We start from the raw sequence: 114,267 nt of genomic DNA on the forward strand, positions 1-114,267 counted from the left end.
TGCGCAAACCGTAAAATACAACATTTTAGTAAAACATTTAAATATAAACACATAACACTAAAATAATACAACTTCATAATTTTAATTAAACTTAAATTTTAAAACACACTTTTTAACATATAAATAATTATAAATTTTAAGTTTCATCAGTCTGGAGCCTGCTTTGGCTGAGCAATTGAAAACTTGTCTGGCCCAGAACGCGGATGTATTTGCCTGGTCTCCCAAAGAGCTAACGGGAGTCCCGGCTCATTTGGCTGAGCACAAGTTGAATATCCTCCCGGAATCCCGGCCTGTCAAGCAAAATAAGAGACACTTCTGAGCAGAGAAGGACAGGGTCATTGCCGAACAAGTCCGGGAGCTGCTGGAGGCGGGGCACGTCAAAGAGGTACAGTTTCCTAGTTGGTTGTCTAACGTGGTGCTGGTACCCAAGAGTACAGGGAAGTGGAGAATGTGTATGGATTTTCGAAACTTAAACAAAGCCTGCCTAAAGGACTGCTATCCCCTGCCCCGGATTGATCAATTGGTGGATTCTACCTCCGGTTATGAGCTGCTTTGCTTTATAGATGCCTACCAAGGATACCATCAGATTCCCCTGGCTAAGGAGGACCGGGATAAGGTCAGTTTTGTTACGTCGGGAGGAACGTTTTGTTATGTGGTTATGCCTTTCGGGTTAAAAAATGCAGGAGCCACATATCAAAGGATGATGGATAAAGTATTCCAAAATCAATTGGGCCGGAATGTGGAGGTGTATGTGGACGATATTCTGGTGAAATCCAGGACCCGGGACCATTTTATTCCTGACTTGGAAGAAACCTTTAGTACCTTGCGAAGGTATGGGGTGAAGCTCAACCCGGCTAAGTGCGTGTTTGGAGTAAAAAGCGGGAAATTCTTGGGATTCGTAGTGACCGAAAGAGGAATAGAGGTAAACCCGGAGAAGATAAAGATCCTGAAGGAGATGCCATCACCCTCCTCCATTAGGGAGGTGCAGCGGTTGACCGGAAGAATCACTGCCCTGTCTCGTTTCATTGCTCGGTCTGCCCATCGGAGTCATCCTTTCTTTCAAGTGTTGAGGAGGGCTCAGAGGTTTGGATGGAGTGAGGAGTGTGAACGAGCTTTCCGGGAGTTGAAGGAGCATCTGGAAAATCTGCCTATCTTGGTTAAGCCTGAGCCAGGGGAGAGGCTATAGGTTTATATTTCCACGACAGAGTTTGCTGTAAGCACGGTGCTAATAAAAGAAGAGGGAGGAGATCAAAAGCCAGTTTATTATGTAAGTCACGCTCTGAAGGGACCTGAGATGCGGTACAGTGAAATGGAAAAGATGGCCCTGGCCCTCATCTTGACTGCCCGAAAGCTCCGGCCTTACTTTCAATCTCATCTGGTCACTGTCTTAACCAATAGCCCTTTGGGTCGGGTGATGACTCATCTGGATGCCTCAGGTCGATTGGTCAAGTGGGCAGTTGAGCTAGGAGAGTATGATGTAGAATACAAGCCTCGGGCGGCTATTAAGACACAAGCTTTGTCTGAATTTCTGACCGAGGTCATCACTTTTGGTCAGGAAGAGGTATGTAGAGTCTTTGTAGATGGGGCTAGCAGTTTGGAAGGAAGCGGGGTGGGAGTAATCCTCATTTCTCCCACTCAGGAGAAAACTAAGGTTGCGATAAGGTTATCCTCTTTCAGATCTAATAATGAAGCGGAGTACGAGGCGATAGTCTCAGGTTTGAAGTTGGCCCGGGAGGCAGGAGCAGGGCACGTAATTGTGTATTCGAATTCTCAATTGGTAGTGCAGCAAGTCCAGGGGCCTTTAGCATCAGGGATAAGAGATTACAAGAGTATGTGGGGCTTATCAAGCAGCAGGGAGAGGAATTCTCTAGCTGGAGCATTGAACAAATTCCCAGGGAGCATAATACTGAGGCGGATGCCCTAGCCCGGATGGCATCATTTTTGACTAGTATTGATAGCCGGGAGGTGATACAGCAGTCCGGATCGGTGATGGCCATAAAAGGAAAAGCAGAAGAGACCGAGGAGGAATCCTGGATGACTCCCCTCACCAAGTACCTTCAAACGGGGATCCTTCCTGAGGATGAGGCACATGCCCGGAAACTCAAGAGGCAGGTAACTCGATTTACCCTGGTTAACGAAAAATTGTACCGGCGATCTTTTCAGGGTCCCTCGCTAAGGTGCCTAGCCCGGGAAGAAGTGGGTTATGTACTTCAGGAAATACATGAAGGCTGCTGCGGAGATCACGGAGGGGTTCTGAGCTTGGCCCGGCGTACCTTGTTAGCAGGATACTGGTGGCCCACCCTGCAGCAGGATGCCCGGTAGGTAGTCAATACGTGTGAAGGGTGCCAAAGGTTTGGGAACTTCTCTCGTAAACCAGCAACAGAGTTACAGACTGTGTGGGCCTCTTGCCCTTTTGATCAGTGGGGCATGGACATCGTGGGACCGTTCCCCACGGGCCCCGGACAGAAGAAGTTCTTACTAGTAGCGGTGGATTATTTCTCTAAGTGGGTAGAGGTTGAACCTTTGGCAAGAATCACTGAAGAAGCGGTGTTGGGATTTATTTGGAAGAACATTGTCTGCCGATTCGGCTTGCCCCGGAAACTTGTCTCGGACAATGGGAGGCAATTCCAGGGAAAGAAAATGAAGGATTGGTGCACAGAGATGAAGATAAAGCAGGCATTCACCTCCGTAGCATACCCGCAGAGCAATGGACAAACGGAAGTAACTAACAGGACCATCGTCCAATCTCTGCAGACCCGGCTCTTTGGTGCTGGTAAGAGTTGGGTGGAGGAGATCCCCGGTGTGCTATGGTCTTATCGCACAACCCCCCGGACGGCCAAGGGGAAGCACCTTTTAGCCTGGTGTATGGGTCCGAGTAGAAATTGGACAGATCTCCCCCCGGGTGAAAGCCTACCAGGAGGGAGAAGCCATGGACCGGATGCAAGAGTTAGACCTGATTGAGGAGAAAAGAGAGCGGGCCGTTATTCGAATGGAAGCTTACCGGAGCAGGATAATCAAGGCGTTCAATCAAAAGATCAAACCTCGAGACTTCCAGATAGGAGACTTGGTATTAAAGAAGGTTAACCCGGCAGGAGATTAAAAAAGCTAGAAGCAAAATGAGAAGGAACTTACAAAATAACTCGGAGGGTAGGGAGGAACGCCTGGTACCTAGAAGACAACCGGGGCAAGGCTCTACAAAGGCCCTGGAACACTATGCATCTTAAGTCGTATTATTCTTGAAAATGCAAGCTCTCCTGTAAATTATGTTTCTGCCGGTTATATAAATAAAAAGTATGTTTGTATCTATTGTAAGCATAGAATTTAATTCCAGGTGATTCGCCACCCTGGCACCCCAAAAAACCCAGGTGATCTACCACCCTGGTACTCAAACGCCCATGGTAATTCACGAGCAATATAAGTACAGGTGATCCGCCACTCTGGCACCCCAAAAAACCCAGGTGATCTACCACCCTGGTACTCAAACTCCCGTGGTAATTCACGAGCAATATAAGTCCAGGTGATCCGCCACCCTGGCACCCCAAAAAACCCAGGTGATCTACCACCCTGGTACTCAAACGCCCGTGGTAATTCACGAGCAATATAAGTCCAGGTGATCCGCCACCCTTGCACCCCAAAAAAACCCAGGTGATCTACCACCCTGGTACTCAAACGCCCGTGATAATTCACGAGCAATATAAGTCAAAATGATCCACTACCCAGGAACTCAAGAACTGGTGATAGTTTTAGGCTAAAAGACAAAAAGGTTTTCCAAAGCATTACAAGCCCATAAAAAAGGAGGAATGCAAAAGTAAAAAGATTCTAAAATAAAGAAAAGGCTGTCATTCCTTAAATAAAAGAGGGCTTACAAAAGGTAACTTACAAAAGCATCTACTGGAAAAGAAAAATAAAAGCCTAAAGCCTAAGATCTAGGGCAAGGCTGCTCTCTCCCGAGGTTCCTCTCCCTCGCCCATTGACCGGGAGGGCAGAGAAGCAATGGCCTGGTTAAGATCAGGAACCCCCTCCTGAACTAGCCCGGCCTCTTCATATTGCGCCGCACAAAGATCAAAGCCTTGTGTAAAAAATTCAAAAGACCTATCTATCACTATTTTCTCAAACTCTTTGGAAGACAGGAAAGACTCTTTCCAGTCAGCCTCAGAACTCGAGCGTTCCTCCAAAGCTTGAATAGTGTCCGAGGCCAGAGAATGATACAGATCCGCCTCTATGCGGGCCATGGTCAGCTTATCCTGCATTTTCTCTGCAGAGAGTTGGATTCTTTTCGCCCTTTTTTGAGCCACACATTTTTCTTCTTGGGCCTGGCGTAGATCTCCCGAAGTCTCCTCTAGTTGGGACCGGAGGGATTGAATTTCCTTCGAGTAGCGGTCCTGGGCATCAGTTAGCTTTTTCTTCAACTCCTCCTGCGCTTGAGTAGCCTCTGCCCGGGAGCTCTCTAAAGCAGAGCGCATCTCTGCTTCATGCATCTCCTGTATGCTGGCAGCTCGTAGGCGAAGTTGGGCCATGTGCTCCTCGAAGGCATAAGTCTTTTCTCTTTCCCGGTTAAGGGTGGAGTTCATCTCCTCTAGGGCGCTGGCCAGCATGCATAAACCCTGTAGAAAAGAATAAAAATAAAAACCAAAGGAAGAGAAGGGTGGTAATAAAGCACGAGACCTAGACTCACCGTATAGGCATGAGAGATGCCTTCCGAGAACTTGGAGGTAGCGCCCCTCACCGACAGGGACGTTCGTTCGTCGGAGGAAAGCAAACTTTGGACCGCAGCAGCCTTGGAGGAGGTGGTCCCTGTCAGGAATAGGTGAAACCGAGAGTTCCAGATAGAAGGCTCTATTCGGTTTCCCCAAGCACAGTCCAAGTGCTCCATACTGGTCGATTGGGTATCCCAATTCGTTACCAGGGGCCTGTCTTGCTTGGCTGGGAGAGTTAGAGAGAAAGAGCCGGGGGCGACAGCGTCTTCCGCATCACTTAGAATGATCATATCTGGCTCCCGGGTATCTTTCCTCTTGCGCTGGAATAGGGGTATCTCGTCCTCCAAGTCCTCTGCGGACAAAGACAGCTGCGAGTGGGATTCCAACTGGGGAGAAGCCAATCCCATAGCTCGGCCTTTTGAGATTCCCTTGGCCGTAAGAAGAGGCAGAGCAGCGGGAAGGGTGGTTTGGACCGGGAGAAGGGTTGGAGGGATCGGCGGACGCTGGGGGCCGGAGAGGATAGCGCGGCTATTCTCTTCTTCCCTGGCTTTTTTCCTCCTTTCAGCCAAGGCCTGATTTTTCTCTTTAGCGGCTTGCCTCTCCGCATCCCGGCGAGCAAACTCCTCCCTCATCATATCGGACGAATCTGCAGCAAAAGAAGCATATCAATATCAAAATATCTAGAAAGGGGTCAAAACAAATAGGAATAGGAGAATCACAAGTTACCAGGTTAAGCTCCCGGGGCACCGTATGCGTCGATCACCTGGTTAAGGGGATCTTCCACCCGGGTACTCAACCCGTAAGCTATCATATTCTCATTTGTTAAAAGGACAGGAGAAGAAAAGTTTTTATTGCCAACTAAGGCCAGGCTGCGAACATAAGGCTCCTCGACTTTATAATGGTCAGGGAGCTCAGGTTGCGAAGGGAGACTGGACAAGAACCCGGTCCTAAAAGTAAAAGGGGCCGGGGGACGGATGAAAAAATACCTTTCTTTTCATCCCTTCAAAGAAGAGGGGATATCAGAAAGAAAGCGGGTGTTCAGCCGGGCAGCTAGGGAAAAGGCCCCTTCGTTAAATCGACAGGTAAAAAAATAGTGAAGCACGAGAGGGGTGATAGCTAAATTGTGCATTTTAAAAAGAATGTAAGTGGAGACAATAATTCGGAAGGAGTTTGGGTGGAACTGGTTGACAAGAACTCTAAAGAAATCGGCAACTGCCAGGTAGAAGGGAGGAATAGGAAATCGAAGATCACTGCGGATTTGGTCTCGAAAGAAGGTATAACAACCTGCCGGAGGGGTGTCGGGGGTGCTCCCTGGTAAAGGGCGGAATAAAGAATACGACAAAGGGATTTTCCCTGAGCCGCGCAGTTCCTCCGCAGCACCTTGGGATAGGGTGCTGGGAAGATAGGTATACCAACCTAGGGCTGGAGGGGCAGATGCGAGGGGTGTAGGGTTCTTCACTTTCTTTTTTCCTTTTCCCTTCACGTGGGAAGACGAAGCCGCGGAAGTTTTAGGATGAGAGGTTTTTCTAGAAAAACGGGGCCGGGAAGGAAGAGCAGAGGCGGAGCGAGCATCGCTCGAGCTACCGCTTGGCACTTCGTCTCTGGGCGAGCCTTTGACATTCGCCCCAGAGGTGGAAGATGTACCGGTAGACATAAGGGAAGGAGGAACTTACAGTTTAAAGAGCAAATAAGAGAGTGCAAAGGAACGAGTGATGGAAGAAGGAGAAAGGCGCAGGAAACCAGAGGACAATCGTGCAAGGAGGAAGACGGTGAGTAAAAGGATGAAGGGTCACGTGGATTAAATACTCGAAAAGGCCAAAGCAATCTGAGCCGTGTATTTTGAATTGAACGGCACAGATACTCAAAGCGTGCTCCAGAAGCTGAAGCGACCTCTGACAGAATCTCTGACATACGCAGTACGAAGCGGTTAGGGCTGACGTAAGGCTAGTGTCACCACCCGGGGGGTTTCGGATACCGGGGTGATATCCTAGTAGGATACCCCGGGTGGCTATACCCCTGGGTGGTACCCTACAACCCTGGTGGTCGGGACAGCGGAGCAGGTCCTAGCCCGACTATCTTTAGGGAGTGTGGTGATATCCTAGTAGGATACCCCAGGTGGCTATACCCCCGAGTGATACCCTACAACCCGGGTGGTCGGGACAACGGAGCAGGTCCTAGCCCGACTATCTTTAGGGAGTGTGGTGATATCCTAGTAGGATACTCCGGGTGGCTATCCCCCGGGTGATACCCTACAACCCGGGTGGTCGGGACAGCGGAGCAGATCCTAGCTCGACTATCTTTAGGGAGTATGGTGATATCCTAATAGGATACACCGGGTGGCTATACCCCCGAGTGCCAGGAGTATCTCGGATGATGATATAACCCAAGGAGTCTAAGCACTCAGGAGACCCCGGGAGGTCTGGGAAGAACCCGGGTTAGAGCAAAAGAAAGCAAAGCTGGGGGGGGGGGGGGGGGTGCAAGTTTTCTTTATTCTCAAGACCAGAAAACAGCCAGCCACGTCTGCTTAGAGTGTGTAGGATCAAATCCCCGATCAAATCATTATGGACCACGCTCCAATGAAGTGGGCTCTTTTCTTAAACTACGGGATGTCTAAATCACACGTGATGGCCGTCCCATCACCCTAAAAGTCGTCAGTTAGCCCATACCCAGTAATCATTGAAGGCCCAAGCGGACCATTATAAAAGCTAAGGGAGGGTTGGATAATTGAGCAAGGACTCACTCTCTCAAATATATTCACCTATCTTTTCCGCCCGGGAGTTTACCCGCCCCCGGATAGTCATTTTATGATAATCGCATCAGTAATAAATTGAAGAAAATGTAAATTACGGATCCTCAAAATTCGAAGTATAGGATACTAGTTGTAGATATTTATACCGTATAATTTAAAATTGATGTGGACGACGGCTTATGCTAGTCTAGGTGAAGATAATTCATCTACAGACCAATTTATGACTTGGAAAATTAAATATAGTCCTTTAATTATTGTCAACCAATTTACAAACTAGTAATCGAAAGCTGTTTTCCAAATAATAATTAATTATATACATCAACAATAACTCTTCCACTTGTCCCAAAAAAAAAAACAATAACTCTTCCAAATCATGAAATCAACACGTTTTGATCATAAAATAAATTGGGATGAAAAATAAACACAATTAGGAAAAGAATTATTATGAAATATAACAACATATAACTACCAATAAAAGTGATCAGAATAAACATGAAGATAATCAATGGTCATCAGATTTATGCAGCACGCAGAACAACGGATCATATATAAGATCGAAGAAGGAGAACATTCATGACAGACTACAGTCCATAAGAACATAAGAAGGGATCACATAACACAGTATGTTTTGCTTCTGTGCCGACTTTACAATCTTGCATCATACTATAGCAGCAGTATGAGCAAGAAATTATAAACGAGAGAGCCACAATGAATGGATCTACCAGCGTAAATTATGTGGCGTTTCTACAGCCGAGGAATGAGTAAAACATCCAGAAGACAAACAGAAATCGATTGCAGGCAATTATACGGAGAGAAAAGAATATACATCTATCAGAAATTTTTGGAAAAAAACAATGCTTGATCATCAATGTGTGAGTTGTGACATTTTATAATGTATCTCTCATTCGGTATCATCACCAGGAGAAACCCACTCTCATCTATTACAACTTGAAATGCAAAATTTTGTAAATTTATGCCGATGGCTAAAACAGAAATAGGGGTATTTAACTATGTACACTACCAACTATAATTCCTCAACACTCTCCATCAAAATTTTCAAGATCTTAGTCTTGAGGTCTCATTCCATACTTCCGCTTTTTTAAATTTTTTGTAGTATTTGGAGACATCTATTTCTTTTGTATATTCATTTATCAACTGAACATCATGCCATAGTAACATGAGAACTTTGGCAATCAAAACCTTCCACTCTTACAGTTTCTTGTTTCGTCCCAAACTCTGCTCCGGTATGAGCTGATGATGGCACGGCTGAATTTGATGGGGAAGAACATTTGGGGGTTGAGTTTTCAAGACCAAAATGGGAATCTTGCACTAAAGGATTTGGGGCTCTGCAAGGTGGAGATCCAAAGAAAAATGGGGGTGATGATGCTAAAGTTGAACTTTGTTCTGCCTCATGATCCTCCTGTAAAAACATGAGATACATGAGATGGGATTGGCAGTAGATAAAATTTTAACTTAGATGCATGTTGACCCTCACCCCACCTCTTTTGGTGACACCCCCTATTTCTCAAAACTATGATTATGGTAAGTTAATAATCAAAAGGCGGATTATTTTCCTCTACACACAGAAACCAAATCAGATCCTACGGAGACCGCATTATGCAGTCCTAGAAAAAAAAAGTCCACCGGCAAGTTTCTCAAATTGCTGGCATCATTTTGGAAAAATATCACAGCCAAAAACTAAATGGCATATTTTACAAGAAAATGCAACTGGAGGGATTGATCGAAATAGCTAGATATGGTACGAACGACATCAGAATTGTAACAGAGAAACATTAAGACGTTAAATAGGAATTTATATCAAGGTATTCAGTATTCAAATGCATGAAAAATGTTTATGAGTTACAAACTAACAGCTCCAACCATCTTGAAGGTCAAGTTGCATTACTGAATAATAGAATATTGTAAAAAAAAAAAAAGGAAATGCTGATTCAATATAAGTGCAAATTAAAGCATGATTATCTGTGCATGAGAGATTGGCAGGCCTTTGAGGAAAATGTTGAGCTTAGCCACAATTAAAATTAAAACATCAATCACAGAAACTTATTTTAAAGTAAAGTCCAGATTAAATGACTTGTACACAAAAATAATTCTGAAGAAAACCACAAATTCATCCATGCTACACTCTAAACGCGGTACTCTTTTTTGCAAAAAAAAAGTTTCAGTGAGCTAAAAGGACACGAAAACGGACAGACTTCTACACAATAAAATCGAAATTTGAAATTTTTAGATATTTTTCCCAACTTTTTATATCGATCACTCGGAGATTTGGATCTTTCTTCTTTTTTTTTTTGTTTATTAGTTCCTTGTTTCATGAAACAGGGACGTGACATTCTCCAAGTAAAATTGTGAAATAGTACCCAAAAGAAAAACCAACATGGTCCGTTGAAATGAAGAGAAGTAATTCATGTAAACAAATTAAAAGAAGTCACAATGTAAAAACAAATTAATATGAGGATCAAGTTCTACATGATGATCAAAATTGCAAAACTACCAACGAATATCGTGATTCCACATATCACATAATCACACAATTTCAATCTACTTCAGATTTAAATAAGCTAATCATTAAGCCGAAAACACCATATCAAACAGATTTACAAATGAAACTGTACATCTATTCACGTAATAAATAGCATTTAGCAAAATAAAAGGCGAATCAATCGAACCAGCAAATTACCTTAGAAAAGATTGTGCCCATCGATTCAGCTCCTTGTTTCGCATCAAACACACCAATATCATTACTGTTCCATCAAAAGGAGATAGAAATTAACAACCTAAACACAAAAATCGAACCGAACAAATCTCTTACTCAGAACACCGTAGAACGTCACCGTCTGAGAAATCTGAACGGCATGATCAGGCGGTCGTCGGCATGGAAAGGCCCGAGTCGACGGGGCGTGGGGCAAACAACCCGACCCATTGCCATATGGCTTTCACAACAGTTCATGTATGAAGTTTTTCACAGCTGAAAATGCCCAACAAAATGGTATGTTTGGAGGAGAAAATTGCGGCCACTGGTCTGATCCCTGGGAAACCCAGTGATTTTGTAAATTGGAAATTTGTTTATATTTATATAGTATAAATGGAAATGTCTTACGAAACTATATTTTTGCTATTTTTAGATATATAACTAATAACCCTTAAATGTCGGGCATTGCATATGCATCATTAATTTTTTTAATTTCCTTATCGGTACATAACTACATATGCTATATCATTTATTTGTTAATCTCTCAGTTTCACAAATTTTGAATATCGATTTTTTTCGTGACTATGTAATTTATATTTCTATGTGCATTAGATAACTTACAGACTGATTCAATGACATAGAGATCGTCATATTTAGGGCTGAGTTATCGAGCCAAAATATCGACATTTCGTGATACCGTATCAAAATTTTTTCTATATATTGACATTTTTTTGGTATATCGAATTTTTTTTAGGTATCTATACCGTATCAGTATGGATTTTTTTCATACCAAAATTTCAATATCGATACCGTTATGAATTTTTTTCATGTCAATATTATTGATATGGTATATCGAAAACCCACCTGTAATCGTATTTGACAACCTATACTATAAAAACAAGTGAGAAGATATTAACATAGGAGAATTGAATTTCCGACCCGCCGGTTTCCATTGAGGAATAACCCTGTCGGTCCCAATCCTTATCCATCGCCAATGATTAATTTAATTTGAGTCTGATTTTATTGTAAGATCTCTGTTCAAACTTTAATTTATCTTTCACTCTTGATTTTTTTTAAATAAAAATTGTTTGTTTATAAATAACATAATAAAGTATAAAAGAATAAAATGGTGTAGATCTTGGACTAACATTAACAAACACAAAAACATTGTTGGTTCATCCGATTATACGTGCCGTGTCCGATTCAAAATGTGAGGTAATAAAATTAATTAACGATGTTTTCCACTCATTTCGGTGCAATGGTGAAGTTGATGTTAGGTATTTTGAAAAGGAATGATATCTAACAAAGATGCAGCTGCAATAATTTAAGAATGACACGTTACGTCACTAATATGGGTATTTGGATCCAACTGAATTTTTTTGGAAATACACTTATCAACTTTCATCATAAAATTATTTTTAAGGAATTTATATTTACTCGTAATTATCTTATCACAACTATTTTTTAAAGATTTAAAAATTGTCTATGGAAGTTATAAATAAATTTATGTTATGTTTATATGGAGAGACTTCATTTGGTAATGAATTTGAGGGATGAATTTTAAATGGTAATTATCGTTTTTTTATCCATGATTATTATTGAAATTGCATAATTTCATATAAAATGGATTTAAAATTCACTTGAATTTTCACCATATAAATAAGTCAAAGAATCAGAAATCTATATTCTGAAATCCATCAATACCAACACACTTAATATTATTACATATTTATTTGTTCAAATATTGAATATGTATTATTCCTCATGTGTCCGTACCTTGAAATATATCACTATATATGCTAAAGCTAAGGCATGTATTGATATGTGGTATGACCAATTATTAAATTCTCATTATGCTCTATCAAATTTTTTTTTATAGTTATCATATTATATTTATTTTTATTTAAATTACGAAACCATCTTCATTTTACAAACTAATTAAAAAACGATGAACAAAATAAAGTAAAAACAAAATCATGATAATTCAAACACGTAACGTATATTCCGACATATTAAAAGAATGTATAATATATATCCACATATAGTATCATTACATGTCAATTGAGAAAATTGAAATGATTAAATAAAACATAAAAAGAGTAAAATATTATAACATCTTACATTTGTCAACTGCACAAACAATACCTTAGATTATATAAATCTAACTGGATATATTTCTTTTTGACAGCAAAATCTAACTTGATATTCACATGAGTGTGACACATAGGGGTCCTCTTTGTGTGTTATAAATAACATAGAATCTATTGTGAACCAATGAAAAAATCCCACTTGCAACCGCCCACGCATGTGCGCCACATGTACATCAATTTCAAATAACCCAAAAAAGTAATCTCGTCCGATAAATTGTCTCACCTCCATTAGAACTAATGGGGGGCCTAATTATATTGCACTAACTTACATGCAAATTTTTTTTTATTATATATAAAATATTAATTAATATTCATGTGTCTTTTAACGTCAATATATACCTACCTTTCTCGACTCCACCTCCTCAACTTTCCTTGTCTTAAAAAGGTTAGGTTTTAACTTTCTCCTTGTGTCAACCGATCATTGGTTGCACTCATTAGTCATTCCTATAGAAAACGCTGGAGGGAACTGTTTACTTCTTGGACAAAGGAATTAATTGAACAGATTTTGATTGTTTTTACTCTGTAATTTATCGGGGTTTTGGAAATTTTGCCTCCTATATATATTCTCAACATGGCTTTGTCTCCATGCTTTTTCAGCTCCCAAATCTGTGTTTCATCCAAGGTACATGGTTGTTTATTTTCATCGAGTTGGTGCTTTTTTTTTTGTATGTATGTATATATCGATGAATTCAATGTCCTCTTGAAGATCCTTTTCTTTTTTCTTGCTTGGTTCTTAAAATATGGGAATTCTTGATTCTCTTCCATGTATTTTTATTTGTCAAACCTTGGATTGAAGAGGAGACAGTTTCACTAGCTAGCGTGTTTCTTGATTTGGCTCCAAAAAATTTTCTACATATTTATAACAGCAATTTACTAAAGTTTTCGTCTTTTCAAAATTTTTGAGTCCATAACGATATCAAAACCATGTTGTGCGTATTTCATGATCTCATGTTTACCACTTGAAAATTCCAAACATATATACATTTTGTAGGTTGATCGCCTAAAAATGCTCTCAAGCATCTCGAGTCCAAAGAGAATAGGCCGGAGTAGAACTTTTGCTCCTAAAGAAATCCTTAGTGAACTATTCGGCCAAGGAACTATCGGCAAGGAAGTGAAGCAATGCGTCGCCTGGACTTTTCTTGGAGGATCAAGAACAATCAGAAGACCAAATCATGGAAAGATCACTAATCCAGGGAGGAAGAGCTTAGCCGTAAACGCTGCGTGTAATTCTTTCGTATCTGCACCGTTTTGATTCAAATACTTAATTTTGAACTACACATATTCTATGATCGATAGTAGTCCCATTACCATGTTTATACAAACCATTTCATTTCCAAGCATGTCATTCAGACAATGTAGCAGAAGATTTGAAATAAAAAGGTTTCTCCATTTTTCCTATCCGCAGGGCTACCAAGTTCTGAGATGGTTGCTGATATGGCTTTTACGATTGGTACGGTCGCTGTGCTTCCATTTTATACTTGTATGGTGGTAGCACCTCGAGCAGAGATGGTAAGGACACTAACCTTTTAACCAACTTTCCAAACTTCCTCGAGCACGACATGCAATCACGATATTCATAACAAAATGATGCTCCAGAAAGAAAAAAATTTGAATCTTTGTTTTCTGTGAAGTGAAGCCTTAGATTTCCTTCTGTAATCTGTTGTGCAGACTAAGAAACTAGTGGCAAGCAGCATACCGTATATGGTTCTCGGAACGTTATATACTTATCTCCTATATCTGTCATGGACTCCTGATACGCTTCGGGTGTTATTTGCTAGTAAATACTGGTTACCAGAGGTGCGTTTTTACTAGTAAATGTCTATTGTTTGAGTTTTTACTCTAAATATTTTTTTACAAAAAGGAACGGTGGTCAACTTGTAACTGGATTCTTATGATTTGTGCAGTTGCCTGGTATAGTTAAGATGTTCTCCAGTGAGATGACACTGGTCAGTGCTTGGATCCATTTGTTGACTGTAGATCTTTTTGCAGCAAGGTTACTTCTATCTTCCACACAGAGTCATTATACATTACATCAATGAAATCGAAATTTGAAACTTTCTTTATCCAGTATTCTCTTTTAAGAGAAAAGTTAATAGCCTGTATGCTAGACCACGCGACTCCGCCACTGTTACTGTTACATGGCAAACATTAAAAAAGAAGGCATTGATGTAATTTACCAGTTTGTATATCTGTTTGTGGGAGGGTTTTGACTTGTATGCTTCATTCAACAGGCAGGTTTATCATGATGGACTGCTGAACGACGTGGAGACGAGACATTCCATTACTCTTTGCCTGCTCTGTTGTCCATTTGGAATGCTAGTACATTTGATCACCAAAAGACTAAGCAGGAGCAGGCGAAACAGAAACACGGTGACCAAGTAGCAGAATTTTCATTGATTATGTGAAGCAATTTTCATGTAGTCAAACAATGAAAGAGTTAAATGGTCAATTCCTTTACTACTCTACTAGGATTGGTACATTACAAAATAATTACTGCAAATTTTCTTTATATAAGTAAGGATCTGGGCAGGTACACGCAAGCAGCCTCACAAATAAGAAATATAATGAACATGCATGCCAAGAGAACATTGATAAAAAAACTGTACATGAGCCGAATGGAGCCATCACCTTCATGATATTAGAGGCCATCGTACATTTAACTGATGCCTTTTTCCAATCTCAGCAGCATAAACTATATCCTCAAGCATGGCCTTGTGAACATCATCACGGGTACTGCTACATGGCCTCTGAACCCCAGAACCTTCCATCAGTCTACCACAAGTAATCAGAACTTTTTCACACAAGTCCAACATCTTTTTTGTTATATGTCCAAATCGTCATCTGGATCCTCATCTGAATCTGGCATCTCATCATCTGAGTCACGAAAATAGATAATCTCGCCTTTCGAAGGATCTATTGCCTGCACTCTCTCAACAGAGGCATTTTTTGTCCCTTCTTCACCAGCATCGAGGGATTTCCGACCATCATAAATTTGAATATTTTTGCCATTTCCTTGATGTTCATGTAAAGGTTAATGATAAAACTCAGAATACAAAGAAAATTTGGGGAAAAAAATAAAGTGAAGAAAAAACCTACTGCACATACAAAATTAAACTGAAAAACAAAATAGCATTTACACTTCAAAATGCATACACACCCTGGTGCTCAAATGGAAGGACAACTTTCGCCCGATCATTTCGCTCCTTCTCAGACAATTGTAAATTGAATCGGACCTGCCAAGGACAAAGAATAGCTGTGAGCCAATTGTAATTTTTTTTTCGTGATTGCCAGAATTATATGGTGGTATCTCCCTTCATAAGGTGTACTGTTGTTTGGTTTATCGAACAATTATCATTAAAGGGTAACGTGTAAATAAATTCACAGTTGGACACAAATACTTTAACCAAGTTTCGACAGAGATTAAATGCTCCACTGACCTTAGGCACGATACTTTGAGAAATTAAATCATCTTCAGACGAAAGAGGTGAAAATTTGATGCTTGATTTCTCAACACGAAGTTCTTCATGCTAGTACAAAAGATCGATAATATAAGATGATCAGCAAGTTTGAGATCACAAATTTACTTAACCAAAGAGAAGAGACAGAGATATATATATATGCATATCAACTTCTTTGTGCCACATTGCGGGAGATTATACCATCACTCTGACACGTCCATTTCTGCGTTTGAAGCGCACACAGAACTTTCCTCTCCTTAAATTTTGTTCCATCCACGAACGATTCTCAGAATTTCCCTTCTGTTCATTAACAAAGTGAGCCATTGGTTCTATACTTGCCTGCATAGAGGAAACGTACTCCAGAGCAGCAGTAATCCCATTGTCGTGCAGGTCTGAATGTAATAACCAAAACAAGCAAGATACATTGTCTGCAATCAGAAATAAAATATCATATATGTCAGATTTTACAAGATTGACATAAAGGAGATCATTTCTATTAAGATTAAGAATCAACGCCATAAGTTCATTTGGAGTTGGTAGCATATTCTTGTTTGCTGCTTTTGCATATTCAAATTTATAGTTTATGCAAGTTAAAAATTCATGTGGAACTTTGTCATCATTTTTTTTTACTAATTTCTGATTTTTGCGTACCATGGCTCCGAAGGTTGCTCAAAATCACAGCAACAGATGTCAGAGAGGTAAGTCTTAGCATCTCGCTAACCTGCAAAGAAGATGGAAGCTCACCGAGTTTCATGCCAGTAAAGCAATAATGAGTGTGGAAACAAATTGTCAAATGTCACAAAAGGATAAAGTTCAAATTTTATTTATTCAAAATCCTTAAAATATATCAACAATGAAACCCGATACGCAATTTAAAATGAATTTGCACTCATAAAGGAGAGTAAACTTCAATAGAAAGAATGAAGAATTTAACCGTCAACCGCCATATTTAACACAGTGAATACAAAGTCACAACAAAAATTGTGCTAGAGAAATTTCTTGGTTCTGGCATTAGATCAATAACACACACATTTACTTTGCAACAATTTGAAATAATTTTCTGACAGAAAAGCCAAATTACCGAGTCTATGGCAACCATAAAACGCCCTTTTCCATCTCCAACCATTTCTGCAATCACAAATTCACCACATTGCATGGAATTTTTATTTTTAATAAGCCAGCCATTCAAATACTAGACATTGAAGGAGCAGACATTCAAGTACTAACCTTTCCCCAGTTCAACGATGGAGGAGGATAATTTCTCCAAGTCCTCAACATTTTGGCACAATTTAACCGTGATTGAAGATCCAGTAGCACGGTTTTCAACAATCCCTTTCTCTACAAGCTTTTGTTTCCAACCAAATGGATCTGAGTAGCAGTCCAAAACCTTAATCCTAATTAAATTTCAAAATAGAACCAATAATCTCAACCTAATTTATCAAACAATCTCTACAAAGTTTGAAAACAAAAAATGCAGATTTCAGACCATGTACTGGAAGAGGCAACATCATATCCTTGGCTCTTCAATAATTCTTCATAGTATCTTGGACTACGGGACAATGCAACCAAAACAATACCTCTGCAAAGATAGAAAATAAATGAATCAAAATTATAATCTAATTCAGAACGTAAAGATTACAACTTGAATGACCATCCTGACTTAGATTGAGATTTATGGGACAGAATGGAGGAGCAGACTTGGCAAAGGATGTGATCTAAGACAAAGGGACCTAGGGGACAGAGAATAGTGTCCTTTATAGTGAGTGCTGGCGCATGCTCTCCTTCCAAACCTCCGTCTCGAAGTGTTCTGCAAATTGATTCTGCCATTTCTATTTCTGATGCTGCACTTTAGCTGCAAACTTGAAACACAGCTCTCGGGGTTCAGATTCCTACTATTGTAAGCATTCACCGTTCTAGATTTGCTGCAAAAGTAGGATGACAGGCCAATCTTGTTACAAAAAAATGCAAAAGTAATAATTTCATGACAAAAGTTATCAAAGGTAAAAGGAAAAAAAAAAAGAAGCATTTTCCCATATGATGGCAATGCTCTTTTCAATCCCCAAAACTGTTTCCTAAACCAAAAACCATCCCAATCTCCAATCTTCTACTTCTAACCGTGAATTGTTTCGCAGCTCTTGGTGGTTCAAAATAAAAAATTTAAGCCAGCAACGAAAAGCAAACAAATTTAATCCAAAAAACAAAAACCCTGTTCATGTTTGGTACTGTTCATACTAATATGCCGGAGAAAATTTTCAATGGATACCGAGAGAGGGAGCAAGTTTACCTTTGTCGTGGACAAAACAGCCTTTGCTGTCGAAGTGCCGCCTGTTGCCGCGGAAGCGGAGACCGAAGCAGCGACCCAGTGATTACGAGTTAATTTAAGCCTGATAGGTCTTGTGGGCCAGAATCTGGGTCATGTCCAATGGGCTTTCCTTGAGGTAAATTAAGCCTGATAAGTCTTGTGGGCCATAATCTCGGTCATATCCAATGGGCTTTCCTTGTGGTCCGTAAAATTCATTCATGGGCCTTCAATTTCATCCAAACATTAGCTCAACTCCATTTCCAATACTCTCAAACAGTCACCCCTATCCTTCTTGCTGCTCTGCTTCGCTCCCATTCAAACGATAATTTGGATTGTAAAACAAGATAGAGGTCTCTCTTCCCCTTATCACCTGCTCTTTGTTTTTGTTTGGATGCTTTACCCTTTATGAATTTCTTCTTGGTTTGCTTGGTTTTATAGATTGTTTTTCATTTGGCATTGAATGGGAAGACTTTTTTATTTTGATTTTTTCCCAAAAAAAAAAAATCGAATTTGAAGCTCGTGTGGTGTTTTGTTTGGGTGAATTCTTGAGCATGGATTTTTTTTCCCTAATTTTATCTTTTATCCATTCGAACTATTGCAAAGTTTGTGTTTTTTTGGGCACCCGTTCGTTTTCATTGTTTTGTATCATTTTATGCGTTAATTAGTTGTATCTTATGCTCGTTCGGCATTTGAAGCTATGCCCGCTAATTTGACATAATAGCACATTTTTATTTTCAGGTTGATCAATGCTTTCTGCAGTATTTTCCCCAATTAACTCTTCAAGTTACATATCTCATTCTAGGATCGAAATTTCCCCGTTTTTCCGTAAACATTCAACTTCAGCTAGACTTCGAGTTTCCGCTTCATTGCCTGAGATCAAAGAAGTAAAGACTGAGTATACTCCATGGCTCATTGTTGGATTGGGGAACCCTGGAAACAAGTATCAGGGAACCCGACATAATGTATTTCTTCTGCTTATTGACTTGTTTTTTTTTTCTCATTTTCTTGGGTTTTGGATCATGTTGGTTTTCTTTATTTCTTTCTTTCATTTTTTGAGTTTCATTTTGGTTTAAATGGATTAATATTTGATGTTGATTATGGGACTTGCCGGAAATAGATTGGGTTCGAAATGATTGACCGCATCTCTCAAGCTGAAGGAATTTTGATGAACACCATACAGTCCAAAGCATTGATTGGAATAGGTGATTATTTAGCCATTTTTGCGTGACATAAAGCAAATAAATTAGAAGTGATATTATGTAGATTTTATTCCATCATTGGAATTTTAATTGATAAGTTTCATTTTTTAGCGGATTGGTGCAGGTTCCATAGGAGAGGTTCCTATTTTATTGGCCAAGCCACAGACATATATGAATTTCAGTGGCGAGTCGGTATGTTCTTACTGGTTTCTTTCTTTTGCTGATTTCTGTCTTTCTTAGCTGTTTAGCTAGATTTTGAATTGTAAGAAGGGAGATATCAGGAGGGAAATGTAATTCTGTAAAGGTGTGGTCAAAACCTCAGTTGCGTTCTGTGTCTTTTATTTTTGTAAAAATTTATAATATTAATATTAGCTCCTTTGACGTAACATGAGAAAGCCTCTTTGTTTCCTTGTAACTTTGAAGGAGAATATCAAGTCTGCTTGAGAATGCTATACTGATTATGATCCGAATGCATGGATTTAGTAGCTTTTAAATATTCATTGGGTTAATCAAGTTACAAGTTTGATTGCTGTACACCATATTGCTAGTAGTTTCAGATGTTAATTGTCTTTTTGAGGTGGCTAACAAATTAGCATGGCAGAGTCTTGGTTATCATCCGTTATTGCTTGCCGTTTGGATATCATGTATATAGCAGAATATATGACATACGTGCTCTCATTTTCTTGACGTGGATTAGCATGAAGTTTTGATTACGAAGCTACTACATAATGTAATGTTGTCTTTCTTGTGCTATCAGGTTGGACCACTCGCTGCTTATTATCAAGTACCTTTGCGACACATCCTACTGGTCAACATCTATTTTAAAATTTGTAATAGTAGAATTATTCTCTTATATCACATTTTTTCTTTAACTTGTGGCTAATTTTTAAACAATTCTTGTAGGTTTATGATGAAATGAGCCTGCCCAATGGAGTTTTGAGGCTGCAACCCAAAGGAGGACATGGTCATCATAACGGGTATTTTCCAGCTTTTTACATGTGAACATTGTTGCAGCAAATCCCCTGAACGCATTCCAAACCAAAAACCATACCTATGTAGAATATGGCATTGTTTTTGGCCTAGCAACTATTTTCCAGTGATCAATTTAGTAATTGATACTCCTGGAGTGTTCTTTCATAAATTCTGGCCTTGTTTTAGCCTAGGAGCTATTTGGATTCTTATCTTCTCTGCATTTAGTTAACTAAAATAAACTTACCGTGTCCTTATTTGCTACACAGTGTGAAGAGTGTTATGCAGCATTTAGATGGTCTCCGTGAATTTCCTCGGTTTTGCATAGGTTTGTCTCTTAACACCTGTTCATGGTTCTATTTCTAACATAATGAAATTCAAGTTCACTTACAAAGCTTGAGTGAAATGTGATTCTACACGTGGCAGGTGTTGGTAATCCGCCAGGTACCATGGACATGAAGGCTTATCTTCTTCAGAAATTCAGTCCCTCAGAGCGGAAGGAGGTAAGTGGAAATGGTCGAACTGACCTCAACATGGTACATTATCGTATTGCTATTGTAGGCCTCAGCAATGCACATATGTTTTCTCTATTTTGCTCAGTGTACCAAGTGAACACGGTGATTATCATTGAATTTTCTCATCGGTTCAATGTTGGTCCCGATATGTTATGCACATAAATAATCAATTAGAGAGTAGCTCGTCACAATGACCATAAGAGTTGAACTTGGGCATGAAATTTTCCATCTTGAGTTTGAGTGCTTGTTGAGCTACTCTAGTTCGAGCGCATATATTATGAGTTTTTTTCTCAATGTTTTTTTAATTGCAGGCCTTCGATTTATTTTCATTTTTCAAAGAAGTTGCAAAATTTTGGTTTTGAATCAAATGGAATTTGAAATTAGTACAACTCTCTTTTTTCTGTTAACATAGATGGATGCTGCTCTTGAACAAGGGACCGAGGCCGTGAGGACACTAATATTGGAAGGCTTCAGCAGTCGAATTACCAGATTTAATCTGGGACAGAAATACAAGTACAACAAAGTTTGATTATGATCATGTAAAATAGGACAAGATGTACATTTTTCTATCATCAATGTCCAATTTCTGCCATTTTTTTGTCTCTTCTACTTCACTTTATTTGTAGGATTAATCGAAGTTCCTAAGTTGAAATATATTACCAAATTCAACTAGGTTTCTGGGGCAAAATCAGAATCCAGATAAATTTTATAAGTGATCTTTTTTATAAATTTTGAGCAGATACAAATATATAATACTTAACAGTTTCTATGAAAAAGAAGAATATTTTGTTCTAATTTAACGGGATAAAATTGTGTGGGGTTTTTTTTAGATGTAAAATGATATAGAAACAGATCCGTAAGATCCACACAAAAAAATCAAAAAATTCCTTTAGTTAATAAACATGGACTTTATAATTAAATAAATAAATTTACTAACTATCAAATAATTTTTTTCCAAAAAAAGAAAAAAAAATTCCCGTAATAGAGGGATTGCAAACCCGGGTAGATTAAGAAAAAAAAATTCCCGTAATAGAGGGATTGCAAACCCGGGTAGATTTATTATGGGGTAAGTATTTTAAAATCCCTAAACCTAAACATAAATTTCTTCTAACTCCCTACATTTAAATTTTTTAGTTTGCACTTCCTAGTGGTCCCCAATTTTGATTAAACAAGTATTCAACTAATCTTTTGTACTTTGGCGTTGTTTTACCTATCGAACCAGTTCATGTCGTGAAGAACTATTGGTTGCGCAAGGTTTTCAGCCTATATACTTTATATTAGGGTCCAACATGCTTCCGTAAAGTGAATCAAATTTAAATACCTCTTTGACCATAATGTCGTCGGGTCATACCTGCCGAGTTTTACGAAGTGCTCCTCACACTCCAACCACGCAGTCGCAACAGATGGTTTCTGCACAAGCTCCTTCAACGACACCCAGCACAGCCTTAATTCGTTTTCTACCTTAAGGCGTATGATATATAAATTTAATTATAAAATATGAACATGAAAGAACAAGATATTTTAGAAAAATTATTCAGACATAATATTATTACATAAATCAACTTCTTTGAAGAGAAGAAGACAACTTGTTTAGCTACTCATAGTAGCCTCGTTCTTGAAATACATAAACGAAAACTTATTACAATAGAAAGAGAAATATTACAACAATTTTATTCGTAAGAAAACTGAAGGGAATGATCGATGTCTTCAGCTTTCTCAAATGCCTGTATTTATAGCTATAGTTCCACTCGTTTCACCGAGAAACTTCAGGGAATCTTATAGCTGTCTTGTATTTCTTTATGCCATTATTGATGGCATCTTTTACTAGTGGAGGAGGCAGCTGTCTTGAATTTTTTTTGTCATTATTGATGGCATCTTTTACTAGTGGAGGAATCACATGCCTGCCACTTTCTTTTGGCTTTATTCTCCTCACATGTCTGCTTTATTGTTGTCGGGGCATCTTTTGCTTTTGAAGTAGACCCCTGTGAAAACGCATCTTTGGTGGTCCTTGTCCACCTTTGCTTGTCTCGAAAAAATCCTTTCGATCCGTTCGGGGTCTAAAGGTTTTTCCAAATTCTGACTCCTTCTGATTTGGGCATTCTGGGCAGATATTCTCTGACCATCGTCCAATATGAGCCATGTTACAAAATTTTCGGCGAGTTTCTTTACTCCCCGGCAGCTTGTTGTTCCACAAAAGATTTCTTTTCTTTTCGAAGAGTTCTTCCGCAAATGCTGTAGTTTTTCCTGTCATTGTTTCAACAGGAACGATCCGTTCACAGAATTCTGATAAAATTTGAATGGAAACTTGATTTTGTCCATCTCAGTAAGACAGACCCAAATACCCCATGCCCTTCTGGTTGAGATCTCATTTTCCCCGAAAGTGGACACCAAGGGTATTTCTTCAGTTTTAGGATCCTTGATAAATTTATGATTGTTTATATCAGGTCTCCTCAGCTTGATAAAATGAAAGGGTTCGTGTGATCCTTTCACTATTGGTTCTGGAGCTGTACTGAAAAAATATAACTCAAGCACATCTCCTCTGGACAAATGATCATTATTTGCCCATGTTTCTTGGACTGCTTCCTGAATCCATTTTGGTAACTGTGATATCTCCAGAAAGCTTGGTGACGTTGTATAAACTGAGGCCAAAGCCCCAAATTCATACCAGAGTTTTACATCTTTAGGATTGACATTGTTTTTTAGCCAAACCCTTGGATATATTCCTGCAATATCAACCCTGCAAGTGTTCGGGTTGATTTCATTCCTTGTATTCAATTTCTCCCACTTCTGTTGATAAACCTGGAATGGAAAAATAATAGAAGGATTAGTATCAATCTTAGATTTGCCCTTGTCAGTGTTGGGCCTAAGATTGATCTCTTCCTCTTTTACCCCAGAGGCGGAGGGTTGACTTGATGAGTTATCCTCATCAATTGTTGCTTCATCCAGATCATCAAAGGCTGATGATAGATTAGCTCTTATTTCTTGAGTTTTAGATTCCTCAACATCTTGCTTCACAATCGGTGGTTGTATTTCTTGTTCTTGTAAAACCAATGGTTTTAGTATATCTTGTTTATGAGAAACCAATGGTTTCTCTATAATCTTCACAATTGGCCCTTGAATAGCAGCCCATAGTTGTGTTTGAGCTTGCATACATCCTGTAATTCGATTAGATACTTTGATCCGATCAGCTTGTTGTAACCTGCCGGCCATTTCAGCATTAATGGCTAACTGGTTGAACTCGTTTTGAAGCAACCCAAGGTGTTCCCTGAGATGCCTCTGCATTTTCAGGATGGAATCCACGTCACTGCCTTCCATCTCTTGTTAAAAAATCTGCAAGAATATTTTCATGAGATTTAATAATAACAATATCAAAAATATAATTTTGACATAATGCTTGCCATCTTAATAATCTAGCTTTCTCAGGTTTAGATTCAATCTTATTCTTTAGGAAAGCTTTTACCTGGGTGTTATCAACCTTCAGAGTGAATTTTTTAGCAAGTAAAAATAATGGTCATATTTCAAAAGTCCTTTTAACCGCATAAAATTCCTTCTCGTTGATATGCCATCTAATGGCCTCAGATTCTGAAAAAAGACCGCTACAGTATCTGCATGGTATTTCCCCATCTAGGGTGAATTTGGTAAGGACTGTCGCCCACCAATCGTCGCTGGCATCTGTAAATAATACCAGATCATCTTCATCTACGGGTATAGCCATTTTTGGGAGATTCTTACATATCTCTTTTAATTGGTTTACCCCTTTAGTATGGTCATCGGTCCATATAAACCTAGCATCCTTTTTTAACAAAGGACTGAACACCTTTCTGTACATTGCTAGATTGTTAATGAACATCCCTGCAAAATTAACTACTCCAAGAAAACTCTGGAGTTGTTTTACATCTTTGAATTTATCTGGAAAATTCTTTACATTTTCCACAATATGGGGTTGTAGAATTATTCCAGTTTCATCAATCTCAATACCGAGGAATTCAATTTTCCTTGTTGCTATGACTTCTTTCTTTTCAGATAACACCAGTCCTTCTTGTTTACAAATTTTAGAGAAAATCTCTAAGTGTTTAACGTGTTCGTCTATATTTTTTGATGCTATAAGAATATCATCAATATAAACAAATATAAAGTTGAAATAATCTTTAAAAAGGTTATCCATCTTTCTTTGAAATATCTGGGGTGCATTAGCCAATCTCATAGGCATAACTTCCCAAATATAGTGTCCTTGTGGAGTAGAGAAGGCTGTGAATTTTTTACTGCCTTCTTCCATTCTTATCTGGTAGAATCCAGACTTACAATCAAATTTTGAGAACACTCTAGCATTTCGTACACAGCTAATTAGATGTTCTCTACTAGGTATGAAGTACCCGTCAAACTCCAGGATTTTATTAATACCTTGGTAGTTAATAACTAACCTGAGTTTCTCTTTTTTTATTTCACCATGATTTCTGACCAGAAACCCTGGGCTACTATATGTTGAAACTCTTTCTTTGATTAGACCAAGGTCCAAATGTTTCTTGATAATCATTCTTATATCCCTTTGATCTGTTATGTTCATCGGAATAGGCTTATATCTGACGAATTCATACTCTTCGCCTTTCTTTAGAGTAAGACTGACTTTGAGTTGATTTCTATCCCACCATGCCAAAGGATGCTCATTATAACTTTCTTTGAGCCTCTTTTTGACATCTTCAAGGGATACCTTATTTTCTAACTCTATATCTCTATGATTTAGAGTTACCTTGAGAAGCTCCATATCATCTGTTTGGAGTTCTTGTTCTGTTGTTATTTTCAACATGGTTTCTCCAAACCTTCTTGGATCTTTCATTTTTGGATGAAAAAGTTGTCCCTTATCACCACGCTGGCTGCGAAATATTATCGGCAATTGTCGATAAAAAGCAACTTTGAGTCTTTGAACGATAATTTTATGATCATAAATTGTAGTGAACATAAGTCTTCTTGACTCATTGTCTTGTGTGTACTTCTTAAACATTTGTAAGAAGTTATTTCCTAACAGGATATCAGCTCATGTATCATGGAAATAGATTGGTGGTGTCTTTACCTTGTACCAAGGTGTCTGACCTGCTCCTCCTATAAGGATCTCTGCTTGTTTTATTCCTTTGCAAAGAATTAAAATTCTTCGAGAGAAATCTCGTCCAGCAATTTTTGGCAAATCTTCTTCACATTTTTCAGGGAAGACTCCTCTTTTTGCTGTACAAATTCCTGCTCCCGAATCAATATAAGCTGCAAAGTATTCAGCTTTATATTGTTCATACAACATCTCTATCGAAATGTATATGGAGAAAGGACTTGTTGTCATTTTTTAAAGGGATTACTAAATGGCCCTGCCATTTTTAACAGACTGTGTTGTAACTCAGTAATCCGATTAAGACTATTCACCTTTAGTCTTCCTAAGGCTTCAGAAGGTAAAGTATGGTTACTCCTTTCTACCTCTTCAATGCGATCTAGTAAATCATGTTCATGACTTACTAATTTCAACAGCTGCTTCTTCCTCTGTTTGTAAACAGAGTTCTCGAATCTGATTAAGGGATTGTCCCTTATCCAATTCTCTTGGTTTTCTATTTCGTAGAATTCTTATTGAATCCTCCAAGTCTTTTCTTTTGCCATGAACTCTATTCCTTTTTCAAGGCGTTTCCATGGTTTATGGTCCTCCAGAAACTCTAGGCCAAGAATGAGCTGATCCACTTCTTTTCCTGGAATTCCACATATTTGAACTTTCAATTCTCCAATATTTATCAATCCTTGGTATGTTTCTTTTTCATGTTGTTCCAAATAGTAAATCGAGTTACAAGGAAACTGGTTCCGATGACTTGTAATATCGAATACTATTTTCACTTCTTTCCATCCTTCTGGAGATCTAAGCTTTTCTATTATAGAAAACTCTTTTTCTTCTGGTGAAATTTATTGAATAGGAGATTTGTCCCATCTCCTACTTGTCATTCGGTTTCCTTGAAAAGATAACCTTCGAGGTTCTATTTTAAGGTCTCTGTATAGAACCGGTCTGTCTTGGATTTGAATGTCTGTTTCCTGAATTAAAGGAAACTCGATTCTTTCTGGGTATATTGCATGAGCAACTTTCCCAAAGATCTCTGGAATTTCAATGAACTCATTTCTAATAAATAATTCAGAATGATGAGTATTAGAAAGAGCATATGAAATTTGATATGTAATAGAATATGGTCTATTACCTTCCTTCATTAGTCTCTTTTCCTTGAAGTTTTGATGCAACGTCAAGGCTCGACTAAAGTCCCTGTCAGCTAAATTGTAGGCTATTCTTGGATAGATAACTCCTACAATTTTTCCTGCACAAAGATTTCCTGAGATAGTACCCAGGACAGCATCTTGAATATTCCCCATTCTTTTATCGCATACTACGATATCTATGGGTGAATCTATTCCTTCTTTAAAAGTTGCCTTGATCATTATTTGGATTGCTCCAATATGAATCCAAGACATCGTCCTTGCTACCTCACCTTTCAACTTTTGCAATTCCTCTCTTATTTCTTCAAAAGGAATTAACTGCATCTCTATTTGATTACTTGTTAACTCCATGGGGATTGCCATTTCCCTTCTGGATACTTTGTAAATCAAATTATGTCTTCTTTGTCTAAGCCCTAGGTTGCCTAAGACTTTTTCTACTTGTCCTGCCGAAAATCCCTGGTACTTTTGTAACGTTGAATTTTCTCTCATAATCCTTTGGACCATATTATGAGATATCGTGGTTTGGCTAAAGAATCCAGCCAAACTTTCATGTGTTTCATGCCGAAACACTTCTTCTTTATTCTGATTCTGATTCTAATCCATCCTCAGAATCTTCTTGACTAAACAATATCTCTTCTTCGTATATGCTTTCATCTGAGGGGATATCCTCAAATTGATATACTTGGACTAGATCTTGAAAGAAGACCGCATCATCCATATCTGGTGTTGCTTCAAAGAGTTTAACTCTTTTTTTCTCGTTTTCTGGACAATTTGTAGATATATGTCCTCTTGCTCCACATGTCCAGCAGTTGCAATCCTTGAAACTTTCACTTGCTCTTGTATGAGTTCTTCTGAAAATTCTTCTTGATGGTGTTCTTCCCCTGCTTTGTGATGAGCTTGTTACTGGGGATGTTCTTGTAGGTCCACTTCTTCTTCCTGACCTATAAGATCTGGCCTTTTGTTTGGACCAAAATGTTCTTGGTTTCCAAGAACTTCTCATTCTTTTATTGTAGGGATTACTTCTCAATTTCTTCCTTTTAAATCTCTGTGATTTGTTTCCAATGATCGTTGGAAGATCATTATCTTTACAACATAAAGGTGTACGTTTATTTATACCTCTTATTTTCTTGTAGTTCTTCTGTAATGCTGCCAAATGGCACCATTCTGCCAATTTTCCTTTCAAAAAGGACGCGCGTCTTGCCAAAGTGTCAAGATGACCTGGAACGTATTCTTTAATCAGCATTTCTCTCCAGGGACTTGGCATTTTTGCGAAAATAGCTGAATAGCTACATTTTCCTCGACTCCTGAATTTCATCTGTATTTAGTGAATAACATAATGTATTCATCAACTGAACAGATATCATGTAACTCGAGGCTATACAGAGCTTGAGTATATCTTCTCTTTTTCTCTGTATCTTGATTGTTGAAATAGTCTACCCCTATGAATTGTGCTTTAAATAGGGTGACCATTCTTTCTCCAATTTCGCTGAGGGATTCTCCTGCTAAGATTGATTCCTTCGTATCTGGCATAGTCATCTCCCAAGCAATCTTGACAGATCCCATTAGACTCATTTCTAGAAGTTTAATGAATCTTTCTTTATTGAGATCTAATGTCCCTGCTGCAATTCTCATAGCTGACGTCCAATCATCTATAAGATCTTCTCTATTTTTGAAGTCCAAAACATCAAGATTTAACATAACCCCGTAAGGATGTATTGGATCTAAAACAGTTTTTCCGTAAGGAGTTTGATGGAGTGAGATTTTACTTCTTCTTGATCTGGTTCCTGTTGGATGTGAATTTTCTCCAACCTGAAACTCACTATGTGGTTCTTCTGTTTTAACCGCATATCTTGGGGGATTCCCTATGGGTTGTTCACCCTCAGGGGAGTTCATTTTTAGATCTACTACTTTGAGATTCGCAAAAGAATCCGCGAGATCTTGTAGATCTTCGAGATTTAATCTCTCTAAAGTAGTCATCAGATAGTGTTTTTCTTTGATACTGATTTTATAAGATTAATCATCCTTTCATCATCAGTTAAAGGTTTTTGAACCATTTTGGTTTTACCTTTCTGATGTAACAACGGTTCGGTACCAAACGAGAGTGGTAACCTTCCTCCTGTATTTTCTTTTCTAGAACCTGAAGTTTGTTCTAGATTTGTGATTTTAGTTTGAAGATCCTTTAGGGTTACAAGAATTTATTCTTGTTTCTTAAGGATTCCTTCAATCTGCCGAAGTATTTCATACAGCTGATTGCTGTAATATTATACTGTCTTTTGAATTTTTCTAAGATCTCCGGAGAGTTTAGAGGAATCTGGGGTAATTTCTAAAAATTGAGAGTTAGAAATCATCTTTCTGTCGTAAGTACTCTGTTGTGAACAGATTAACTTGTTTATAGGATTTCATATAAATAGAATCCTCTTGATTCAAACCTTCGTTTGAAGTCATTTTTTGTAAAAAATCTTCTCCTCAACAAAGAAAAGTATGAGTTAACGAATAATATTAAGTCTGAATATTTAACCTAAAGCTCTGATATTATTTTTTGCACATAATTTTTTGTTCCAAAATAAGCATTAAAACATGAGATATAAGCACAGAGATCTTTAGATATAAGTATAAAACCTTCAGATCTAAGCACAAAACAACCTATATTGAGTACAAAAATTAAATATTAAAATAATCAAGTTTTGTGATCCTTAGGAGTGCAACGAAAGAATCTTTAAGGGAGGGAGTTGGGAGAAAGAAAGGTTTGGGTTTGGGGATTTATTCATAATTAACTCATATTTGTTTGTTTTTTTAAAAAATATTTGATAGATATTATTATTTTTAAGTTAAATTATAAATTATATATATATATATATGTATATTCGAATAAGAGCTCTGGTCATTCAGATCACTCTACACGGCTTCCACAAAAATATAAGCTTCATCTACAAAAAGAAAGTTTGGAGAAGAGAAGAGAAGAGAAATCTCTGGGGAGTTGCCACAAAAATATCAGCTTCATCTCCATGTCTCCCCCTCCTCTGCCTTTTGCTGGTTCTAACAGAGTCGCCTCTTATCCCCACAATTGCACACTTCCTTTACATTCGTTTTTCTTGTCTAATCCAGCTAAATCTCTGGGAGTTATCATTTCTGGCCCTCGTAATGATGCTAGTGGCAGTGCAAAATTGGAAAGCAGAAGCTTTGAATGTGAAAGCCAAAAGTTTTATCCAAAATCTTCCGGACCCATCTCGGATTCTGGTTCAGCTATGAAAACGCACACTGCGCCGTGGATGAATGGCCCTCTCCTTGTAAAACCCGAAGAGATTTTGCGATTTACAAGGCGGAAAAGGAATAAAGATCATACCTTGGACGTAGTTGTAGATCATCCTGACATAGCTTTGACCGGAAAAGTGGGTGGTGGGAGAGGTAGGGTGGCAATGAAGAGAATCTATAAAGGGATTGAGAAGCTCCAAGAATCGCAAGAGTTGGAGGAAGTTCAAAAGGAACCAGAAAATGTTAAGTTTATATTTCCACCAAATGAACTCTGGGGGGATGGGGGTTATGAAAATTATGCTGAGGTAGGGATAACTTTCGAGGTGGATCAGGAACCATTAAAAAATGTTGAATTTGGCATTCCACTGGAAAATGTTGGCAAGGGCGAAAAATCGAATAATTTACCTTGGGAGAGAGAGGAAAGAATGGTAACTACTAGGAGAAAGAAGGAGAAAGTGGCGACAGCTGCTGAATCGAGCCTTGATGGAGAGTTGCTAAGAAGATTGAGAAGTGAGGCAGCGACGATGAAAACATGGGTGAAGGTGAAAAAAGCTGGGGTGACCGAGGATGTTGTTAATCAAGTTGTTCTTACTTGGAGAAGTGATGAACTTGCATTGCTTAAATTTGATCTTCCTTTGTGTCGAAACTTGGATAGAGCTCGAGAAATAGTCGAGGTCAGCCACGTATAAGTTCAAACTTCCTTTATTTTATCACCAAGAACTGTATATGCTATTGCTTGTAGAATTTCTTCCTGGTTTTTCTAGTAGTTGTTTGGTTTGCCTTTATTATATGCAAGTTTTGATAAAATATATGAGTTGGCTGCATTTTTTCCCCTGGGGTTTGGGAGTCATCCTGCATGTAACATTTAATCATACCAATTTAGTATTCAAACATTACCAGTTTTGTGATGGGTTTGCAATTCGAGCATTACTTTTGTATTGTCTTCTCATCTCTGTAATATTACCAGTATCACTGGAAGAGGATCCTTTCCGAGAGTGCCTTATTTTTCTATATCATTCTACTTTTCGAGTGCTCTTTGGGTTGCTTCTTTAATGTATATTTTTTGTAATGCTGAGCAGCTGAAGACTGGGGGTGTTGTAGTATGGAGTAAAAAAGATTTTCTTGCGGTTTATAGAGGTTGCAACTATGTCTCAAGATCAAGGCATTATCCGAAGATTTGCAAAAACTCCAGTTTTGATCAGGAACATTCTTCCTCCTCTACGAATTATGAAAAGAGCACAACCATTGATCAGTTAAATTTTGCAGATAGTAGTCTGACCGAAATGAGCCATGGAAAAGATGGTAAGTGGGAAATTCAATGTATCACACCACTTTATGAAAGAGAATCCGACAGGTTATTGGATGAGTTAGGACCTCGGTTTGTCGATTGGTGGATGCCAAAGCCTTTACCAGTGGATGCAGATTTGCTTCCGGAACATAGTCCTGGATTTAAGACGCCCTTTAGGCTTTGTCCTCCTCATACTAGATCACAGCTGACTGATTCTGAACTTACGTATTTGAGGAAGATTGCTCGCCCTTTACCGACTCATTTTGTTCTTGGTATGCATTTTTCCTCTGTACTGTCGCAGACTCTGAATTGCATAACTTTTCGATCAGATTACATCATTAATCTGCACCTCAACTCAGTTTTTTCAGTTGGAAGTTCCATTTCAGTCTTTAAACTTATGGTTTTCACGGTAGGACGGACATCAGGAAAAATTTGTGTTTGGAAATGATTATGCAAATAGTTATTGGAGTCTAGTAATAATTGTCCTGTTGTTCAGTGTAGCCGTCTATATGGTACAACGATGAAAACATGATGTTTGAACGTGTGTTTAAATGTAGCTGCCTATGTCTATATGGCACATCAATGAAAACATGATGTTTGAACGTGTGTTTAAATGTAGCTGCCTATGTCTATATGTCCTGTTTGAAGGTTTGAGTTTTATCATCATTATCACTTAAGCTTTTAGGATGACAATATACCCGGGGTCCTATAGTTTTGACTGAATTTATTTTTGACTGAATTTATGTTTTGAGTTTTTAGGAAGAAACAGGAATAATCATTATCACTTATAGCTTTTAGGATGACAGTATACCCGTGGTCCTATAGTTTTGACTGAGCTTATGTTTGAGTTTTTAGGAAGAAACAGAAAACTGCAAGGACTAGCTACAGCCATTCTTAAATTGTGGGAAAAATGTCATATAGCAAAGATTGCTCTAAAGTGGGGGATTCCGAACACCAACAACGAGCAAATGGCACATGAGCTCAAGGCAAGTGTTTCATGTTCATGATTTTTAACTTGTAATCTTTCAGAATCCATAATAACATTTGCATTTATGATCGTATCGATGCTGACACAGATCCTCACTGGAGGAGTTCTTTTATTGCGAAACAAGTTCTTCATAATTCTTTACAGAGGGAAGGATTTCCTTCCCTCAAAAGTTGCAAACCTTGTTGCTGAGCGAGAAACGGAACTCACAAGGTTCCACGTTCGTGAAGAAACTGCGAGGCTAAAAGCTAGTGAAACCTTCTCTATCACCCACGAACATGCACTCGATTCTGGCATCACTGGCACTTTATCAGAGTTCCATAATATTCAATCAGAAGGCTGGAGCTTTCCGAAAGGGAAGAGTGAAATTGAAGTTCAACTGGAAGCAGAACACGAGACACTGGAAAGGGAAATCAAATATCAGAAGTGGAGGCATTTTATTGTAAAGTTATATTGCTTCCTACAGTATTTGTCTAATAAAAGGCCTGCATTTATATATTAACTGCTATATGTCAGCTTAAGAAGAAGATAGAGAGATCGGCTTACACATTGGAGAAACTAAACCTTGCATGGAGACGCTCTGAGCAAGATCCAGACCAAGAAGTTATATCCCAAGAGGAGCGAGAATGCCTACGTGTAATGGGATTGAAATTGGATAGCAGTTTAGTGCTAGGTAAATAAATGAAAAATTAAATTTTAAAAAAATTCTTCCTTTGATGTGCTTTTTCTTTTTTCTTTTTTTCTGTGGTCAATTACATATTTATTTATTAATCAGTATGATATTTGTCAGACCAAGAGTTTGTTGCACCAAAAGATAAAGCTGATAAAACTACCAAAAATTATAGCCAATGGTAACAAAACAATCGAAATATTTAGAACCTTACAGTAGTACAGTATAATATGCACATTGTTATAACATGTAGGTAACCTCATAGGACATCAGGGGTAGAAGCTAATAATGTTCCTTCCAATAAATTTTACCAACTTGTGATTAATTTGAATCAACCGAGAGAGCTTGACTTTGATATAATTGTAAGATTGAGCTTTATTTGTTACACTAAAATGAAATCTATAAGTCATTTTACACTCATATGCTTTCCAGAACTGATGTATTAATTTTTTGGTTTCAGGAAGACGCGGGGTTTTTAATGGCATCATAGAAGGCATGCATCAACACTGGAAGCATAGAGAAATGGTGAAAGTGATTACGATGCAGAAAAAGTTTTCACAGGTCATTGCTACCGCAAAATTCCTCGAAACAGAGAGCGGAGGAGTCCTGATCTCCATAGTCAAACTTAAAATAGGGCATGCGATAATAATTTATCGTGGTAAAAACCATAAGCGTCCAAGGTCCGTACCTCAAAATTTGCTGAATAATCGTGACGCAATGTCAAGATCACTTGAAATGCAGAGGACCGGAGTAAGTGTGCTTGAGTTTCCTATTCAAGTCGAAATTACTTACTTCAAATGCCATGCCTTTGTCCAGACTCCAGATCTCTTATCTTCGGTTTTTTTCGCTGCAACAGTCGATGAAGTTCTTTGCCAAGCAAAAAGAGCAGAAGATTTGTGATCTAGAACTCAAACTGGTAAATACTATTTTATATTGAATAATACTTGTACTTTGCAGCTGTATAATAAATACTTGAAGTCCTTCTGATGAAGCTCGTTTCCATTATCATTGTTGAACCGGGGATTAAATTGAACCTTCGAATTTCGCAGGATGAAGTGCGGAAGAGAATGATTGATTGCACGAGGAACTAGACGGTTCACTGTGCATATCATGCAGAACATTACAAGGTTTTACTGTATATATGTATAAACATAATCGATGAACACACTTTAGGTTCAAACCAGCACTTCGCTATAAAACTTTATGTTTATTTTTAGAGACATACTTAGATCATTTAAAACTCCCACCAAACGCTATTTATTTCATCCATCAAAATATGGTCTCATGCGCAACAGCTTCTTCCTTTGTATCATGAATCCAAGATATTGAAATGGATGAACCCAATCTATGATCACTTCTCTGGTACTACCAAGCAGCTTCGCTTAAAGGTAAGACGACATGTGACGTTCAGATTCTTTTTCAAATTGCTCGTTAAAAGCCATCTGGGCTCTGGCCTTTTTGAACTGATCATACAAGATGCCCTTCAGGTATATACATCCATAAATTCTCTTTTTCATCAACAGTTATTTTTATCCCTGGTTACAAAATGCTCAAAACTCTTCCCTTCCGAGATGACTCTGGAACTTATTTAGGATAGTGGGACGTCTCGGCGTTGATGTATGAGCTTGAAGCCTTGGGCTATTCACTTCCAGTGAGGGATAGAGTATGCCGCTGATATTGGCGCCTTGATATCGTTCACAGCTGATGAATGACAATCCGGACAATGTAAATCAACCCAGCCAGATATATTGAGATATTTTCTGTAATTTACTAATTTCCATTTACATTTGGAGCTGATATAAACAGTTTTTATAGCTGAAGTGAGTCATAAGTTCTACTTGCTATGTCCGTATTTAATGCATTACTCGTTTATATAATAATTAATATTTTTTTGTATATTCATAATAGTTAATAATATTCCTTCATGCACATATATAGCACAAGATGTGAACTTTTTACAAGACAATTCACGCTATGATTTTATTTTATTTTATTGAAAAAATTTTACGCTGAGAATTCGATATTAAACTCTTTGTTTGCCATTTTGTTATAAAAAAATTTATTGATTCTGTTTTATACACTCTAACTTGGAAAAGAGTATTGCAATTTATCTCGTCGTATGATTTTTTTTTTTAAAAAAATATAATGTTTAGTGCATCAAGGGGTCCATTTCCTCCGAACTAGTGCTCCCAATTCTCTTGGGGTCCACGGAGGATAAACTCCCGTGGCTGGGGATGCCACCAAATCGCCACCAGTACTTCTTTCTTTCTTTTAGACCACTTATTCCCAGAAATATATTTATTTTAGCAGTGCGTTTTTATATTTGGCAATTGCATAACACTTGAAATATCATTTGAGATTTTGATTTAATTTATAGAAATTGTAAAATTTCATTCAAGAAAAGATCAATGATGGGATCAATGATGGGAAGGGAAAATGGCAGGTATCACTTCTTATGGAGGAAGCATTCTTGAAAGCAAACCTACCATGAAAATTTTTCAAACGTGTTTTCTCGAGGTATCGATAATTTTGATCCAAATTTGTATTTCCATCTTTCGTTTTACAAGTGCAGCTTGATTCTCGTTTTACCAAATTATTAACTGTAAACTCATTGAGTGTGATTGTGCCTTAGAAGCTTCACACACAAACAAGAGAGCATCAGCTGGGAACAGACACCGGAGCCAATTAGCTTAAAGCAAAATCTAAGCAGAAGAAGAATCCTAGCTTGAAGCAAAAGACAAACAGAAGCAGAATCGGAGCTTTTTGCTGAGAGGAAAATGGCGAAAAATTCGAGTCCAAGAATGCAAGAACCGAATTCAAGAGCCAAAACACGAAAACGAGAGGGCAAGAAACCGAAGATGGCAAAAACAAGTGCAACAAGACAGGTAACCGGAGATTCTCAGCATACCAAAGTGGTGGCAGAATTCGAGTCTTTGAAACAAGAACTGAACAATCTTAAGCTGGATGCGGCTTCTGTTTTGCAAGAAAAAAGACTGGCCGAGAGGGAAACAGACTCCTCTCTTTTGAACATGGCGTTCCTTGCGAATTCCTTAGAAACTATTAGAAGAGAGATCGAGGAAACTAATGAAGAGCATGTGTTAGTTGAGCTGGCTAAAATGGAGGCCATCAAGGAATATGGAGAGATTGAAGCTCAAAGAAAGGAGAAAAATGAGAGATTCTTGAAAAGGAGGGAGGTGACTCGGAATAAAATAAAGAAAATGGCTCGAGAAGTTGAAAATGCCAAAAAATTAGAGAACAAGCTGGCTGTGACATTATCAGATATCAAGCTGTTAGAGAATGGATTGAAAAAAATCAAGGAAATGGTGAAAAGAACAGAAAGAAATGAAAGCTCCAAATCCCCGTCTTTGTTAGATTCTGTCACGAAAGAATTGGAGGCGGCAAAGAAGGAATTGGATTCAATTAGAGAGGGTGGTCTTCAGTTAAAGGCTTCCATGGACGACGCGCGGAATGAGCTTAAGCAAGCTATGGAAGAGACTTCACGACTAAAGAAGGAAGAACGAATAACAGAAATGTCCATTCAAAATCTCTACTTAAAGCTTCTTAGAGCTAAAGCTAAACTGGAAGCAAAATCTACTTCAGCAAACAAGGCCAAAACCATGGTGTCGAATCTATCACTTACCCTTGAACGATTGAAATCTGAATCTGAAGCAGCCGAGAACGATTTTTCCCATGTCAGCGAAGAAACGGCAACGATCAGGCAAGAAGTTTTGCAAACTGATACCGAGATAGACTTAGCAGAGGGAAAATTAGAAGAGGCGTCGCAAGAACTTGAAGCCGCTAAATCATCAGAGCTGATAGCTCTCGAGAATTTAGGAGCGCAAATTGAGATCACAAAGGGAAATAGAGCTTCGACTACTCAGAATAACTCAAAAATCACCATTTCCAAATTTGAATACGAGTACCTGATCAGGCATGCAGACACAGCCAAGGAGATTGCGGACAAGAAAGTCGCGGCAGCTCATGCTTGGATTGAAGCTCTGAAAGCAAGTGAGAAAGAAAATATAATAACAGCTGAGCTTGCACGAAAAGAAACAAGGGAGCTAAAAGTTGAGGAAGAACACGAGGTTCACGATCCTGTGATCGCCATTTCAACCAAAACCATGAACCAGATCTTTGAAATGACACCTGCGAAAAAAGCAAAGACTCGAAGAGCATCATATCCCATGGGTCGACGCACATTCAGACCGAAATCTTTGGCAATGAGGAGGAGAAAAGAGATCACGCCAACCACACCCCCAGTTCTAGCTGTAAAATAAATTCTGGTTTTATTGCCTTGGTAATAATAATCTTTTTCTTGCAGATTGGACTAACATCTGACTTTGATGTCTGGTAGCTAGCAAAAACTATGAAACACAACAGTTGTGGTCAACAAAACTCAATGGTTAGTATTTCACAGCTTTAATGGAAGAATTGAAGGATTTTAGGATTGAAGGATTTTAGGAATAATTAATGGAGTTAGTTTTTAATGAATAATTTGGAACTCGAAAAAATAAAAAATAAAAACTGTATTATATAAACATTACTACAACACATGGTACATGCATACATACGTTCGAGAAAACAGTAACAGACGATAAATTAACCATATATGTAAAGAAAAAGCAATATTGTACAAAACATAAATCAGATTTCCACACTTCGTGTACACAATCTTCCAACTAGAACCCATACCCCCTTTGGCAAGATGTCGAAGATTCAGCACGAGCCCTTGAGGAGAGTAGTCATTTAGCCCATCAACCAAGCTTGAAGTCTTGAACACCGTCAAGTAACAAAGTCACATGATCAAAGAAAACTCAATGTTGGGTTGTATGGTACATGGAATCACAGTCGTATATCACCACCACAGATAGCCGAAGACACTGAGAAACATCAATTAGTTCCGAATAAATCGCGGGATCATGAGTTTTTCATCAGTACTTGATCCTGACTGGAAGGTATGTATATCAGCAGGATGTTACGATCACAAATTAAGAACTCAATTTATATTGCAAAAGGAATAGAAATATTTTCCCAAAGCAAGCTCTGTAAACCCTAGCAAAATGCTAGTATCTCCTACTAGCTCAAGCTAGTTACAAAACAAGAGCAATAACTGAATGAACAAAATAACTTCCTCCTCGTGCCTTAATCTATTGACTTCTTTCTCGATTCTTCTAAGACATCTAGGTCTACCATCTAGACACTTCTAAGACATCTTGGGCTATTTGGATCTAGGCCCACTAATAACAGCCCACTAATAACAACCTACTAATAACAAGTCCATAACAATACCGCCGTCTTCGAAATCACCCTTGTCCTCAAGGCTGAGTCTTAAAACCTGATCTTCTCAAAATCTTGCTTCCCTCCAGCCAACATCAAAGACAATAACCTCAAAACCAAGATTGAAGAACTCATTGTTATATTCCTGCAACTTTGAGTAAAAATTATGAAGCTTGTTCTTCCAACGACGTGCTTTGACGACAATAAAGCTGCTAGAGAAATGCCTCAACTGCACATTCTCTGAGTCTTGTATGGTCATTGCACAAGAACCTTTACTCCACATCTTTCTTGTATTTGACTTCATGACTAAAGAATTAACTTCTCTGAGTTCTATTTCAATTCCGACAGCAGCTTTGAATCTTAAAAGAAATCCAGCAGACGACCATTCAGCCCTGAGTGATAGCTTCCTTTTATCAGCAGCTTCATTCCCTATGCGTTTGGTCCTTCTTGCTAAAATCTGCCCTGGCTCATAATCACTAGCCATATGAATCTCCAAATCTAAGGGTGATTCTTGCCCAAGCAGCCATCTAACTCTTGTCCAGTGCACAATTGAAGTAGCCATCCCATCCAAACATAACTTCCAAGCAATTATTAACATGAAATCCACCCCTTTCACTCTAAACACTCTTCTGTCCATTGTGATTGTACATGCGCCTATTTCGGTCTTGAATCCATCACCCAAAAGTTGCTTCAGGAACATCAATTTGCAAACTCCTGCTCTTTGAACTCTCAATTTTTGTGCTGCCAACTCTGTGTGGCGTTCGGACAGGCCGTTCTTGAATAGTAGTAACAACACAACGGACGTTTTCCTTGCATTCTTAATAGCACTTCCACAGATTAATGGGGCAGCCACAGAAATCGTGGATCTTCTGCCAAAATTTATAGATTGTGAGAGAACTTCTTCAATCGCTTGACGACAAGTCAAAGTGCGTCCCTCGTCACGCTTTAAATGCAGATTGTCATTTACTTGGGCCCACTCGACATCCAATCTTCCAACCCGACCAATGGACTTATACGAGCCCAGCTCCTTCTCTCGGATGTAGCAATTGCAAACCCTAGTCTTCTTTACCTTAGGAATTGATTCCTTAGCCCTATTAATTAAGGTTGGGTCATGGGCCCACTCCTCTCCTTTAGTCCCAGTCTCACCGATTAATCTCCAATTTCCAAAGATTAAAATTGGACCATGGGCCCAGTTCTTTCCCCAATTGTCAACTATGAAATGTAGGAAATAATAGCCCATGTAATATTCTTCCTCCACAGCCCAATGAGGGAGACCCATCTCTTTCAATCCATCGAGAAACCCTACCGTCATCGCAGAAAGAGAATCCCATGGATGCGTCACTTTATCTGGGGCTTTCTTTTTAACCCGCCGGAACCCTGAACGCGTCGCCTTATCTGGAGCGTCCCTTTTAACCAATCGGAAGCAATTGATCGTGGGTTCCTTCTCACCGATGCATGTCTTTCATATGCATCTGACAGAATTCCTTGGATTGTGTTCAAGGAAGTGATCGGTCAAGCATTTTCATTCGATTGGATCTAATGCAACAAACTTGCGTATACTCACTGTCCATAGAACCTGTTTCTTCTCATCTCTGCATCTAAGTTCCTTGGTTTTGTTTTCTTCTACAACCGGCTCGAGGTCAGTGCATTCGACTACTCCTGCCCCCTGCTCCGATCCCTTGTAGCCTTGCAACTGCTGTTTGATGAGCGAACTTTTCTCCTTGACCACTGGCTTGTTGGTTTTCTCTTCCACATTGTCGAGCATCTGGTTATCAAGCTTCTCTCCAACCTCTTCCCTTTTTTTCCTCAGAATTAGCTACTCCAGCCACCTTTTGAAGTCTACCAATTCATTGACCGAGTCCCCCATCGCTTTCACTGACTTGTCGATCGATTTCACTGACTGGCTGATTGAATTCACATTCTCTTGTAAGTTCAGCTCCATCGAGTTCATATCCTCTGCTAATTTCAACACCCTTTCCTCTAATGCATCAACCCTCACCTCAAAATCTGCGGTCGCCATCTTCTTCCCCACTAAGAAATCCAGCAGATCGGACCAATTGTTACGATCACAAATTAAGAACTCAATTTATATTGCAAAAGGAATAGAAATATTTTCCCAGAGCAAGCTCTGTAAACCCTAGCAAAATGCTAGTATCCCCTAGCTCAAGCTAGTTACAAAACAAGAGCAATAACTGAATGAACAAAATAACTTCCTCCTTGTGCCTTAATCTATTGCCTTCTTTCTCGATTCTTCTAAGTCATCTAGGCCCACCATCTAGATACTTCTAAGACATCTTGGGCTATTTGGATCTAGGCCCACTAATAACAACCCACTAATAACAGGTCCATAACACTGGAACACTCCCCTCTAAGCATTTTTTTAGCTGATTCTGCCACCGCTGACCACCGGAGATTTGTATCGGCGGATGCGAAAGGTGGACGACCAGAATAGCTAATAGAATCAGTGTCAAGGAAGTTGCACTGCATCGTCGACAATATGGTGCCTCAAGAACCCAACACTCAACTCAAAAGAGAGAATTTTTGACGTATAGAAATTAGTTTTAGAAAAAAAAAATTAAATTAATTTATTTTTAGTCACATTATTTTTTTTAATTTAATATATATGATCTGAAAGTTTAATTTTGTAAAAAGAAGGAAAAAAAATTCCAATCAACAAATCAAGTAGCAGTAAAATAAAAAAAATTGACTATGTAATGCAGTAAATATGAGTGTAGAGAGTCTTCGATAAAGGGTTAATTATTTTGTACATACCTAAATTATTACTCACTTTCACTTTGTGGTTAATAAAGATATATTAGTAAAAGAGTGTAACATTATTACTAAATAGTAAATATGAAATATTACTATATATTTGAGACAAAAAAAAAAACACGTAACTTGTATAATCGGGATAAAGGGAGTAATTTAGATGATAATTAATCATCTATTCTATTTTATTAAAGTTGAGGGTTTGGTATGTTGGTATGACCAACTCCTCCTTTAATTAGCCCTTTAGTATATATTTAATTACAATAGTGTCATTTTATTTTGTATATAAATAACTACTTATTTACGACAATGTTATTCTCATAATATTTTTTTGTTCTTTATGGATATTAATTTCAAAATTTTTATTTTTAATTTCACTATTTATTATTATTTATTATTTTCAGTTAAAAATTGGACAGTTGAAAGCACGCAACGCGTGAGTCGAGATACTAGTCTATATATATATAATAACTGAGTTTTTGCTAAATATAGTAAAATCCCGTCAAAAACTTTTAGCTAAAACAGGAAACAAACTGTGAGACCCCGTTTCTAATCTTTTATTCTCGAATAATTAAACAAAATCAAACACGATGAGACGCGTAAAAACGAATCAATTTTTTTTTTTTTTTAAAGGAACTCACGCGCGCCCGCCCATGCCCCTCGGCCACCAAGCGCGCCCGCGCGGTAAAACTGGCGTGCCCGCGCATAGCCCTCGGGCAGAAAACCAAAATATCTGCACAATGAGGCGCGCCCGCTCGTCAAGTCGCGCGCCCGCGCATACTTCTCGGCCAGCCACGCGCGCCCGCGCTTAGTCCTCGGGTTGCTGAATCCTGGGCAAGAAAATATTGACTCTACAAGCTCAAAATGATAATCTAAACAACCAAGGTTCCAATCATAGCTTAAACATGAAATAAGGCGTTCGAAACACCAACAGAACGATGTTTAACAATACAAGTTCGATGGTAGTAATCGTTCGACTAAACAGTTACCTGCTATCACGTCATTCGGGGCTGCATTGGCTTGATCCTCTGTCAAGGAAAACACCCTCGCCTGCTGTCGAGGAGGTTGGTTCTGATTCTGATTACCTCCCTGACGAGTCTGCTGTTGAGGCTGAAAGGAATGGACTGCAGAAGTTGATTTCTCGGGCTGAGCTGGCGGTCGAGAAAAAACTGCCGCTCTGAGCTCTATCGGATCCTCGCTAAACAACCAAGGTTTCAGCTCCTGATGCTCCTGTTGCCAAGTACACATATAAACAAAGACAACAGCCGGATAAACCGGTTAGAAATATAATTTCTAAGTAAAAGAGACAGACATACAATATCGGTTAAACATCTCATATCGAAATGTAACAATCATCAATAACTCAAAAGAAAGTGAATGTATGCATGGCTTCAAAGCTCGGGACTATCAAGTCAGATAATCGAAGTATCAATCGGTATTCGGTTGGGATCCCGGGGCCAAGTCTTCACAACAACTCACCGACACACCCATTCGGGGTGGAAGTCGTTCAACTCAACCCCTAGACTTTAGAGCAACTATAAGAAGTATTCTGGCACTTGGAAAATCTCGAAATCCAAGACCACTTCAATATAACTCCCTAAACCCTCTATTTCAAAACGAATCGAATATTCGGCTCAATATGAATGCAAGTGCAAATAAAATAATCAATCAAGTTCATATAAGCAAATAACATGCAGTATGTGATTTTCGGGGCTCGAGAATCAATCAAACTCGAGTATTCAACCCCATTCAATTCAAAGTCATCTTTTACCTTTCGAGTCCGTCGAGGATTCAAATCTGAAAATAACAACGAACTCAAATAAATAATCAATCGAATCACAACAATTCAAAACAAAGAAATTCAATCAATATATCGTCTTCAACTCTCGATTCGATTCAACTTCCAAGTTCGATTCAAACCCGAAACTCCAATCCAAAATCTGAAAATGAAGATCATACGGATTCGGTGACAATCCAACTACTCAAACAAACCCGGAAATGAACCGAACAAACAAACGATAATCCAAAACTCGATTTCGACGGCATAACGGCTATAACCGGTCAAACCAAAAATCTCCAATAACAATAAACAACTCCAATCAACTCATATCAACTTCTCAACTAACCAATCAATTAAAAATCCAACCAAAACCAAGACCCCATTCTCGAATTAATGCCTCAAAAATCATATAAAATCCAAAATTCGTTCTTTTTCCAAACCGACTTCGAATACACGATCTATACTAGCTCAAGAATGACATACTCCAATATTATCAAATTCTGACAACTCAACAAAATCGAAGTTCAAGAGATCGCAGCAAAACTTACGTCTAAAAGAAGCCCTCGTTGCGGTGATCGTGAATCTCAACTCGGAAATGAAATTTAACGGTCGGATCGAGCGAATCAAACGAAAAAAAAGCTTGAAATGTCGTCTCCCATGGCTTCCAACAGTACGTACGAAAAGGAGAGGAGAAGGGAGAGGAAAGATGGTGAAGTGATGGAGGGATGGGTCAACTTGCGTGAGATAATATATTAAATCCAAATTTTGCATTTCAGTCCTTTATTTATCCAAAGTTGCAAAGTAACCCCTGCTAAATATCAAAACGATCCTCAATCACTAAAAAATCTGATTATCTCGTTTAAACTCAATTATAATAAAATCGGGGCATTACAATTCTCCCCCTCTAAGATTCGATTTCGTCCTCGAAATCTGATAGATCACAGACTGAACAAGAACGAATCAAACTGAAAACGAACTCACCTCAATCGAATAACTCTGGAAATCGCTGCCTCATATCGGATTCGGTCTCCCAGGTTGCTTCTTCAACTCCATGACGACTCCACTGTATCTTTACCAACGGAATCGACTTGTTTCTGAGCTGCTTCTCTTTTCTGTCAAGAATCTGAATCGGTCGCTCGAAGTAACTCAGAGTCTCATCAAGTTCGGCCTCGTCTGGCTGAAGAATATGGGACGGATCCGGATGATATTTCCGCAACATCGAGATGTGAAACACATCGTGGATACCTGAAAGAGACGGATGAAGAGCAATCTTATAGGCAAGATCGCCTATCTTCTCCAAAATTTCATACGGACCAAGGAATCTCGGAGACAACTTCCCTCTCTTTCCAAATCTGACAGTACCTCGGAACGGAAAAATCTTCAGAAACACACGGTCTCCCTGATCAAAACACAGTGGTCTGCGTCTAACATTCGCATACTTGGCCTGTCGATCTTGGGCTGTCTTCATTCTGACTCGGATCAACTTCACCTGCTCTGCCATATCGCGAATCATATCTGGACCCAACTCAGGTGATTCTGAAATCTCATCCCAGAACAACGGAGATCTGCACTTTTTCCCATACAAGGCTTCGAAAGGTGTCATTCCAATACTCGCCTGGAAGCTGTTATTGTACGAAAACTCAACTAGAGGCAAGGACTCCTGCCAACCTGATCCAAAATCAAGCACTACAGCGCGAAGCATATCCTCCAAAGTCTGGATCGTACGCTCGGACTGACCGTCGGTCTGAGAGTGATACGCTGTGCTTAAGTGCAAACGAGTACCCAAAGCCTCCTGAAGACTGTGCCAAAAGTGAGAAGTGAACCTCGGATCTCTATCTGATACTATCGACTTTGGCACGTCGTGCAATCTCACAACTTCTCTGACATATAATTCGGCCATTTGATCGTGACGGTATGTCATACGGTACGGAATGAAACAAGCAGATTTCGTCAACCGATCAATCACTACCCAAATCGCATCACAACCTCTGACTCAATGCGGTAGTTTGGTGACGAAGTCCATAGAGATGTGATCCCATTTCCATTCCGGGACAGGCAAGCTGTGCAACAAACCACCCGGTTTCTTCCTCTCGGCTTTCACTTGCTGACAATTCAGACAACGAGACACAAATCTCGTGACGTCTCCCTTTAGCTGATTCTACCAGAACTGAGTCTTCAAGTCATTATACATCTTCCGGCCTCCTGGATGAACACTGAACCGATTGCAATGCGCCTCTCGAAGAATACGCTGTCTCAACTCAGAAACATCGGGCACAACAATACGGCTATTCACGAACAGAACGTCATCCTTGACCTGAAACTCTGACTGGTGACCTGATATGACCCTCTCTATCGAACTCTGAATACTCGGATCTGATCTCTGTGCCTCTCTGATCAACGGAAACAACTCCGGCTCGGCCTGAATCACAAAAACTCTGATGGATCTCCTATCGGTCTCAAACTCCAAACCAGACGTACAACAGTCTTCAATCAATCGAGAGACACCAATCGTAGAAAGAGACAAAGAACAAAGCTTTCGACTAAGAGCGTCTGCAGCTGCATTCGAATTTCCAGGATAATACTTGATCTCACAGTCGAAATCCTTAAGCAAATCCATCCATCTCCTCTGTCTCATATTCAGCTCGGACTGGGAAAACAAGTATTTCAGGCTCTTGTGGTCAGAAAATATCTCAAACGACTCACCATAAAGGTAATGGCGCCAAGTCTTCAAAGCAAACACGATTGCAGCTAGCTCGAGATCATGGATCGGATAACGAGTCTCGTGCGGCTTCAGCTGCCTCGAAGCAGAAGCTATAACGTGATTTCTTTGCATAAGAATACATCCAAGCCCACGATGAGAAGCATCGCAGTACACAGAGAAACCTCCAGTACCTGATGGAATAGACAAGATCGGAGTGCTCATCAATCTCTTCTTCAACTCAATGAAACTGGCCTCACACTGCTCGGACCAAACAAACGGTGCATTCTTCTGGGTCAACTGAGTAATCGGCTTTGCAATGGAAGAGAAACCCTCGATAAATTGGCGATAATACCCCGCTAAACCCATGAAGCTTCAGATTTCTGGCACTGATGTCGGTCTCGGCCAATTCATGACTGCTTCGATCTTACTGGAGTCTACAGAAATTCCATCTCCTGATACAATGTGACCAAGAAAAACCACTCGGTCCAACCAAAACTCGCACTTTGATAGCTTAGCATACAACTGTTCGGCTCGCAAGGTCTGCAATACAATCCTCAAATGCTCGGCATGATCAGAACGGTTCTTCGAATAGATCAGAATGTCGTCGATGAAGATGATGACGAACTCATCTAGATACCGCTGAAAGATACGATTCATCAGATCCATAAAAACTGCTGGAGCATTGGTCAAAGCAAACGGCATGACTATGAATTCGAAATGCCCATATCTGGTTCTGAAAGCTGTCTTCGGCACATCCTCGTCGTGAACTCTCAGCTGATGATACCCTGATCGCAGATCTATCTTCGAATACACTGAAGAACCTTGCAGTTGATCAAAAAGATCGTCGATTCTTGGTAGAGGATACTTGTTCTTGACCGTCGCTTGATTCAACTGGCGATAGTCGATATAAAGTCGCATAGAACCGTCTTTCTTTCTCACAAAAAGCACTGGTGCACCCCAAGGCGATACGCTAGGTCGGATGTATCCCTTGGCAATCAAATCTTCTAACTGTTCCTTCAATTCTTTCAACTCTAAAGGAGCCATACGGTAAGGTGCTTTCGAAATAGGCTGAGTACCTGGTGCAAGTTCAATGCTAAATTCGATGTCTCGAATAGGCGGCAAACCAGGAATCTCGTCTGGAAAAACATCAGGAAACTCGCTAACAATCGGTATCTCAGACAACTCAGGACTAGACCTCTGAACATCCATTGCATAAATCAAGAATCCCTCTGCTCCTTTCTGTAGCAAACGAGACATGGATAACACAGAAATCAATGGAATTTTGGATCGAGAACCCTTACCGAAAAACTTCCAATCGTCTGCCATCTCAGGTCTGAATCGAAACACTTTCTGAAAGAAATCTACTGTCGCCCTATACTTGGTCAGAACATCAATCCCGACAATACAGTCAAAATCAGATAATCCAAGTACGATGCAGTCAATCTCAATCGAATTCCCTTCGGATTCTATTACACAATTTCGGACCATTCTCACCGAAACAATTCCTCCACCCAAAGGTGAAGTAATAGAAACAACATCAGATAATGGCTCAGCAAATAAATCATGCATCACGACAAATCTTTCAGAAATAAAACAGTGAGAAGCACCCGTATCAATCAACACAAACGCAGGATAACCAAAAATCGAACAGTTACCTGCTATCACGTCATTCGGGGCTGCATTGGCTTGATCCTCTGTCAAGGCAAACACCCTCGCCTGCTGTCGAGGAGGTTGGTTCTGATTCTGATTACCTCCCTGACGAGTCTGCTGTTGAGGCTGAAAGGAATGGACTGCAGAAGTTGATCTCTCGGGCTGAGCTGGCGATCGAGAAAAACTGCCGCTCTGAGCTCTATCGGATCCTCGCTGAGGACAAACTCTAGCAAAGTGACCCGACTGCTGGCAGATATTGCAACTACAAAACACGCCTCGACACTGATCACTGGGATGACGTCCTCTACACTTGCTGCATGAAGCTCCAGAAAACCCTGAACTCTGTCCAGAACTGAACTTCCTAGAACCACTGGAACTCGATGAACTGTTACCAGACTTCTTGAAATTCTTCCCCTTCGGCCGATACTGATCTCGCCTGTTTCTGCCACTGTTGCCTCCCTCAAACCTCTGAGGCTGATTCGACTGCTGAGAAGGTTGGAACTGATACTGACACTGCTGAGGCTGAAACTGAACAGGCTGGTTCTGAAAAGATCTCTACTGCTGCTGAGGAAGCTACCTGATTATCTCGTTGCATCAAGAATCCGGCTTCGGCTCCCTTTGCTTGATCCATATCATCTGCGAAGTTGTTGGGTCTTTCGGTATTGACCAAGGTAAATATCTCAGGGTTCAAGCCATTGATGAAATGGTCGGCCTTGGCTTCCTCGTTATCTGCAACGTGAGGTGCAAACTTCAAGAGACTGTCAAATTTGCTCACATAGTCCTCAATGCTCAAGTTCCCTTGTTTCAGATTCGCAAATTCGGCACCCTTTTCCTTTCGATACGAGACAGGAAAGAAACTGTAACACCCGGTATTTTTAATTACATAAATCCGCCTGCATAATTAGGATATTTAATTATTTAAATTTTAGATTTATGGGTTAAATAATTATGTGAATTATTTGTGCATGATTTAATTTATTTTTAAGCTTTTAACCCATAATTAGTAAATTTTTATGATTTTTAGTATTTTAATTATTTGATCGCGTAGACGGGACCGTGGACGGACGAGATGACAACTTTCTAGCCAAATTATTTTATGAGCCTTTTTAGAGCCCTAAAATATTATTTTGAGTTTTATTATCTCAAAATTTTAAGTATTTAATTTTATATAATTTTAGGAGTCCTTTTTATCCAAAATTAGCCAAGATAATGACTTTTAATCACTTTTAAAAATTCCCTTAATTTTAATTTCGGGATTTTTATTAATGTTTCAGATTTTTAAATATTTATTTTAGAATTTTGTGTTAAGTTATATTTTATCTATATATTTAATATCCTTAATAATATATTAATTACCCTATTTTCTTAAATATTAAAAACCCTAACCTAATCTACCCAAACCCATCGACCAAGCCATCAGCCGCCTCCCTCCATTCTCCATATTCATCTTCTTCACCTAGCAATCCTTGAAGAACTCCATAGCTCGTTTTTGAAGGTTCAAGTCGGTTGTCATCGCCCCCGTCGTCCCGGACTCGTCGCCTTCTCGTTTTCTCTACTACTTTGGTGGAAGGCATGATTTTTCCTCCTCTTTTCTTCTCCATATCAGTATATGCATGTGGGTATCGTGTATACATCAAACTTTTCCAATATTTTTCCAGAAAATTTCGGTTTTGGACGTTGCACCTTGTTCTTGCATTGTTTTGGTTTGCATACTCACGTTTTTCTTGCATGGATTGTGCATGGCTGCTGTCCACGGTTCAGAGGGGGTCCAAGGGTCCCTAGGATTGGGTTTGGTCAGATTTGTGGGGCTGTAATGGGCTGGAGTCGAAGCCATGTCTTCTGGAGCCAAGCAAATCGCGCGCAGGTTTTTGGCTTCTGGTAGAATGGTTCGTTCTCCCTCCTCAGGCCACTATTTTGGGTGAGGTTTGTTGGGTTGGAACCTACTAGATGTTGTCTGAGTTTTGCAATTGGTTTCGCGATTTTAGGTGGTCGGAATCTCAAGAACGAAGCAAAACGCCACAGCTGCTCCTGTCTGCGCGCGAGCTGCGGGTAGGCAGTTTTGCAGAGCTTCGTTCTCCCTCTATACTTGATGGTTTGGGCTGGTTCTTACATGGTTGGAAACGTCTTGAAGAGGGCTAGAGGTAGGTGGTGGTGCTCCGGCCAGGGGACGGCCGGAGCATGGCGGCAACTGCCCCGGAAGGCTGCTGCTCGCGGCTGTGGGAAAGCTAGGAGGGGTTTCGGGTTAGGGGTGGTCCGGGTCGGGTCTGAGGGGTCCGGGTCGGGTCAGTAGGTTAGTGGGTCGGGTTAAGTGGGTCCGGGTCCGGGTTTGGTGGGCCGGGCTCGAGTCTTTTTATTTTTAAAATATTTTATGAATTAATGGGTTTTTGAGTCAATTAATTTGAAATAAAATTATTTGGACTCCCAAATAATTTTATTTGGACTTTTAAAATTTTAATTAAGTTAGTCCATTAATTTTATGGGTTTTGAGCCCATAAAAGTTATTGGGCCAGTCTTTGGGTTTTTGGGCCCATTGGGCCAGTTTAAGTTGTTATTGGGCTTAGGGTATTTTAATGGGCTTTATTAATTTAATTGGGCTTAGAATAATTATTTGGGCTTAAAGTTTAAGATATTGGGCTTAAGTATGTTAATGGGCCATATTTAAGTAAATGGGCTTGAGTGTTAGAGCCAACAGTCCAGTACAATCCATGAGAAAATTTGCATGTGTCCTGATTATATATTTAATTATTTTTATGCATTTAAGTTATTTTAATATTTATATGTTAGTAAGAAATTTAATTAAATATATATGAAGGACACACATTTTATTCAAGTACATGCATTCATGAAATAATATTTTATGCATAATTTAATGTTTAAGGTTGAGCAAGAAAATATTTTATGTTGGAAGTTGAAGTAGTGTGACAATTTAAGGGGGATTCGTCCCCATATGATTGAAGGGCAGTTTACTGCCAATTTAAGAGGTGATTCATCACCGGCCACGTACGTTGGTTTTCACGCTGATCAGTATTTAATGTATGATTTAAGGTTACACTACGGATACAACCATGCGATGTTAGAAAATTAATTGTTCAACAATGTTTATGTATTACGTATGATTATGATATTTAAGTTCATTTAAGTTAAGTTATGTTATGTAATTTTTAAGCATGCTCATTCATGTATATGTATGTATTAGTATTTAATTGTTTTAAATTATTTTAAACCCTTGTTATGTTAGCATGTTGGGCCTCTAGGCTCACTACACTGGTATGGTGCAGGTGAGTTCATAGAGGAGGATGTAGCTCCCACCGGAGGCGAGGACGTATGAGCGGACATGCAGTGACCCCGTGACCGTGATAGATGTTTGAGTCACATGCATGTTTTATTTATGTCGGCATGATATATTTTTATTATTTGTCAGTGGTTGTGAGTTTAGAATATTTTATTAACTATTTTCAGTGCATGCAAATTTTATACATTTTATTTATGCAGTATTTTTTTAATTAAATGTTTGACTCAGATATTTATTTTATTTTTAAGAATGCATTTTTATTTAAGTATTTATTTGTTTATTTATTTAGTTATTTTAAATCTTTTTATTCTGTTCATATACGTATGGGCGTATATGTACAATACTTTATTTAGTAAGTATATATAATAATAAAAAAATTTTTCCGCATATTTATTTATTAATTATAGAGTTAGGGTCGTTTCAGTTGGTATCAAAGCACGGTCCTTGGAGGGGTCACTACTGCTATGCGAGCTCAGAAATCCACGCTACCGGTCTGTAAGTTTTAATGTTTATAGTATGATTTAAATTTCTAGAATTTAAGTTAGCATTAATTTTAAACCACTTAGTTATGCATGGCGATTTACGTAAAGAAATATGGGGTGATGCAATATGCCTCGGAGACGAGTAGTCCTTAGGGGTGAAATTGGGTAAATTAAGATTTTGGTGCAGCTACTTGGAAATATTTTCTGCGTGCAGGGAGAATTCTAGTAGGAGGAAATTCCACGTGTGCGTTGCTGGATTCAGGAGCCACGCATTCGTTTATCTCCCGGGATTTTATCAGACGGATAGGCATTTCACCGGAGGTTGTAGACAGTGGTTACGATGTTACCAAGCCATCCGGACAGATTATCACTACCACTAGTGTTATCAGGATCTGGAATTGGAGTTGCAGGGACACTCCATTCGAGCAGATCTAGTGGTTCTTCCATTGACTGGGTTTGACTTGATTTTGGGTATGGACTGGCTATCAGTTAATGGAGCTTCGATTGATTTCCGACGTAGGACAGTGTCAGTGAAGCCAACAGGAGGTGAGATGTTTACTTTCTTTGCATCTCAGTCTAGCAGTATTCCTCAGATGATATCACTGGTTCGTGCGAGGAAACTGTTGCGCCATGGATGTCAGGGTTTTCTTGCTAGTGTGGTTACTACCTCAGATATTTCTAGCAGATCTTTATCAGATATAGAGGTGGTACGTGACTATCCAGATGTTTTTCCTGACGATGTTGCAGGAGTTCCACCCGTGAGAGAGGTGGAGTTCAGTATTGAGTTGTTGCCGGATACTGTGCCTATCTCTAAGGCACCGTATCGACTTGCTCCTACAGAGATGAGAGAGTTGAAGGAGCAGATTCAGGAGCTGTTGGAGAAGGGCTTTGTTCGCCCTAGCTTTTCTCCATGGGGAGCTCCAGTGTTGTTTGTGAAGAAGAAGGACGGCAGCATGAGATTGTGCATTGACTACCGAGAGCTTAACAGAGTCACAGTGAAGAACAAGTATCCACTGCCGAGGATAGAGGATCTATTTGACCAGTTGCAGGGAGCTTCAGTGTTCTCCAAGATCGATCTGCGATCTGGTTATCATCAGTTACGTGTTAGAGATGCAGATGTGTCCAAGACTGCTTTCCAGACACGATATGGGCATTACGAGTTCTTAGTGATGCCCTTTGGGATGACCAATGCTCCAGTGGTTTTCATGGATCTCATGAACCGAGTCTTTCAGCCGTATTTAGATCAGTTCATCATAGTCTTTATTGATGATATTTTGATCTATTCTAGGAGCATCGAGGAGCATAGACAGCATCTTCAGACAGCCTTGCAGACTTTGAGGGAGCATCGTTTGTATGCCAAGTTCAGCAAGTGCGAGTTTTGGCTTGAGCAGGTGGCATTTCTTGGCCACATTATTTCGAGAGATGGGATTGCAGTTGATCAGTCTAAGGTTGAGGCAGTGCAGAATTGGGGTATTCCGAAGAATGCTTCAGAGATTCGCAGTTTCTTGGGTTTGGCCGGATATTACAGGAAGTTCATCAAGGGTTTTTCCTCTATTGCAGTACCCTTGACTTCCTTGACCAAGAAGAATGCGAAGTTTATCTGGAGTTCAGACTGTCAGAGGAGCTTCAATCAGCTGAAGGAAGCACTCACTACTGCACCAGTGTTAGCGATGACAGTACCACACGAGGAGTTAGTGGTGTACACCGACGCGTCTAAACTAGGTTTAGGCGCAGTGCTTATGCATTGTGGTAAGGTTATTGCGTATGCGTCGAGACAGCTGAAGATTCATGAGCAGAATTATCCGACGCATGACTTGGAGTTGGCAGCAGTGGTTTTCGCTTTGAAAATCTGGAGGCACTATCTGTATGGCAAGAAGTGCAAGATTTTCACAGACCACAAGAGTCTCAAGTACTTCTTCACACAGAAGGAGTTGAACATGAGACAACGCAGATGGTTGGAGTTGGTGAAGGACTATGATTGTGACATTAGCTACCATCCGGCCGATGCTTTGAGTCGGAAGTCGTCGGTGGTATCATGTTGGACTGTACAGTTACCACTACAGAGCGAGATTCAGAGTTTTGGCTTGGAGTGTTATCCGAGTGGCCATGCACCGAGCTTGTCAGTGTTGACGGTGCAGCCAGTGTTGAGAGATCGGATTAGAGAGGGACAGTCCACTGATGAGGAGCTACAGCGATGGAGACAGAGAGATGAGGCCAGAGGTAATCTCTTGTATACAGTGGAGGATGGCATCGTTCAGTACCGTGGGAGGATGTGGGTACCGAACGTTGATCAGTTGAGAGCCGAGATTCTAGCAGAGGCTCATGCATCTCCGTACTCCATTCACCCCGGAAGTACGAAGATGTACCGAGGCTTACAGTTATCGTATTGGTGGCCCGGGATGAAGAGTGACATCGGGAGAGTGGTGTCAGAGTGCTTGACTTGTCAGCAAGTCAAAGCAGAGCATCAGCGTCCAGCAGGACTTCTTAGACCTCTCCCTATTCCGGAATGGAAGTGGGAGAATATTACGATGGACTTTGTGGTTGGCTTACCGAGGAGTACCAGAGGGTGTACAGCGATTTGGGTGATTGTGGATAGACTCACCAAGTCAGCTCATTTCTTGCCGGTGAGGACTACTTATACTTTGACACAGTATGCAGAGCTTTACATCAGAGAGATTGTTAGACTGCATGGCATACCAGTGTCTATTGTGTCAGACAGAGATCCGAGATTCACATCAGCGTTTTGGAAGAGTCTGCACACAGCTTTGGGGACGAGACTTTTGTTCAGTACAGCATTTCATCCCCAGACAGATGGTCAGTCTGAGAGGGTGATCCAGGTTCTCGAGGATCTTCTGAGAGCTTGTGTCATCGACTTCCGAGGATCTTGGGAGACTAGACTGCCATTAGTGGAGTTTACCTATAACAACAGCTTTCAGTCGTCTATAGGTATGGCTCCATATGCAGCACTTTATGGGAGGAGATGCAGATCTCCGGTGCATTGGGATGAGGTTGGAGAGAGGATTTTGTTGGGGCCGGAGATTGTGCAGCAGACAGCTGACATGGTGACGCAGATTCGAGACAGGATGAGGACAGCGCAGAGTCGGCAGAAGAGTTATGCAGATGCCAGACGACGCGATTTGGAGATTCGCGGTGGGTGATCACGTATTCTTGAAGGTGTCACCTATGAAGGGAGTAACGCGTTTTGGGCGGAGAGGCAAGCTTAATCCGAGATACATAGGGCCATTCGAGGTCTTGGAGCGAGTTGGCACGTTGGCCTATCGTTTAGCTCTACCTCCAGAGCTAGCGGCAGTGCACAACGTTTTCCATGTATCCATGCTTCGGAGATATGTCTCCAATCCGTCGCATGTATTGGATTTTGAGCCCTTACAGTTGCCACCAGATCTTGTTTACGAGGAGAGACCAGTGCGGATTTTGGCTAGAGAGGAGCGGAGGCTTAGGACGCGGGTCATACCGATGGTCAGAGTCCAGTGGCTGAATCACTCGGAGGAGGAAGCTACTTGGGAGACCGATGAGGATATGAGGACTCGCTACCCGGAGATGTTCGGGTAAGTACTTTAATTTCGAGGACGAAATTCAATTTAAGGGGGGGGAGAATTGTAACACCCGGTATTTTTAATTACATAAATCCGCCTGCATAATTAGGATATTTAATTATTTAAATTTTAGATTTATGGGTTAAATAATTATGTGAATTATTTGTGCATGATTTAATTTATTTTTAAGCTTTTAACCCATAATTAGTAAATTTTTATGATTTTTAGTATTTTAATTATTTGATCGCGTAGACGGGACCGTGGACGGACGAGATGACAACTTTCTAGCCAAATTATTTTATGAGCCTTTTTAGAGCCCTAAAATATTATTTTGAGTTTTATTATCTCAAAATTTTAAGTATTTAATTTTATATAATTTTAGGAGTCCTTTTTATCCAAAATTAGCCAAGATAATGACTTTTAATCACTTTTAAAAATTCCCTTAATTTTAATTTCGGGATTTTTATTAATGTTTCAGATTTTTAAATATTTATTTTAGAATTTTGTGTTAAGTTATATTTTATCTATATATTTAATATCCTTAATAATATATTAATTACCCTATTTTCTTAAATATTAAAAACCCTAACCTAATCTACCCAAACCCATCGACCAAGCCATCAGCCGCCTCCCTCCATTCTCCATATTCATCTTCTTCACCTAGCAATCCTTGAAGAACTCCATAGCTCGTTTTTGAAGGTTCAAGTCGGTTGTCATCGCCCCCGTCGTCCCGGACTCGTCGCCTTCTCGTTTTCTCTACTACTTTGGTGGAAGGCATGATTTTTCCTCCTCTTTTCTTCTCCATATCAGTATATGCATGTGGGTATCGTGTATACATCAAACTTTTCCAATATTTTTCCAGAAAATTTCGGTTTTGGACGTTGCACCTTGTTCTTGCATTGTTTTGGTTTGCATACTCACGTTTTTCTTGCATGGATTGTGCATGGCTGCTGTCCACGGTTCAGAGGGGGTCCAAGGGTCCCTAGGATTGGGTTTGGTCAGATTTGTGGGGCTGTAATGGGCTGGAGTCGAAGCCATGTCTTCTGGAGCCAAGCAAATCGCGCGCAGGTTTTTGGCTTCTGGTAGAATGGTTCGTTCTCCCTCCTCAGGCCACTATTTTGGGTGAGGTTTGTTGGGTTGGAACCTACTAGATGTTGTCTGAGTTTTGCAATTGGTTTCGCGATTTTAGGTGGTCGGAATCTCAAGAACAAAGCAAAACGCCACAGCTGCTCCTGTCTGCGCGCGAGCTGCGGGTAGGCAGTTTTGCAGAGCTTCGTTCTCCCTCTATACTTGATGGTTTGGGCTGGTTCTTACATGGTTGGAAACGTCTTGAAGAGGGCTAGAGGTAGGTGGTGGTGCTCCGGCCAGGGGACGGCCGGAGCATGGCGGCAACTGCCCCGGAAGGCTGCTGCTCGCGGCTGTGGGAAAGCTAGGAGGGGTTTCGGGTTAGGGGTGGTCCGGGTCGGGTCTGAGGGGTCCGGGTCGGGTCAGTAGGTTAGTGGGTCGGGTTAAGTGGGTCCGGGTCCGGGTTTGGTGGGCCGGGCTCGAGTCTTTTTATTTTTAAAATATTTTATGAATTAATGGGTTTTTGAGTCAATTAATTTGAAATAAAATTATTTGGACTCCCAAATAATTTTATTTGGACTTTTAAAATTTTAATTAAGTTAGTCCATTAATTTTATGGGTTTTGAGCCCATAAAAGTTATTGGGCCAGTCTTTGGGTTTTTGGGCCCATTGGGCCAGTTTAAGTTGTTATTGGGCTTAGGGTATTTTAATGGGCTTTATTAATTTAATTGGGCTTAGAATAATTATTTGGGCTTAAAGTTTAAGATATTGGGCTTAAGTATGTTAATGGGCCATATTTAAGTAAATGGGCTTGAGTGTTAGAGCCAACAGTCCAGTACAATCCATGAGAAAATTTGCATGTGTCCTGATTATATATTTAATTATTTTTATGCATTTAAGTTATTTTAATATTTATATGTTAGTAAGAAATTTAATTAAATATATATGAAGGACACACATTTTATTCAAGTACATGCATTCATGAAATAATATTTTATGCATAATTTAATGTTTAAGGTTGAGCAAGAAAATATTTTATGTTGGAAGTTGAAGTAGTGTGACAATTTAAGGGGGATTCGTCCCCATATGATTGAAGGGCAGTTTACTGCCAATTTAAGAGGTGATTCATCACCGGCCACGTACGTTGGTTTTCACGCTGATCAGTATTTAATGTATGATTTAAGGTTACACTACGGATACAACCATGCGATGTTAGAAAATTAATTGTTCAACAATGTTTATGTATTACGTATGATTATGATATTTAAGTTCATTTAAGTTAAGTTATGTTATGTAATTTTTAAGCATGCTCATTCATGTATATGTATGTATTAGTATTTAATTGTTTTAAATTATTTTAAACCCTTGTTATGTTAGCATGTTGGGCCTCTAGGCTCACTACACTGGTATGGTGCAGGTGAGTTCATAGAGGAGGATGTAGCTCCCACCGGAGGCGAGGACGTATGAGCGGACATGCAGTGACCCCGTGACCGTGATAGATGTTTGAGTCACATGCATGTTTTATTTATGTCGGCATGATATATTTTTATTATTTGTCAGTGGTTGTGAGTTTAGAATATTTTATTAACTATTTTCAGTGCATGCAAATTTTATACATTTTATTTATGCAGTATTTTTTTAATTAAATGTTTGACTCAGATATTTATTTTATTTTTAAGAATGCATTTTTATTTAAGTATTTATTTGTTTATTTATTTAGTTATTTTAAATCTTTTTATTCTGTTCATATACGTATGGGCGTATATGTACAATACTTTATTTAGTAAGTATATATAATAATAAAAAAATTTTTCCGCATATTTATTTATTAATTATAGAGTTAGGGTCGTTTCAGAAACGCTTGTAGAATTCAGTCTTGAACAGATTTCAAGTGATGGCGGTGCCTCTATTCTCATTCGCTCTCTTGGTTGTGGTCCACCAATTCTTAGCAACACCCTGCAACTGATGACTGACTAACTTGATTCTGCGATCATCGGTATAGTCGAGGGAATCGAAGAGCTCATCCATTTCATCTAGCCAACTTTCACAAGCAACGGAGTTCTCGGTACCCGTTAAAGTAGGCGGTCGGAAAGATCGAAACCTCTTCAGTAGAGTCTCCATCGGGGTTGCAGTTGCATCAAACTGATCCATTCCAGTACTACCCTGATCATTCTGAGGAGTTATCACTGGCGGCGGATTCTCAGTAGAAGGAGGAGTCAAAGGTGGTTGATTCCTTCTCAAAGATCGTCGAGGTGCCATCTGATATCAAGGGTTAGGACACAATATCTCAAACTTATTCTCAATCTCATAACCTCGGTGTCCAAAACTCTGCTCTGAGTACTCATGAATCTCAATGATATACGAGAACAGATAATAGCACAAGGACAAATACATATAACGTAATTCATGCTTTATAAATTAAATCACAACTCATGTAATTCAATTAATTCAAGAATCAATAAAGCATGTTCGCACGTATTTAAAAATAACCATTTAAATAAATCAATCACATGCGAGAGTTCAATTCATGCGGACTCGATCTATCCCGCTCGCTCTAGTTCGACTCCAAGAATCTTATCGCTCTGATACCAGTTAATGTGAGACCCCGTTTCTAATCTTCTATTCTCGAATAATTAAACAAAATCAAACACGATGAGCAGCGTAAAAACGAATCAAAATTTTATTATTTTTTTTTTAAAGGAACTCACGCGCGCCCGCGCATGCCCCTCGTCCACCATGCGCGCCCGTGCGGTAAAACTCGTGCGCCCGCGCATAGCCCTCGGGCAGAAAACCAAAAATTCTGCACAATGAGGCGCGCCCGCTCGCCAAGTTGCACGCCCGCGCATACTTCTCGGCCAGCCACGCGTGCCCGCGTGTCATGGACGCGCGCCCGCGCGTTGTCCTCGGGTTGCTGAATCCTGGACAAGAAAATATTGACTCTACAAGCTCAAAATGATAATCTAAACAACCAAGGTTCCAATCATAGCTTAAACATGAAATAAGGCGTTCGAAACACCAACAGAACGATGTTTAACAATACAAGTTCGACGGTAGTAATCGTTCGACTAAACAAAATAGAATACAAGTCCAAAAGCAACTCTACGACACACGAAGTCTCACTTCTATCATCTCACCCCGAGCTAACCCAAACGACTAGGTCCAGCTCCTGATGCTCCTGTTGCCAAGTACACATACAAACAAAGACAACATCCGGATAAACCGGTTAGAAATATAATTTCTAAGTAAAAGAGACAGACATACAATATCGGTTAAACATCTCATATCGAAATGTAACAATCATCAATAACTCAAAAGAAAGTGAATGTATGCATGGCTTCAAAGCTCGGGACTATCAAGTCAGATAATCGAAGTATCAATCGGTATTCAGTTGGGATCCCGGGGCCAAGTCTTCACAACAACTCACCGACACACCCATTCGGGGTGAAAGTCGTTCAACTCAACCCCTAGACTTTATAGCAACTATAAGAAGTATTCTGGCACTTGAAAAATCTCAAAATCCAAGACCACTTCAATATAGCTCCCTAAACCTTCTATTTTAAAATGAATCGAATATTCGGCTAAATATGAATGCAAGTGCAAATAAAATAATCAATCAAGTTCATATAAGCAAATAACATGCAGTATGTGATTTTCGGGGCTCGAGAATCAATCGAACTCGAGTATTCAACCCCATTCAATTCAAAGTCATCTTTTACCTTTCGAGTCCGTCGAGGATTCAAATTTGAAAATAATAACGAACTCAAATAAATAATCAACCAAATCACAACAATTCAAAACAAAGAAATTCAATCAATATACCGTCTTCAACTCTCGATTCGATTCAACTTCCAAGTTCGATTCAAACCCGAAACTCCAATCCAAAATCTGAAAATGAAGATCATACGGATTCGGTGACAATCCAACTTCAAACAAACTCGAAAATGAACCGAACAAACAAACGATAATCCAAAACTCGATTTCGACGGCATAACGACTATAAACGGTCAAACCAAAAATCTCCAATAACAATAAACAACTCCAATCAACTCATATAAACTTCTCAACTAACCAATCAATCAAAAATCCAACCAAAACCAAGACCTCATTCTCGAATTAATGCCTCAAAAATCATATAAAATCCAAAATTCGTTCTTTTTCCAAATCGACTTCGAATACACGATCTATACTAGCTCAAGAACGACATACTCCAATATTATCAAATTTTGACAACTTAACAAAATCGAAGTTCAAGAGATCATAGCAAAACTTACGTCTAAAAGAAGCCCTCGTTGCGATGATCGTGAATCTCAACTCGGAAATAAAATCTAACGGTCGGATCGAGCGAATCAAACGGAAAGGATGCTTGAAATGTCGTCTCCCATGGCTTCCAACAGTACGTACGAAAAGGAGAGGAGAAGGGAGAGGAAAGATAGTGAAGTGATGGAGGGATGGGTCAACTTGCATGAGATAATATATTAAATCCAACTTTTGCATTTCACTCCTTTATTTATCCAAAGTTTCAAAGTAACCCCCTGCTAAATATCAAAACGATCTTCAATCACTAAAAATTCTGATTATCTCGATTAAACTCAATTATAATAAAATCGGGGCATTACACAAACTTTATTTAATTCTATTTATATGTTTAATGCACCAAAATTCATTTTAAATATTACTTATTTAGAAATAGTTTTCATTTTAATATATATCTATATATATAATGCACAAATATAATTGATTCAAATTAACTTACTTTATAATAATTTGATTTGCCAAAAACTTACGATTAAATTGGTAGATATTAATTAATACTATAAATATAATAATAAATCAATTTTTAATTTAAAATTTGCTTAATCACTTTATACAAATATAATTAATTATTTGAGTTCATATATATTTCAAAATCTCTTACAATACTATAAATAATAATGTACAAATGTATTATATAACAATTTTTTTCATTTATTATTTCGAATTTGCTTCATAAACAATTTTATACGGAATTAAATTCGTCTGAATACATGCTCCCAACGCCAACAAACAAACTTTTTAAAAAATTATCATATATATGATCTTCAATAAATGCTATAATAATAATAATAATAAAAATAATAATAATAATAATAATAATAATAATAATAATACAACAAAATTTTGAATATTTCCCAATTATATATAAAATTTTCAATAAATGATAAAATTTTTGTAATTTATAATTAAAATTTATATGGGTCAAAATTCGTCTGAAAATTTGCTTCAAATCAAATTTTGAAACTAAGTACCACATATATGGGAAATTTTAATAAATGCTATATTTCAATAATAATACAACGAATTTAGAATATTTCTCAATTACATATAAAATGTTCCATAAATAATACAATTTAACTATTTTAGAATTAAAATTTAGAAAGTTTACAGAATTAAGGAGGTTAAATTTGCTTAAAAAAATACATAAGATAATATTATTTGCAGAAAAAAATTGATTCGTTTTAAAATATTTACCATATTTATAAGAAATACTTATATCATTTGAGATAATCTTTAAATGGACATACCAATTTTATGTGATTACATTAAATTCTTTATCTTGATTGAGATAACTCTTACTAATAAAAAGAATATATAAAGATATTATAAAAAATCATATATTATTTTTCTATCAGAATTTTTTAAAAATAAATATTTTTCAAAAAATTAAAATTTTTGTCGATTAATAAATTTGATTAAAAATGTTAATTATTTTTTAGAATATGTTAAGTAAATTTATATCATGGTTCTAATTAAAATACATAATATAGATTTATGGAAAGTCAATACACCAAATATTCTAGACGACGCTCTTTTAAAAAGTTTGAAAATGTAATATATATATATATATATATATATATTACATTTTCAAACTTTTTAAAAGAGCGTCGTCTAGAATATTTATATAATAACTGAGTTTTTGCCAAATATAGTAAAATCCAGCCAAATAATCAATATAAAGAATTACCTAAAATCGTTTATAATTAAAAGCAACATCTCAAAGTGTTGATAAATCAAGATGTAACATACATAACATGATGCAAATAATCAATATAAAGAATTAACATATAATAAAACTGTTTTCAGCCAACATAAAATAAGATGGTATTGACAACATCAAAATATCCATTAAGTGATATCACAAATGGTATGATATTTTTTTCATGCGTTATTTTTTGTTATTTGTCTACTCAAATTATTATATTTGTTTTTTTTAACATCGGTATACGTGCAGCTACTTCATCGAGCTTAGTTGATATAGATTCTTCTTCTTAAATGTCTAGCAGCTCAACTAAAAATAAATCAGATATGATTGATCTAACGATTGATGATGATTTCTCTCTCTGCTGTTAATACTGGCAACAAACTGTCGTTTGTTTATCAATATAATTTTTTAATAACTACACTTGTTTTTTTTCCTAATTTTAAGATATTATATTTAAGATATAAGTATAATCATCAATTAATAACGTTTTTTTTTTTTTTGCAGTTGAATTTGATTCAATTCAAATAATTAAGTTAACATATTGGACATTCAACATAGTCATGACAATCTCGACAAAAATATCTCAAAATCATCCATTGGTAAAATTATATTATATTGGTTTTATGTTGTTTTAGTTTAAAACAAGTTTATGTTGTTTTATTCAAATTTATAAAAGAATTTTTTTTATTTTTCAGTTATAACATATTTAATTTTTTTATGTTACATATTTTTCAATTTTTTTTTTTGGAATATGTGTGTGTTAACAACGTCCTTTTTTATATAGATTACTGGGATATAGGAAATCCAATATACAGATGTGATTTTTGTGGTGCGATATTCTGGTATGAAGAAAGGTTATGCAAGGGAAAATACAACTTCCTCCTTTAAAAAATCTCAAAATTCTAAATACTCCATGTGTTGTATGCAAGGAAAAATGCAACTTCCTCCTTAAAAAAAACATCATGAAGTATTGCATGATTTTTTAAATGAAGTGGATGATAAAAGCAAACAATTTCTTGAGAATATCATATCGTACATTAGTATGTTTTATTTCACGTCGATGGAAGGGAAGATAGATTCAAGTTTAAATCAAGGTGGCTCCGCTTCAGTGTTTAAACTTCATGGTCAAAATTATCATTTAATTGGAAGCATACTTCCATGTGAAGGTGCATCTCCGAAGTTTGCGCAGTTATATATTTACGACATAGAAAATGAAATTACTAATCGAATTTCTACTGTCAGATATGCCTTAAAATATGTCTTATTTTGTATTTATCGTATTTGTCAATTTATTAGAAAATATTCATTTATATCGAATAAACATATTTTTCAGAAAAAACAGTGACACAAATAATCTGCATCTGGAGATAGCCTCTGATTTGAAGATCATGTTAGATGAAAATAATGTTTTGGTCAAGTCTTTTCGGATGATCAAAGAAAGAATGATGGTAGAAGTAAAATCCGATATTAAATTACAGCTGATTGGGAGAATAGATAAGGATGAAAAACGATATAATCTTCCTTCTATTTTCGAGGTTGCTGCATTAATCGTGGGATATTTTAATGAGGCTTTGGGAGACAGAGATATTTTAGTAGAAACACAAATTGGTCAACTAAAACATATCAATGAGTTGAATCCTGCATATATCTCTCCAGTATCCTATACTTTTCTCCCTATGGTGTGGATGGTTATCGAGAAGATATTCCATTCTCAGAATCCAAGTCAAGTGTTGGAGGTAGAAAAAAAGTGAATATAAGAGAATTTTTGCCTATCGACTGCATGATAGGGACATCGAATTTTCAAGTATTTTGCCTTCGAGAAAACTTTTTCAACAATTTATTGTTGATGCATACACAATGGTTGAATCTGGAAGGTTGACATATGTTCGGATGCATAAAAAACAATTGAGATGTGAAATGCACAAAGGTCTTCATGATGCGCTTTTGCGTGATGAAACAAATGCATCTACACAAAGAAAACGTATTATCTTGCCTTCTTCTTTTACTGGAAGTGCAAGATATATAATTCAGAATTACCAAGATGCCAAAGCTCTATGTAAGTGGGCTGGATATCCAGATTTGTTCATTACATTTACGTGTAATCCAAAATGGCCAGAAATTATGAGATTTATCGAGGCTCGAGGATTGAGAGCCGAAGATCGTCCGGATATTGTCTCCAGAATCTTTAAAATGAATTTGGATGCCTTGATTATAGATGTTCGAAAGAATACAATATTTGGAAATGTTAAAGCAGGTGTAACATTTTTTTAAATATAATGTTTTATATATTTCTTATCTTATGATGATAATTAATACCTTTTAGTACATACAAATAATTAATTTTTTAAATTTGTTTATATTTTACTTTTATATTTGAAATATAAATTTAATCCAATTTAATTATATTATACACAAGATATAATCCGTGCATCGCATGAGTGAAATACTAGTATATATTAAAAGACAGTTGATGAGATGCTTAACATAACGATGGGTCCATTATTTTTTCAATGGACCTTACATATATTAATAAATTTCTACACTATTAAGACAATGCATGTATAGATAAGATCAAATATTCTACCTCGTTTATTGGTATTAGGGGTGTAATCGAGCCGAATCGAGCTCGAGTAGTCTCGGCTGAACTCGAGCTCAATCGAGTAATAAATTTGGTACTCGAGTCGAGCTTTGCACCCCTAATTGTTATTGAGAGTTTTTTAGCTTCGTGGAGTCGTTAATTGCAATCATCATGAATAAATATGGCTATTATATGCTATATGATATCTATTAAATAAATAATATAATAAATCATTTAGCGTTAAATTCAATTTACATGTTAAATATAAATCTCCATTATTGTTTTTTTTCCCCAATAAATTTAATACGTATCAATAAAAACAGGACACCCGTAAATTAATTAATAACATAAAAAGTCTTCCACTAAATTCAACCAATTATTTAAAAAATAAAACAATTGAATCGTGAAGCAAATCACGTTTTCATCATATCAATGGAATCACTTCACTTCACTCAAACTCAATCCTTTCAGCTTCGCAGCAATTTTGATTTCAGAGCCGTCTCTTTGATTTCGGTTTCCTCTTCGTCTTCGAGAAATGAGATTTAAGGGACTCCAAGCTGAAGCCCGCACCAAACCCCTGCCCAAATCCCACGCCCACGCCCACGCCGCATCCAATTCCAACCCCGAACACGGGACTCAGTTGGTTCCAACCCCAACCACCGAACCCCGCTCCTCCAACTACTCCCAGCCCGAGACCGACGCCGCAGCCGACCCCAGCGCCGACTCCGGGGCCCAAGACGACGTCGTTGAGCTTCCGTCCGCTTTCGCCGAAGAATTCAGTCACCGTCGACAGCTTGCTCTCGGGCTTTCTCTGCTGGAGCTCGATTCCCTTCCACTTCCAGAGAGGGGTTGTTGAATCCGTTTTGTTGATGTAAATTGGGTTCTGGTTCATTCTGTGGCTCCAGGATTTGATGATGATAATGGAGTTGTGTGTTGCGGTGGTGTTAAGAGAATATGGGGCAGCTGATCTATTTGGGTTGGAAGTTGGAGAGGGCTTTTCGAAAGCCCAAATAGTTCTTGGGCTCGTTATATTTGGGCTTCAAAGTGGGAGAGAGTCATATTGATTTTTTTTTAAACAATATAATTTCGATAAAATATTATATAATCTTCGCACATGCGGAAAAGTGTAAATTGTTGTGAAAAAGTAAAAATTTATGGTAAAAAGTAAAAACTCCAAAACTCAAAATATATCAAACTCTACACTTCACAAATATTTTTCTCTTAATTCAATTGTATTTTTCATCACAAATGAAGACCTATTTATAGATCCACATTTGAGATTAGTCCAAAAATAAATACATCATCATCTACATCATCACACACTAATTTTCCACATTTTACAACTCAATATTCAACATTCAACATTCAATATTCAACATAATATTAATAATAATAATATTTTTCAACACTCCCCCTTGTGATGATGATCGTGATATGATGACTGTCTTCATTACGTGTTTTATACTGCCTCGTTAAAAACCTTACTAGGAAAAATCCAGTGGGATAAAAACTATAGTAAGGGAAAAAGAGTGCAGCCACGTAAACTCCCCCTCATGTTAACATGAGTGATTCTTCACATATTCCGCAGATTGCGCATCCCAATGTTGTATATATGCTTTCTGAATATCGTCGTGGGAAGTGCCTTTGTAAAGAGATCTGATGAGTACTCACTTGATTGAATATAACAGATATCAATATCTTTATTCTTCTCAAGTTCTTGAGTGTAGGCAAAGAACTTTGGGGGTATATGTTTTGTTCTGACACTTTTGATGTATCCTTCTTTCATTTGAGCAATACATGCAGCATTGTCTTCATACAACGTCACAGGCTTCTTGTCTACTGATAATCCACAAGAAGTTTGGATATGTTGTGTCATTGATTTTAGCCAAACATATTCACGGCTTGCTTCATATAGCGCAATAATCTCAGCGTGATTTGATGAAGTTGTTACGAGTGTTTGTTTCTGTGAATGCCAAGAAATTGCGGTGCCTCCACGAGTAAATACATATCCGGTTTGAGAACGTGTCTTATGTGGATTAGATAAATATCCAGCATCAGCATAACCAATAATACTTTGATTGGTGTCTTTTGAGTACAAAAGTCCCAAATCTGTTGTTCCTCGTAGATAACGAAATATATGTTTAATTCCGTTCCAGTGCCTCTTTGTTGGATATGAACTGAATCTTGCCAATAAATTTACAGCAAAAGATATATCAGGTCTAGTGCAATTTGCAAGATACATAAGGGCACCAATAGCACTTAGATATGATACTTCTGGACCAAGAATAACTTCATCATCTCCACATGGACGAAATGGATCCTTTTCTATGTTTAATGATCTTACAACCATTGGAGTACTTAATGGATTTGATTTATCCATATTAAAACGTTTAAGGATCTTTTCTGTATAATTTTCCTGGTGAACAAAAATTCCACATTTTTTTTGTTCGATTTGCAAACCCAGACAATACTTGGTTTTTCCAAGATCCTTCATTTCGAATTCTTCCTTCAAGTACATCATAACTTCTTGAATTTCTTTATTCGTTCCAATGATGTTTAAATCATCAACATATACAGCAATAATTACACATCCGGATGTTGTTTTCTTGATGAAAACACAAGGGCATATTGGATCATTTACATATCCCTTTTTCATCAAGTGATCACTTAGCCGATTATACCACATTCGGCCTGATTGCTTCAACCCATATAATGATCTTTGCAATTTTACAGAATAAAATTCTCTGGGTTTTGAACTTTGTGCTTCAGGCATCTTAAATCCTTCAGGGATTTTCATGTATATATCACTATCAAGTGATCCGTATAAGTAAGCTGTAACAACATCCCTAAGACACATTTCCAAATTTTCAGACACTGCCAAACTAATCAAATATCGAAACGTAATTGCATCCATAACAGGAGAATACGTTTCTTCATAATCAATTCCAGGCCTTTGAGAAAAACCTTGTGCAACAAGTCTAGCTTTATATCTGACTATTTCATTTTTCTCATTTCGCTTTCGAATAAAAACCCATTTGTATCCAACAGGTTTTACACCTTCAGGTGTGAGGACTATAGGTCCAAAAACATTACGTTTATTCAGCGAATCCAATTCAACCTGGATGTCATCTTTCCATTTGGCCCAATTATGACGAGTTTTACATTCACAAAAAGATTTTGGTTCATGATCCTCATTTTCATTTACGATGTCACAAGCCACATTATAAGAAAATATCTCATCAATATCTTTTATGTCTTTTCGGTTCCATATTTTTCCAGTATTAATATAATTGATAGAGATTTCACGATTCTCGTCAGTTTGTGGTTCTGACAGAATATTTTCATCATCAGGTGATTCTTCTGGAACACCATTTTCTATTTTATGATCGTCGTGTTTCTCTATGCCTTTTCTTTTCCGAGGATTTTTATCCTTGGAACCGACTGGTCTTCCACGCTTCAAGCGTTTTATGACATCATGAGTGTCTTCAATTTGTTTCTTTGGAATTTCAATTCGAGCAGGAGCATTTACAGCATGTATATATGATTTTGTTACCCCTTTTGTGTCTGCAAATGCATTTGGCATTTGATTTGCAATTCTTTGCATGTGCACAATTTGCTGTACATCTTTCTCACATTGTTTGGTCCTTGGATCCAAATGTAACAATGATGGTACATACCATGTGATTTCTTTTTCGATGTGTTTCTTTTCTCCCCCTAACACTGGGAAGATTTCTTCATTAAAATGACAATCAGCAAAGCGTGCTGTAAACACATCGCCTGTCTGAGGCTCAATATATCGAATGATTGATGGACTATCATAACCGATATAAATACCGATTTTTCTTTGTGGACCCATTTTTGATCGTTGAGGTGGTGCAATAGGCACATACACCATACATCCAAAAATTCTCAGATGAGAGATATTTGGTTCTTTACCAAATGCAAGTTGCAATGGGGAGAATTTATGATATGCACTTGGTCTGATGCGAATTAATGCCGCAGCATGTAAAATTGCATGTCCCCATATAGAAATAGGGAGTTTTGTTTTCATAATCATTGGTCTAGCAATCAGTTGTAGACGCTTAATCAATGATTCAGCTAATCCATTTTGCGTATGAACATGAGCTACAGGATGTTCAACAGTGATTCCCATTGACATACAATAATCATTGAAAGTCTGGGATGTAAATTCTCCAGCATTATCAAGTCTTATTTTCTTGATTGTATAATCGGGAAATTGATTTCGCAATTTTATTATTTGAGCCATCAATCTTGCAAATGCCACATTCCGAGTTGACAATAAGCATACATGTGACCATCTGCTAGAGGCATCGATCATTACCATAAAGTATCGAAATGGTCCACATGGTGGATGAATTGGCCCACAAATATCACCCTGAATACGTTCAAGAAATATGGGTGATTCAGTTTGGATTTTAGCTGGCGATGGTCTTATAATAAGTTTTCCAAGAGAACATGCTTTACATTGAAACTTATTATTCTGAAAGATCTTCTGGTCTTTCAATGGATGACCATGCGTATTTTCAATAATTCTTCGCATCATTATTGAACCAGGATGTCCCAATCGATCATGCCAATTTGTTAATATTGAAGAATTATTAACCACCATATTTGATTCGATTGGCCTTATATGTGTATAATGCAATCCAGTAGGGAGCATTGATAATTTTTCAACCACATATTTTTTTCCTGATTTATATGTAGTAAGATACATATATTTCTGATTTCCATCAGTTATCGTCTCAGTATCATACCCATGAGAGTATATGTCATTAAAACTCAACAAATTTCTTTTCGATTGTGGTGAATATAAAGCATCATTTATCAGAAATTTTGTACCATTAGGTAACAAAAAATGTGCTTTTCCACAACCTTCAATAAAGTCTACAGGACCTGATATGGTATTCACCATTGTTTTTGTTGGTTTTATTTCCAAGAAATATCTTTCATCTCGCAGAATAGTGTGTGTTGTACCACTATCTGGTATGCAAATTTCCATGATATTATTTCCATGTTTGCTCATAGCATTTTCCATATCAAACTTCACAAAAAAATGCAATAAAGAAAAATTAAGTACAATATAAATGCAAAATATAACATGCTTTATAATACAAGAATGCATGAAAAATATAAATTTGTTACAATGTAGTCCCACCAATATTTTAATCAATGTCTTCGAAATCATTCAAAAAATCTGCAGCATACTAGTTGAACCAATTAAACGGTCACTATACAAAATTTATCTCTTTTCCTTTCCCCTTTGTCGATTCTTTATAGAGCTTACATAGGTGCTCAGGGGTTCGACAAATATGTGACCAATGTCCTGGAGTGCCACATCTATAACAAACACTCTCAGTTCTTTTTGAGTGATTTTCATTTTCACTTGTATTTTCATGCTGCCTTTTTGGTGGATGGTTCGTGACGTTCTTTTGAGATGAGTTATTGAAATAACTATCACGATTATTTTCATATCCACGGCCGCGATAATTTTTACGTCCACGACCACGTCCACGCCCATTTCCTCGACCTCGTCCACGACCAAAATCTGGTCTATGCCTTTGATTTTGGTTTTCATTTTTTATTACGACATTTGCTTCAGGAAATGCCGTTGATCCAGTGGGTCGGGATTGATGATTTCTTACTAACAATTCGTTGTTCTTTTCCACCACAAGAAGACATGCGATTAGTTCGGAATATCTCGAAAATCCACGCACTCTATACTGTTGTTGTAGAGTTATATTCGATGCGTGAAAAGTGGAAAATGTTTTCTCAAGCATTTCCATCTCTGTGACTTCAAGTCCACAGAATTTCAATTGTGAGACTATTCGATACATCGCTGAATTATAATCACTGACTTTTTTAAAGTCTTGGAATCTTAACATATTCCATTCATCACGGGCGGTCGGGAGTATAACTTCCCTTATATGCTCAAATCTTTCTTTCAGCCCTTTCCATAAAATCATTGGGTCTTTTTCTGTGAGATACTCACATTTCAATCCTTCATCAAGATGTCTACGTAAGAAAATCATAGACTTTGCCTTTTCTTGTGAGGATGATATATTATTTTCTTTTATGGTATCACTTAGACCCAATGACTCAAGATGCATTTCTACATCGAGAGTCCATGACATGTAATTCTTTCCGGTGATATCGAGCGCAACGAATTCAATCTTTGTCAAGTTTGACATGGTGGTACTAGAAAAATAAAAATGCATTTTATTAGTTAATTTCTATTAGTATGACAATACAAAATAATGGAAGAACGTAGATTACAAGTGCGTATATAAATAGATAAAATATCTGTGGTGGAAAATCGCCGATGAATACAAAACTCGTAAGCATGATGATCATAGTCGTTATGAAAAATATCCTTATAAATGCCATCATCTCCATCTTCGAAAAAATCGAGGATAAAATATTTTGAGAGAAAGAATGAATTTTGGTGTGATTGAAAATGAGTTTGAGTGATCATATATATAAGCAAAAAAACTAGCCGTTTATGACCGTTTGTGACCGTTGGGGGTAAGAAAAATCGAGTATGTGTTGAATAAAATTTTTGTGATAATGATGCAATGCATATAATGATAAGCATAATTAAATAATTATATATATCATATCACATTATTATAAGGTCGGTGTCGTAGACAACCTTTTATATAATAACATGAAATTATATATTGATATAGTTAGTATATATACATATATCATATCACGTTATTATAAGGTCAGTGTCCTAGACAACCTCTTATATAATAACATGAAATTATATATTGATATAGTTAGTATATATACATATATCATATCACGTTATTGTTTAAAAACCTTAGAGGCTTTTATACTTGTCGTATCCCTTACCGGGAGTGTGGGATGTCGTCTTAACATCCTCCCAGGATTTATAACAAGTTTTTAAAAAAACTAATTTTTTTTTATAACATGATAATATATATTAAATATATATACAATAAATAAATAAACAATAAAATAAAAATTCTTACATGTTGAATATTTTTATCTTCTCTTTGTGTTTTGGAGCGTCGGAAATTTTCGAGCGATCGTGCTGATAACGTGTTGTGAAAAAGTAAAAATTTATGGTAAAAAGTAAAAACTCCAAAACTCAAAATATATCAAACTCTACACTTCACAAATATTTTTCTCTCAATTCAATTGTATTTTTCATCACAAATGAAGACCTATTTATAGATCCACATTTGAGATTAGTCCAAAAATAAATACATCATCATCTACATCATCACACACTAATTTTCCACATTTTACAACTCAATATTCAACATTCAACATTCAATATTCAACATAATATTAATAATAATAATATTTTTCAACATGAATAAATTATAATAATAATGATAAATATGATTACCCATCTTTCAAGTTTCAACGATTATTTGTTACTTAAATTTTGGGTGCTAAAAGTTGATGATTATTTATTATTAGTGTATGTAATGTAACAAGAAAGTTGAGTCTGACCTTTTTATAAATGATGATGTATCCTAGAAATTACACTGCCTATACCTTTATTCAAAGATTTTATCGGTCAAATAAATATATCTACCGGCTTTATTGACCTGCTGACTTGAAAATTCTTAATAATAACTAAATTTCCTCGAGCAAATGTTAATAAATATATTATATAATTAAGTTATTATTATTATATTTAGATTTCATAATGCCGAAGTCCAAAGACAACACCAAATATACATTAAAAAAAATCTAAATTACATATTTTTTAATAATAATTATAACAATAATATCATAAACAGTATTCATATGTTGTCTCCGTGCATCAATTTGCTAGTTTAATTAATTAATTTATGTAAAAGACGGCTCTATTATTTCTTTGTCAAATTAAGCTACCATCGTTTCCTATAAAACGAGGGAACTTAATTTGTATAGTATCGTACAGCCATCTCCATAATTATATATCTCTATCTCTTTAGATCTCCATAAACGTACGCAAAAGATATATATATATATATATATATATATATATATATATATAGATTGATCAGACATGGAAATCATGTCATTTAACGGGAGCTTGAAGAAACAATGGAGCAGAAGAGGGTACAATCACAATTACAGTTTCAAGCTCTCATCTGCATCAACAAACAGAAGGAATCCGAAAACCGCGAAACTTGGCGGCCACACCAAGAATTCTGTGAGGATCACACAATCTCCGGAAGTCTGCTTGAATCTTCCAGCTCCCTCGCCGCAGAAACTGTGGCGCAGAATCAAGAACAGTGTGTTTGGTTCGAAAAAGGTGATCCCCGAAGCTCGTAACGGTCCTCCGATGGCGAATTCGAGGGCTGAGTTCGAGAACAGGCTGTTTTTTGAGATATACAAGTCTACCGCTGCTTCTCTTGAATTGGGTTATACTCCGTCTTCATCTGTTACAAATTGATTTTTTTTAAAAAAAAAAAAAATGAGAGTTTTTCTTCTGTAGCATAGAATCACCGAATTAGAAGGTGCGACGGGTGCTTCTTGAATTTTTTTATATGTTTGTTATTATTTCTATAAATATAAATTTTTGTTAGTGATATTGATGTATTTGGTATATAAAGTGTATTTCAAAATTTAAATGTAAAGCTATGAAATGTTGAATTGAAAGTAATTTTTAAGATAATATTGTTTTTTTGGTCTTGTATGTTTGTCACTTTGCGATTTCAGTCCTCTATATTTTTAGATTTCAGTTTTAGTAGGCTATCTTTATTTTTTGGCAATTTTAGTCATTTTTCCGACGTGCCATCAATTCAGTGCTGATGTGGAGCTGACGTATACAGTGCAACGTAAGTATTTTCAAATAAAAAGGACCGAAATTGCCAAAAATTGAAACATGCAGGACTAAAACTGAAAAAAAGACCAAATTTATAGTTTTTCCAATAATTAATGTTGGTATGTAGATGCAAATTTTGTATGATAACATAATCTTGAGAAATTATATATATATACACTACAAGAAAATCTTAAATACACAACAGCCAATAGACAACATTTTTAAGTCAAATTTACAATTTCACAACATTTTTATTAAAAAATGTTGTTGTTGAGTGTTTTTTATTATGAAAGACAACATTTTTACAAAAAATTGTTGCGTAACTGTTGTCTTTAAGCTTTCTTTTAAAGTTACGACAACAGTTTTTTACAATCAACAACAATTTTTATAAAGTATTGTTAATGAGCGTGTTTTTTATAATCAAAGACAACATTTTTTTTAAAAATGTTGTATAAAAATGATGTCTTTTAATTAAGGTTATTTTTTTATATAAGTATAATAAATAATATTTGTTTTCTACAATTGTATCGATCCTTATGACCTAGCCCCAAATTTCTTGGCCACTTCTCTTCTTCTTCGTCTTTTCTCCGAGGGCGGTTGGCAACTCGAACCCTCGTTGCAAATTGAAGTAGTGCGAGTTATGTTCTTTGCGAGTATGCAATTCTCTACAGCCTTTACCTGTTTTGATGGGTATGTAATCCTTACTTTTTCGAAGCGATTAATTTTGAATCATGGGCTATTGCCGAGTATATGAATTTTGAGTGTTTAAATTTTGTCGAGAATTGATTTGGGGTGAATCAATTTCGAGCGCTTTTGAGTTTCTCTGTTGTGCAAGAGGTGAACAAGGCATTGGTTGGATTTTTTATCCTTGATAAGGCAGCAAAGTGTGCTCTTTCCCACTTATCTTCGTCACGATGGTCTGCTGTGCTCCTTCCACTTAAACATATTTGCCAATTAAACTTATTTATTCATTAATTTATGTCGAATTTGCCTTTATACTATTTTGTTTCAGGCCTCAAAGTTTAGTATTTCATACACAATGTGAAAATGCTAGTATATGTCAAACACCTTTCTCTTTCTCCGATATGTCTAATTCGAGCTTTAAACTTCATAGAGTACTGAAATGCCCACATTAAATTTCGGATGCAGACATGAAGCCACCAATTGCAATTGCATATATGGGCATAGATTACCTCCATATATCCCCGCTGTGATTCGAAGTTCATTCGGAATTTAATGGTTGTTACTTTTGTTTGTGTTTCTCTTTCGTGAATAATCAGTTCACCATCCTCTTATCTTACAATCGTCTTGCGTCTTGAATTTTCTGCTTCGGACTAGAAACCTTCGTACGGGTTTCTTCTCATCGCCTTTTCCCCTTGTTTGTTTCCTCATGATGTACAATCTATTTGTGATCTTAGATCTGCGTTTTGCTTTGTTCATAGGTGCTTGTCGGTTCCGTCGGCGTCCGTTTTCCTTTGTTTTCTCTTTTGTTAATCGGGCATCTACCATACTTAAGCTTTGCTCGATCTTTGTGTAAAGGTTAAACCACCCGAATGCGATCTTGGGATGTCTATGCATTGAATGTTATTTTCAGGAAAGTTTACTGGTATGTTGATGCTCTGATGAAGTGGGAGTGATATTTGTCTTCATAAGTTAATCTCATGTGGTTTCTGGTTCACTTGTAAATTGGTGTCGTTCTTAAATTGTTGTCTGGAAAGGGATTCTGTAACACCCAGTATTTTTAGTACGTAAATTTGCATGCATAATTAGAGATTTTATTTATTTATAATTTTAGATTATGAGTTAAATATTTATGTGAAATTATTTGTGCATCTTTTAAGATTTATTTCCAAGCATTTAACCCATAATTTGAGATTTTTATGTTTTTTAGTATTTAAATTATTTAATCGCGTAGACGGGACCGTGGACGGACGAGATGACAACTTTCTATCCAATTTATTTCATGAGCATTTTTAGAGCCCAAAAATATTATTTTGAGTTTTATTTCCTCAAAATTATCAGTATTTAATTTTATATAATTTTAGGAGTCCATATTTATCCAAATTTAGCCAAAATATTGACTTTTAATTACCTTTAAAATTCCCTAAAATAAATATTTCGGGATTTTAATTAATTGTTATGTTAGTTAGTATTTTTAAAAGTTAAGATTATCTTATTATTGTTATTATCTCCCTATATTAGTTATTAAAATCCTATCTACCCAAATTAAATCCTAAATCTACCCCAAACCACACGTTCAATCCTTTTCTCTACAACCTAGCCGCCTACCTCCCCCATTATTCATCTTCTTCATCGTTCTAGCAATAAAAAAAAAACTCCATAGCTCGATTTTTTTTAAGCTTCCAAGGTGGTTGATCTTCGTCCCGTCGTCCCGGAATCATCATCTACGCCTACTTCTTTTCAACCGACGGTGCAAGGCATGATTCCTTCTCTTTTTATCATACCATATCAGTCGTTATAGTGTGTGTGTGTATGCATCGATTTTTATTTAAGTTTTCTTTTAGAAATTCACTCGGTTTTGATGTATGCATATGGTTCTTGAAATTGTTTGATCATGTTCACGTTTTTTTTCTAGCCATGAGTCGTTCTAGCTGCTGGTCAAGGTTGGTAGGATGTCTAAGGTGGGTCTAGGCTCAAGTGGCTCGAGGGGCTCGAGCCAAATGAGCCTAGAATCAAGCCAAGAGGTGATCGGCTCCATGGGGTGCGCAGCTAGGGTTCATGGAAGGGGGCTCGAGCTGGGTTCCTTGGGCTGCATGGGGTCGGGGTCTTGGTTAGGTTAGGACCGCCCAGACGTGGGCTACGTCTGGGCGGCGGGGCTCCGGCCAGGGGTGGCCGGAGCAGGGCGGCAGCAGCCCTAGAAGGGCTGCTGCACGCGGCGGCCGAGAAGGAGAGGGGAGGGTGTGTTTCGGGTTTAGGGTTAGGGCTGGGTCCGGGTCGGGTTCTTGGGTCCGGGTCAAGTCAGTGTGTCGTGGGTCGGGTTAAGTGAGTCCGGGTCCGGGTTTGGTGGGCCGGGCTCGAGTCTTTTTATTTTTAAAATATTTTATGAATTAAGGGGGTTTTGGGCCAATTAATTAGAAATAAAATTATTTGGACTCCCAAATAATTTTATTTGGGCTTTTAAAATTTTAATTAAGTTAGTCCATTAATTTTATGGGCTTTTGAGCCCATAAAAGTTATTGGGCCAGTCTTTGGGCTTTTGGGGCCCATTGGGCCAGTTTAAGTTGTTTTTGGGCCTAGAATGTTTTATGGGCTTTAAATTAATTTAATTGGGCTTAGAACAATTTTATTGGGCTTAAGTATGTTATTGGGCCAGATTTAAGTAATTGGGCTTGAGTGTTAGGGCCAGCAGTCCAGGACCATCCATGAGAAATTTGCATGTGTCCTGATTATATATTTAATTATTTTTATGCATTGAAGTTATTTTAATATTTATATGTTAGTAAGAAATTAAATTAAATATATATGAAGGACACACAATTTTATTTAAGTACATGCATTCATGAAATAATTTTATGCAGTGATCCCCCGGGCCGTCGTCTGAGTCATTATGATTATGTTTTTATGAAATATTAAACATGTCGTTCTTTTTATTCATTTTCAGTGGTTGGTACTAGTACTTATTTTTATTTAAATATTTTCAGTGCATGCAAATTTTTATTTAATTGTTTAGGACAACATTTTAATTTAATGCATGACTCAGACATTTAATTTATTAAATGTTGCATTTTATTTGAGTTATTTTTAAATCTGTTTATTTTTGTGCATATATGTATGGGCATGTATGTACATCTATTTTACTTAGTATTATTTTAAAAAAAAAAAAATTTCGCATATATTATTTTAGAATGTTTGGGTCGTTTCAGATTCAGGAGAATGGCCTATTCTATCATTGATTTTTCCAGTTTCAGCTTTGTTTGTAGAGAATGAAATGTAACTTGTAATTTTACATTAATATAGAGAATCTTGATGGAAGTGAAGACAAACCAGCTGGTGATGGATGCTATGCTACTAAAGCTTCGAAGAAAAAGGAAAATAGATGGCAGGAGCAGGTAGCACAACGCCAGGTAAAAGTTCTTCATTGCTTGATGGATGCTACGCAACTTGTAATTAACTCAAGCTTCCAAAATACAAAACCAACAAATTATTCTCAAAATTCATGCCCGCACACGAGAGAGAGATATTATTTAAAATAAAATTCCATAATCCAATATAACATTTTTTAGACAAATTATTAAATTTGAACCAAATATTGGAATTAAGGTGATACTCCCTAGTTCACGTTACCTCCAAAGACCAAACTCACAATTGAATCATTCAACTAATTAATTTATAATGTTCGCAAACAAGTTATTTTTTTTAAGTTTGATTCAGCTGGCCGACCTGACGTACAATCGCTTTTATTTGATAACATTAAGGTAGTGTTTTGGATAATTTCTACGGAGCACTTAGTTTTTTTTAACAAAAGTTCAAAATTTTGTTAAAAATTGTTGATGAAATATCCAATTATGCTGGTATAATATGTACAAAATTTTGCCATAGATTTTTAAAATATTTGAAGGAATATGTAGGATGCAAGGATTTGAAGCCACGTATTTCATGTCTTCTTTTTTTCTTTTACCTCAAATGCTCGGACAAATTTATATTGAGTTTTTCAAATTTTATATAAATGTCACGGTAATTTTACCTCTTTATCTAAGTATAATCCTTCCAACTTTAGATATAAAAATGTCCTAAAATGCTTCATCTCCATGTATTTATTGATTAACCCATAGGATCAAATAATTAGAATTACACACTGCTAATTATAATATCTATACCATCGATCCATATTATAAAGATGTTTTTTTAAAAACTAAATTTATAACGCGTAAATTTAGTTTTAAAAAATCAATGATTTAGTGTCGGTGTATTGAATATATAGTAGGCAAATGTTATCTCATGTGTGTGTATAATATTTCATGAAAATTATCACAATTTTTTAAATATACTTAAAATGGCATTAATTTTGTGTCTATGAGATGTATTGAACCTGAAAAAATATTCTTACTAGTGTTTTAAATTAAATATCAAGGTAGAAAATTAAAAATATGAATCTAATATATACTTGAAATATTTTGATTTCGTAGTAGGCTCAATATGCTATGCAGTGCAGATCTTGATATTGTAAATATGATTGCCTCCAGGCTCTAGCCTTCAGTTTAGTGTCCTGTATTTTTTTGTATTTCTGGCGGCCCATAACTTTCTGCTCATTTCATCTGCAATTTTAGGTTCTTTGGCAAGCTGCTGCCACTCAACCATCGTGGAACAAGAGATGTCCGGTTTCCATCCTGGTCTAGCTATGATTCTATAAGTTTTTAGGGTAGTTATAGCTAGGTTCCAGCCCCTATTCTTGACCATAGTATGCTGTCCGGAGGTTAGAAAATGGCCGCTCGATTTCAATTTTTGTCCCTTTTATATCTCGTTTATTTAGTGTCGAACTAGGTAATGTGATATTGTTGGAAATTCTCAATGTATTGGTCATTCTTGGGTTATTATGATGATTTTTAGCGATTGAGTCATAAATAATGTGTGCATGAACAATTAACTCAAGTTTATAATGGATGTGTGTAAAAGGAAAAACAGTGGGCTAAAGTTACAGACAGGGCTTGACAAATCTGTTAAAAAAAAATTGTTGGATTTTTGTGATGTCCTCAATATTCCTGTCTCCGAAACCACTGTAAATAAGGTAATCTCATTATTTGATTTTGTTTTGAAATCATAAATGTTACAGTTCTTTGATCATATGCAGTTGTGTTTTCCAGGAAGAACTCTCTGTGAAGTTATTAGAATTCTTAGAATCTCCTCATGCAACGACATATATCTTACTCGCTGAAAAAGATTAGGTAAGTCTGCTTGTTTTTTGTGTTTGTTGATGCATTCGATTGAGCAGCTGTATGATATTTCTTCTTTTTCACATTTCTCTGCAGAGTAAGAAGCGAAAGAGCAAGAGCTCATCAAGCAAAAGTTCTGCTGACATGGCTGCTGGAAAATTTAGAAAGGTCAGGCCTTAAATAATTATAGTTTGCAGGGAAAAGTATGCTAAATTATATATTGGAATGTGGAGGAAAGATTTAAAAATATCATATTATGGACTTATATTATGCATTTGCATTGCACTTTGCTTCAATTCAATCTTTACGCGATAGTGTTATCTATCCTGGGTATTTGTTTTCAATGTTTCAAAACATGTATTAGTATGTGGATTTTAAGGTTGTAATTAGCTTAATCTGACACCGGAGAAAATATTAAGGCCTAGTTGATCATGAAATTTTTGATTAGAGAAGTGGGGATACAGTAGAAACTATGGGGAAAAGGAAATTGATCATGTGACTTAGGCTCACACTTAACATTGTTCTATTTTACAGATTTTAAGCAGGTATATTTTAGAGCTGTCATATAACATCTTATTAGTTAACGTTTTTGGGGCTTTTATAAGAAGAGCTTTAATAGATCTTATCATTTGAGAAATTGTTAGTATTGTCGTTAGTTGAAGATTACTAAGTAGTAAAACCTTCCTAAATCTTAGTTGAAGTCAGGTTTTTTGATTAAAATTTGTGAGGTGTTTTCCAAACAGATAGTTTAAATTTTTTGTCAGCCAATACAAATATATTAATGACTATATTCATTTCATGAATTTTTGGCAGCATGTTCAGTGACTATTGCTTCATATGAAAATCGTTTTTTTTTTTTTTTTTTACAGATTTTGAGCAGATAACTAAAAGATGGCAGTAATCTTGTTCACATACCATTCATGCATTAATTAACATTGAAATCATTTAATACTTTTTAAATTACAAATAACCTCAGAAGTTGATTACTATTAGCAAAAAAATTGATTTATTATTTATTACAATGTTAATTTAACTTACACATCGCATGAAATATTTGGTGTTCACTTTTTTATATTGTTACATGTGGCGGGAATGGACATACTTATATGTAAACTGATCTTTAGACTGTATTTTAGCAAAATATCTTTATTTCTTTAGACTGAACTTTGTAAAATAAATATATGGTAATTGCTTGTACCTTAATTTTTATGTATATGAGGTTTTGTTTTCTCAGTATTTGAGAGTTTTTTGGGTGTTTCAAGGCATCCCTATGTTCTAAATTTGGAACTCAACATCTATTTTAAATGTATTAGAGATGATGTACTTTGCCTATATCTTGTGGACATTGAGCTGTCATAATAGTTATCTCATTGATTTACAATCCTGGGTAAGCACCTCAAGTATTGAGGTCTCCATACCTAGTCTTTATAAAAACTTTATTTAACATGAATATGAGTTCTTTTTTGGTAGTTAATTAGACATATTTTTTTTGGTGTTATTACCTTAATTGTTTGATTATTACATGCAAGATGCGCATTATTTTTCGAGGCAGTTCCAGAATGAACAATGTTATAATTTATGTTTGGTTAACAAACTAACTTCACTTCAACAATTATGGCTGGTGTTTGTTTTCGCAGGCAATTGCAATGACAGAGAAATTAGATCAAACATGCTACAAATGAATTTTTAGTTAATTTCAGATTTATGTTTATGGTTTTTGTTGTATTTAATTTATCTTGTATGCTTTAGAATTTTATGTTTATGTCATTTGATTGGTTAAGTATGAAATTTTTAGAATGTCATAAATCTTATTTTGTAATGTTGAAAAATTGTATAATAATTTTATTTCAATTTTTTTATTTTGAATAATTTATAATATTATAATTTTTATTTTATTTTATTTGTTTTTTATTTGAAAAAAACAACATTTTTTTTGAGTTGTTGTAGGAAGCTCAAAACTGTTGTAAAAGTTAGTGTTGTTAGAAATCACATTAAAAGACAACAGTTAAAAACTGTTGTCTTTGAGAGAAAAGACAACAGTTTTAAAATGTTGTAAAATTGTTGTCTTTTCTCTTGAGCGTGAATTTTAACAACACAAGCTTTTACAATAGTTTTGAGCCCCCTACGGCAATTGAAAAAAATGTTGTTTTAAAGAGTTTTTCTTGTAGTGATATATAAAAAGTTGATATATCTAATTTGCAGTTTTTCCAATAATTAATGTTGGTATGTAGATGCAAATTTTGTATGATAACATAATCTTGAGAAATTATATATATACAAAAGTTGATATATCTAATTTTAGTTTGGAATTATTATATGCTATGTAATATTCTAGTAGACTAGATGATCGTACATTATTTGTATTTCAATAATCTTTTTTGTCCAGGTTTGAAAAGTTTCCAAATGATCCAGTACTAATCCAAGCTATCGGCGCTGATTCATCGACTTGCAGAATTTAAAAATCTACGGTTATATATTATTCTTTTTTATGCATGAATTCTTCTCGAAAATAGACTGGGGAATTCCGGTCCAATTTCATATCAAGAAAAGAGGAAAATAAATATATATATTCGTGACATAGATATATAGATAGGATATTCATATTCCAAGCACAATTAATTAACAAGATTTTGTGCGAGTACTGAGAAATCGTTGATGCTAAATTCGATCTGGATTATTGATAAAATAATAGATTTCATAGATAGGAGCTAAAAATTGGATAACGAATATTGACCATTTGGTCCGACCAAAAATGTGTTGTTTGCCCAATTTTTTTTATGAGTGTAAAAAAATTTCATTATGTTTCCTTATGTGCACTTTTCATGATTTGTTTTCTTAAAGTTGTTAGATTCGTATCTGGTTAATTAAGTGGAGTTATTTGAATTTTTAAATATTTTGTAAGGAATTAACTGTGTTAAACTATCAATTCGTTATAAAAATGTTGATGAATTTTCCCTTCGTTAGCGATGAATTGGTTCAAAATATTTCCAAAATATTCAACTATATATCTAATTATATTGATTAATACTTACTGATAATACCTAATTCAAATCTTGTTTCGACGTATAAACAAACACGCAGATGTATACAGTAATTAACATTGGTGCATGGAAAAAAGTAAATTAATATAAAAATTAGGTTGCATAGATTAATTACAAAAAAGGTAATAATGTAACATTAAATTTTTTCAAATTTTGGTAACGAGCAAATTAATTTGTTTACGTGTATTTACAAATTTTCTTAAAAATAAATTTTTCGTGAGTTATGTGTGTTATTCAGTTATCCTTTTGTTGATATATATATCATTGAAGATTGCAAAATCTTTGCTTTGGATATATATCCAATCTATCTCTTTTGTTTTTGTTCGTAGATCAGCGAATCATGTCGCTCATGCGTTAGCTATAAAAGTTGGTTCTTCGTCTGGTCCAGAAGACCGAGTGGTTCCTTCATCTTATGTAATTTATGATGTAATTCTCCGTGATTTGATTTAATATATTTATTAAGCTTCAAAAAAAAAAAACATGTACTCATATTACCTTTTTTTAACCACCATATTACTTATTAATTAGTGCTAAAATATAATAATAAATTTATAATATTAACATGATTTAAACCTTAATAAAAAAAATAAACTTGGTTTTATTTTGGGAGAAGTGTAATTGTGTAGTTTGGCCCGATTCAATGAATTATTCCCAAGTAAGCATAGCCACAAAATGTAACCCTCTTTTTGTCAACTTGCTAGGGTTCCTGCGGCCCTACATTGAACCGATTAGCCTTATTATTTCACAGTTGCGTACGTATGATTCACATATAAATTCTAACGAAAGTGGGAGTATTAGAGTTAATTATATAACTCTGAACAATAGCTATATTTCTTGGGAAAAAGCACACAAAATTATAAAAATATCCTGAAAAGTAGATTATTATTTATTTTTCATCCATCAATTTTTTTTTATATTCTATTTATTTTACACATATTTGATCACTTTGTTTTCATAAGTACTTTAACAAATTTTTCAGACGTGTTTTATAAGTGCAAAAATAAAAAGTACGTATGTGTTTGGACAAGATTTTTGTACAATTTTATATTTTTTTTAAAAAATATTTCCAATTATAATTTTAAAGAATAATAGAGAGCTATTTTTTATTTTTTTAAAATAAAAAATTCCTTGATATTTTTAATTATGAAGATATTTTTATATAATATTTTCTAAACACGTATTTATTTTTAAAACAATTTTTAAAACTTTTTATAATATTTTTTTAAAAAAAACTTTTATGAAAACGTTTTACAAGCTAAGTACTTATAATCGAAATGTAATTACTAAATATCATATGAAAATATGTTGAATTATTTTTATTAACTTGAAAAATTAACTTAAACAATACATAATAATAATGCTCTATTCATCCATTTTTATATTAATTATAAAAAACTATTTTTTTTAACTATTTCTTCCCAACAACACTAGTTTACATTTTTATTAACAAACATGGGTTTATTCCTTATTCATCAAATAACAATAATATAATTGATCCAAAAAAACAATTTATGTAATTATGTTACACATGAAGGGCATTTCTTTTTTTCTAGAACATTGTATAATTGAGCTAAAAAGAAATGTGAAATGTAAAAAAGCAAAGAAGAACTTGCCCAAATTGTTAACGTAGATGCAATCGTCTCGCAAAGATTCTAAAATTTGCAATCTTGTAAAGATTCTAAACTTAGCTAAAAAGAACAAAGTTGGGTAAAAATGTGAAGCCATAGGGTGATGACAAGTGGAGGACTGAATGCCACACCGCCCCAATTTGTGTGGGTCTCATCCATTGCGGATAAAAACAAACTCCACAAAAGAGAAATTCATATCCATGAACAATATATATGATAAGATCATGATGATATTTGTGTGAACTTTCATCTACATACATTTTATATGCTTCCACACCAACTTGCATTTGCATCCACTAATTTATGCATGCATATATCCACCTTACCAATCACTTTTCGTAAGTAAGGTTTGAATAGATTAATTTAAGACTGACCGTGTTTCGAATATAATAAAGATCGTGATATTTGGGAGGAGGGATTCTTCATCTACATACAATATATATATATATGCTACCTCACCACTTGCATTTTGATACACTAATTTATGCATGTGTCTAGCTTATTAAATATTTTAAGTACTCGTGTTTGAATTGATGTATTTGAGAGCTTGAGTTCAAATTTTTTTACTTGTACAAACAAAATTTAAGTTCAAATCTTTTACACAATTTTTATAATAATTAATTCTGGTATATTTCAAATATACCGAAAATGAGTATCATTTCAAATACATCCCGCTAATCAAATTCATCAATTCAAACACAATCTATATAGAAAAAGATAACATCGACATCATGTTTAATTTCGATCTCTACATTGACAGAGGCATTTGTAATCGCCTAATATGTACTTAATTTCTTATTTATTAAATATTTTATCATGCATGATTTGAAATAGATATTATGCATTGTAGATTAAAAAAACCCAAATTTACGCCTACTTTATCTGATGATGCTCCAATGTGCAAATGCTCAAGAGACGAAGATTTTTTGGTATTACCAATCATTTTCTTGACAAAATGTGCATGTCCCACCGTTTATATTAGTCACATCGCATACATTTCCAAAAATAACAATCCAATAGATATACACACAAATTTAAAAAAAAAAAAACGACCAAGCTTGTTATTTCCAAACATTTATTTGTACCACTTGAGAAATTAATAATTGGCTGCATGCATATATAACTCAACAATAGTGTACGTGTGTTGCGCTTTCACCTACTTTAACAATTTCTTTAGTTCGATAGCCACTGATTGCACAACTTGGGAGAGCTTATAGCAAATTAATATAAGGAGGAGAAATTTCATACATATAAAGCATAGGGATAATGGTCCAACTTCTATATTAGGGTTTCTTTTAAATAAAATTCGATTTTTTTTTTCCAAAAAAAAAAAAAAAAAGAAAAAAAAAAGAAATGGGCAGCTGCTCCTCGTCATTGCTGGTGTAGCTCGCATTTGTCGTCACTGGATTAAGATAAGAACATCAAAAGAGTATTTACATAATAAATCACATTTTTGGACCGCTGGAATATGTGGTCTTACTCAATTACGAGCTTACAGCACCACAAGGATATGGATTCTTTGGGGCACCAAATTACTTGTCATATTCTTATATTCTTGATTCTATTTGATTATATTATATACTGCTGCCTGGAATTTTAAACTTTTCTTAGCTTGCATGTAAATACGAATTTTTCCAGTTATCGCTATCTTGTTCTGGTTCCCAGAAATAGGCTCTTTAGTAAAATTAAGCTTTTATAATGCTACAAATATTCCTTATTCAGCTAGCTTGTTTCCAGTAATATTTTGACACAAGTACATGCACACAAATTTTCCCTATAAAAATACATACTCGGGTCACCTTCATACCATACCAACTTACTCTCAAATCTTTCTACTCCCCTTCTTAATTACTCTTCTCTCCCATGAACTCCTTTCCCATCAACCGGGGGAGGGCGAAGTCATGGTGGCGTCCTTTTTGACCCGAAGGTCTTAGAAAAGGTAAATATTTCTAGTGAAAAATACATAGATTTGTCACTTTATAATCAAGATTTTAGACGTGTTCGCCCTCGTGTGTGTCAATATAACTCAAAGGGCTGATAGGGTGAGGTGGAATTGGTGGTGATGAGTTGACAGAAGATAGAGAGCACAGATGAGGAGAATACAAAGATCAGCTTGTATCTCACTCTTTGTGCTCCCTATTCTTCTGTCATCACCCTCTTCTAGCTCCTTCACCCGATCATTAATTCCCTCTCGAATTAATCAAGTTTTTCAGCATGTCGTAAGATTTGAATTCAAGAATTTAGTTGAGAGATGAGGGTACTTTAATTTGAAGTGCAAACCCTATATTTTATCAAAGTCAATGCAAATTTGTAAGTTGATTTTTTGGAGAGTGCTAGCTAGCCAGGAGCTAGAGGATTCTAAATGAATTCACCTTCACCTTCACTACTCCCCTGCGAAATATCGTTTTCCATCCACTTCCTCATATAAAACAATTTATTTGTGGGCTTGTAGCTTCAACATTTAGGTTGTGCTTGGATATTAGAAGGATTTTAATTAAATTCATGGATTTCAAATATATCCAAATGTATTTTTGTTGTATATAGAAGTAGCAACATAAATTTCAAATCAACTCTTTCATGTGTTTATATGATATTTTATGTTAGTTAGGATAGATTCAAGTCCACCCAATAATAGACTCATTTGAAATGCATTCTACTTTATATATATAATTAATGTGTAAATAAGTAGTGTATATATTTAGGATTTGATCTATTGTTTAATTTCATTGTTAACAATTAAATAGAATCGAAATTCATGGATTTGAAATCCTTCCATATAAGCGCAATTTTAGTATAATTTGTTAGAGATAAATTGGATTTAATTTGTTGATTGGTGGCTGCCTTTACTTTAGGGGAGGGAATAGTAGTGTTGTTGACAGAAGATAGGGAGCACAAATGATCATGAAAGTGCATTAACTTTGCATCTCACTCCTTTGTGCTCTCTATTCTTCTGTCATCACCCCTTCAACTTCAATTCCCCTCCCACAAAGTCATCATGATCATTTGTGTTTACATTTTTTAGATCGAAATTATAACCATATCTGCTATATGATCAATATCGATTGATCGATCATGTCATTATTCAATTGAACTTGATTCATGATTTCTTAGGTATATATATATGTTCGTTATGGTAGTTTCATGGGCCGGAAATGGTTCATGCATGATTTATGCCATTCATGTTTAATATTTATATAGTGTTGTTTCTGATCTCTTTAAAAAAATAGTATTTGCCATAATTATATATTGAAAATCCACACCCTAATTGTGCTGAGATTGGGTTGAAGGATGTCAATAATGAGAATCAAATTCATCATGCATGTTTGTTTTGATATTTAGATCTTCTAATTAATTTGTTATATATATATATATATGACGCTATATATACCCAAGAACAATAGCTGATCATATGGCGCTATATACATGATATTCAACAACATTTGGATCATGTGACACGGAGGGAATTAAGCAATTAATAGCATTTCATGATTTTATTTTTTATTTTTTTGTTGTAATTTGAGTAGTTACCTCCAAAACTTTTTGATATTGTAATAAATAATAATAAAAAATTGATCATGTGATATAAGATAAGAGGGATTCAATTAAATTTCTGTTGTAGGAAAAAACCTGTAATAGTGAGAGAGAGGTTTCCTATTTCTGGGGAGTTCGTATTTTGTTTGTAGTCTATTATTTCTCTATTTATTTATTTATTTATCTATATAAAAATAAATAAAATCCCACCGCCTTCCAAAACGAACACGTAACGTTTCACACCAGCTTTGGCGGTGAGCAGCTTGCATATTTGATACGTAAGTATATGTCTTATTAATGGTTTCGCATCTTAATTAAATTAAATTCGTTCAAAAATTGCAAATATGGCTTTCAGAAGAAATCCTCCGCCGCTGCCTCCGTCTCCGCCAACGCAACTTCCGGAATTTCTAGGAGCACGGGTTCCAACCCCATCAGCTCCACCCCTCCATCCACCACCACCAACTAATTATTACGCGGCTCCACCACCACCATCACCGCCGCCACCTCCGCCTCCAACTCCAACTCCACTCATATTACCACCGGGACCGCCGCCTTACAGAACACCTCTTTGGCGTCCAGGACCGCCGCCCCTGGTTTACACGTTGAATCGTCCACCACCAGCTGATCACCACCATGATCTCCACGAGCTTCCTCCTCCGTGGCTCCGCCCTCCACCGCCTTACTAAAGCTTCACCTTGACGTATTAATATATTAAAGAGTCGGTATTTATTTACACCATGTAACAGGGTTGTATTATATCTTCGGACACCATTTTCTTCATTTCTTGGTTTTCTTATGTTGTCTGAAAACTCTTTGTGTATATAGGTTCATCTTAATATCAATATTAGTAAGAGGACTTCATATTTCGTATCAGTATAAGTTATGATTTACATTGGATTGATATCGAGCCAAATGATTTATTTTATTTTGAATTAGACGTTCTATTCCTTTGATTTTCGAAGATAAGTAATCTTGTTTAAACTTACGTTTGGTGTAGCAAATTTTCGTTATGTTTCTGAATTAGTGTGTACATACATATTCAGCTGAAAACGATAAAGATTCAATTTTTTTAGCTGATATTCGGTTGAAAATGACTCTTAAATTTATTTATAAAGTATAATATTTCATTATACATAGCAGAAACCTGTGTGCTCTTGAATGATCAAAATCATACTTAGTTCAAGAGTTCACATTTCATCATCCAGTTTGATCTACAATCCCAGGTTGTCCCAATTATGAGACCACGAGCTTGCATCTGGCTCTCATGCGTGTATCCAACAATCCTGCATAATCTTTCCAATCAACCAAATCTTATGCCGACGACGCTGCTTGCAGCAATCTTTCCTCTGCATCGACTGTTGTATCATCACAAGCCGGTATCTTCCCCTCGAATATCCTCTGTCTTGCCGTCATTGCCTATAACATCAGCAAAGTTCACGACTTTTCGATAATTTGATACCGACCCTTTTCCAGACACATCAATAACCACGGTGTTTTCTAACAACTCTACAAGCATACCTGTTTTTTCCAATCGGTTCGGAATGTAATCGAGACCAGCAGGAAAGATTGCACAGTTGCTCCTGCTATCAATCCACTCCATAATCCCTCCCCTCTAAAGTGCCAAACGAATCCTAGTAACAATGATACAGGAATTCCGACAAGATAATATGCCCCCAGATTAACGTAGGCTCCTAAATGTTGCCATCCGGTGCCTCTAGCTACTCCTGCAACGAAACAAAATTAACAAGTACAGCCATTGATTTTTCAAACCTTCCGCAAAACTTGGTGCTAAACTTGTGGAACACTTGGTATTTGGTACAGTGTTTTGAATGTTTTACCCGTAAATGCTTTAGAAAATCACCTGAAAGGACTGCTTGTATGCTGTCCATCACAATGGAGGCACAAAGAAAAGGGACCATATCTTTGACATGATTGACAACATCCATCTCATTACTAAACAAATATCCCAAGATGTAACGACAAATGAAAAGGGCGATGCCCGCCACAACGAATTCTACTATCGACAGAACCAGCACAGCAGAGACGGCTAGCTGAGCTGCGTCTGGTTCCCCAGCTCCAAGTTCGTTAGAAACCCGAGTGCTACAAGAAAATAATGCTCACACTTCTCATTTTGCTCAAAATTATACATTAAGTAGTAGAGTATAGAAAGATTAAGCCCAGACCTTGCTGCAGCACCAAAGGAATATTGTACAAGATAGTGCAAAGAAGTGATTGTCAAGCTGATCCAAAGGCAAGTCATCACTAAGTTAGATTCATTCAAATTTTTAAAAATCCAACATATACACAAATAAACAATAAGAATTACCATATGGACAACACCGATGTCTCTAGCTTTGGATTCGACAAAAGTCCAGATAGCAAGATTACTATCTCAAATGTCCACCACTCCAAACTACAAACAGTAATTTACCTTGGATAAGATTCGTACCACAAATAACACCAATGAAAGTGCAAGTTGAAAGCTGCGAATCGGTACATTACCAAACCATAACAGAAGATGGGATGGCAAATTGGAAGAACTCGCCAACTGTATGAAACACATCCCTCGAGAAAGAGGATCGAGTTTTCTGGCATGCTGAAGAATAATATATATAAAGTCCAATAAAGATCACATTCAACCAATATGATATACCAATAGAAAGCGCTGCCCCGGCATTTCCAAGCTCTAGTTTGAAGATAAGAACCCAAGAGAGAGGCAAATTAACACATAGCGTTGCGAGCGAACTATAGACCATAGGGAAAATTAAACTCTGAGTCTGGAGAAAGCGAACCACAGACTGAAGAATGGCATATGGGAATAATGTAGGGATGAGCCAAATGGAGAAGTTGCCAGCTTCTATAGACATTTCAGGGTCTTGGCCAAGCAATATTAAAAGCTTGTCGGTATAAATCCATAAAACACAAATGGGTAAGCATGCCAAGCAGAGCCATATTATTGCTCCATAACAGTAAGTTCCAACTTTTTGATAGTTCTCTGCTCCATAAGCTTGTCCACAGAGAGTCTCCAATGCACAAGCCATTCCATGCTGTTACCAGATAAGACTCGAAGGTTACGATGTTGTGACCGACTTCTTCACCAATAACACATAATGATATTACTACTCTCTACTGATTAACTATGCATCATCCCATTTAAAGAAAGAAAACGCTTATGTAAGTGATATTTTACAACCAAATGAGGTCAGCCTTAGACATGTTGAATCAAAGTACCAAAACCCAAACAACAAACAAAAAGCATCCTATTATCCATCACTTCATGCGACAAGAACAAACTAACCCCCAAGTTTTTCATCACATGTAAGAAATCTTTAAAAGCGAAAAGGTATTTTCTTTGCGGTTTTTTGTCAAACTAATCAAACAGTAGCAAACTTGAGAGCATGTTGGTGTGAATGGAAAACGACCCCAAAAAAAAAATCCCTTTTTCACTCACAATCACCAAGAATCTGAGACACAGAACACAAGAATGAAGAAACAGAGCTTACAATCACACTGAATCCTGTAACATTAGTGAGAGAGCTAGCGATGGAGGCGCTGGAAAGAGCAAGCTCGCTGAGATGCCCCAACATCATCAACGCCACAGCCCGCAACATGTACTGCGAAACAGACACTACCACCATTGGAAATGCTATCCAGCACATCTTATTCAGTTCTCTAACGAACTTGTCCCTTGCCGGAAAGTAGCCTTTTCGATCCCCGCCGTTCTCGCATACGAACAGAGGCTCTTCCGCTCCCGCCATCGCCAAGAATAGCTCAAAGTATTCTTGGTGCAGAGAGGAATTGCCTGTAGGAATTCCTAGTAAACAAAATGCCAAACAATCCCGGACAAATATTTGCCGAGAGAGTCTGAAAAATGACTTCTTTTTAAAGTCACATTTATTCAAAATGTTTTGCAAAAAAGATTATTTCAAAAAACAAAGATGAAAATTTAGAGACAGTTAGATTTCAAGTTTATGATTAAGCAAATATTATGGTTATTGTATTATCATTAATTATTTATCATATATAAATCAAATTATTTCAATATAAAATTAAAATAATATCCTTTTTATTTTCTATTTATTTTTTTTATTAATTATTGATTATTAACATTCATGACTAAATGTCTTTTTGTCAATAAAGTTGATTGATTAACATATCATAATTTATACGGGTTTTTTTTTTTCTGGCGGCTGGCTGAGGTGGAGCCAAAAATTGAGGACTTGAGGTTTCATTTGAAGATTCGATCATTCGATTTTTTTTTTTTTAAAAAAAAAAAAAAGATTCGATAATTTAATAGTTTCGAAGAAACTCTATAAATTTTAAGCAATTAGAATTTTTTTAAAAAAAATAATAATTTCGAAGGACATCCAACAATTGGTTGAGTAGATGCAATCGCAGGATAGTGCCCTGTGGGTGACATGACGTTTCATGATTGATTAAAATCAGTGAACCTATGTGAAACCCACTAATTTTGACCAATTATGGGGGTACACGTCACCCACAAAGTAGTACCCTACGGACGGCATGTACTAAACCCCAACCAATTTGACTACAAAAAAAATATATAAGATGGTGGGTCAAATACGGAAAAGAAAAATAACAAATTGAACACTCTGAAACAGACCAGAGAAGGAAGGCAGGCAAGCACCCAAGGAATACTCGACTTTTGCATGTATTCATTAAATTACATATCTATAATTCAGGATAAACTGAAAAAGATCTTCTATACTTTATTTAAAAACTTTTTAAAATTGATTTTTCCAAGTTCATAAGTTAAAAATTATGACGTTTATTAAATTTGAAACTCATATCCCTGAAAAAAATAGATGGCTAATACCCGTAGATATATTTTATTTAATATTTCGTTGATATATAAATTATAATTTTTAAGATTTTACTTTCCATTTTGATTTTACAGTATTTTTTTTAGATGAATCGATTTACCTAATCATTATTAAAAAGTATAAAACAACAAACTCAGGAATTAGTTGATATAAATGTTGTTCGTTTATGGTGATATTATATTTAGATAGTGTATGTAACTTTTAAAAATAAGTGATAGTGTATCATCATTTTATTGAATGTTCTACTCAAATTTTATCCAAAACAAATTAATAACATACCTAAATCCTAATTGTCTTATAAATATAATAATTTATAATCTTTATACTATGTATATTTTTTCGTACAGACGAGGCAAACCATGTCAAAAATGTAAGAAAAAATTTATTTTTATTTTAAAGATAATGTAAACAAAATTAAGAAACTACAGAATTTGTAAATATATCGTCTACTTTGATAATGGCAATCGCAAACGTACAAATGTGAGTCATATTTGACAAAAAAAAAAAAAAAAAAAAAAAACCTTAAAAAGGATATCTCTCGCTTCTCAATAAACCGTCTTCTAGCTTCAAAAAAAAAAATTAAATAAACTGTCTTCTTGTCACTATCCAATCACTTGCTGACAATAATTTCTCATGGGATGGTATATAGTCAGTCACCAAGACAAATTTTGCTTCCCCTTAATATATATATATATATATATAAATGTTAATTACTTATATTACCATCGTGACACTTATATAAGTAATGACTAACATGATATCTTGTGCATCCAATAAATAAATATTACGTTAAACGTTGCTTATGTAAATGTACATAGTGATTGTCCAGTTTGCGGAATAATATGGCCGCCAACTTTTCGCATTAGTTTTCTTTTTAAAAAAAATTTAAGATAATCACGTCTATGATCTTATAGCATTTAATGTATGTTGATTTTGACGTTCTTTTCATGATGCAATCAGAGTAAGTTCGATGCAGGCCCGGACTTGAGGGAGGCACAAGAAGCCTCCGCGGCTCCGCCTCATGCCCATGTAATTAGAAAAGCCCAAAAAAATTACACTAAGTATTAAAATAAGTCCAAAAAATAGTTTTAATTTATTTGATTTTTAAGGAATCCAACTCGACTGAATAAGTTATTTTGGGCTTCTACAATATTTAAGGTTTAAAAACGATATTATGTGAAAAAAAAGCTTTAATTTTATGTTATTTGATTATTTTACATATATTTTGACTATTATTATATGTTATTTGGTATTTATATTTTAAGTGTTTGTTTTAAAGAAACATCTCATTAACTTAAAAAACTACATTGTATTATTTGAGGACCCATTTTCTAAAACTCGTCTCAGGCCTAAAAAAAATTGAAGTTCGGCCCTGGTTCAATGGTGTCTACAATATGATAAAAAAATTTTAAATTAATTTTGCCAAACGGTGCAAAATTAGTTACCTCTTGAAAGATATCCAATCCACTATTTTATTAATTATTAATTATACTAATTAGTAATTTCGGTTTTAAAATAACGGTCCAAGCATGTATAGATCTTGGGTTTGAACTCGTGGGCATGTTAAAACTTTGTTGTTGTTTTGGGTCAAATCAGGGACCAATTACCTTCTTTTTGGATTGGGTAGACCACTTCTCCAACCCATTGGAGCATAACTAGGAATTTGACTTGGTTGTTTTGATGAATTTATATTGGGTAAATTTCAAACCATAATTTATAATTTGTTCAGTCAAATATAAAAAAATGGTTAAATGGACTCCATTGATCTCAAAGTTGAGATTATTATTTTATAATAATTGATGTAATGTATAATTTGTTTGATCGCTGATATATAAAAAAGAGTAGCAGTATGGGTGTTTGAGAGCATGAGAATGCTGCTTTATATAATTTGTACCAATATTTATTAATTATTTTTTTGAAAATAATATTTATTAATTATGCTGTTTTTTTGTCCATTTTCTTGCTTGCTGAAGTTCAGTCAAAAATAACTGCGGCCAACTTTAATAAATAATTTGTGTTTTTGGACTGCAAAATTCTAGATCAAACGTTTACCCGAAAGGCGAAAACAACCGCATGTTGAAACCTTCATCCATTTCTTAACAAAACAAGTAGCGTAAAATCAAATGATAATTCTCCGATACCATTTAACACTATTTGTAGAGTGCATAATTTATTGAAAAAATAATGAGATTCATGATAATATACTATACATTTTTCAATTTTATAATTGGGAAAAATAGAGGGGATTTCAATAATATTTTAAAATCACAATTATTATTTTTATTATTGATTGGATTTTTTTACCACTTAATTAGACTTCTAATTGGAATTTGGAAGGCGAATTTCATGTACTCGGCGTGGTAATGAGTCTCCAATGGATTCCTTTAATTGCTACTTAACCAAAACAAATAGCCAATGCCTAATATTGGCATAGAGGAAAATTGAGTGATATATATATTAATTATTATACCTAAGATAAGATTAATTAATACCAAAACATTACTTACTTATTAGGCAATGAAATACAAAGTCGTGCAACCGCAGGAGTATATCAATTAATGCCAAATATTTATAAGTCATAGTGAATGATATCTGGTTGCGGTAATAACTGTAAAGTTGTGTTCATAAATAATAAATATAATACATAAATACACCAAAAACATTATGTTATATCAATAACAAACTATATAAACCAAAAACATTATGTCAACAAATGTTCGAAATCATTATATAAATACTAAATTCGTCTAGTTGTTTTATATGTAAAAATATTTAAAATCTGTGTAATTTCTCGGTCGTTGGTCATTGATTTGTCAATTAACAACATAGATAATAACTTATAACTTATTTTGTTATGTGACATTGTTGATTAAAGACATTTCTTGATTAACTTTAAACTTAAAGAAGCTATCTTCTCATGATCATATTGTTAAAGACTCGTTCTTTAATTTTCAAATTTAACAAAATCCCATGCATAAACCTCTTGATATTATTTAAAACTTTCAAATCAAACGTGAAGTGAAGATCGGACTTGATTAATTATTAATTCAAATTGGTCTTATTTTTATTTAATATTGTGCTATGTCATTTATTTATTTATTTATTGCGAATGGACCAGGACCACCCAAAAAAAAAAAAAAACACACACACACACACGCATATTATTAAAAAAAAAAATCGTGCCTCTTCTAGGACCCTAGGCAGCGGCCTCCCTATATACACATTTGGTTATAAATATTAGGTTACATCATGTGCTTTAAAATTATAAAATTATCCATTCTTTTTATTTGGAAAAACTCGTTCAAATATGCAATTAGGATAGTTATATAATTTAAATGCAATATTTAATCCAACGTGAATCACATAATTGTGTTTACATAATGAGACGATATTACATGTGTATAAATCATACTAGGACTGTTAAAATGATTTTGAAGAACGAGGAATAATGATGTATATACATACAAATAATAACATGTTTACTTTGAGTTATTAATTTTGAAATTGAAATAATGATTGATGGATGAATTACAGTTTTACCCTTCATTATTATAAATAATCTTATATTTAATTTTGTATTCATATAATTTGAATTGGATTATTTGTTGAATATTGTAATTTATTCTTGATTCAAATGTGATTCATTTTCACTTATCAAAATTATTGGGTATAAAATTATGTATTTTTTAAAAATAGATAAAATTGATAAACTAAATTATTTATATAAAAAAAAAAAGAAATTGGGAGGAAAACAAAGGAATTAATTAAATGAGAGTATATTAGGATTTCTGTGAAATTTTTTTAACAAATATTGTTCAGATATGTTATATCTAATGGCTAATGTAATTAAGGATGAAAAATATCATTAAATCAAGGTATAAATATTACGGGCTTGAGATTTGTGAAAAATTGATTTTTTTTTTTTAAGTAAACAATGGATTAAATTAATTAATAAGGTAATCCTATGGTCGCAAGTCAAGTAAACACACCATAGTGTACGTGTATCATCATCATCCTTTTGTTTGTAGGAAGATATAAGTTCGTTTATCGTACGTACTTGATAACATGGACTTGTAAATCTAGCTTACTGTCAATTACAATATACTGCTCTACATACAAATATGCAGTACTATAACTTATGATCAGTTTGTAACTCGCACGTTAAACAAAAGTTTTAGCTGGCCTGGTTACTTCCGCGCTGGAGGATATATGAGCTTGGAAGAAGATATGGAAGCGAAGAAATGGAGCGGGACATGGGCCGATTTCGTCGTAGAAACTAAGAAAGCTTGTCACGTAGCAGCACCTATGGCGATGGTGACAATTTCGCAATACTTGTTGCAAGTTGTGACCATAATAATGGTGGGACGACTCGGCCAGCTCGAGTTATCTAGCGTTGCCATTGCCACTTCAGTAGCCAATGTCACGGGATTCAGTCTTCTGGTAAATACCCTTTTGCTGACGAGCATTTTCTTGAAAATATGTTTCATTAATTTTGGTGATAATCTCAAACGTATTATGTATCAGTCGGGATTGGTTGGCGGGCTGGAAACTCTTTGTGGGCAAGCTTATGGAGCAAAGCAATACCACAAGATCGGTATCTATACTTACGCTGCAATATTTTCACTGATTCTTGTTTGTGCACCGATCTGTCTTGTGTGGATTTTCATGGATAAAATACTTGTCTTGATGAGACAAGATCATTCTATCTCTTTGGAAGCGCGAAAATACGCTATTTGGCTCATTCCCGCGTTGATCGGAGCTGCGATTTCCAAGCCTCTTGTGAGATATTTGCAGACTCAGAGCTTGATTTTTCCGATGGTCGTAAGTTCCTTCGCTGTCCTCTGTTCCCACGTGCCCGCGAGCTGGGTTTTTATATATAAGTTTGAACTAGGAAGCATTGGTGCAGCTATGGCCTTTTGTGTTTCGAATTGGTTGTATGTGCTTATGCTTGCAATATACATCAAATTTTCGGGTTCATGCAAAAACACGCGTTTGACGTTCACAACTGAGGCTTTTTATGTCATGGGAGAGTTCTTTCGTTTGGCGATCCCTTCTGCAGTGATGGTTTGGTATTTTCATCTTCTCTTCTTGATAAAATTTCTTCTGTTTTTGAAATTTGTTATCAACTATGGTTCAATGTCTTTATATATAGCTTGAAATGGTGGGCACTGGAAGTGCTTGTTTTGCTGTCTGGTCTATTACCGAATCCGACACTTGAAACATCAGTATTATCAATATGGTATATATGGACTATGTATACATTCAAAGCTGTTAATTAATTCTACTTACAAGAAGTAATTTTACTAAGATCTTGGAGTGTGTTTATTTTTATCAGCCTAACAATTTCGACGTTGCACTTCACCATTCCATATGGATTTGGAGTTGCAGCAAGGTCTGCTTCCATCCTCTCTCTGTATATATTCTACATATAACTTCTAATACATACCGTGCTAAAACACATCTAGTTATATTTCAGCACTCGGGTTTCAAACGAATTAGGTGCTGGGAACCCACATAATGCTCGAGTTGCAGTTTGGGCCGTCATGTTTCTTGCTGTCACCGAGACGATAGCAGTAACGATAGCTCTATTCTGTAGCCGGCATGTCCTTGGCCAAGCGTTTAGCAAAGAGAAACATGTAGTGCGCTACATTTCTGTCATGACTCCTTTGATTTGTCTGTCTATTGTCACAGATAGCTTACAAGCAGTCGTCTCGGGTTAGTCTAGTGTGGTTTTTGTATGATTTTTGGCTAAATCTGCCACCGGTGCTCATTCAGATCTTCAAAGGGATGGAAATGCATGCAGAAAGAAGAAATTTTGGCCTAAAAGTTTACAGGTATTTGACTATTTTTTTGTTCCTTTTTGTGCATCAGGAGTTGCTAGAGGGAGTGGGTGGCAACACATTGGTGCTTATGTGAACTTGGGGGCATTCTATCTGGTTGGAATTCCATCGGCCGTGGTTTTGGGTTTTGTGGTTCATTTAAAAGCAAAGGGGCTTTGGATCGGAATAGTGATCGGTTCTGTGCTACAATCCACCATTCTATCCTTTGTCACAGCTTTCACCAATTGGCAAAAACAGGTCCAATTTCTTTCCATGTTAACATCAATTTTCGTTGAATTATCTAATCTTATACTTAGATGGATAGATTTCAAATTCATTCTTTTTTTTTTTTTGAGGTAGAAATTCATTCTTATTTACATGAATAAAATTGAAGTTTTCAAGAATATATATATATTATTATATTAACATTGATTTTTCCAGGCCACAAAAGCCGAGGAAAGGGTATCCATCCAGAGGGAGAGAAATAGCAATTGAGTAATGGTAGATGCATGTATGCATAAACCTTCTACTTTGTTTTATATTATCTGTATTTTATATTGAATAATTAATTGACCAACTGAAATATGATATAAGATTTAAAGTTTGTATCCTTGTCAAGACATAGTATTGAGTTATTTAAGACCTGATTCAATGTTTTGTTCTTTTATCGATCAAATCCATTAGCTATCTATATTCATTTCAACTTTATAAAATGATTTTCGCTATTTATCAGTTTTCACTAACTCGTAGGTAGTGTTCTAGAGAATTTCTAGAAAGTTTTTCTCAGCTTTTTCTTAAAATTTTATTGAATTTTTTTTTTTTAAAAAAAAAACTATGAAGTGCTTCTTAAAAGCTCTCTAAAACACTATCTTAATTTCTCTATGAATACAGTTCACTCCTTCGTAATTAAACATGTTTGATGTAACTGTAAGTAAGGCAGGAGGTATGCTGAAAATGTGTTTTGCTGGTGCCAAATTCAAAACTTTCAAAAAATTTAATTGAACTAATAAAATTCGTATATACACACACCATCACCATCTTAATAAATAATCAAGCTCAAATTTTTCAATAATTCATGCACGCTAATTTCAAGTATATAAATAATTTATATTACATCTAAAAATAAATTTATATTTTTTATATTTTTAAATCGAACCAATCAGCTGTGAAGGAAGTGGCGCTTGATTTGAAAGCTCTGTATGATGGTAGCTGATGTACTTCAATGGTACGAGGAAGCAGCCATTGCAAGCAACAAGGACTCGGCTATCTGCAAGAATGCTACACCCTTTGTTGATTGGTTGAAACCTTGAAAAGTTTGATTGTTTCGTCTCCTAGGATTACATCTGCTTTTAGTTATTTGATTTTTAAGTGCAAGTATAAATTTTAGAGGCTGTTTTTCATATGGATTTAGATCCTAAATCGATCTGAATCCATATGAAAAAGCTCGTTCGGGGTTTACTTCCAACATCCACAATAATAAGATCAGTAAAGGCGAGACATTAAACAGGAGCTAAGAACAACCCTTCTTCATTCCATTAAATACTAGCATACGTAGACACAAATATTATTGTCGTAGAAAACAGAGCTCAAGCATAAGGAAGCAACATCTTGAAGTAAACTATGGCGCACATTGCAAGTGAGAAGATAGCAAAAACATGTTGCCAAAAGAGTAGAGCCGAAGCTTCTTTTACCGCGTAACCCCTCAGGCTAGCCACTGCTCCCAACAAGATGGCACTCGGTGTCGAGTACTGCAACAGAACCACAAACCGAAACATCATATCCCCATGGATCAAAAAATTTAGTCTATCTGCCGAAAGAACAACCCCAACGCCTACTAAGGGGAGAACCAAGAGTCTTGCAACGATGATACCAACTGTCGTTCGAACTCCTAGTCTTGATTCGTTGGGACCCTCAGCAAGCATTCCTCCAAGAATGAGCATTACCGAAGGTACCATTGCTCCAGCCAATATTTCTAAACTGTCTGTGATGAATGCAAGTGGCGCATTTTCGCCATAGACAATAGATTTGATAGGCGGAATCATACCAATCAGGAAAGCCAACAAAGTGGCGAATGTCGGGGGCTGAAGAATGTGAGAGATTGGAGTTTTCTCAGCAACAATTCGCATTTTTCTAACCATTCGTGGCGTGGCTAAGCATCTGAGAGATTTTGGACTCGTGGGACGTGAACATGCTTCGTCGGATGATTCAGGATCCGGAATAGAAATTTGAGAAATGCTCGACGCACTCCCAAATATTCGTGCTATTAATGGAGTTTTACAGTTCTCGGTTTCTCTATCTTCCATTCCAGGCCATTCGGCTTCTACAAAGAGTGGCCGGCTAAGATCGTTTGTTGATAACTGTTCCTGAATTTCAGCATCATCGTCAACAAGCTCGTAGTATTCTATCGGTGGCTCCATCATGTGGTAAACCAGAGTATAAACAAGAAGAACAGCAACCCATTGAGCAAAAGATACATAAGCTGTCCCATTCGAGTGACAATCAGGACCAAACAGATTATTGGTGTTACGGCAGATGGACCCAACAATAGCAAGAGGGAGGTTGCCCGTGTTTCCAAATGCCGTCATGATGACCGTAAATCTCACGTATTCTGGAGGAGGCCGGCATATCTTTGCCACTATGAAGCCCAAAACACAGCCAATAGCAGTACTAAGAAGAACATTAACAGGTATGAACCACCATAGAAGGAAATTCTTGACAGTTATAGCTTCCCCGAGATGATTGAAGATCACACAAGGCAAGAACAATGCAAACACGAGTTTGCTTAGAAGCTTGAAAGTTGCCTTGGGAACTAGTTGAGTTTTCGGGTGAGCAAGAATCAACCCAAACAAAGTGAGACAGATGAGTTTCAACAACGGAAGAATAGCGTGTATAAGATCCTCTCTGGTGGAGCGCATGCCATTCTGACTTTGGGCAAAAACAGATTCCATCTCAGCCTCCAAAACCCAAATTTATAGAAAAAAAAAGAAACGAACCCCACAATTTATACAAATTACCTCCGAAAACCCAGAAAATTCAAACCCTAAATCGACAATGGGAATTCAGAAAAAATCGATCTTGAAACTTCTATATGGGGAGATCAGAAGATTCAGAGGAAACAAACCCTAGGCAACTCCTATGATCATAGGATTCTTCAACCGAAGCAGAGATTTTGATGTTAGGGTAGGGATTTGGATTTTGGAAGAAGAAAAAGGGTGGGGTCCAATCAGCCAAAAACAGCCACTTGTTTGTCCAGTTTTTTAGCTGACGGTTGGGGCATCGTTTCAATTATATTTTAACACGTGTACACATGTTTTTGTTGTACAATTATTAACTTGGCTTTTTAGAATAAAAACAATTGTTTTTGTACCCAAATCATGTCATACCACGTTATGTATTTTCTAGAAAAAAAATGGACATATATCTCCTAGGGTACACTTTAATTTACATCACTTATAATTTATCTCATTAAATACAAAATTACTTATAATAAAAAATTAATATCTCGTTAGCCAACAAAAATTTTTTAATTAATAAGAAAATGTGTACATCAAGGTTTATAGTAAGAGAGTACTTGCAAAAGATTATATTTTTGTATAAGTGATTATATTTATAGATTATAAAAAAGTTAAAAAAAAATCAAAAATTGGTAATATTTAGACACAAATGTGAAATATAAAAACCAAAGTTGGGTAGTGTTTGATAAATAAGTTATTACAGTAATTTTAACATTGACCTTTTCATTAGAATCACTTTTGGAGAATCATAATCACCATATGACTAACTTTTGAATTTCAATTAATTTAAGCATAAACTAACACATAATTTGGTTTTATTTTTGGTTAGTGGGTGAGTTTGTTATGACTGGGTATCAGCTCTAGATAGATATGTCAAAATGGACCAGCAGGACGGGCCAGCCCACAACCCTTCGCAACCCACCATTAGGCGGGGTGAGACGAACCGGCTCACATTTTAGGCGGGTTGGTAAAACACCAACCTAACCCACCTATTTTAAGTGACGGAACGGGTCAACCCAACGGGCCTATGTGCAATTTGGTGGATTTTGGCGGGCCAACCCGCAACCCACCCCAACCCAACATTAGGTGGGGCGGGGCAGGCCGGCCCACCTCTAGGAGGGTTGGTAAAATGACAACCCAACTCATCTATTTTGTATGGCGGGACGGGCCAACCCTAGCCATTTTGACACCTCTAGCTCTAGACTTCGTTTCAAAATTAAGAACTTTGATATCGATTAGATATGTAAAAGAACGAAATGAAATTAACTATATGAAAAAATTTTAAAGTTGAATCAGACATACTTAATATCGAGTTCGATTAAAAGCTTGATATTTTAATATTTTTTTGCTCAAATTCGATTCGAATCAAAGCTCAAATTTGATGATAAATATTCAAACATGTTTGCAAGTTACTTGAAAATAAAGCTCAAAATATATTTATTTAATATACGTTATATTAGTGAAAATAAAAATTAAAATTCAAAAAATATCGAACAAAATAATTTGTGTTCGAGGTCAACTCGAAGGAAAAAAAAGTTTAATTGAACATTTTTAATAGACGCACACATGTATGTATATGTATGTATCTTTTTATACACATTATTTATTTAATTAATTTTTACTTTAAAATAATTTTAATATAATTTTGTTGAATTATGATAGCGGGAATAAGATGATAGAATGAAGCGAATTATGACTTCAAAAAAAAATGAAGCGAATTATTGGTATAAAGTTGTTACTTTGTTGATAATGACTGACTTAAGATAAAATATTTAGTTATTTATTCTAATTATATCTATTTACTTATTTTTACCTTTATTTTTATTTTTAATTAGTGTTCTCCTAAAAATTTAGTAAATATCCATAACTTCATTGACGCAATTCAAATTTTAAAAAATATGCCTATAGGTAGACAATAAGATATTTAGATAAGGTATATATAGCATATCATTATATGAGTATAAAGATGAGGATAAAAGATAAATATCCAATGATGTAAAACGAGAAAGAAAATGGATATAATAAATTAGACGGACACAAAAAATATGAAAATATTGTCGGATTCCAACTTAAAATAAAAAATAAAAAAACATTTCGTTACAAATTTACAATATTAATCTAGATTAAAAAAAACGAAGTAATTGTCAAATTACATACGAAATCTAAGCTAAGACTCAAAACATACTTATTTCGTGAACAAAAAAATTACAAAAAATAAATTATAAATCTACTTAAATAAATTCGAAAAACTAACTCCAATCAACAAAAATTAACATAAAATTAGCTTGTGGCAAGACCTCGACCTTAGCTATCGAGCCAAAGGCGAAGGCCTCGTCGGCTAAAAGATTAGGTTGAAATACAAGCGGTGAAGAAGCCGTTTAAAACTAAAACACAATATTAACCTCATCCCTAATCCATTATTCCTTCAATCCAATCCCCCATTTTTCAATCCCTGGGCAATAAGGCAATTGTGGAATTGGGGGCAATAATAGCAAGGAAGATGGCAGGGATCAACAACAGTAATGAGCCCAATACTGCGCCGCAAGCCGATCGATGGTACAATCTGACCCTGGGCTCCTCCTTGAAGGATCCTCATCACTCCTCAAAGTTCTGCACTCTTCGCTGTATGTGTTTACTGGCTTGATTCAACCATATATATTGATGATGTGTTATCCCTTTATTCAAGTTTCTTCTTTTAATTTACATTGTGCTTTTGCTGATATGTTTGATTGTGGTTGGGAGAAAATTATTCCCTGTTGGTTCTGCTTTTGTATTGAGGTTCCTTGCTGAATACTGAGTTCTCTCTTTTCTTGCAAAATATTATATATATCACAGATGAATTCAAGCCAGCTTCAATTGATAAGAACCAGCGTGGCACGTTGCATAAGAGCAAGGATAATAAGGTTACTGTTGAGTTTCAAAACAATCAACCTGGGAAACCCAAGGTGACATTTGAGGGTATAAGCGAGGATTACAAGGAAAACGATGCCGTTCTTTTCTTTGATGGTGAATCCTTCAGATTAGAGCGGTTGCACAGGGCTGTTAAGCGTTTGAGGCATAACCGGATGCAGGGTGAGTCCACGGCCGCTGTAGCTGCATCAGCTGGACTTTCTGATGCAAGTTCACCACCTGTTGGGAAAGGGGTGAGGCATCAACCAATGTATAAAGATGCCATTCATGCATTGCCGGTGTGTGCTCTCTCTGGAAGGAACTCTTTTGTTGATTGTTTTATTAGTTCAGTTTGGACCTTTGAAATAGCTGTAGCATACTTTTATCTCACTAGGAAAACTTTACTTACAATTTCTCATTTGGATGCTTCCTTTAGTATCTATAAAAAGAGGGATTGAAAAGAAGGTTTGTATTTTGGTTCTGAATGATTTGCTATTGATGGCTGAAAATGCTTCTTGCTGTTGAACTCGACTGAAGCTTTTTATTTTTTATGATACTTGTGCAGGTTGAAGTTGAACGAATTGACATTGGGGACTTCAAGAACTCAGGCATGTTTTTGTTACTCCATAATTTGTGAACTGAGTATGGTTGTGGTTCCCGCCTATTATCACTAACCAAAGGGAAAAGCCATATGCTTGGTTGATCCCATAGTTGAGGGGCATATAAAAAATATGCTTTATGTTAAAATTATAAAAGTCTCCCATCTAGAAATCATAAAAATATATACTTTCCCTGATTTTTGAAGAAGTTTACATGACCTTACATATGACTTCACTCACAAAATATGAAAACAGCAAAATGTTTACATCTCCCTCCTTCCATGGATGAGATACGATATGTTCATATATATTATTTCTGGAGATGTTAGGTGTGGCAAACGTGAGTTTACTCGTTTATTATCTATGATTTGGTCTTTAGAATTATTTCTGCAACTTTATTATGTGACCATCCTTCCTGATGAGTCCAACCAATTTTACTCTTTTGAGGAAGCTTAAGATTATAATTTCATGAAAGGTAGCATTGTATTTACTGAGGTTAGACATCCTCCTTTTGTATTCCAAACCATGCTTTATTTATGTCGAATCCAATCAGCATGCGCGGGGATGATCTTTGTAAAATGGTGATGTTGAGGCAATTCTTCATCCAGTGAGTGATTTTTTTGCTATTGTTGAACCAGATACAAAACCAAGACAAGAAAAGACTGTCGACTATCCTGCATCCCAAACAAAGCCTCCAAATCCATCACCAGACCATAAGAATGAGGATGACCTGGAGGAACAGTTGGATATAATGAATGATGATGACGACGATGATGATAATGCAGCATCTGATCGCGGCACTGTTGATGTAAAAGAGTATGCCACTGGCATTGATATCAATATACCGATTGATACAGATGATGAGATTGCCGATGTTGATGTTAGTGACGATGAAGCAGATAAGGGTCCAAATGCTGCCGAAGCACTGAGAGCACAGGTCAATGCGGAAGAAAGGAAAAGCGGGACTTCTACCTCTGGTGGCAGCAGTGGAAGTGAGAGCAGTGGCAGTGGCAGCGGTAGTGGAAGCGGAAGTGGGAGCGGAAGCAGCAGCAGCGACAGTGAAAGTAGTGACGGCGATTCTGTAACTTCCATTTGAAAGCTAAGCTTAAGTTGGTCGGGAACCAGCAGAGACCTCAATAGTGAGAGTAATCTTGCTATATTCTTGGTGTTTTCAAAGCTGCTTCCGGCTCTCATGGAGTAATATTTATTGACTTGATTTTGAGGAGCCCTTTCCCTTTTTTTCTCTGTGACACAAATATGCATGTGAACTACACTCCATTTCAAATAAATTAATAAAATAACTTGTATTGCATATACTATTGAAGCTTGTGTGTAATTTATTATTAATGTCTAACATAGTAATATATTTGAATGTTATTCGATTCATTCTAAAATAATTGGAATGTTTTTTGGTTCAAAATTTTTTCTAAGTCTAACTCGTCGATTAGTTGCAAATTAATTTATGATTATGCAATTAAGTTGCTTCACAATATGCTACGCCAATCGGTGTACATTTTCATCAGCTACAATTTATGAATAACCATAAGCAAGCTAAAAAAAAAATGATAACCATAATTGAGTTGGAATTTGTAATTTTTGTGTCTTTTATAGATGAAAAAATTATATAAAAAAATGAACGATATTGGTACCTTTTTTTTTTTTTTTTTTTTGAGGAAAAAGATTGGTACTTGATGTCACCTTGAATGAGACACGTGAATGCTGCTTGGTAATATTAAGTTCCATTCAAATTTCATTTGTTGATGCACTCACCTTATTAATGTACTGAACAACAACCGATAATTATAATTATGATATAAAAATACCATTTTCTTGTTTTATGCAATTTTTTTATCGGTAGATGTTTTATTGTTTCAAAATGTTTCTAAAGTTGAAAAAAGACTTATCTATCACTTTGCACAAATAAATTTGGATGTAGAAAATTAACAAGTATCGGTCCATTCTACATTAATTGGCTTAGAGAGAAGGGATGGGAGGCGTAACTTGTAATTAAGCCTCATAATGATTTGGTAGACAGTTGGGGTTTGTACAACCAACTAGTTATTTTTGTATATATGTGCCACGGCCCACGATCTATGACCTTTTACAAACTCTTCCATTAAAATAAATAAATAACTCTGTCGATCTTACGAATCTAAAGTTGTGAGATTGGTCGATTCAGCTTATGTTTATAATTAAAATTAATATTTTTAATATAAAAAACTAATATTTTTTTATGAATTGGGTCGAATAAGATATATATATATCATAAAATTAAAATGTAAGACCGTCTCATATTAATTTTATGTAAAAATAATTATCTCCACTCTTATTAGCTCTTGTGATTTGATTTACTCGCTCTATTTTACGCATATTATATTTGAAGAAGAAAAAATATGACATTTTAGTAATTACAGTAGATAAAAATTTAATATCGCAATCTTTAGAACACGTCCGCACTTTGTTGATTCCCTCTTTTATAAAGTTTTATTTATTTATTTATTTATTTATCACTTTTATTTTATTCTTGTGAAGTCGCATCCCGTTACGTGTGGCTTGGGGGTGGGGTGGGTGGGGGGGGGGTGGGGGTGGGGGGCTGGGTGCATACATGGTCGCAAAGGAAAGTTGATTCTAATTTATAGTGCCCACTTGACCCGTTCATTGACTCGGGTCGTCGGATCCATATGCCTCCAATAATCCAATTCCATTATTTTTGCGGGAGGGTGCTTTAAGCTTTATGTCATTGGATTTTAAATGAAATTTCAAGTTTAAGTGTAGTGATTTTTAAAATATAATACTTATTATTATTTAAAATTTTAAATAAACTTTGTGCATAAAAAAAAGTAATAATAGGCCTTTGCTTGACCGGGGAAAAAAAACAAATTGTGAGACTTCAAATCAACTAATAATTGGAGTTCTGATTCGTTTCTTATCGATCTATGTTCTTGCAAGAAAACTACGTTTGAAAATTATATATATATATATATCCAATTTTACACGATATATTACATAGCTAGCAGACAATTTCTTTCAAAATTTTAAACTCTCTTTTTAATCACTCTGTGACTCTGTCCAATATCCCATTTTTTCCAAAGCAAATTAACGTGCTACATTAAATTGATATAAACTTTTCAAAAAGAAAAAAAAAAAAGAAGGAAATTAAGAAAGAAAGAAAGAAAAAGGTTGAGGAAGAAGTTTCACCTTTTGCAATTTTATGGGTATATTTTTTGACAAAAACTTTAAAAATAATAAAACTTGTTGATTATTTTACATGCCAACATTTTTTATTTAATAAACCCAACAAAAAAAACCCCCCTAAACACATGCAATATTTATCCATATCACAATCATACAAATCAATTTGGAAGAAGATTTCCATTAGAATCATACAAAATCTTCCCCGAGAAATCGAGGGGCCGACACTTTTCTCCCTTGATGATTGTCTTCTTCCAAACAACATCGTCTTCCTCGAAATCCTCATCATGATGGCCATAGCCGCCAGAGTAGTCTTGATCATCTTCTTCTTCTTGGCCATGATCATCCTGAACTTTTCTCCAAGAAATCATTTTCGCCATCAACAGAGCTTTGCTGCTTAATCCACTGTGTAACTTTTGCATCACAGGCTTCTTTTTACCTCCCAATCTCACGCTTTTTTTCTCTTCTCTGTGAGAGCCACACATAAAAGTTACCACTGAAAACACAGAAACAACTGCTGCTAAAACTATCAAGAAGTTGAGTACTGGTGCCGGCAAAAATTGGAGTTTCTGTGTTGGGAGAAGTGGCAAAGGTAATCTCGCCATGATTAAAAGTGAAAGAGAGATGGGAAGAACACGTGCGGAAGAAGGGGCGGCCGGCGGAGGCCGTGGTGGCGATGGAAGAGGAAGGAAAGTAACTAAGGTTGTTTTGAGAGATAGTGAAATTAAATAGTTGAAGCACATAGTAAAGGTAGTGTTGAATGGCGTGTGGGCCATTAAATTAGTGTTGGGCTTTGGCCCAACTAACTCTTATTTTCCAGCCCAAATAATTTAGGCCCTTGTATATAGCCTATCCCCAAACCTATTCTGCAGATTAGATCGAGAGAGTGAGATTAAGAGAGGAGCGAGAGGTTGAGCAGCCGAAGAAAAAGAACGTGTGCGTTCTTGGCTTTCTTCGTGAACCGAGTGTGCATTCCATCTTCCTCTCAGGTGACTTTGTGCCCTCCTTTTCTTCTTGAGCTTTTGTGCTGCTCTGCTGGAGTCTTTCTCGATCGATCGCGCTGGGTCTTTTCTTCTGTGTGAAGAACGGTGGGCGTGAGCTTGGGCTGGGAAATCCTTTTGTGGTCTTCGTCGATGTTTGCCGGTGAAATGGAGAAATGGTTCTAGTTATCTGAGCCCGGAGCTTGCGATTTCTTTACGATTATTCTACTGTCATTCCTTTATTTTTTCTGTTCTTTTCTTTGGTTTCCTTTCTTGCTGCTGTTGGTTCATTTCTTTTGCAGGTAAGGGAAAAGAAAGGAAAGAAGACAAAGGAAGATAAGGGCTGGACGGTGCTTGGACAGTGGATGCCTAACAGTGGTATCAAAGCCACTATGGTCGCGTCGCTGATTTTTGCTCGTTGGGACAGCAGCCTCGCCGGTGTCGGGACTGCAGCCTCGCTGGTGCCGGGACAGCAGCCATCGTCGTCGCTGGACAGCCCTTGTTCCGTCTTGCCGTGAGCTTGCTGGTCAGCCGCGACTTTGAGTCGTCTCGTTAGTTTTACTGGTTCGTGGGATTGAAACTCTTACTTAGAGTTTTGCTCTGGTAAATTGGCTTGAACCTTTTTTATCGCATTTGTAGTAGTCGCTGGCCGCGGTTTAGGTTCTGGGATTACGTGCTGGTAGAAACCTAGGAATTTCGTGCTTACTTGTTGCTTCCGCTGTGTTTGCTGTAATCTGAAATTTGTGTTGTTTACTGCCTTTTCTGTGAGAAATCTGCCGGTCAAGTTTTTGTGTTTTTCTGTGTGAAAAAATGTCGTTCACTGGTTTTAATCTTGAACCTTTTAACGGGAAAACTGATTTCTCAATTTGGCAGCAGAAAATGAAAGGAATTTTAATACAACAAAGAGTTTTCAAAGCAATAGATTTGTCGTATCCTGCTGCCGAAACGACTGAGAAAAAAGCTGAAATGGATGAATTTGCTTACTCCTCTATTATCTTGAATTTATCTGATTCTGTGCTAAGAAAAGTGGGTAAACTGAAATCGGCCAAAGAACTTTGGGAAAAATTAGAAGAGCTCTATACGAAGACTTCCCTGCCGAGTAAATTGTTTTTACTTGAAAAATTTTTTCGTTTCAAACTCGATTTGAACAAGGACATTGATGAAAATATTGATGTGTTTACCAAATTAATTCAAGATATTAAGCAAACAGGAGATAAACACATTGATGATTACACACCTATTGTTCTCTTGAATGTTATTCCTGATTCATACAGTGATGTTAAATCTGCTATTAAGTATGGTAGAGATAATATAACATTAGAAACTGTTGTGAATGGTCTTAAAAGCAAAGAGATTGATTTGAAAACCAATAGGGGTGGTAATAACTCTGGTGAGGCTATGTTTGTTAGAGGAAAGTCTAAAACTCGTTTTCAAAGACACTCAAACAACCATAACCAACCTTCTGTGAAAAATAGAGGTAAGAGGAAGCAAAGATCTCAGTCGAGGCCTAAAAACAGAAAGTGTTTTAATTGTGGTGAAACAGGTAATTACATTAAAGATTGTTCAAGGCCTAAACAAAAACAAAACCAGAATTACAAAAATCAGCATGATGATATTGCTAATATGGCTTCTTCTAATGAAAACATGGGTGATGTTTTTATGGTGACTGAAGTATGTGATGTGCCTACTATGAATTCTGTGCATTCAAGTGCTTTGTGTGAAAATGAATGGCTTGTAGATTCTGCGTGCACTTTTCACATGTCTCCATTCAAAAATCTGTTTTCTACTTATAAAGAAGTAAAGCATGGGTCTGTTTCTATGGCTAATGAAAAGATGTGCCAAGTTGCTGGTCTTGGTGATGTATGCTTGAAATTTGATTCAGGTTATGTGCTGATTTTGAAAAATGTTAGGCATGTTCCTGATTTATGTCATAATTTGATTTCCTGTGCATCTTTGGAAGATGACGGTCTACAGGGTAGATGGGGTAATGGGGTTATGAAAATTTTGAAAGGCTCTTTTGTGATTTTCAAAGCTGAAAAATTGAGAAACTTGTATGTTTGCCATGCTGAACCTGAATCTTGTATGCAAAACATTGTGAATGTTGTCTTGAGTGATAAAACTGATTTGTGGCACAAAAGACTAGGTCACATGAGTTCTAAAGGTTTAGAAATATTGCATAAAGATGGTTACTTTGGTACTGAAAAATTGTCTTGTGTGCCATTTTGTGATGCATGTGTTCTTGGGAAACAATCTAGAGTCAAGTTTCCACATTCCCCAAGTCCCAAACAATATGTCACTTCTGAAATTCTTGAGTATTTGCATGCTGATGTTTGGGGTCCGGCTAGTGTGCCCACGCATGGTGAAAATCAATATTTCTTATCTGTGATTGATGATTTTTCAAGGAAAGTTTGGGTGTTTTTATTGAAAAAACAAATCTGATGTGTTTGAGAAGTTTAAAAACTGGAAAAACTTGATTGAAAATCAAACTGATAAGAAAATTAAAATTCTAAAAACCGATAATGGTCTTGAATTTTGTAACAAATTGTTTGACAACCTGTGTGCTGAATCTGGTATTCAAAGACACAAGACTGTCACTTATACGCCTCAGCAAAATGATGTTGCTGAACGTATGAATAGAACTTTACTTGAAAGGGTGAGGTGTATGCTTGCATGTTCTGGACTTTCAAAAAAGTTCTGGGGTGAAGCTGTTTGTACAACAGCTTATTTGATAAATAGATCCCCTTCTGTGCCTTTGAATGGTAAGTGTCCAGAATTTGTATGGTCTGGTACGCAAACTGATTTGTCAAACTTGAAAGTTTTTGGATGTTCTGCTTTTGTGCATCAGAAACAAGATAAACTTGAACCTAGATCAGTAAAATGTGTTTTTCTTGGCTATCCTGATGGGGTTAAGGGTTATAGATTGTGGTTAAGGGATCAAACTGGTTTTAAAGTGTTAATCAGTAGGGATGTTGTTTTCAATGAATCTGATTTTCCATGTTTATCTACTCCATTACCCATTCCCCAAGCTGCCACTGCTCCAAACAAGGTGGAGCATTTGCCTGGTCCAAGTCTTGTTTCTGAAAATGTCCAGAATGTGTCTGTTGTGGATGAAGTGTCTGATAATCTGTCTGATAATGCTAATGATGATTCTGATATGCATGAGGAAACTAGTGAAAATGTGCATGAAAGTGACTTGAATGATTATCAATTAGCTAGAGATAGATCTAGATGGAATATTAGGCCTCCACAACACTTTGATAACTTTCACATGACTTCTTATGCATTCAGTGTATTTGAATCTATTGATAATGTTGAACCTAAGTCGTATGACGAAGCTTTAAAATCTGAAAATTCTGGAAAAAGGTTAAATGCGATGAAAGAAGAAATTAATTCTTTGCATGTTAACAATACTTGGATTCTTGTGCCTAAACCTGAAAATTGTTCTGTTGTGGACTGTAAGTGGTTGTTCAAGGTCAAGAATGAGTGTGAATCTGTCAGATTTAAAGCTAGGTTAGTAGCTAAGGGTTTTACTCAAAAAAAAGGGATAGACTATACCGAAATATTTGCTCCTGTTGTGAAATTTACTACTGTTAGAATTATGCTTGCTCTTGTTGCTCAGTTTGATTGGGAGTTGATACAATTAGATGTTAAAACTGCTTTTTTACATGGTGAACTAAATGAAAATTTTTTTATGAGGCAACCTGAAGGCTTTGTGAACTCTAAGCATCCTGATCATGTCTGTTTGCTCAAGAAATCTTTGTATGGCCTAAAGCAATCTCCTAGGCAATGGAATAAAAAGTTTGATGAATGCATGCTCTTTTGGGTTTTACTAGAAGTAATTATGATCATTGCTTGTATTTCAAACAAAATGCTAAAGTTCCTATTTTCTTGCTTATCTATGTGGATGATATGCTATTGATTAGTTCTTGTGTGAAAACTGTTGAGCATGTCAAAAATTGCTTGAGTGCTAAATTTGATATGAAATTCCTAGGAGATGCTAAACGGATTCTTGGCATGAATATTTATAGGGATAGAAAGCGGTCTATCATTTTATTAAATCAGGATACTTATGTTAAGAAAGTTTTGAGTAAATTTTCCATGTCAAATGCCAAACCTGTCAATGTGCCTCTTGCTGGTCATTTCGTTCTAAGTAAAGAGCAAGCTCCTAAAACTGAATATGATGTTAAATGCATGAAGAATGTGCCTTATTCTAATGCTATTGGTTCTGTCATGTATTTAATGGTTAGCACAAGGCCTGATATTGCATATTCTGTGAGTTGCTTGAGTCGTTACATGTCTAATCCCGGAGTTTACCATTGGGAAGCTCTCAAATTTCTGCTGAGATATTTGAATGGTTCTGTGAATCATGGTTTAAAATTTTCCAGATCTGAAAATGATGTTAAATTGGTTGGATATGTGGATTCTAACTATGCCAATGATATGGACAATAGAAAATCAACAACTTCTTATGTGTTTACGTTGTGTGGTGCTTGTATTAGCTGAAAATCTTAATTACAACACATTGTAGCCCTTTCAACCACCGAATCTGAGTATGTAGCTGTAACTGAAGCGTTAAAAGAAGCTATTTGGTTGAAAGGTCTCATTTCTGAAATTGGTTTTCTTGAAGGTGAAGTAGTTGTATTTTCTGATAGTCAATCCGGCATCCAACTGTGTAAGAATCCTGTTTTTCATGATAGAACTAAACATATTGATGTTAGGTTCCACTACATTCGTGATGTGGTGGCAAAAGGTATTGTCTATCTTGAAAAGATTCCTTCTGAATTTAATCCTGCTGATATGGGAACTAAGTGTTTATCTGTTGAAAAATTTAGATCGTGCTTGAAAATTTTAAACTTTGATACTTCTGACTGATACTGACTTTGTGTTTCTTGTTGTGGGGCGATGATGATAACTGTAGGTGACTCTCCAAAACCAGTGAACCGGCGTTGGGCCAAAAGGTGGAGAATTGTTGGGCTTTGGCCCAACTAACTCTTATTTCCCAGCCCAAATAATTTAGGCCCTTGTATATAGCCTATCCCCAAACCTATTCTGCAGATTAGATCGAGAGAGTGAGATTAAGAGAGGAGCGAGAGGTTGAGCAGCCGAAGAAAAAAAACGTGTGCGTTCTTGGCTTTCTTCGTTAACCGAGTGTGCATTCCAGCTTCCTCTCAGGTGACTTTGTGTCCTCCTTTTCTTCTTGAGCTTTTGTGCTGCTCTGCTGGAGTCTTTCTCGATCGATCGCGCTGGGTCTTTTCTTCTGTGTGAAGAACGGTGGGCGTGAGCTTGGGCTGGGAAATCCTTTTGTGGTCTTCGTCGATGTTTGCCGGTGAAATGGAGAAATGGTTCTAGTTATCTGAGCCCGGAGCTTGCGATTTCTTTACGATTATTCTACTGTCATTCCTTTATTTTTTCTGTTCTTTTCTTTGGTTTCCTTTCTTGCTGCTGTTGGTTCATTTCTTTTGCAGGTAAGGAAAAGAAAAGAAGGAAAGTGGATGCCTAACAATTAGTGAAATATGATGCATTATCATTACAATAATTTAAGATTTAAAAAGATCGTGGCAATTGAGTTTGGTACATATACTTACATATATGAGTGGAATTACGTGAGCAACAGCTGATGTGACAATTATTTATTAAGGTGTTATGTCAGTTGTTGCTCACGTAGTTGCTAATGATAGTTGTTCATAT

At 36.4% G+C, this 114,267-nt stretch overlaps 11 protein-coding genes and 2 long non-coding RNA genes across 23 annotated transcripts in view; 9 read left to right on the forward strand and 4 right to left on the reverse strand.

Annotated features, from left to right (window-relative positions):
• Positions 1 to 10,485, reverse strand: part of LOC140893368 (uncharacterized) — a 10,652-nt gene extending 167 nt beyond the window's left edge. The window contains exons 1-3 of one of the 2 annotated variants that reach the window (XM_073302430.1): positions 10,299 to 10,485; positions 10,145 to 10,208; positions 8,660 to 8,866 (exon numbers count right to left, since the gene is read on the reverse strand). In XM_073302430.1, coding sequence (XP_073158531.1) covers positions 8,660 to 8,866; positions 10,145 to 10,208; positions 10,299 to 10,414 — 387 coding nt within the window. In that variant the 5' untranslated portion in view covers positions 10,415 to 10,485. Of the gene's footprint in view, positions 1 to 8,282; positions 8,867 to 10,144; positions 10,209 to 10,298 lie in introns of those variants that run through there. The other variant, XM_073302429.1, reaches the window with a different exon arrangement.
• A 2,254-nt stretch (positions 10,486 to 12,739) lies between these two features.
• On the forward strand, positions 12,740 to 14,688 carry LOC140887866 (protein ABA DEFICIENT 4, chloroplastic-like). The gene is made up of 6 exons (XM_073295433.1): positions 12,740 to 12,928; positions 13,298 to 13,529; positions 13,712 to 13,815; positions 13,975 to 14,103; positions 14,211 to 14,299; positions 14,538 to 14,688. Exons 1-6 carry the CDS (start codon positions 12,878 to 12,880, stop codon positions 14,686 to 14,688), a joined length of 756 nt encoding a protein of 251 aa, XP_073151534.1. The 5' UTR covers positions 12,740 to 12,877.
• A 47-nt stretch (positions 14,689 to 14,735) lies between these two features.
• LOC140887865 (elongator complex protein 5) lies at positions 14,736 to 18,107 on the reverse strand. Its single transcript, XM_073295432.1, has 10 exons — positions 18,049 to 18,107; positions 17,425 to 17,686; positions 17,251 to 17,343; positions 16,992 to 17,158; positions 16,846 to 16,892; positions 16,416 to 16,485; positions 15,966 to 16,192; positions 15,744 to 15,833; positions 15,464 to 15,539; positions 14,736 to 15,318 (listed from the first exon to the last, which is right to left on the reverse strand). Exons 2-10 carry the CDS (start codon positions 17,589 to 17,591, stop codon positions 15,128 to 15,130), a joined length of 1,128 nt encoding a protein of 375 aa, XP_073151533.1. The 5' UTR covers positions 17,592 to 17,686; positions 18,049 to 18,107; the 3' UTR covers positions 14,736 to 15,127.
• Positions 18,108 to 18,342: 235 nt separating this feature from the next.
• Positions 18,343 to 21,413, forward strand: LOC140887867 (chloroplastic group IIB intron splicing facilitator CRS2-B, chloroplastic-like). The gene is made up of 9 exons (XM_073295434.1): positions 18,343 to 18,416; positions 18,805 to 19,028; positions 19,184 to 19,268; positions 19,390 to 19,457; positions 20,023 to 20,073; positions 20,169 to 20,242; positions 20,504 to 20,562; positions 20,661 to 20,737; positions 21,162 to 21,413. Exons 2-9 carry the CDS (start codon positions 18,813 to 18,815, stop codon positions 21,276 to 21,278), a joined length of 747 nt encoding a protein of 248 aa, XP_073151535.1. The 5' UTR covers positions 18,343 to 18,416; positions 18,805 to 18,812; the 3' UTR covers positions 21,279 to 21,413.
• An 8,458-nt stretch (positions 21,414 to 29,871) lies between these two features.
• Positions 29,872 to 35,045, forward strand: LOC140887805 (chloroplastic group IIA intron splicing facilitator CRS1, chloroplastic). Of its 7 annotated transcripts, XR_012152012.1 has the most exons (10): positions 29,872 to 30,903; positions 31,309 to 31,789; positions 32,373 to 32,503; positions 32,594 to 32,944; positions 33,019 to 33,175; positions 33,633 to 33,922; positions 34,029 to 34,088; positions 34,222 to 34,299; positions 34,468 to 34,560; positions 34,696 to 35,045. XR_012152012.1 is itself a non-coding variant. In XM_073295297.1 (9 exons), exons 1-8 carry the CDS (start codon positions 29,983 to 29,985, stop codon positions 34,261 to 34,263), a joined length of 2,433 nt encoding a protein of 810 aa, XP_073151398.1. In that variant the 5' UTR covers positions 29,872 to 29,982; the 3' UTR covers positions 34,264 to 34,299; positions 34,468 to 35,045. The 7 variants fall into 7 exon arrangements, 3 of the variants coding, with proteins under 3 accessions (XP_073151398.1, XP_073151399.1, XP_073151397.1); XR_012152009.1 differs by having other exon boundaries at positions 34,222 to 34,659; positions 34,765 to 35,045; XR_012152010.1 differs by having other exon boundaries at positions 34,222 to 34,659; positions 34,770 to 35,045.
• On the forward strand, positions 34,824 to 37,507 carry LOC140887807 (protein PLASTID MOVEMENT IMPAIRED 2-like). The gene is made up of 3 exons (XM_073295299.1): positions 34,824 to 34,934; positions 35,616 to 35,689; positions 35,805 to 37,507. Exon 3 carries the CDS (start codon positions 35,950 to 35,952, stop codon positions 37,447 to 37,449), a length of 1,500 nt encoding a protein of 499 aa, XP_073151400.1. The 5' UTR covers positions 34,824 to 34,934; positions 35,616 to 35,689; positions 35,805 to 35,949; the 3' UTR covers positions 37,450 to 37,507.
• A 26,111-nt stretch (positions 37,508 to 63,618) lies between these two features.
• LOC140888715 (uncharacterized) lies at positions 63,619 to 64,032 on the forward strand. The gene has a single exon (XM_073296411.1). It carries the CDS (start codon positions 63,619 to 63,621, stop codon positions 64,030 to 64,032), a length of 414 nt encoding a protein of 137 aa, XP_073152512.1.
• Positions 64,033 to 73,703: 9,671 nt separating this feature from the next.
• LOC140891893 (uncharacterized) lies at positions 73,704 to 80,847 on the forward strand. 3 transcript variants are annotated; one of them, XR_012152657.1, is made up of 7 exons: positions 73,704 to 73,841; positions 77,130 to 77,236; positions 78,440 to 78,585; positions 78,786 to 78,897; positions 78,974 to 79,054; positions 79,139 to 79,210; positions 80,680 to 80,847. It is a non-coding gene; the product is annotated as an uncharacterized lncRNA (long non-coding RNA). The 3 variants fall into 3 exon arrangements; XR_012152656.1 differs by having other exon boundaries at positions 78,440 to 78,897; XR_012152655.1 differs by having other exon boundaries at positions 78,440 to 79,054.
• Positions 80,848 to 85,889: 5,042 nt separating this feature from the next.
• LOC140886992 (uncharacterized) lies at positions 85,890 to 88,108 on the forward strand. The gene is made up of 2 exons (XR_012151740.1): positions 85,890 to 87,520; positions 87,598 to 88,108. It is a non-coding gene; the product is annotated as an uncharacterized lncRNA (long non-coding RNA).
• A 198-nt stretch (positions 88,109 to 88,306) lies between these two features.
• LOC140886991 (protein DETOXIFICATION 14-like) lies at positions 88,307 to 91,140 on the reverse strand. The gene is made up of 7 exons (XM_073293966.1): positions 90,746 to 91,140; positions 89,745 to 90,289; positions 89,569 to 89,655; positions 89,426 to 89,482; positions 89,104 to 89,342; positions 88,761 to 88,966; positions 88,307 to 88,658 (listed from the first exon to the last, which is right to left on the reverse strand). The coding sequence occupies exons 1-7, from the start codon at positions 90,998 to 91,000 to the stop codon at positions 88,554 to 88,556; spliced, it is 1,494 nt and encodes a 497-aa protein (XP_073150067.1). The 5' UTR covers positions 91,001 to 91,140; the 3' UTR covers positions 88,307 to 88,553.
• Positions 91,141 to 96,176: 5,036 nt separating this feature from the next.
• LOC140889012 (protein DETOXIFICATION 12-like) lies at positions 96,177 to 99,290 on the forward strand. Of its 2 annotated transcripts, XM_073296707.1 has the most exons (8): positions 96,177 to 96,526; positions 96,611 to 97,155; positions 97,239 to 97,325; positions 97,422 to 97,478; positions 97,563 to 97,801; positions 97,958 to 98,163; positions 98,347 to 98,416; positions 99,069 to 99,290. In XM_073296707.1, exons 1-7 carry the CDS (start codon positions 96,296 to 96,298, stop codon positions 98,398 to 98,400), a joined length of 1,419 nt encoding a protein of 472 aa, XP_073152808.1. In that variant the 5' UTR covers positions 96,177 to 96,295; the 3' UTR covers positions 98,401 to 98,416; positions 99,069 to 99,290. The 2 variants fall into 2 exon arrangements, with proteins under 2 accessions (XP_073152808.1, XP_073152806.1); XM_073296705.1 differs by lacking the exon at positions 99,069 to 99,290 and having other exon boundaries at positions 98,347 to 98,480.
• Positions 99,291 to 99,416: 126 nt separating this feature from the next.
• LOC140889013 (protein PIN-LIKES 2) lies at positions 99,417 to 101,142 on the reverse strand. Its single transcript, XM_073296708.1, has one exon. The coding sequence runs from the start codon at positions 100,851 to 100,853 to the stop codon at positions 99,492 to 99,494; it is 1,362 nt and encodes a 453-aa protein (XP_073152809.1). The 5' UTR covers positions 100,854 to 101,142; the 3' UTR covers positions 99,417 to 99,491.
• A 2,065-nt stretch (positions 101,143 to 103,207) lies between these two features.
• LOC140891516 (uncharacterized) lies at positions 103,208 to 105,784 on the forward strand. Its single transcript, XM_073300040.1, has 4 exons — positions 103,208 to 103,543; positions 103,755 to 104,107; positions 104,374 to 104,416; positions 105,046 to 105,784. Exons 1-4 carry the CDS (start codon positions 103,420 to 103,422, stop codon positions 105,501 to 105,503), a joined length of 978 nt encoding a protein of 325 aa, XP_073156141.1. The 5' UTR covers positions 103,208 to 103,419; the 3' UTR covers positions 105,504 to 105,784.
• Positions 105,785 to 114,267: the final 8,483 nt, after the last annotated feature.

The sequence above is a fragment of the Henckelia pumila genome, chromosome 3 (assembly GCF_033568475.1).
Source record: "Henckelia pumila isolate YLH828 chromosome 3, ASM3356847v2, whole genome shotgun sequence".
Lineage (NCBI taxonomy): Eukaryota > Viridiplantae > Streptophyta > Magnoliopsida > Lamiales > Gesneriaceae > Henckelia > Henckelia pumila.

What these genes read in the sequence shown, in the direction of transcription:
- LOC140887867 (XM_073295434.1), top strand. Translation starts at nt 18,813, where the DNA reads ATGCTTTCTGCAGTATTTTCCCCAATTAACTCTTCAAGTTACATATCT. An exon ending in CTTTGCGACACATCCTACTG is followed by an intron (nt 20,074 to 20,168) that starts GTCAACATCTAT and finishes CAATTCTTGTAG; the next exon opens with GTTTATGATGAAATGAGCCT. An exon ending in GGACATGGTCATCATAACGG is followed by an intron (nt 20,243 to 20,503) that starts GTATTTTCCAGC and finishes TTTGCTACACAG; the next exon opens with TGTGAAGAGTGTTATGCAGC.
- LOC140889013 (XM_073296708.1), bottom strand. Translation starts at nt 100,853, where the DNA reads ATGGAATCTGTTTTTGCCCAAAGTCAGAATGGCATGCGCTCCACCAGA.
- LOC140887807 (XM_073295299.1), top strand. Translation starts at nt 35,950, where the DNA reads ATGGCGAAAAATTCGAGTCCAAGAATGCAAGAACCGAATTCAAGAGCC.
- LOC140891516 (XM_073300040.1), top strand. Translation starts at nt 103,420, where the DNA reads ATGGCAGGGATCAACAACAGTAATGAGCCCAATACTGCGCCGCAAGCC. An exon ending in AAAGTTCTGCACTCTTCGCT is followed by an intron (nt 103,544 to 103,754) that starts GTATGTGTTTAC and finishes TATATATCACAG; the next exon opens with ATGAATTCAAGCCAGCTTCA. An exon ending in ATGCCATTCATGCATTGCCG is followed by an intron (nt 104,108 to 104,373) that starts GTGTGTGCTCTC and finishes ATACTTGTGCAG; the next exon opens with GTTGAAGTTGAACGAATTGA.
- LOC140887865 (XM_073295432.1), bottom strand. Translation starts at nt 17,591, where the DNA reads ATGGCAGAATCAATTTGCAGAACACTTCGAGACGGAGGTTTGGAAGGA. An exon ending in TCCCATAAATCTCAATCTAA is followed by an intron (nt 17,344 to 17,424) that starts GTCAGGATGGTC and finishes CTATCTTTGCAG; the next exon opens with AGGTATTGTTTTGGTTGCAT. An exon ending in GAGCAACCTTCGGAGCCATG is followed by an intron (nt 16,193 to 16,415) that starts GTACGCAAAAAT and finishes TTCTGATTGCAG; the next exon opens with ACAATGTATCTTGCTTGTTT.
- LOC140888715 (XM_073296411.1), top strand. Translation starts at nt 63,619, where the DNA reads ATGGTTGAATCTGGAAGGTTGACATATGTTCGGATGCATAAAAAACAA.
- LOC140886991 (XM_073293966.1), bottom strand. Translation starts at nt 91,000, where the DNA reads ATGGCGGGAGCGGAAGAGCCTCTGTTCGTATGCGAGAACGGCGGGGAT. An exon ending in TCCTTTGGTGCTGCAGCAAG is followed by an intron (nt 89,343 to 89,425) that starts GTCTGGGCTTAA and finishes ATTTTCTTGTAG; the next exon opens with CACTCGGGTTTCTAACGAAC. An exon ending in CATACAAGCAGTCCTTTCAG is followed by an intron (nt 88,967 to 89,103) that starts GTGATTTTCTAA and finishes GTTTCGTTGCAG; the next exon opens with GAGTAGCTAGAGGCACCGGA.
- LOC140887805 (XM_073295296.1), top strand. Translation starts at nt 29,983, where the DNA reads ATGTCTCCCCCTCCTCTGCCTTTTGCTGGTTCTAACAGAGTCGCCTCT. An exon ending in GAGCTCGAGAAATAGTCGAG is followed by an intron (nt 30,904 to 31,308) that starts GTCAGCCACGTA and finishes AATGCTGAGCAG; the next exon opens with CTGAAGACTGGGGGTGTTGT. An exon ending in ACCGACTCATTTTGTTCTTG is followed by an intron (nt 31,790 to 32,372) that starts GTATGCATTTTT and finishes TTGAGTTTTTAG; the next exon opens with GAAGAAACAGAAAACTGCAA.
- LOC140887866 (XM_073295433.1), top strand. Translation starts at nt 12,878, where the DNA reads ATGGCTTTGTCTCCATGCTTTTTCAGCTCCCAAATCTGTGTTTCATCC. An exon ending in CTTAGCCGTAAACGCTGCGT is followed by an intron (nt 13,530 to 13,711) that starts GTAATTCTTTCG and finishes TCCTATCCGCAG; the next exon opens with GGCTACCAAGTTCTGAGATG. An exon ending in TAGCACCTCGAGCAGAGATG is followed by an intron (nt 13,816 to 13,974) that starts GTAAGGACACTA and finishes TCTGTTGTGCAG; the next exon opens with ACTAAGAAACTAGTGGCAAG.
- LOC140889012 (XM_073296707.1), top strand. Translation starts at nt 96,296, where the DNA reads ATGAGCTTGGAAGAAGATATGGAAGCGAAGAAATGGAGCGGGACATGG. An exon ending in TCACGGGATTCAGTCTTCTG is followed by an intron (nt 96,527 to 96,610) that starts GTAAATACCCTT and finishes ATTATGTATCAG; the next exon opens with TCGGGATTGGTTGGCGGGCT. An exon ending in CTTACAAGCAGTCGTCTCGG is followed by an intron (nt 97,802 to 97,957) that starts GTTAGTCTAGTG and finishes TTTGTGCATCAG; the next exon opens with GAGTTGCTAGAGGGAGTGGG.